Consider the following 144,179-nt stretch of genomic DNA (forward strand, 5'->3'; position numbering starts at 1 on the left):
TGGGTCTGAACCCCACCCTGTGCAACTAGGTCCTGGACTTCCTGATGGGCCGCCCCCAGGTGGTGAATGTAGGAAACAACACCTCCACTTCGCTGATCCTGAGCACTGGGGCCCCACAAGGATGCGTGCTCAGCCCCCTCCTGTACTCCCTGTTCACCCATGACTGCATGGCCACGCACGCCTCCAAATCAATCATCAAGTTTGCAGACGACACAACAGTAGCAGGCCTGATTACTAACAATTACGAGACAGCCTACAGGGAGGAGGTGAGGGCCCTGGGAGTGTGGTGCCAGGAAAATAACCTCTCATCCAACATCAACAAAACCACGGAGCTGATTGTGGACTTCAGGAACCAGCAGAAGGAGCACCCCCCCTATCCACATCGACGGGACCGCAGTGGAGAAGGTGGAAAGCTTCAAGTTCCTTGGCATACACATCACTGACAAACTAAAATGGTCCACTCACACAGACAGTGTGGTGAAGAAGGTGCAACATCGCCTCTACAACCTGAGGAGACTGAAGAAATTTGGCTTGGCACCTAAAACCCTCAAACTTTTACAGATGCACAATTGAAAGCATCCTGTTGGGCTGTATCACCGCCTGGTACGGCAACTACACTGCCTGCAACCGCAGGGCTCTCCAGAGGGTGGTGTGGTCTGCCCAACGCATCATCAGGGGCAAACTACCTGCCCTCCAGGACACCTTCAGCACCCGATGTCACAGGAAGGCCAAAAAGATCATCATCAAGGACAACAACCACCCGAGCCACTGCCTGTTCACCCCGCTGTCATCCAGAAGGTGAGGTCAGTACAGGTGTATCAAAGCTGGGACGAAGAGACTAGAAAACAGCTTCTAACTCAAGGCCATCAGACTGTTAAATAGCCATCACAAGCACATTAGAGGCTGCTGCCCTATATACAGACTTGAAATCACTGGCCACTTTAATAATTGGAACTTTAGTCACTCTAATAATGTTTACATATTTTGCAGTACTCATCTCATATGTATATACTGTATTCTGTCCTATTCTACTGACATTGCTCATCCAAATATTTATTCCTTTACTTTAGATTATGTGTATTGATAGATATTACTTGTTAGATATTACTGCACTGTTGGAGCTAGACACACAAGCATTTCGCTACACCCGCAATAATATCTGCTAAACACGTGTATGTGACAAATAAAATAGGAATTTATTTTATGTGTGGGGTACAGAGATGAGGTAGTCATTCAAAAATCATGTAAAACATTATTATTGTCCATGCGACTTATTATGTGAATTTTACTCCTGAACTTGTTTAGGCTTTCCATAACAAAGGGGTTGAATACTTATTGACTCAAGACATTTCAACTTTTTTTTTTTCAACTATTTTTAATTAATTTCAACAAATTTCTAAAAACATAATTCCACTTTGACATTATGGGGTAGTGTGTGTAGGCCAGTGACATAAAATCTCAATTTAATAAATTGTAAATGCAGGCTGTAACACAACAAAATGTGGAAAAAGTCAAGGGGTGGGAATACTTTCTGAAGGTTCTCTTGGTGACCTGTAAATGTATATTCTAACATCAGATATGCTTTTCATTTGTTTATGTAATGTAGGTCCACCAGCTGATCTCTATCAAGACAACCTTGTCGACTGGATTCCCACTGTAAAGATGAGCAATGCTGCAGCAGCATCAGTTTCTACTACTTTGTCCTTTTCCAGATATCAAAGGAGATATCCCTCAGTTAAACAAAATTGTTGTCATATGCTGTGAATCTGAATGATTCTGTTGTGCCATGAGTAGAGCACACTGTCACCTTGTTGTCATGACAAAAGTACCCCCTTAAACCTCTAAGGGATAGGGGGCAGTATTTTCACGTCCGGATGAAAAACGTGCCCAAATTAAACTGCCTGGTACTCAGACCTAGAAGGTAGGATATGCATAGTAGATTTGGATAGGAAACACTCTGAAGTTTCTAAAACTGTTTGAATGATATCTGTGAGTATAACAGAACTCATATGGCAGGCAAAAACCTGAGAAAAGCAAAAACCTGGAAATCTGAGGCTTGTAGTTTTTCAAGTGAATTTCTATTCAATTTGTAGTGTTTACGGGGTCATATTGCACTTCCTAAGGCTTCCACTAGATGTCAACAGTCTTTAGAACGTTGTTTCAGGCTTTTACTGTGAACAGATAGCCAACAAGAGCTGTTCCAACCAGGTGTCCCAGGATAAGGCACGAGTTCAGTCACTCGCTCGGAATTGGGTGCGAGCTGACTTCATATTCATTCCTAAAGAGAACGGAATCGTCCGGTTGGAATTTTATTGAAGTTTTATGTTAAAAACATCCTAAAGATTGATGCTATACATCGTTTGACATGATTCAACAAACTGTAGTATAACTTTTTGGACTTTTCGTCTGGAATAGCAAGCACGCGCCTGGGATAGTGAACCAAACACGCAAACAAAATGGAGGTATTTGGACATAAAGATTAAGTTTATCGAACAAAAATAAAATGTTATTGTTAAACTGGGATTCATCAAAGGTAAGTGTATATTTATAATACTATTTCTGAGTTTTCTTGACTCCAAGATGGCGGGTTTCTGCTTGGCTTGTGGTTGATGGCTGAGTGCCGTACTCAGATTATTGCAAACGTGTGCTTTCGCCGTGAAGCTTTTTTGAAATCTGACACAGCGGTTGCATTAAGGAGACGTTTATCTATAATTCTTTCATTAACTGTTGAATATTTTATCAACGTTTATGATGATTATTTCTGTAAATTGATGTGGCTCTCTGCAAAATCACCGAGAGTTTTGGTGGGAATACATTTTCTGAACATCACGAGCTAATGTAAAATGGTGTTTTTGGATATAAATATGAACTTTATCAAACAAAACATGCATGTATTGTGTAACATTGAGCCCTGGGAGTGTCATCTGATGAAGATCATCAAAGGTTAGTAATTAATTTGAGCTGTATTTCTGGTTTTTGTGACGCCTCTCCTTACTTGGAAAATGGCTGTTTGGCTTTTCTTGTTGAGGTGGTGTCCTAACATAATCTAATGTTTTGCTTTTGCCGTAAAGCCTTTTTGAAATCAGATACTGTGGTTAGATTAACGAGAATCTTTTCATTTTCCATTTGTTTTGTCTTGTTTTCCTACACACCTGGTTTCCATTTCCCTCATTAAGTGTTGTGTATTTAACCCTCTGTTCCCCCCATGTCCTTGTGTGGAATTGTTTGTTTGTAAGTGCTTGTGCACTATGTTGCTGGTGTGCGTCGGGTTTTGTACCCATGTAGGTTCTTTTTTATTGCCGTTGGTTTTGAATAGCTCTGGCTATTACCTATTTCTGCTCTCCTGCGTCTGACTTCACTGCCACCAGTTCCACAACCCATACAGAATTCCACACCACGCATAAGGAGTCAGCAGGAGCAGGTGCCCCTGGTATAGGGGTCGAGGAGCGCGTCCTGGAGCAAGAGGCGATGATCCACCATCTCGGCGCCGCCATGGACCGCGTTGTCCAAACCATGGACCGCTGGGAGAGACAGGGAGTTCGTCCAGCGCCTCCCCCAGCACAACAGGGGCCTCCACTACTCACTCCCCCTGCACCCGGTTCCAGTGGGATTTGCCTCACCCTCCCCGGGGAGTACGATGGGATGGCTGCCTGCTGCCAGGGTTTCCTGCTGCAGTTGGAGTTATTCCTGGCAACCGTCCACCCGGCTCCTTCGGGCCGTGAGAGGGTGTCTGCCCTCGTCTCCTGTCTCTCGGGGAAAGCCCTGGAGTGGGCCAACGCCGTGTGGGTAGAAGGAGATGCGGGGCTGGACCACTTTGAGGAGTTCACCCGTCGTTTCTGGGCAGTCTTCGACCACCCGCCCGAGGGCAGAGCGGTGGGTGAATGTCTTTTCCACCTACGGCAGGGGACGAGGAGCGCACAGGACTTTGCTTTGGACTTTCGGACCCTGGCCCCCAGAGTGGGATGGAACGACAGGGCCCTGATCAACCATTATCGCTGCAGTTTGTGCGAGGACGTCCGTCGAGAACCTGGTGCGTATCCGGGAGGGAGACGAGTGGAAGACGGCGTTCAGTACGACCTCAGGGCATTATGAGTACCTCGTCATGCCGTACGTGTTGATGAATGCTCCATCAGTCTTCCAAGTCTTTGTAGACGAGATTTTCAGGGACCTGCACGGGCAGGGTGTAGTGGTGTATATTGATGACATTCTAATATACTCTGCTACACGCGCCGAGCATGTGTCCCTGGTGCGCAAGGTGCTTGGTCGACTGTTGGAGCATGACTGTTCTTCCAGCAGTCCGTCTCCTTCCTAGGGTACCGCATTCCCACCTCAGGGTTGGAAATGGAGAGTGACCGCATCTCAGCCGTGCGTAATTGGCCGACTCCCACCACGGTAAAGGAGGTGCAGCGGTTTCTAGGGTTTGCCAATTACTACCGGAGGTTTATCCGGGGTTTTGGTCAGGTAGCGGCTCCCATTACCTCACTGCTGAAGGGGGGATCGGTGCGTTTGCAGTGGTCGGCTGAGGCGGACAGGGCCTTTGGTCACCTGAGGGCTCTGTTTACCTCAGCTCCGATGCTGGCCCATCCGGATCCCTCTTTGGCATTCATAGTGGAGGTGGATGCGTCCAAGGCTGGGATAGGAGCCGTGCTCTCTCAGCGCTCGGGTACGCCACCGAAGCTCCGCCCCTGTGCCTTCTTCTTGAGGAAGCTCAGCCCGGCGGAGCGAAATTATGACATGGGGGACCGGGAGCTGTTGGCTGTCATCAAGGCTTTGAAGGTGTGGAGACATTGGCTTGAGGGGGCTAAACACCCTTTTCTCATCTGGACTGACCACCGCAATCTGGAGTACATCTGGGCGGCGAGGAGCCTGAACCCTTGCCAGGCAAGGTGGGCCATGTTTTTCACCCGTTTTGTTTTCACCCTTTCTTACAGACCAGGTTCCCAGAACGCGAAGGCAGACGCACTGTCCCGGCTGTATGACACAGAGGAGCTGCCCATGGATCCCACCCCTATACTCCCGGCCTCCTGCCTGGTGGTGCCGGTAGTGTGGGAGATGGACGCGGACATTGAGCACTTCCCAGTTCACTTCGAGGGTCTGGAGGGCGTTCATGGAACATCTGGGGTCTCGATCAGCCTTACCTCGGGTTTACACCCCAAGAGTAACGGGCAGGTGGAGAGAGTAAACCAGGATGTGAGTAGGTTTCTGAGGTCTTATTGCCAGGACCGGCCGGAGGAGTGGGCAGCATTCGTGCCCTGGGTAGAGATGGCCCAGAACTCGCTCTGCCACTCCTCCACCAACCTCTCCCCCTTCCAGTGCGTACTGGGGTTTCAGCCGATTCTGGCTCCTTGGCATCAGAGTCAGACCGAGGCTCCTGCGGTGGACGACTGATTCCGGCGCACGGTGGAAACATGGGACGCCGCCCATGTTCACCTTCAGCTTGCCGTGCTGCGCCAGAAAGCCGGCGCTGACCAACACCGCAGTGAGGCCCCGGTGCGAACCGGGTCTGTCTCTCGACCCGAAACCTGCCCCTCCACCTGCCCTGCCGGAAGCTGGGTCCGTGGTTTGTGGGGCCATTTAATGTCCTAAGGAGACTGAACGAGGTGAGTTACAGGTTACAACTTCCCCCCGATTACCGTATTAACCCCTCATTCCATGTGTCTCTCCTCAGGCCGGTGGTGGCTGGCCCGCTCCAGGAGTCTGAGGTGCGGGAGGTCCCTCTGCCCCCTCTGAACATCGAGGGGGCCCCGGCGTACTCCGTTCGATCCATACTGGATTCGAGACGTCGGGCGAGGGGCCTTCCGTACCTCGCGGACTGGGACGGGTACGGTCTGGAGGAGAGATGCTGGGTTCCGGTGGAGGACGTGTTGGACCCTTCAATGCTGCGGGAGTTCCACCATCTCTGTCCGGATCGCCCTGCACCTCGCCCTCCGGGTCGTCCCCGAGGCCAGTGTCGGCGCGCTGCTGGAGCTGCGCGTCAAGGGGGGGTACTGTCACGACTTCCATCGAAGTCGTTTCCTCTCCTTGTTTGGTCGGTGTTCGGCGGTCGGTGTCACCGGTCTTCTAGCCATCGTCAATAGGTTATTTTTTTATTGCCATTGGTTTTGAAATTAACCTGTTGAGGACAGACGTTCCGCCTGCGGAACCCCTAGCCAACAGCCAATGGCATCGCACGGCGCGAAATACAAAACCAACTAAAATACCACAATTCAATTTTCTCAAACAATCAACTATTTTACACCATTTTAAAGACAAGACTCTCGTTAATCTAACCACATTGTCTGATTTCAAAAAGGCTTTACAGCGAAAGCAAAACATTAGATTATGTTAGGAGAGGACATAGACACAAATAATCTCACAGCCATTTTCCAAGCAAGCATATATGTCACATAAACCCAAACCACAGCTAAATGCAGCACTAACCTTTGATGATCTTCATCAGATGACACTCCTAGGACATTATGTTATACAATACATGCATGTTTTGTTCAATCAAGTTCATATTTATATAAAAAAACAGCTTTTTACATTAGCATGTGATGTTCAGAACTAGCATACCCACCGCAAACTTCCGGTGAATTTACTAAATTACTCTTGATAAATATTGACAAAATACATAACAATTATTTTAAGAATTATAGATACAGAACTCCTTTATGCAATCGCTATGTCTGATTTTAAAATAGCTTTTCGGCGAAAGCACATTTTGCAATATTCTGAGTACGTAGCTCGGCCATCACAGGCTAGCTAATTTGACACCCACCAAGTTTGGGGCTCACTAAACTCAGAATTATTATTAGAAAAATTGGATTACCTTTGCTGTTCTTCGTCAGAATGCACTCCCAGGACTTCTACTTCAACAACAAATATTGTTTTGGTTCCAAATAATCCATAGTTATATCCAAATACCTCTGTTTTGTTTGTGCGTTCAGGTCACTATCCGAAGGGTGACGCGCAAGCGCATTTTGTGACAAAAAAAATCCAAATATTCCATTTCCCTACTTAGAAGCATGTCAAACGCTGTTTAAAATCAATTTTTAGGCTATTTTTCTCGTAAAATAGCGATAATATTCCAACCGGGCAACGTTGTATTCATTCAAAGGCTGAAAGAAAAAAATGGAGAAGTCTTGTGACCGCGCATCTCCAGTCTCACTGTCCCCAGGCTGACCACTCACAAACAGAGCTGCTGTACTTTGCCCAGAGACAGCAGACACCCCATTCCACTTTCTGGCGGCTTTAGAGAGCCAATGGAAGCCTTAGAAAGTGTCACGTTACAGCACAGATGCTGTAATGTCGATAGAGATGCAACAGAAGGACAACAAATTGTCAGACAGGGCACTTCCTGTATGGAATCTTCTCAGGTTTTGGCCTGCCATATGAGTTCTGTTATACTCACAGACACCATTCAAACAGTTTTAGAAACTTTAGAGTGTTTTCTATCCAAATCTAGTAATTATATGCATATTCTAGTTTCTGGGCAGGAGTAGTAACCAGATTAAATCAGGTACGTTTTTTATCCGGCCGTGAAAATACTGCCCCCTATTCCAAAGAAGTTAAACTGCTCCGGCTATTACCTATTTCTGCTCTCCTGCGTCTGACTTCACTGCCACCAGTTTCGCAACCCTTACAATTTGTGCCATGTGGGGCTCACACATTGAACCTGGTTGTGGCTGATGCTGCTAAAAGTGTTGTCGATGCCACAGGTTACTTTGGCATCTTACACAAACTGTACACCTTGTTCTCAGCCTGCAGACAGCGATGGGCCATCCTGAAAAACCATGTGGACATCACTTTGAAGATGTGGACTGAGACAAGGTGGGAAAGTTAAGTGTCGAGCCACTGAGGTATCAGACAGCAGTGGTGAGAGATGCAATGATTGAGGTGAGAGATCAAACCAAAGACCCTGTGATAAAGAATGAGGCCCAGTCCTTGTCAGAGCAGGTGGGATCATACCGCTTTAGCATCTGTACAGTGGTGTGGTATGACATCTTGTGCCAGATCCAACAGGTGAGCAACTGATGCAGTCTCCCAGTATGCATCTGGATGTTGCAGTCAGTCTTTTCAGAAAAACAGAGAGCGGTCTCAGCAACTACAGAGCAACAGGCTTTATGACTGCACAAACATCAGCCAAGGATATTTGCAAGGGTATGAATGTAGAGGCCGTTCTACAACAAAAAAGGCTGAGGTCCACAAAGCGACACTTTTCATACAAATCATTTGATGAGCCTTTCAGTGATGCCCTGAAGAAGCTGGAGGTGACATTTTTCAATGTTTTTGTTGATGCAGCTACCTCAGCCCTTCAGGAAAGATTTTCCAGATTGGTAAAGGTGGGAGAGAAGTTTGGAATGCTGTCAACCTTCCAAAGTCTCTCAAATGAGGAGCTGACAGAACAATGTGAGGCCCCTAGTACGACACTGCACTATAAAGAGCACTCGGACTTGGACGGCAGAGAGCTTGCACAGGAACTGAAGAACTTGCTTGACTTGCCTTCGAAGACCATGACCCTGCTTGAGCTGCTGATATTTATACATGAAAGGGAGCTCTCAGAAATGTATCCACATTTGTGGACTGCTCTCAGAATTTGTCTTACTCTTTCAGTGACCATAGCTGAAGCAGAGAGAAGCTTTTCAAAGCTGAAGGTCATCAAATCCTACCTAAGGTCCATCATGTCACAGAAACACCTTAGTGGCATTGCTGTCATCAGTATTAAACATGCAATTGCTGGGCAGATTTCTTATGATGATGTAATTGATGACTTTGCATCAAGAAAGGCAAGAAAGGTCAGAGTTTAGATGGCAGTTGTGCAATTTAGTTTGTGTGTTTCTTGTTTGAAGTGCAATAGTGTAATAATCAGGTTCTCTTCTTTTTTAAGTGTGTTATTCTATTTGTGTATTTGTGTGATATAGGATTCGTGCAATTTAGTTTTATTTGTTTTTGTTAGCAATAGGGTAATAGTGTAAGAATTTGATTATCTTGTTTATTTGTATTTATGTACTACAATTTGTTTCTATAGAACCGCCACTGATTCCTAGTCATGTAAAAATAGAACCGCCATTGATTCCTAGTCATGTAAAATCCATAGATTAGGGCCAAATGTATTTATTTCAATTGACTGATTTGCTTATATGAACTGTAACTCAGTAAAATCTTTGAAACTGTTGCATGTTGTGGTTATATTTTTGTTCAGTGAACATCATTGGTTTATACACATAATTATTCCACCCATTATGCCATCATTCACTTAAATGGGGCCATCTGTTCTATTCATTCTATTTGTGTGCTCTTGTCTTCCAACATGGTGCCTGGTCTGGTTGCTAGGCGATTTGTGACGCATCTGCAACCCCTTCATACAGGATTTATAATTACATCATAAAAAATCGACGCTTCAGAGAAAAGTAGGACATTGTGATGAGTAAATAATGTAACGGAATTGTACCCTAAATCCCTTATATTATTTCAGCCGAGTGTCATGCACAGAACCATATACGTCAGGAAGAACTACGCCTCTATGGGTCTCGAGGCTATCATGCACATTATCAAGCAATACCTCACTAGCATTGTATTCAAATATTTGTCACCAGTTTACTGAAATATATCTTGCCAATGACCAGCATTCACACACACAATAAAAAACGGAAAAAATGTCTTAGTTTGATTATCCATTTGGAGAGATTTATTTATCATATCAAAATCAGTCTCATGATCACACAGACAATGACATTCCTTAGTAATGGATTTTGTAGTGTTCCCTTCCTGTGTCTACTGGTATTCGAGTCCAGGTTCTGGCCCATTCCTGGGAGTATTTGCCATGCCATACATAATGGACACAGGCAGCAGCCTTAGTTCACTTGACATTTTGAAGAAATGTGTGCTACAGTATGAACATCCCAAAACCTACTTCATCCAGTGCAAGCCATACACTAGTAGTATGTGAAAATATTCAACCAATTGTGTTATTACAAAGTCATGCTGAAAGTGAATGCTAGACTAAGTATATCAAGCATTATCTTCTCTAACGCATATGAGAAACACTAGCTGCAGTGCAGTCAGAGTATGTGATGTTTAGGTACACTAAGTGATGGATCACTCAGAATGGCCAAGTCAGACATTTTTTATGGATACTTTAATGGATACTCAACAAAACAAAATATATATATGTGATAGAACATTATCAACCTCTGTGTAATTGAAAATCTGTGGTCATCTCAAGATTACAAAAAAGGAAATAAATTCCTATCAAGCTACAGCTGTTAATTCCATCAACAAAAATAGTGATTCAAATATTCCAACACCTATTTTTCAGATGCAATTGACAATACTATAACTGACTAAAGAGACCCTGAAAAAAACTATAACTAAACAAATATGATTTTTCATTTTAGTTGACTAAAGTGAGACTATAATCTGACTACTACATGGATTGGACAAGAGTTTTTGGAAAGATTGAGAGCTTTTCAGTGATAAGCACAATTAATATTTGCAGCACAGATGCTCAGGGCAGTTCTATACTGCACTGGGAAGGACGCTCCACATCCGCCAAACACAGCCCAGCCTACATCAGCTGGTGAGCTGCATGGGTACAAGCAATGAGTGTGGGTAGACAGGTGCTCCTTTGGTTCCGCGTCTGATTATACATATTGTGCAGACGACTCTCTTACTTCCCCATAGCTAACCAGTCTCCATCAGCCTTCTAGTAAGATACCCTTTGCCTGGTTAACAAACACAAGATGCTTTACAAAATAAAAGAATAGCAGCATTAAGTTTAATAGTAAAACTGTCTAGCTATGTTTCTCTCCCTTGAGAATAGAAACATTTTTGAATTTGTGGTCTCGCTCAACCCTCCCACTTTTTCCACTGCATTTTATAGCCAGGTTCTGTAGCCAACGTACTAGTCAAATCTCTTTTCCTCAGAGAAAACTACTTGATTCTAGCCATTACTGTTCAAAAGATATGACCCTTAATACCGGCACAACAGTTTTCTATTGTTTATTCATATTTTACATTAATTAAACCAAAGTGCCCTTTCTTAAACTAGGCTACTTGCAGACCAGACCTTTAACCATTTGTTTAGGCTACACCTTCAGTCATGTTACTTCAATATCTAGTTATAGTCAACGAACTAGGGTGTGTTCAGCAGGTCAACATTCAGTAACATTCAGATAAAAATAGGCTATGTAGAAGAAAATGCCTCTCTGACATGTTGAATAAGAAATAACGTTGACGCTATTAATGGATTTTCTATTTGCAACATTCAAGAAAGTTTTGCAAATAAAAGTGGCCCTGGTAACGTTAAACATTTGATGGCACAAAAATAATGGCAAACAAGTTGACTAAATCCATCTTGCCACTACACTATATATATCTGACTGGGTTAACTTTGAGTTAATGTGGACCCAGTGACTCAAACTTGAGCACTTGGACCAGGCCTCGAACACTGGTGACTCGGACTCGAGGTTTAGTGACTTGACTATATCACTGGGTGAAATAGTCATTCGCCCGTTCTACTTTTGGACATCAATGTGGCAGATAACAATGGAAATAACACGACCGAGTGACAGAGGAGTAACCAACCCATACTACTTTGAGGCACCATCTGGTGATCGTGTTAAACTTTCTCTCTGCGCTTGTGTGTGTGTGTTTGTTTTGCATGCAATGTTCAATATCTATGTAGGCTCAATTAGGAATTTACACACCCAGATAACTGTTACATATGTTAGTCTTATTTTTGCTGTTGGGAATATGTTATGCAGAAAAATATGTTGGTAGGACAAGGCTATATAGGTTTGTACACATGGAAGTCAGTTATGTTTACTATAGGTTGAGGCAATACAAATGTGATGACTAAAACGGCCAACTGTTACTATAATTTTGACAACTAGACTTAATGATTATACAAATGACAAAAACGTGACTAAGACAATATTCTAGTCAAAATGACTAAATCTAGAAGACGGCCAAAATAAACACAGCCTCCACATTACAACTAATACTACCTGTATAACTTAAAGACAGTACAGTATTCAATAATTATTCTAACCTTTACCAAAATCAAGTGTATTTTAGGTTAATGAAGGTCAATGGCATATGAAATTAGCATAAGAGGTGGTCCGTGACAATGACATAATACAAAAACCATACAGGAGACAGCATTTCGCTCAATGGCTGCAACACAAGGCAATATGCATAACATTATCCTCAAAGAAATTAAGGCATCTGAATTTCCCTTGTGAGTTCTAGTCCATCTTTTTGTCCTTGACCTCCTCATCATCCGTGTACTCTGTGGGTTCTTCTCCAGGTTTCAGAAGTTTCCCAACGTAGTCATACTTTTCTGTGAAAGGAAAGAAGATGAAAATGACTGAGTCCCTCAGGGACCTTCAGACAACAGAGACCATCTCAAGAACATAATAATCAACTGGGTGGAGAACAGCCTTTATATAAAAAAATAAAATAAAAAATAAAAAAAGACTCCCACGTGTGGGTTTAAATTTAAAGCAGTATTCAATGTAATGTAGATGAAAGTGTATCTAACAGATTAATTTGATGCAAAGTAGTATTACGTTATCCCCTGGCATGGTACCATATTTTTGTATGTTATGTAGCCAACTCTTCTATCGTTGCCAAGTCATACAAGAGGAACACAGTAGTTGACTTAAGCACAAAAAGACTGGACCACTACAAGACAAGTTATTCCCTGAGGCACATAAACATACATTTTAAACACCAATAGTTCTAAGAGTCATCAAAGCTGCTTGGTGCATCAACAACTTGCACTATTGAGTGGATAGTGGGTGCGTGTGATGTTCACTGCAAGGGGTCCATTTCCCTAAAGGTAGAAGTTGAAAATACAGTATCTGAATGTAGATCAGTGTTTTGTAGCAACTACTACCAACTCCTGCATCAACTCACGAGTGAACTGGGTCTCCCATTCATTGAGGCTTTCCTGTTGCATGGCGTTGAGGTCCGAGAGGTCGTCATGGGTCTCTTTCAGGGCCTCCTTCTCCAGACAGAAGGTGGCCAGGCCCCTGGAAGCATCTTTACCAGCAAACACTCCATAGGGACCCTCTGGAAAACATCACACACAGATTGATTTGAAATTCAGCTAAATATTTTAGAAACTAAAATGTGATTGTGAAGACAGAAAATATGCAATTGTATTTATCTGCTAATTAAATTCCACATGCGCTCCAACATACATACAGTAACTTACTGTAGTCTGGTGGCTTCAAAGATAAGCACCCCTAACAACAACTCCTCTATTCTAAATGTTGAGAGACTGACAGAAGGTACAGACTGAATCCTTGAAATAAGAGCAAATACTGCTCTACAATATTCCTCAACAATACTTTTTTTGTGCAACCATATGGTCTTGCTGAATTGAACATTCAACCTTAGTGCAAGGCATTCACCTGTGTCAAACTTTCTTTTTAAACTGCATGAAGGCAACAAGCACACACCTCAATACAGACTGAGAAGATATGCAATTTCTATACATTTTAAGGAAGGGTGTTCGTGTGACAGTGCAGGATCAATCAGCTTGGTGTGAGGTTACATGCCATTGTGCCAAGTCGGCAGAACACGCAGTTTCGCGTGTTGTGAAATTCGATAGCGGGTGATTCATAAAGAAGGGGGTGTGGCGTTTTAGATGGTCGTAGTTCCAATTCAACAACTTCGAAATACAAAAAAATATAGACACATAATTCAATAGACAAAGTAACAAGTCTAAGAATAAAACTGACTGACCAGCAAGCCAGTTGGCTACGGTTGCGCCAACCATTCATTTGAGCAGAAATAGCTGGTGTTGCGCCTACAACTTATTTTACCTGGCCCGTAGAATGTCTTTCCTCTGGTAACATCGAACACCTTCGAATTGACAGCCATAAGAATTATTGGATTTTGCAGGCCATCGTACGGTTGTAGCTCCGCTAACGTGAAATCTCTTTTCTTGAGTTTAGGCATAGGTTCCTCAACCTCGCCCATATCTGCAGGCGTGTCTCCGCGGAAGATTTTGTACAAAAGAAATATGCAAAGGCCAAGCAGACTCAAATTCAACGGAGACGTGAACATTTCCTGTAAAACTCCTGGAGTAGTTTCATCTGCTCCCTTTGTATCAGCCATGTTTATCACTGTAAGCTTATTCTTCTTTGGTCTTTCTTCGATGGGGTTAACGGCGATTGCCGCCACCATCTGGACGGGGTATTGAATAAGAAACTAAAAAAAACATCGGGAGAGGGGGAAAACGTTATCGTAAAAAACAAAACACGTCAACTATTTTTGTATGTTTAAAAAAATAAAAAATAATCATACTTCTTCAATCACAGTCCACTCTAAAATATATCCCTACACATGCTCAGGGGCCTGTGATGGGGCTACATTCACAGCCTCGGCTGTGAAATCACAGACCCAAAAAGTATTCAGCGGCATTCACGATTCCAATATTCTTAGACTTCTTCTCCGCTTGTGCTGTACAGTTTATGACCTTTATGACCATTGCAATAAAAAATACAGAGTCCACCTTTTTAACATGTAGCATTTCACCATCCCTCGGTTGATGAGAAACCTTCACTGGTCTTGGTAACTCTACTACCATTGCTTCTTCCCCGCTACTCGTTCCTTCCGATTTTCTCACCGCCTCCAGATAGGAGTCATGCTGGACACTCCTTACCCTTGCCACCTCATTCTCCTTCACCTTAACAGGGCACTTCAAGAATTGCTGGAGATGTTCACCTCCACAGTTGCAGCATTTCCCTTCATCTGGCATAAAATATTATATCCTTCTGCACACACGACACGTTACCAAATACTTGACATTTATGACTGAAGGGGCTTGTGCACAAAAGCTCTTACAGGGTATCTCATGAATCCTAACTTTATATGACAAGGAAGAGACTCTTCATCAAAGAACAGTAGCATGGATGAAGTTAACTTATTTTCTCCATCCACCATACAGGTCAATCGACGTGCACCAACCACTCCATCGATGTCTTCAGTTATATCCTCTACCTTTATTTCTTGCACCACCCCAGAAATAACCCCCTGCTACGAAAATCCATGCAGTAAACATTTCACTCCGATATATTTTTGAGTCTTAACACACACTTCTGCTCCGCAGACACACAGCAAATCTAAATAAGACCACTTCTTGTGACTCTCACCGACTCCACACTTTCTTCCAACACATTCCAGATTTTCCTGGAGAAGTTAAGCGGATATCCCAAGTAGCATTCATCCAAAACCCTGACTCTGACCAAAAACGAGTCTCGTGGTTTCCTATATTCCAACATAGCTTTACTTCTTTTGTTTCCCCTTTTCTTCGCCACTGTAACCCACTCATTCTCACTTTCTGTACTATTAGCTTCACTCGATTCACTAGCAGTTTCAAATAAAAATTAAGTTTCCGCCATATTCCGTCAGTGTTCATATATAATATTTGATAGCAGGACTGTCTTCTTTGGTATCATGGCGTTCGCACACTTTGTTTGTGCATGCCGCCACCTACTGTGCGGTAGTGTGAGGTCAATCGCTTTACATTTTGTGATACAAAAATAAAAAGGAAGGGGAAAAGGATAACATTGCACCACCAGCTAACCCTATATCTATATACCCCTATTTCAAATGTATATATATGTATATATGGGAAATGCTGCTATATATATATATAAAAAGATCAATCTTTCAATCTTCAATAGCTCTTAGACAGAGCGTGCCATGACAATGAAAATTCTATATTCTGAGTCGGGAGAATGGACAAAAATCCACAGTGTATATATATTATTTGATTATTATTATTTTGTATAATTTTTTTGGCTGTCAGTCTTCAATAACTCTTACACAAAGCGTGCCATGGCTATGAAAACGATATATTCTGAATCAGGGGAGGATGGATCCGATCATTTGTTTGTTCGACATGGTGGGATCTTTTTATGTATTTAAAATTAATTATGCGAGAAATGGCGGATGAAACGCCTTTATGCACAAATATTGATATACAGTGCCTTCAGAAATAATTCAAACTCCTTGACTTTTCCCACATTTTGTTACGTTGCAGCCTTATTCTAAAATGTATGAAATAAATAAAAATCCTCAGCAATGTACACACAATACCCCATAATGACAAAGTGAAAACAGGTTTGACAAATGTTTGCAAATTTATAAAAAATGTAAAACAGAAATACCTTATTCACACAAGTATTCAGCCACTTTGCTATGATACTTGAAATTGAGCTCAGGTGCATCCTGTTTTCATTGAACTTGTTTCCATAGAACTTGGCTCTGACATGCACTGTCACGTGATAAATGAAATTGATTGGAGATGATTTGGAAAGGCACACACCTGTCTATATAAGGTCCCACAGTGCATGTCAGAGCAAAAACCAAGCCATGGGGATGAAGGTATTGCCCGTAGAGCTCCGAGACAGGATTGTGTCGAGGCACAGATATGGGGAAGGTTACCAAAAAATGTCTGCAGCATTGAAGGTCCAAGCCCCTGTGGCCTCCATCATTCTTAAATGGAAGATGTTTGGAACCACCAAGACTCTTCCTAGAGCTGGCCGCCCGGCCAAACTGAGCAATCGGGGGAGAAGGGCCTTGGTCAGGAAGGTGACCAAGAACCTGATGGTCACTCTGACAGAGCTCTAGAGTTCCTCTGTGGAGATGGGAGAACCTTCCAGAAGGACAACCATCTCTGCAACACCACCAATCAGGTGTAACAGTGTAGGTTCCGTCCCTCTCTTCGCCCCAACCTGGGCGCGAACCAGGGACCCTTGCACACATCAACGACTGACACCCACGAAGCATCGTTGCCCATCGCGCCACAAAAGCCGCGGCCCTTGCAACGCAAGGGGAACAACCACTTCAGGTCTCATAGCGAGTGGCGTCACTGATTGAAATGCTATTAGCGCGCACCACCGCTAACTAACTAGCCATTTCACATCAGTTACACTCACCCCCCTTTTGACCTCCTCCTTTTCCGATGCAACCAATGATCCGGGTCAACAGCATCAATGTAACAGTGTAGGTTCCGTCCCTCTCTTCGCCCCAACCTGGGCTCAAACCAGGGACACTTGCACACATCAACAACTCACACCCCACGAAGCATCGTTACCCATCGCGCCACAACAGCCACGGCCCTTGCAACGCAAGGGGAACAACCACTTCAGGTCTCAGAGCGAGTGACGTCACTGATTGAAACGCTATTAGCGCGCACCACCGCTAACTAACTAGCCATTTCACATCGGCTACACAGGCATTTATGGTAGTGGCCAGACGGAAGCTACTCCTCAGTAAAAGGCACATGACAGCCCACTTGGAGTTTGCCAAAAGGCACCTAAAGACTCTCAGACCATGAGAAACAAGATTCTCTGGTCTGATAAAACCAAGATTGAACTCTTTGGCCTGAATGCCAAGTGTCACGTCTGGAGGAAACCTGGCACCATCCCTACGGTGAAGCATAGTGGTGGCAGCATCATGCTGTGGGAATGTTTTTCAGCAGCAGGGATTGGAAGACTAGTCAGGATCGAGGCAAAGATGAACGGAGCAAACTACAGAGAGATCCTTGATGAAAACCTGCTCCAGAGCGCTCAGGACCTCAGACTGAGGCAAAGGTTCACCTTCCAAATTGACAACAACCCTAAGCACACAGCCAAGACAACGCAGGAGTGGCTTTGGGTCAAGTCTCTGAATGTCCTTGAGTGGCCCAGCCAGAGCCCGATCGAACATCTCTGGAGAGACCTGAAAATAGCTGTGCAGCAACACTCCCCATCCAACCTGACAGAGTTTGAGAGGATCTGCAAAGAAGAATGGGAGAAACTCCCCTAATACACTTATGCCAAGTGTAACCGGTGTGAAATGTCTAGTTAGTTAGCGGTGCGCGCTAATAGCATTTCAATCGGTGACGTCACTTGCTTTGAGACCTTGAAGTAGTTGTTTCCCTTGCTCTGCAAGGGCCGCAGCTTTTGTGGAGCGATAGGTAATAATTCTTCGTTGAAGGCAGTTGTTGATGTGTTCTGAGGGTCCCTGGTTCGAGCCCAGGTTTGGGCGAAGAGAGGGACAGAAGCATCACTCTTACTTAAGCTTGTAGCGTCATACCCAAGAAGAATTGATGCTGTAATTGCTACCAAAGGTGCTTCAACAAAGCACTGAGTATAGGGGCTGAATACTTCTGATATTTCAGTTTTAAATTTTGTATAAATTAACAAACATTAAAAAAATAACGTTTTTGCTTTGTTATTATGGGGTATTGTGTTAAGGGGTCTGAATACTTTCTGAAGGCACTGTAAAAACCATCATATCGAAGTAAACTTGTAGTCACACGATGACATGGTCTGTGGTCCTCCCACTACGACTCGGGAAACCATGCAGTTTAATAGTAACACATGGAATAAAATACCCAAGAATGGAGCAAAAGGAACACCTACGTGAGATTGCTATTCAATGACTACAGCTCAGCGTTCAACACACTAAGCTAAGGACCCTGGGGCTAAACACCTCCCTCTGCAACTGGATTCTGGACTTCTTGACGGGCCGCCCCCCCAGGTGGTAAGGATACGTAACAACACATCTGCCACGCTGATCCTCAACACAGGGGCCCCTCAGGGGTGCATGCTCAGTACCCTCCTGTACTCCCTGTTCACTCATGACTGCATGGCTAAGCACGACTCCAACACCATCATTAAGTTCGCCGATGACAACAGTGGTAGGCCTGATCACTGACAATGATGAGACAGCCTATGGAGAGGAGGTCAGGGACCTGGCAGCGTGGTGCCAGGATAACAACCTCTCCCTCAACGTGATCAAGACAAAGGAGATGATTGTGGACTACTAAAAAAGGAGGACTGAGCACGCCCCTATTCTCATCGACGGGGCTGTAGTGGATGCAGAACTTGAGAACTTCAAGTTCCTTGGTGTCCACATCACCAACAAATTATCATGCTCCAAACACACCAAGGCAGTCATGAAGAGGGCATGACAACACCTATTCCCCTCTCAGGAGACTAAAAAGATTTGGTATGGGTCCTCAGATCCTTAAAATGTTCTACAGCTGCACCATTAAGAGCATCCTGACTGTTTGCATCACCGCCTGGTACGGCAACTGCACGGCCTCCGACCACAAGGCACTACAGAGGGTAGTGCGTACAGCCCAGTACATCACTGGGGCCAAGCTTCCTGCCATCCAGGACCTCTATAACAGGCGGTGTCAGAGGAAGGCCCAAAAAATTGCCAAGGACTCCAGCCACCCTAGTCATAGACTGTTTTCTCTGGTACCGCACGGCAAGCGGTACCGGAGCGCCAAGTCTAGGTCAAAAAGGCTTCTTCACAGCTTCTACCCACAAGCCATAAGACTCCTGAACAGTTAATCAAATGGCTACCCGGACTATTTGCATTGTCCCCACCCAACCACCCATTTATACACTGTTGCTACTCTCTGTTTATTTTACATTTACATTTACGTAATTTAGCAGACGCTCTTATCCAGAGTGACTTACAAATTGGTGCATTCACCTTATGATATCCAGTGGAACAACCACTTTACAATAGTACTTCTATATTTTTTTGGGGGGGGAGGGTGGGGGGGGGGGTTAGAAGGATTACTTTATCCTATCCCAGATAGTCTTTAAAGAGGTGGGGCTTCAGGTGTCTCCGGAAGGTGGTGATTGACTCCGCTGTCCTGGCGTCGTGAGGGAGCTTGTTCCACCATTGGGGTACCAGAGCAGCGAACAGTTTTGACTGGGCTGAGCGGGAGCTGTGCTTCCGCAGAGGTAGGGAGGCGAGCAGGCCAGAGGTGGATGAACGCAGTGCCCTTCTTTGGGTGTAGGGACTGATCAGAGCCTGAAGGTACGGAAGTGCCGTTCCCCTCACAGCTCCGTAGGCAAGCACCATGGTCTTGTAGCAGATGCGAGTTTCAACTGGAAGCCAGTGGAGTGTGCGGAGAAGCGGGGTGACGTGAGAGAACTTGGGAAGGTTGAACACCAGATGGGCTTCGGCGTTCTGGATGAGTTGTAGGGGTTTAAGGAGAAGATTAATTGTGTGTCGTCTGCGTAACAATGATAGGAGAGACCATGTGAGGATATGACAGAGCCAAGTGACTTGGTGTATAGCGAGAATAGGAGAGGGCCTAGAACTGAGCCATGGGGGACACCAGAGGTGAGAGCACGTGGTGCGGATACGGATTCTCGCCACGCCACCTGGTAGGAGCGGCCTGTCAGGTAGGACGCAATCCAAGAGTGAGCCGTGCCGGAGATGCCCAACTCGGAGAGGGTGGAGAGGAGGATCTGATGGTTCACAGTATCAAAGGCAGCAGATAGGTCTAGGAGGATGAGAGCAGAGGAGAGAGAGTTAGCTTTAGCAGTGCGGAGAGCCTCCGTGACACAGAGAAGAGCAGTCTCAGTTGAATGACCAGCCTTGAAACCTGACTGATTTGGATCGAGAAGGTCATTCTGAGAGAGATAGCAGGAGAGCTGGCTAAGGACGGCACGTTCAAGAGTTTTGGAGAGAAGAGAAAGAAGGGATACTGGTCTGTAGTTGTTGACATCGGAGGGATTGAGTGTAGGTTTTTTGAGAAGGGGTGCAACTCTCGCTCTCTTGAAAACGGAAGGGACGTAGCCAGCGGTCAAGGATGAGTTGATGAGCGAGGTGAGGTAAGGGAGAAGGTCTCCGGAAATTGTCTGGAGAAGAGAGGAGGGGATAGGGTCAAGCGGGCAGGTTGTTGGGCGGCCGGCCGTCACGAGATGCAAGATTTCATCTGGAGAGAGAGGGGAGAAAGAGGTCAAAACATAGGGTAGGGCAATGTGAGCAGGACCAGCGGTGTCGTTTGACTTAACAAACGAGTATCGGATGTTGTCGACCTTCTTTTCAAAATGGTTGACGAAGTCATCCGCAGAGAGGGAGGAGGGGGGAGGGGGAGGAGGATTCAGGAGGGAGGAGAAGGTGGCAAAGAGCTTCCTAGGGTTAGAGGCAGATGCTTGGAAGTTAGAGTGGTAGAAAGTGGCTTTAGCAGCAGAAACAGAGGAGGAAAATGTAGATAGGAGGGAGTGAAAAGATGCCAGGTCCGCAGGGAGGCTAGTTTTCCTCCATTTCCACTAGGCTGCCCGGAGCCCTGTTCTGTGAGCTCGCAATGAGTCGTCAAGCCACGGAGCAGGAGGGGAGGACCGAGCTGGCCGGAAGGATAGGGGACATAGAGAGTCAAAGGATGCAGAAAGGGAGGAGAGGAGGGTTGAGGAGGCAGAATCAGGAGATTGGTTGGAGAAGGATTGAGCAGAGGGAAGAGATGATAGGATGGAAGAGGAGAGAGTAGCAGGAGAGAGAGCGAAGGTTGCGACGGCGCAATACCATCTGAGTGGGGGCAGAGTGAGTAGTGTTGGAGGAGAGCGAGAGGGAAAAGGATACACGGTAGTGGTCGGAGACTTGGAGGGGAGTTGCAGTGAGATTAGTAGAAGAACAGCATCTAGTAAAGATGAGGTCAAGCGTATTGCCTGCCTTGTGAGTAGGGGGGGACGGTGAAAGGGTGAGGTCAAAAGAGGAGAGGAGTGGAAAGAAGGAGGCAGAGAGAAATGAGTCAAAAGTAGACGTAGGGAGGTTAAAGTCACCCAGAATTGTGAGGGGTGAGCCATCCTCAGGAAAGGAACTTATCAAGGCGTCAAGCTCATTGATGAACTCTCCAGGGGAACCTGGAGGGCAATAAATGATAAGGATGTTAAGCTTGAATGGGCTAGTGATTGTGACAGCATGGAATTCAAAGGAGGAGATAGACAGATGGGTCAGGGGAGAAAGAGAGAATGTCCACTTGGGAGAGATGAGGATTCCAGTGCCACCACCCCGCTGACCAGATGCTCTCGGGGTGTGCGAGAACACGTGGTCAGACGAGGAGAGAGCAGTAGGAGTAGCAGTGTTTTCAGTGGTAATCCATGTTTCCGTCAGCGCCAAGAAGTCGCGGGACTGGATGAACTCTGCCTTGTTGGCTGCAGACCGGCAGTTCCAGAGGCTGCCGGAGACCTGGAACTTCACGTGGGTTGAGCGCGCTGGGACCACCAGGTTAGAGTGGCAGCGGCCACGCGATGTGAAGCGTTTGTTTGGCCTGTGCAGAGAGGAGAGAACGGGGATAGACCGACACATAGTTGATTGGCCACAGGAGAGGCTATGCTAATGCAAATGAGATTGGCATGAAAAATTAACTAAACAACTGGGGAAGCGAGAGAGCAGGGCCTCCCTCTTTAACAATTCACTGAAACACTAAAACGCTAAAATATAACATTTGTAGCTACCACTAGAAATTAAAATTGATGTAAACTACAGTGGTTCAATTTTTCCAGAAATAGGCTCAAACTTAGTTTATTCTGCTAGATAACTTGGTACAGTATTCTTCCGTGAAAACCCACCTAGTGCACCGTGTCCTATGACGCCGTGGCTAACTAGCTAACTAGCATCCTATAAACACACGGTTAGCACCAATACTTGGTAACAACAAGCTACCAATGGATCATTCGTGTCCGTGTCTAGTTCATAACGCAGAAGTAATTAAACGTTGGCTAGCTAACACAAAGTCAGTCCTGCTAGCTACACAAGTGGACTACACATCTCGAATGTTCAGAAAGTTAAGCTTACGTTGCAAAAATCTTATTGACTAAAAAAGATACAGCTAGCTGGTAGGGTTAGCTAGCTAGCAGTGTTGTTGACTATGTTAGAAAATGTAGCTGGCTAGCTAACCTCGATAGTTACTCTGTACTACGCCTTTATCTTGATACAAAGACAACTATGTAGCCAGCTAACATTACACTAGTCAAATCGTTCCGTTGTAATGTATATAGTTTCTACAGTACTGCTAATTGGTAAAGTTGGCTAGCTAGCTGTGGTGTTATGGTGTTGACGCCGTTTCACCCAACTTATTGTGGGAAGCTTGTGGAAGGCTACCCGAAACGTTTAACCCAAGTGAAACAATTTAAAGTCAATGCTACCAAATACTAATTGAGTGTATGTAAACTTCTGACCCACTGGGAATGTGATGAAATAAATAAAAGCTGAAATAAATCATTCTCTCTATTATTATTCTGACATTTCACATTCTTAAAATGAAATGGTGATCCTTACTGACCTAAGACAGGGAATTTTTACTTGGATGAAATGTCAGGAATTCTGAAAAACTGACTTTAAATGTATTTGGCTAAGGTGTATGTAAACTTCTGACTTCAACTGTAGATATCATCCTGACCAACTTGCCCTCTAAATACATCTCTGCTGTTTTCAACCAGGATCTCAGCGATCACTGCCTCATTGCCTGCATCCGTTATGGGTCCGCGGTCAAACGACCACCCCTCATCACTGTCAAACGCTCCCTAAAACACTTCTGCGAGCAGGCCTTTCTAATCGACCTGGCCCGGGTATCTTGGAAGGATATTGACCTCATCCCGTCAGTAGAGGATGCCTTGTTGTTCTTAAAAAGTGCTTTCCTCACCATCTTAAATAAGCATGCCCCTTTCAAAAAATGTAGAACTAAGAACAGATATAGCCCTTGGTTCACTCCAGACTTGACTCGCCTTGACCAGCACAAAAACATCCGGTGGTGTTCTGCACTTGCATCGAATAGTCCCCACGATATGCAACTTTTCAGGAAAGTCAGGAACCAATACACACAGTCAGTTAGGAAAGCAAAGGCTAGCTTTTTCAAACAGAAATTTGCATCCTGCAGCACTAATTCCAAGAAGTTTTGGGACACTGTAAAGTCCATGGGGAATAAGTGTACCTCCCATCTGCCCACTGCACTGAGACTAGGAAACACTTACACCACGGCTGGCCATGCTTTCCACCTGGCTACCCCAACCCCGGCCAACAGCTCTGCACCCCCCGCAGCAAATGCCACCCCCCCCCCCCCCCCCCCGCTTCTCCTTCACCCAAATCCAGACAGCTGATGTTCTGAAAGAGCTGCAAAACCTGGATCCCTAAAAATCAGCTGGGCTAGACAATCTGGACCCTCTCTTCCTAAAAGTATGCGCCGCCATTGTTGCAACCCCTATTACTAGTCTGTTCAACCTCTCTTTCGTATTCTCTGAAATTCCTTAAGTCTGGAAAGCGTCTGCGGTCATCCGCCTCTTCCCCTATGGGAAAAATGTATGGTGGAAAAACGACTGGCACCATTTCCTTGATTAGTGCTAGGTTGTAAGGGTATTATGACTCATACTGTGGTAGTCTATTGCGTTCCGATTCCAGTGCAGCTTAGTGTAAACAAGCATAACGGTAGGGTCGGTATCTTCTGGCAACTAGTTCCCCATTCCCAATTCCCCGGAGTGCCCGGTTAGGGTAAAGGAGTTTGAAGTGGCAATGGTCAGGACTATTCAGCAGGTCTCCTACACAGAGGCACGTGAAATAGTTGAAGGAGCGAGGGGAGCTGAAGATATGGTGATAGACACTTCATAGACTGTGGAGATTCAGTGTGTTGTTCAACAGTTGAGGGAAACTGATATGCTGATTGTGAAGAAGGTGGATTTCATGGTGTTTATTGCACGTGATTAATTGTACTGCACAAACAAATTAAAAGTCCAAGAAACTGGACATAATAGTATCTGCGGCTGAAAAGTTTTTGGGGTTTCCAGGACTTCACTGCCGAAACATTACAAAGAATACTATCCAAAGATCAAATCAAACTTTATTTGTCACCTGCACCGAATACAACATGTGTAGGCCTTACCGTGAAATGCTTACTTACAAGCCCTTAACCAACAGTGCAGTTCAAGAAAGAGTTAAGAAAAGATTTACCAAATAAATGTAAGTAAAAAATTATAAAAAGTAACACAATAAAATAACAATAACGAGGCTGTATACAAGGGGTACCGAGTCAATGTGCGGGGGTACAGGTTAGTCGAGGTCATTTGTACATGTAGGTAGGGGTGAAGTGACAATGCATAGATGTAAATTAAACTCAATGCAATGTAAATAATCCGGTGGCCATTTGATTAATTGTTCAGCTCTTCCTTGTCAGGCCCCAGAGCCTGTAGGGATGGGCGTTGGCAGTTGAGTCTGAATAAAGGAGTACATTGAGTTTTTTTGTTTATTTTTATTTTGTTAATTCTTTGGGCTGATATACAGCCAAAACAGTAGGTGGCGGCATGCACTTATAGCATTTGTTGGCGGACCGCAATAATATCAAAGAAGACCCCGTACAGTAGGTGGCGGCCAGACACCAATGGGTGTAGTCTGCCCTCAAACTTTAAAGAGGAAGTAGTTCCCCGATAACAAAGCCTCTTGGAATTTTGTATTTAGCTTGCTTGCTAACGAATGAGTACTAGAAGTTCAAGTCGAGTAAGCGTTGCCATATGACATAGCAATGGCATAGACTATATACATGTTAGGGATGTTTCTGTAGCTTGTAATTTTAGTTTTTAGATCAAATGTACGTTGCTGACAACACCAAGTGGCTCAAACATTGGCTGGCTAGCTAACTAACGAAATGTTCATATTTTAAGAGCTATTCGACCATTTACCTATATTGTTAATCTGACTCGGCTCTGATTCTTCATTTTGAACCCATTTAACGTTAGTTGAGTTTATCAAGCAGGTAAGTGTTTTGGTTTTAGCTCGCTAGCTAGCTATCAAGTCATCATTATCTAACGTTAGATGGCTAGCTAGCTAATAAATGCTACTGTGAAGCTAGCTAACGAAACGTTCTTTTTTATTTCGTGTAATCTTTCAGGTCTGCAAATTGTGTGTACCATTTGTTGATGGTTAAGCTAATGGCAGCATTATTTTGCTAGCTACACACCCATGCCCATTTTAACTTAGCTCAAGTTCACTTCTTACAATTGTTGACATCTGCCACAAATGTCATGACATGTCTTGAAATGAATCCTGCCGACTGCTCTCTTTAGACAAATTCTGCTGTGGCAACTTCGAGTGCAGTGTCTCAAACTCATTCTGTGGTGTTGGTACTGTTGGTGGCTGCCAAGTCATGCTGCATCTAAGTCATGATGTCATGCCATGGACAAACTAGAATGAATACAGTAACTGTTTTATCTTGCCAAACTTCTTAATCATACTATCGACTTGTCTCTTTCAACTGTTACACAGCAATTCAGCATCCTGGTCTACCCCTCTCCTGCTCCTCCTCTCCTTTCTTGTCCTGGTCCTGTGCGCTATGACCATGCGTGTGGATGCCAAAGTTGTTATGCTTGGAAAAGAGAGTGTGGGCAAGACCAGCCTTGTGGAGAGATGTGTTCACCACCGCTTTCTTGTCGGCCCCTACCAGAACGTGAGTATCAGTTGATTGCCTAGGGTGGTGTGTGGGACGCTCTCTGCTTTTGTGTGAAGACTCGTTCTCAAAATTGTACTTGCTACATATTTTTCTTGCAATCTTTCTTTCTTCGATAGACTATTGGGGCTGCATTCGTTGCCAAACCAATCCAGGTGGGAGACAAGGTGGTTACACTAGGGATATGGGTGAGTGAGGATGACTGCTGGCATCCTTTATAAAATGGAAAAAAGATTTGCATGAGTCTTTATATTCTGTAGGGAGTTGGGTAATAATGAAATTAATAAATCCATTGTAGCCCAATATGAGGTAGCTACAGGCTATGTGTGGATAGACTATAAGTGATTCCTTCTCTGCAACCCAGGACACGGCTGGATCAGAGCGCTACGAGGCTATGAGTAGAATCTACTACAGAGGAGCCAGGGCTGCCATTGTCTGCTATGGTAAGTTCTTATCCCCTTGGAATGACACTATCAATATCACTCTATGTTTTGTTTTGCTACTATGGTGTTTAGTGATGGGGGGGAATTTATAGTTACATATTGAAATGTTATTTTTGGACTATATTATTATTGGTATTTGACTCCAAGTATCGATACTATAGGTAGCATTAGGTAGCGGTAGTCGTCTGTACCTGCTCCAAAACTTCTCCTTTCATCCGATAGCTTGTTCTACATCTTCTTTTTAAATAGTGAGAACCTGTTTTCAGCACTTATTTACCTGACTGATAAAAACAAATTTTCGCATGCTCTCTTGTCTCGCTGCAACAGACATACACTGAGTATACCAAACATTAGGAACACCTTTCTAATATTGAGTTGAGGCCCCTGTTTTGCCCTCAGAACAGCCTCAATTCGTCAGGGCATGAACTCATCAAGGTGTCAAGCGTTCCACAGGGATGCTGGCCCATGTTTACTCCAAGCTTCCCACAGCTGTGTCAAGTTGGCTGGATGTCCTTTGGGTGGTGGACCATTCTTGATACACATGGGAAACTTTTGAGTGTGAAAAACCCAGCAGCGTTGCATTTCCTGACACAATCCGGTGCGCCTGGCACCTACTACCACACCTCATTCAAAGGCACTTCAATATTTTGTCTTGCCCATTCACCCTCTGAATGGCACACGTACACAATCAATGTCTGTTGTCTCCAGGTTTAAAAATCCTTCTTTAACCTGTCTCCTCCCCTTCATTTACATTGATTTTCAAGTGGATTTAACAAGTGACATCGATAAGGGATCATCGCTTTCACCTGGATTCACCTGGTCAGTCTGTCATGGAAAGAGCAGGTGTTCTTTATGTTTTGTATACTCAGTGTCGAGCAATATGTTTGGAACATCAAATCACAGTAAAATTGCATTATCGAATCGCAATACATATAGAATCGTTAGTCACTATACATATCATATTGGCACCAAAGTATCATGATATCCCTGGCAAGCACTAATGGCTTCGTTATATCCTAAATGTTTAATTGTAGAAATTGTTGTTGAGTGCAATGGATGTTTCTGCATATATGAGTGTCCTCCACTCTTATTTCCCTCATTGGGGGATTTTTTAACAGTTTGGAAAATAGCCAATGAGGCATTTCCCCAGTTGATGACTCATTTTAAGTGTCTTTTCTTTTTGTTGTTTTATCTGGTTCTGTTTTTAGTGTTGTTTTTATGGGCTGATTTACATTGCAATAGTACTATTACTACTATGAAATCTTCTAGGTCAAATACACTTTCATAACTGTGGAAACATAAAACTTAACCAAAACATTGTATGTTGTCATTCACCTTAATTTGTGACTTTCTCCTGTAGATTTGACGGACACCAGCAGTTTCCAGCGAGCTAGATTCTGGGTGAAGGAGCTGCAAAACTGTGACGAGGTTACAGACTCTTTCATAAAAACTCAACTCACTTGCCAATGGGAATTGCATGATGGGTATTGTCATATACAGTGCATTTGGAAAGTATTCAGACGCCTTGACTTTTAAATGTTTTTATTTTTTTTTAGGTTACAGATTTATTCTGGATTACATAATTTTTTACCCCTCATTAATCTACATACAATACCCCATAATGACACAGCAAAAACAGGTTTTTAGAAATGTTCAAATTTATAAAAAATATAAAGATGCCTTATTTAAATGAGTATTCCGATCCTTTGCTATGAGACTTGAAATTGAGCACAGGTGCATCATGTTTCCATTGATCATCCTTGAAATGTTTCTACAACTTGATTGGAGTCCACCTGTGGTAAATTTAATTTATTGGACATGATTTGGAAAGGCACACACCTGTCTATAAGTTGACAGTGCATGTCAGAGCAATAACCAAGCCATGAGGTCAAAGGAATTGTCTGTAGAGCTCCGAGACAGGATTGTGTCGAGGCACAGATCTGAGGAAGGGTACCAAAAAATGTCTGCAGCGTTGAAGGTCCCCAAGAATACAGTGGCCTCCATCATTCTTAAATGGAAGAAGTTTGGAACCACCAAGACTCTTCCTTGTGCTGGCTGCCTGTCCAAACTGAGCAATCGGGAGAAGGGCCTTGGTCAGGGAGATGTCCGAGAGCCTGATGGTTACTCTGACAGAGCTCCAGAGTTCCTCTGTGGAGATGGGAGAACCTTCCAGAAGGACAACCATCTCTGCAGCACTCCACAAATCAGGCCTTTATAGTAGAGTGGCCAGACGGAAGCCACTCCTCAGTAAAAGGCACACTCCAAGTGGGCACCTAAAGGATTCTCAGACCATGAGAAACAAAATTCTCTGGTTTGATGAAACCAAAATTGAACCCTTTGGCCTGAATGCCAAGCATCACGTCTAGAAGAAACCTGGCAGCATCCCTACATTGAAGCATGGCGGTGGTAGCATCATGGTGTGGGGATGTTTTGCAGGGACTGGGAGACTAGTCAGGATCGAGAGAAAGATGAACGGAACGAAGTACAGAGAGATCCTTGATGAAAACCTGCCCAGGACCTCAGACTGGGGCGAAGGCTCACCTTCCAACAGGACAACAACCCTAAGCACACAGCCAAGACAACGCAGTAGTGGCTTCAGGACAAGTCTCTAAATGTCCTTGAGGGGCCCAGCCAGAGCCCAGACATGAACCCAATCGAACATCTCAGGAGAGACTTGAAAATAGCTATGCAACCACGCTCCCCATCCAACCAGACAGAGCTTGAGAGGATCTGCAGAGAAGAATGGGAGAAACTCCCCAAATACAGGTGTGCCAAGCTTGTAGCGTCATACCCAAGAAGACTTGAGGCTGTAATCGCTGTCAAAGGTGCTTCAACAAACTACTGAGTTAAAGGGTCTCAATACTTATGTAAATGCGATATTTGTATTTTTAATACATTTCCCAATTTATAAAAACCAGTTTTTTCTTTGTCCTTGTGGGGTATTGTGTGTAGATGTAAGGGGGGGGGGGGGTAATTTAATCAATTTTAGAGTAAGGCTGTAACGTAACAAAATGTGGGAAAAGTCAAGGGGTCTGAATACTTTACTAATGCTCTGTACTAGTTTATTAGGTACACCGTCTAGTACCAGGTTGGATGTGGCTTGCAATGCCAGGGTTGTGGGTTCGATTCCCACGGGGGACCAGTACGGGAAAAAAGTATGTATGCGCTCTACCCTAAGTCGCTCTGTATAAGTGCGTCTGCTAAATGACTAAAATGTAAATGTAGAACTGCCTAAATTCTTTAGTGCATTCTACAAGGTGTCGGAAGCATTCCAGAGGGATGTTGGTCCACGCTGACGCGATGGCATCTAGCAGTTGCTGCAGATTGGAGGGCAGTACATTCATGTGGTGAACAGCCCGTTCCATCTCATCCCAAAGACGCTGGGTTGAGGTCTGGGGACTGACCAGGCCACTCAAGTAAACTGAACTTGCTGTCATGTTCCAGGCAATGTTTTTTCACTCCTCAATTGTCCAGTGTTGGTGATCGAGTGCCCACTGGTGCCGCTTCTTCTTGTTCATAGTGATAAGAGTGGAACCCGGTGTGGTCGTCTGCTGCAATAGCCCATCGGTGAAAAGGATTGACGAGTTTTGCATTCCGAGATGCCGTTCTGCACACCACTGTTGTACTGCACCGTTATTTGCCTGTTTGTGGCCCTCCTGTTGGCTCGCAGGTGGTCCCCCCCCCCCCCCAAGTTTTCTGTTGGAGATAAACTGTAAAAACACCAGGAAATCAGCTCCAAGCTATTTTAGTTTGGGAAATCTGTTCCCAAGTACTTCTATGCATACTGGAGCCCATATACAAATGTAAGAAAGGTTTGAAATTATTGTTTTAGTTAAATATTATATCTATTTGGGATTCTTGCGGTCAATTTGCAGTCTACAAATGATTTGTAATTATGTTCCGGCCACCCAACCATCCCCTCAAGAAAAAATCAGCACGCAGCTGAATTTAGTTGATGATCCCTGGCGTACACAATTCTTGCCGTTCTCCTTCGACCTCTCTCATCAACGAGCTGTTTTCGCCCACAGGATTGACACTCACTGGCTGTTTGTTGCACCATTCTCGGTAAACCTTAGACACTGTTGTGTGTGAAAATCCCAGGAGGGCGGCCGTGTCTTAGATACCTGATCTGGCGCGCCTGGCACCGACAATCATACCACGCTCGAAGTCGCTTAGGTCACTCGTTTTGCCCATTCTAACGTTCAATCTAACAGTAACCAAATTCCTCAATGCCTGTCTGCCTGCTTTATATAGGAAGTCAAGGCCACGTAACTCACTGTCTTTAGGAGCGATCTGTTTCCATGAATGAGATGGTGTACCTAATAAACTGTCCTGTGAGAGTATGTTATCCTATGTATGTAACTGCCCACAATGACACAGATTAGTTTTTTTCCTATGATCTCAATTGAAGCACTGCAAGATATACCTGTGTGGCACAAAGATTGACCTGATTGAGAGTGACCGGGGCCTGCGGCAAGTAGACTACCATGACGTTCAGGACTTTGCTGACGGTAAATTGCTAATGATAATCATCACTAACTCCCACTTAATGTAGTCTGAGTGTTTGACCTGACATCCTCTTGATTAGTATAAGGACTGGCTGTTTTAAAGGGGCTCATGTTTAGATTCTTTTCCATTCTCATCTACAGAGATTGGGGCTAAGCATTTTGAAACATCCAGTAAAACAGGAAACAACGTGGGTAAGTGACATCTCATGGTCAGTTAATTTCAAATATAGTGTAACCTTATTTATAACCCATTCTCATAAGACAACATTTCCCAAAATGCAGATGTAGACTCATACTGTTTTTTAACCACATTCCAGATGAACTGTTCCAAAAGGTTGCAGAGGACTACAACAGCATCTCCTTTCAATTCTTGACCGGTGAGACTTTGGCTCCAATAGCTTAGCTGTCAGTGCACATTTTGTCTGCAATGGTAGTGTTACCATCAATTTAATCTCCACTGTAGTGAATTAATGCATTCTTAAATGGGTCTGGTTGACAATTCTCTGCGTTCTCTTTACAGAAGAGACCGGTATTGACTTGGGTCAGAAGAAGGACTCTTATTTCTATTCCTGCTGCCACAGTTAAGCCTTTACTGGATGGACAGCAATCACTTGCCGTAAAACCAACCTGGAAATGCAGGATGGATGCTACATATCCCACCTGGAGCATGTCCATTTAAAACAGAGAAAGAAAGAGAGGAGTCCAAACAGTAGCGTTGCTGGGGTTTTTTGGTAGCTTTTTTTCAGTTGTCCCATAGAAGATTACATGTACACTGCATTTAAAGGAGTCCTCACAATAGTTGGACGCGACCCCTCTCCCATGACAAAGGACCTGCCAAGGGCGATATCTGAATGAAGCATATGAGGAAATAGCACCTCAACCCCACTAAAAAAAACAAAAAAAACATTGGTTTCCTCAGTGTCTATCAACCCACCTTATTTAAATGAATTATTCTCATGACACAAATGGCCTTCATCACTCAGTCAAATGCCTTGAGTGAGTGCTTCTTAATGACTTGATTTGAATAAGCATTCTGTGAACACTTTTTTCATTGTCTATTCTTCATGGTGAAATGTACTTGCCAAACTATGTACCTACACATTTATTGTCATCTAATATGTCTTTCTTTGCGTCATAAGTTCTGATACAGTTGAAAGTATGGAATGCAACTAGAAAGATTGCATCAACACAGGAAAAAGCTTGTGGGTAAATGTAATATGATAGTTATGTCGCCATGGCTAAAAGTACAAGATATAAGCTATATGTGGTCCTCTGTAAGTCAGTTGGTAGAGCATGGCGCTTACACCGCCAGGGTTGAGGGTTTGATTCCCTGGGCCACCCATATGTAAAATATATGAATGCCTTACTGTAAGTCACTTTGGATAAAACTGTCTGCTAAATGGCTTATTTATATATATATATATATATATATATATATATATATATATATATACACACGCTCAAAGAAACCCTACATACAGCTATGTTTAACTAATGTTCAATGTAATCTCCATCAAGTCACTATTTCAATGTTACGGACGCCTCACCGTGGCCGACCATTGTCGTTACTCCACACACAATGGGAAGTTGCAATTTTCTATGAATGTATTGTTACTGTTTACACTTTTGAAGAAACCTTTGACCTTTTGAGACAGTCTAACCAATGGCAGATTTTTACTTGATTTTACCAATGTGTGTGAAAATGTAGCTTAGTTAGATCTATTATTGCATTTGAGTACAAAGATAATTCAAAGAGAATTCTGAAACCTCTCAAGGGTTTATCTCAGTCCCACTGAAGTTGTGCATGTAGGGTACTAGTAGTAAGCAGCAGCAATGGGCCCACAGGCATGAATCACATATCCATCAAGTGTACATACACTTCATCAAACGTATTATTGCTTACACACACACACACACAGCACCTTCTATGGTGCCACTCCCCACGGACACAGACCTGGTGCCTGAGAAAGAGGACTAGTTCACATAGCTCATTTTTATGAATGGTTTACAGGACTGTTATTACAAGGGGCACAAAGCAAGAGGTTGTTTGCAGTCCCACGTCTATCTGAGGCCTTGTAGATATTATAACATGCATATAGTCCCAACACTATTACAGGTCCACAGAGAGTCGGCTGATATGATCATTCATTGTGTGGGCTGTTTTGTAGCATGTTGTAAATTGAAAAAATAAAGACTAGATTTCTGCAAGTCTGTCTGTTAGTGTGTGTCTGTGACACCTACACTACATTAGCCTGGTCAACCAGACTGACTACTGCACTCACCATTGTTTTCCTTCACTTTATCGTACAGTATGTGAAGTGAAACAGTGGTTAGCAATGTGGTCAGTTTAGTTATTAACAAGGCTTATAGTAAGTACACTGAGCTATGGATGTGTTGAAGCCAGTTGCTATATCACAAGCATCTCTATAGTGGATTATGGTAACAAATCTACCCCTGCTCAATGCAATTGTGAACTGTTATTACAGTAATATGCCTACGAACTTGATTATTCAGTCGGGAAAGGTAACAATCAAACCTCTGGCCCAAATCAAAATGCCAAAAACAGAGTTGAAGAAAAACAGATGTAATTGCAACTTACATTTTTTTCTTTATTATGTACAAAGGACTCCAGCACATTTCAATATCCTCACAAGGCAGCAGGATATTATTGAACTCTTCAACAGTTACAATTTCAACAGATGAATTACACAAGGCTTAATAAGGCAGAGAGGGAAGAGAGTCAGAAGCTAAGAAGCATGATGGCAACAACAACAAAAACAGCAGTAGAAAAACAATGTCCAGCTTTGTTACATACGTAGGTATGAATAAAAACATTTATACAGCCTCCCAACTCTTCCTTTGTGCCACATCCATGAACCCTCCAAAGAGGAGGGAGGGGTAACTGACAATGTAGAAACAGAATATATTAAAGCAAAAAGATATACAGCTCATTATCATATCAAGTCCCAAAGGTACTGTAGTGATAGCTGAGCCTTCAATCTCCCGACTCTTCTGATTCCCAGCTCATGTCGTGACCAGAAATGATCCTCGACCTCCTCATACTGTATGCTTTCATAGCCTACTATTATCTGTTTGATGACTGTGATACTGTTACATCAATATAAAGTGTTAATTAACCAGGTCTGTTGACAGCAACTCAACCGTAAACAACAAATATGTATCAAAGTTGAAGTGATCCTGTTTGTGGGAATGGTTGATGACAAAGCTGAGACCAGAGAGCACATGATATCCACTGGCTCTAGACTCATTATTAGCTCTTGTTTTTTTTAATCATTCATCATATATAGCTTTCATATACAAAATGTATATACATATTATATAAGATTTTGGAAGGACAGGCTAGGCCAATCTAAAATGTACAAATACTCTTCCAACAGATCAGTTCAAATCTATCTGTGTTGTTAAAATTCGTAGGCGGTTTAGTGCTATAAATATGTTCAAGTCAGATAAATATCTACTATGGCCATGACGATGGGTGCCTGTATCTGTATATCGGAACAACAGCAGGGGGCACCATGGCAGCCTTTACAGTACAGTATATGGACAAGAAGGGACCCTTGGAACCGTTTTTCAAATTTTTCAAGTCTTTAAAAACAGGTTGGTTTTCTATTAAAATATAAGAAATTGCACATATCTTTTCATGGGCCTCATCTAAAACTAAGCCAGTTAAGTTTTAATACATAAAGGCTGCTAGAGATACTTCGACATGACTAAAGTGACAAAATTGGGAGACATTAAGCAGTAAAAATAGAGCGTATTGTGCAGATTTGGAGTAAAGGTGTGTTATAAGCTTCAGAAATGTAAACACAACATTCCCATAATTGGAAAGTGGCAAATCCACTTCATTCTGTTCTCTGGCCCTCTAGAATCAACTTCACATCCCTTCATTCACAACAACCCCAACACTGATTGACTCAATTGGAAAGGCATAAGCAGAGAAGAAAAACTGACACAACAAAGACAGTGATGTAGAGACAAGCTTCAAGAGGGAGAAAACACATAGCTGAGATAAATACATACTGTAGTGAAAGCATTTTAGCAGGGGAGTGGACCAGTGTACTTTTTAGTGCTAAACTAATGGCAAGGAGTATAGCCTAGCAAACAGAAAGTATGGATTATATAAAGTGACATACAGCAATGTCACTACTAGAAGTCAGTCCCATCTTCATTTGTGCGTTATAAAAGTCAATATAAATATGTCATAGAGAATATAATACACACAAGTGAGCTAGCTGTCGTCAAGGTTACATCAAGTAGCTTACTCAACTGCTGAGTACACTCTGGCACTTTCACATTGAAGGTTCAGTTTGAAGGGAAAGCTAGACCATGTAAGGAAGCTTCCCACTGGGAAAAAACTGCTTGAATCAATGTTGTTTCCACGTCATTTCAACCCCAAAAATTAAATGTGATGACGTTGAATCAATGTGGAAAACTGATTGGATTATCAAAAAGTCATCAACGTAAGGGAATTTCATATTTCTTTTCACCCAATTTTTAACCTAAACACAATGACATGATGACATTTTTGGTTGATTTCACATTGAATTTAGGTTAGTTGACCACTCAATCAGATTTCAGTTGTGTTCAAAGACCTACAGTACAACCAACCGCACCCCAAACAGATATCAGTACAGAGGAGCTATCGGCAATGCAATGCCAGGGTTAGGGGAGAACGCAAAGTGCTGTCATGGATGAGGATATAGGGGTGGCAGGGTAGCCTAGTGGTCAGAGCGTTGGGCTAGTAACCGAAAGGTTGCAAGTTCAAATCACCGAGCTGACAAGGTACAAATCTGTTGTTCTGCCACTGAACAAGGCTGTAATTGAAAATAAGAATTTGTTCTTAACTGACTTGCCTAGTTAAATAAAAAATAGGCATGTTCAGTGTCACCTTGATTTACTAACTAAGTCATTTGATTTCATGTGTATTGTCTAGGTGTCTGTATCATTTGGTGTGGTAAGGCAGAGACGATAGGTATGGATATAGACTGTACACCAATGACTGATTGTGTGACTAATCATTTCCATTGCTGATGCACTAATTTCACAGCATTACTCATTTGTGCCATGTAGGAGAGTTGCAGGCCCATCTAACACACCATAGGCTACTTTCTCATGAGGGGATTTCTGCTCCTCCTCTCTTCAGTCTCCCCTTTGATAAAGGTGAAGCTTCAGATACATTAGTTGCCGTGTTCTCCAAGATGAGGTGCAGAAATGTAAACATGTTATTAAAACCACAAACCAACAACTATGACAACGAACAAAGAAGAGATTCAAATGGACCTATCTATATGACTAGATTTACCATCATACTCATTGTGCCCTTAGGCACAGATCTAGGATCAGTATACCTATCACAAACCCTAACTGGGACTATTAGGGGGAAAATTGACCATAAATCAGTGTCCAGGGGAAACTCCCTCCTACTCCATTTCGACACTCCAGCTCCAGGCCACATTGTTTCATCCTGCTATTTCTCAGGGGTCTGTCTGAACAAGGCGGTATTCAAATTCAAAGATCTATAAATCATCTGTACATGGATCCTTATATACAAAGATGAGTGAATCTACATGATGCTGAGCACAGTCCCACCCTCAAGAACAAGCAGGTAGCCCTTCTCCTCCCCCATGAATGATTAGCCAGGATGCAGAGTTGTTGAAAAAGGACATTGGTCTTTACTCCTCTTCTTCCTCACCCTCCTCTTCTTCTCCCTCTCCCTCTTCTTCTTCCTCCTCCTCTTGATCTTTCAACTTTAAGCCTTCCATCTCTCCATCCTCCAACTCTCCCTCAACCCTCTCTCCATCCCCCTCTTCATCACCAAAAGGATACTCAATTTCTTCCTTCTCTTCTCCATAGGAAGAGATGGGTGAGTATTGGGGAAGGAATAGGTGAGAGCTATCGAGGGCCTCCGAGCTGGGTAGAGGGGTGCTGATGGGGCCAGAGAAGGGGCCAGAGATGGGGCAAGAGATGGGGAGAGGGGGGAAAGACTCAGGGCCAGGGCTAGGTTGGGGGTCCCCTGTCCCCCTTGTAGTAGCAGCAGCACCAGCCACAGCAGCAGCAGGAGGGGGTACAATACTAGCCCCCGGGCCTGTTGAGAGAGCCCCAGTGTCGGGTAGGTACTCCCTGATCTCCCCTGGCTCCAGGGGGTCTGGTCCACAGGGGTCGTGTTCGCTGCAGGACAGCCGTCCGTCCAGCTTGGAGATGAAGAGCATGCCGTCGCGGTGCAGTGTGCAGTAAGAGCTGGGACACATCTCACAGAAGGAGGCTGCCTCCTTACCACACAGGTCACACTGGTGCCACGGGCACTCCCACCGACCTGCAGCACAGAAAAGGCAGTCAGACACAGTATATCAGACAGAAGCAGTCAGACACAGCCCTGCATCAACAGCAACAGAGAAGTAATCAGCACACTGAGACTGCTAACCAGTGATCTGACAGACATCAAACAGTGAAAATGCACGCAATACGTCATGTATATAATTCTCCAATCACACAAACCTACAGTAACAGCGAGGAAATAGAACAAACCACTACAAGCTATGATAACAACTCAATAATTTCCTCTGACAGGAACCTAACTGGGTCACTGACCTGCAGGCCTCTTGGTGAGGTTGAGACAGTCTGCGTGGTAGACCTTGGGACAGCCTGGTCTCTTACAGGACACAATCTGTCCCCCGTCCCCACAACTGAAACACTCGTCCTCCCTCTCCTTGGTCACCTCCATCTTGTTCTTCCGTTTAGCCTGGACCTTTTTCTTCAGCTTGCGGCCCTTGTCGTCTGCTGGAGGGTTGTTCTGGGGAAGGATGAAGAGTCAGGCTGTTAATAGAGACACAGACACCCAAACTGATGATGCCCTGTCAATCAAATATCTCATTCCCCTTGACATTACTAATATTTTGACTACTGCATCAAGTGCCCTTGGATTTGTGGAAAGACATTTTAAAATAGCAATCAATATTGTTTCTACTATCTCATGTATCTTATTCATTCTGTGGATCATGTCATCAAACCCAATAACAACATCTCATTCCAGTGTCTCCTCTCACCTTTGGCCGGACTCCTAGGAAGCCGCTGCAGTTTGGAGCTCCACATTTACACACAGTCTTCCCGTTGGCCAGACACTCCAGATTGTAGTTGAACGTCAGCTCTGTGCCTGGAGTCAGGCAGAATGACCCATAGAGGACAGATATAAACCAGTATACACAACAAGTGATGCAGAGATGGACATGAACTGCTAATGGATTTACCTATATATTTACCTTATAATAGATTAGTACTGTAAATATACTGCCTATGGACTACTCTGTCCTGGTAAATATTATGCAACTTCCTTTTCTTCTTTAACTGGTTTAATGCTACTCTTATATTTCTCCTGCTAATGCCTATGTAATGAAAAGTGTTGCCAAAAGTCAAAGCTTTAACATAGCACAAACTCCTCATGCCAAATCTCCGCTCACCTGCAGGGATGTCTATGAGAGCGAAGAGCCCCACACGTGTATCTCCATTCACTGTCCACTTCTGGGTCTCACAGTTGGGCTGGCAGCTGTGGTTCATGAACCGTGCCTGGTTCCCCTTCGGACCAGCGTCGATGATCCGATCCTGACAAACACACCGAAATTAACAACACTGTTCAATCATCAAGTTTGTTTGGGTGTCTTTGTATTACCATGCCAAGCAGATGCAATTTTCTGAGGTGAAATATAGAAAACCAAGAGAATCCTCTTAAAACAAGAAACCAAGAATGGTCAATAGTAGTGATAATAACTAATAACAACCAATAGTATTAAAGATGCAATATGCAGAAATCGCTCCACCATTTTCTGGTGGCAAAAATCGAATAGTTTGCCTAATTTCAGTTTATGTGGCAAAACAAGCAGTCATTGTGTAGAAAATCATTGTACCATCTAAACCGCTGTGAAATATATTTTCCATAACCAAAAATATTGTATTTTCAGCTATTTGAAGAATAACACACAAATTATTATATTTTTCTTGTCTATATTGAACACATCATTTAAACATTGTAGGTTGGAAAAAGTATGTGAACCCCTAGGTTAATGACCCCTCCAAAAGCAAACTGGAGTCAAGAGTCAGCTAACCTGGAGTACAATCATTGAGACGAAATTGGAGATGTTGGTTAGAGCTGCCCTGCCCTATAAAAAAGACTCACAAAATTTGAGATTGCTATTCACAAGAAGCATTGCCTGATGTGAACTATGCCTCGAACAAAAGAGATCTCAGAAGACGCAATATTAAGAATTGTTGACTTGCATAAAGCTGGAAAGGGTTACAAAGGTATCTCTAAAAGCCTTGATGTTCATCAGTCCAAGGTAAGACAAATTGTCTATAAATGGAGAAAGTTCAGCACTGTTGCTACTCCCTAGGAGTGGTCGTCCTGCAAAGATGACTGCAAGAGCACAGCGCAGAATTCTCAGTGAGGTTAAGAATAATCCTAGAGTGTCAGCTAAAGGCTTAAAGAAATCTCTGGAACATGCTAATATCTCTGTTGACAAGTCTACGATACATAAAACACTAAACAAGAATGGTGTTGATGGGAGGACACCACGGAAGAAGCCACTGCTGCCCAAAAAAAACATTGCTGCACGTCTGAAGTTCGCAAAAGAGCATCTGGATGTTCCACAGCACTTCTGGCAAAATATTCTGTGGACAGATGAAACTAAAGTTGAGTTGTTTGGAAGGAACACACAACACTATGTGTGGAGAGAAAAAAAGGCACAACACACCAACATCAAAACCTCATCCCAACTGTAAAGTATGGTGGAGGGAGCATCATGGTTTGGAGCTGCTTTGCTGCCTCAGGGCCTGGACAGCTTGCTATCATCGACGGAAAAATGAATTCCCAAGTTTAAGACATTTTGCAGGAGAATGTTAGGCTATCTGTCTGCCAAATGAAGCTCAACAGAAGTTGGTTGATGCAACAGGTCAACGACCCAAAACACAGAAGTAAATCAACAACAGAATGGCTTTAACAGAAGAAAATATGCCTTCTGGAGTGGCCCAGTCAGAGTAAAATACATGTGTTATCAATATTTATTTCCAGTCAATGTCAATAGAAATCAGTTTCAGTTAGAGATATGTTTTTTGCATTGGATGCGTCTCAATCTACCGCATCCCACTAGCGGTTCGGGGGGGGGGGGGGCACTGTGACAACAATTTTGGACCCCCTTGCGGCCCCCCCTAAATGTGGAGTATGAAATAATTTTTACATAACTCATTTTTGCTATCGTTCTTTTTTTACATCTGTTATTAGACAGTGGCAACGATGATTATGAACATGGTCTTTTGCCTGCTAATGCCTGCAATGCAGTGAAGAAAACGATATGACAACAATAACGTCTAATGTAAATGGCCCCTCTAACAGTACAACTGGCCCCAGCTTGGTCCCCCCAGTTGAAATGGTCTACAACCGTCACTGCCGCATCCGCCAATGTCAAACTTCCGCATCTGCGGTGAAAGGTGACAGAGCTAGAGCGGTGTTTATCAGACAATGAGACATCCCGAAGAGGCGCGACAGCGCCTCTTCAACCTCAGGAGGCTGAAGAAATTTGGCTTGTCACCCAAAACCCTGACAAACTTTTACAGATGCAAAATTGAGAGCATCCTGTTGTGCTGTATTACAGCCTGGTACGGCAACTGCACTGCCCTCAACCGCAAGGCTCTCCAGAGGGTGGTGCGGTTCCGGCAACGCATCATCGGGGGCAAACTACCTGCCCTCCATGACACCTACACCACCCGATGTCACAAGAAGGCCAAAAAGATCATTAAGGACAACAACCACCCGAGCCACTGCCTGTTCACCCCGCTATCATCCAGAAGACGAGGTCAGTACAGGTGCATCAAAGCGGCGACCGAGAGACTGAAAAACAGCTTCTATCTCAAGGCCATCAGACTGCTAAACAGCAAAGAATAAATGGATCACTAGTCACTTTAAACAATGCCACTTTAAATAATGTCATATCTTACATTACTCATATCACATGTATATACTGTATTTTTTACCATCTATTGCACCTTGCCTATGCCGCACGGCCATCGCTCATCCATATACTTATATGTACATATTCTCATTAAACCCCTTTAGATTTGTGTGTATTAGGTAGTTTTTGGGGAATTGTTAGATTACTTGTTAGATACTACTGCACTGTCGGAACTAGGAGCACAAACATTTCGCTACACTCGCATTAACATCTGCTAAACATGTGTATGTGACCAATAAAATTGGATTTGATCTTTCTTATATCTCTTAGATATGGGAAAGACACTTCAGAACAAACTTCCTTTAGATTTCTGTTGTTCCATGTAGTAAATCTGTTATTCAATGCGTTTGTATGGGCTAATAGCAGTAAGGCCAAAACATTTTTTCATCAAATAATTTTTTTATATATATTTTGTGATACCTCAAGGCGTCTTAAAATTCTAAATCAAATAGCTAAATGATCCTTGGCATAACCTTCTTCAAATAATTCCATATAATGTAGTTTAGTAGGACCCCCCCCTCTCCTCCCCCGGCTTAGACAGGGCTATGCTGTGCTTCTCCACCCATATAGTCTAGTCTATATGCTATTTAATTGAGACCACACATACAGGCACACTTGATTTCACACGCCCAACAAAAGAGAAGATATGTAGGCTACTGAAACTAATCAATCAGCAATAATTAGGGTATTAGAGTTTGTGAATATTGCAACAGAGGTGCCTTTAATACAATAGATGGCAAATAGCCTACAAAACAAAGACAACCGTTTTTAAATAATCTGGCATATATTTGATAACTGGGCAATTTGCAGGCAGACACAAATAAATGTGTTTTCAATATTTATTTCCAGTCAATGTCGGAGCCAAAACTTTTTTCATTGATCCCCAATCCTTAGGTAAAGCTGTACAGTGCAATATGAATGTCAATACACACAACAGGCTGACTGGGGAGGTGATTTCACACAGTCACAGTCCCGTGATAAGAGCTACAACGCTAATATTTGCGTAAACTCTTCACAGTTGTGTTCTGTGGGTGTCACCGAGTAGACTGATACCCCATTTAATTGCTTCACATTCCAACCTTGTTTAACATTATCTAGTCTAAATATGGCATGATTCCACCAATTGTAACCTTCTGCATCACTTTCAAAGAGGTACTTTTATTTTGAAGGCAAACCACAAATTTCACTATTGTGCCTAATCCTTATTGTGGCTGGCTTCAAAACACATAACTCGGTCCGGTTGAGCCTCACTAGCCAGATGAAGCTAGCTGGCTGCCTATAACGTTAGCTTCGGGCAACAAGGTTAAGTTATTGGCTAGCTATTTATTTTCATGAACTGAAGTTCAATTTCAATAGGTGGACAACAAGTGGTTACCTAGCTAATACTTACTCACAAGGATACCTAAATCATTGCTAAGAATAATGAAAATGACTGCAGTTTCTACTGGTCATTGTTTTCAGGCTGGTTGTATTGGTGCTAGCTAGGTACCAAGCTAAAGCTAACTAGCTACCCCTGAAGTAGAGGTCAAACAAATAATGCCTTATTACCAACGCAGTATTGTAAACACGTCGTTCGTGGCCGGTGTGTGCTTGTTTACAGACTTTTTTGTTCAGCTTTGACAGTGCTACTGTAAGTAGTGGGGGCATTTGGCTTGCACGTACAAATTCAGCACACACAACATTCTATAATAGAATTGTGTTATTTGACGTATATCTTTTTTGACACGCAAAAACCCAAACGGCGTTCCATAGTATGCTGACATCACCAGGTGGTAAATTAGTTAATAGACCAATAAGAAAGATAGTGCCAAACCTCTCTGCCAACAGCTTCCCCTCTACACTCAAAACACTCCCAGACAGTCCCAGAAAAATTCTTGCTTGAGAAATTGCCCTTTGCTAAGAAGCTATTTTTGTTTGCTTTTGACCATTTTAATTGAAAACAATCACAGTAAGGTACTAAATTGTTACCCAGAAATGATTTGATATTGAGATAAAAACAGCTGCATTAGACCTTTAAGTCCTGACTCCTGAACCCTACCTTGTCCAGAGTCAGCATGTAGAAGTTACAGATGTCGTTATCCTGGGCGTGTTTGATCCTGGCCCGACACTCCTCCTCATCGATCACCTCTCCTACGTACTCATTCACAAACTCCCCCTGAGAACACACAACCATGACAGTCAGCAGGAGAGATACGGTGGAACACTCATTCTAATACTAATCATCAGGTGTGAAAGTAAGGCGGTACAGACCAGTACGGCGTCCCGGCAAAATAAATTGCGGGGGTACACTGTGCTGGTAAAACGTGAGCCTATCACAATTAATACAACATGCCCAAAAAACGATGCATGTCAGCCGCAAGAAAAATTAGCGAATTGACTGTATACGCTCCAAATTGCGTTGTGGTTCGAGGAGAAAACTTACATTTTGTCAAGGCAGAGATGAGTGGCCGAGACCAAGGCGCGCGTGGACAACAGTGGATGCATCAATTCAGGCTACAAGCGTAGGCCTAATGACAATCGCAGAATGACATTACAATACATGTACTGTAGGTGTTTTGTAACAGATGTCTCTTTCCATTCATTACATTTCAGGTGCACAGTGCACTGTTGGGGTTTGGATGCTGAAATTACAAATGTTTCAAGTTTCAATGTGCGCGGGTAGCCTACAGGAGCACCTTTGTTAAGTGATTGTTTGACAATCAGATGAAAAAAATCATGATTGCTTGCGTTTATGCCACATTAAAATGGATAGGGGGCGTGTCCATAAGGCTAAGGGAAACTAAGTTTTCCCTAAAGTAAATGTAATTAAATTGACAACATTATATAACCTAATTAGCTTACTCTTGTCTATACAGAAATACATTCAATTATTCAACATAGGCTACTACAACAGAAAGCATGATTTGGCCACAGAGGATCATTAACTTCTTAAAAATAAAAGCTGTGGATTGTTTTAAATTGCATTGCCTACAATCGGAAGGGCCCGCAATCTGGGCAGCGCGCACTGCAAATACCAAATAGATTGTTGAGTTGCGACTGTCAGTAAAAAGCAGAGAGACCCAGCCAGGCATATCGCAATATTTAAAATACAATTGCATAAAAGCTGTTTGGAAAGCAAATGGCTATTGCTGTAAAGAGATAACAATGAAAAGACACCAATCTGTCTTTTAATTATCAAAATTCTTAACTTAATTGATCGAACAGAAGCCTATCTTATTGGCACCAGCGGAGAACATCCGCCATATCCCTGGTGAGTGTGCATATTCACTGTCATTATCATTGGGTCAGTGTTACTTTTGTTTGTTTTTGGACAATAATTTCCTCCTCCAGATTAGATGGATGTCGTAGGCCGATTATATGAATCAGACAACATTGTTTTTATTGATCTGTTTGTCAGTGTCAGCAGAGTAGGCTACCCTGTAATTTCTGTTGTATACTTGGGGGGTCCCGTACCGGTAAGAAATTAAATCTATGATTTCTTGAACAGCCAAAAGATTGTGTACATTTTCTAGAAAAAAAGTCTGCTGGGACTGAAATCTGTCGGGATTAAAGAAGAATCAAAGTACCCTTTCAATTCCATAGCTTTTTGAAAAGAGTTTTAGCCCCAGGGGATACAGTTTCATGGCAGCACATTGATCTCTACTTAATTTACTCTATAGTTGACATGTATTACCTTCTTGATGTCGTGGGCACAGCGGAGGCCCCAGCCTCGTGCCAGCGTCCTGAAGATCTCCACCTGGCTGTACTGGCGCTTGGTGAAGGCCTGGTTAAGGCAGCACTCCCCTGCTGGGCACACTTGGGGGTGGCACTCATACATCAGCATGCGGTTGATACACTCAGAGTCTATGCCACAAGGGTTCTCGTCCGATGCCTTGCAGTTACAGCGTGGGATCTCTGATAGGTCGGCCGTAATGAACTGCACCTTCCCGATTGGCCTATTCATCTGAGGGGTAGGAGAGTGATGTCAGAGGAATTAAGATGTCAAGGGGATGTTCTAATACTCCTACAGCCCAAAACTTAAACTTCATATATACATTTTGTGTGGCAAGAGGTGTGGCAGTTGAGGTACCTTGATGTGTCTGTATGGAGGGGGTTTCTTGTCATTCCTCCTGTCCTCCTGAAGCTGTCTCAGTTCTTTCTCTGCCTGCAGTTTCAGAAACCTGCTAGCAGCTTCCTCCAAAGCTGGGAAAGATTAACATTAAGTCAACAACAATCTTTTTAACTTTGCTTTGTGGAAAGTAACTATTTTTGCGTGGGAACAAATAGTTACTTCGGAGGCGACTACAACTATTTGAATACAGATCCCCCAAAATTACTACTTTTAAAACTATCTGAATACAGAGCTCAGAAAATTACTACTTTACAAAACTATTTAAATACAGATCTCAGAAATGTACTACTTTTGTAAACTATTTGAATACAGATCTGAGAAAGCAACTACTTAAAAATATATATTTTAATACAGATCTCAGGAAGTGACAACTTTTCTTAAACTATTGGATTGGCTGCCTTCAACTAATGGCAGGGCTGTATCGGGAAGTGTATGTTGAAAATAGAATGAATAGAGCACACACAATCTCCTATACTATTCCAATCTGTCTGACAGTCATATTTGATTTACACAATACATTTCTATCTGAACATTTTGCAAATATCCATTCTCCTGAATGTCCATTGCCCCAGGTGTAAATAATCAACTCAAACCTGTTAACCAATTCTATTTTGTACAGATAAGTATGAATAAGTTGGGACGCTCAACTACTGTATGACTCTTTCAACATGCCACTGAAAAGGTTGAAAGCTGCAATTCATTTTATGATACCTGAAAATACTGGCTTGGCATCTGAGGGTAAGTGTTCTTGTTTCAAACACACACTATAACATCTTTAAAGGAATAGTTTACCCAGAATCAGGGGCGCAACTTTGGTTTTAGAAGTGGGGGGACATAATTATTATAATACATTTTTTAAATTCGGATAAACACTCCAAACTGCCTACCGACCGCTCGGAGGCATCCGCATGGTCTTAACTTCTTGGTGACAGGGGGCAGTATTCAGAAATTCAGATGAAAAACGTGCCCAAATTAAACTGCCTGCTTCTCGGGCCCAGAAGGTAGGATATGCATATTATTAGTAGATTTGGATAGGAAACACGCAGACGTTTCTAAAACTGTTTGAATGATGTCTGTGAGTATAACAGAACTCATATGGCAGGCAAAAACCTGAGAAAAAATCCAACCAGGATGTGACTTGTAGTTTTTCTATCTAATCCCTATTCAAACTACAGTGTCTGTGGGGTCATTTTGCACTTCCTAAGGCTTCCATTGGCTGTCAACAGCCTTTAGAAAGTTGTTTCATCCTTCTACTGTTACTGGGCAGAGAATAGGAGCTCAGTCAATCAGTTGACTGCCTGGGACCAGTGAGTTGTTTACTGCGTGGGCACACTGGCGCGCCGCTCCTTCTTTTTCCTCTGTAATGAATACGCTATTGTCCGGTTGGAATATTATCAAAGTTTTATGTTAAAAAGACCCTAAGGATTGATTGTAAACATCGTTTGACATGTTTCTACGAACAGTAATGGAACTATTTTACTTTTTTGTCTCTGGTTTTGCGCTCGCGCGTTATGCCTTTGGATTAGTGATCTGAACGCGCAAACAGGTATTTGGACATAAATATGGAGTATTTCGAACAAAAATAACATTTCTTGTGGAAGTGGGAGTCCTGGGAGTGCATTCCGACGTAGATCAGCAAAGGTAAGGTAAGATTTATAATACTCATTCTGAGTTTAGTTGACTCCAGAACATGGCGGGTAACTGTATAGCTTACTTTGATGGCTGAGCTCTGTACTCAGAATATTGAAAAATGTGCTTTCGCCGTAAAGCTATTTTAAAATCTGACACAGCGGTTGCATTAAGGAGAAGTGTATCTATAATTCTTTCAATAACTGTTGCAAATTTTATCACCATTTATGATGAGTATTTTTGTAAATTGATGTGCTCATTCACCGGACGTTTTGGTGGGAATACATTTTCTGAACATCACGCGCCAATGTAAAATGGGGTTTATGGATATAAATATGAACTTTATCGAACAAAACATACATGTATTTTGTAACATTGAGTCCTGGGAGTGTCATCTGATGAAGATCATCAAAGGTTAGTGATTCATTTTAGCTGTATTTCTGGTTTTTGTGACACCTCTCCGTGTTTGGAAAATGGCTGTGTGGTTTTGCATGTTTAGGGGCTGTCCTAACATAATCTAATGTTATGCTTTTGCCGTAAAGCCTTTTTGAAATCGGACACTGTGGTTGGATTAAGGAGCATCTTATCTTTAAAATGATGTATAATACTTGTGTGTTTGAGAAATTTGAATTATGAGATATTTGTTGTTTTGAATTTGCCACCCTGCTATTTCACTGGCTGTTGATAGTGTGTACCGCGGGTGGCTAGCGTCCCACATGTTCCAGAGAGGTTTAAGCACATCCGTCCTCGTTTTGTATCACATTCCAATGATATAACTGGGGGGGTAAAAATGCAATTTCAGAATGTGGGGGGGACATGTCCCCCCGTCTCCAGTGAAAGTTGTGCCCCTGCTCAGAATACAAACGAACATGATTTTCAACCCACCATGGCTGTAGTTGATTCCATTGATTCAAGAAGGCAGTTTTGGGATATTTTGTGTACTTTCGACACTTAATAGCAATATATTGTTACGCTTAATATTAAACTGTTCTTGTGCCTGTGTAATAACACTGTAATTTCTTTTGGAGCACCTTTTTATTAGCATGTTATTACACATACTTTGGTAATTGCATTTTAATTCCTCTTGTAACTACTGTACACAAGATAAATAGTAACTGTTCCTTATTCCACTTATGTCATAACTTATGTCATAAATCTGTATTTATTTTACCAAGTAAGTTGACTGAGAAAACATTCTTATTTACAGCAATAGCTGAGAAGAGATGAATGAGCCAATTGGAAGCTGGAGATGATTAGGTGTCCATGACTGACCCCACTTTGCTTCAGTGGCGAGCCAGCAGTGGGATGCAGGGTGGAATGCTGCTGGCATAAAGCCATTTCCAAAGTCCCATGTAACACCAATGTTGCTATTGTAATAATCACAAAGTTACTATACATGTATAAGAACTTGATGCCAAGTGTTACCGTATTACCTTAAGTCTCACTCATTATGAAAATATATTTGTTATTCATTTTGAAGCTGCAAAAGTGGTATACTCTAATGTTGAGGTGATTCCATGTCCCTTGTGTATTTAATTCTAGGCTATAGGCTATATTGAGATTCATGTCCAAGATCCCTTGTGCTTACGATACCATTTCTACTTTGTGAAAGTTAGGATCATTTTTTATATGCGCATTTTCGCAGAACAGTTTCATTTCAATAATAGTTGTTTCTCAAAATCATTATCATGTGGTTAATCATACACATTTGAAGTAAAATGATAAAAATCCAAAAGTTAGAATTCAACTAAGGCGAGAGCCCCAGCCTCTGCCATATGGACACATTGATACACTGTCCATTGGCAGATTAAGAAACTAGCACATAGAACTCAAATTATTTTTTCCTGCCTGTTTTGCATGTTATTTTGGCATTAATACTGTAACTGTCACATATCCGTTTGCAAACAATAAAAAAAAGTATGGCAGCTCCAAAATGCAGGAGTTTCGGCCTAGCTCAATTTATTTTTTGAAAATTGTATTTCACCTTTATTTAACCAGGTAACAAGTTCCATTTACAACTGCGACCTGGTCAAGATAAAGCAAAGCACTGCGACACAAACAACAACACAGAGTTACACATGGAATAAACAAACATACAATCCAATAACACAATGCTTTCTGTGGTGGTGGGGAAGCCAGCGGAAAATATGGAGTGTAGGGTTTTGTAATGTTCTCTAGTTGCGCCGTGATTGGCTCAGTGTTCTGTCCCCCTGGAAGATTAGCTAACGTTACGGCTTTAGCTAATGGGGATCCTAATAAAAATTCACAAATTCACTCATGGGCACACTACGTCACCGAAAAATCTGCGGGGGGAGCTAGAAAATTCAAGCCCCTTGGATGCTGCCATTGAGTTACATTAGAAGCGCCCATCCAAGAAGGCTCAAATTCATTGGACACAGATAAAATCACGTCAAATTACGTTATATCTACAGTTGCTTGGATAGGACTGATCATGTCAACATCATACTTTCCTAATCTTAGCTACCAAGCTAGCAGTCATCCTCATGAATCAAGTCGACAATCTACCGATAAATCCTTTTGTCACGTCCTGACTAGTATAGGGGTTATTTGTTATTGTAGTTTGGTCAGGACGTGGCAGGGGGTATTTGTTTTATGTGGTTCGGGGTGGTTGTGTGTTTAGTGGGGTGTTTGATTTATTATTCTGGGTTTTGGGCAATGTTCTATGTTTAGTCTAGTCATTTGTATTTCTATGTTTAGGTAATTGGGGGTTGGACTCTCAATTGGAGGCAGGTGTTTTCTTGTTGCCTCTGATTGAGGGTCCTATAAATAGGTATGTGTTTGTGTTGGTATTTTGTGGGAGATTGTGCTGTGTATAGCTTTGTGCCTTACCGGCCTGTTATTCGTCGTTGTGTTTTTTTTGTGTACGTGTTGTTTTGGTTCACCTTCTTGTCCATTTAAATAAAAGAAGATGAGTGCATATTTCCCCGCTGCGTCTTGGTCCACTTTACCCTACGACAACCGTGACACCTTTTCAATCCTTGTCATATGAAGAGAAATAATGAAGACGTATCGGTGCACATCGGCCATTGGACATAAATATTACACAGCAAGTTGGAAATTGCAAATTCAACATTGAGTTGTTTGGAAGGAATCAGTGGCTAACTGCAAGCATTGCAAAGCAATCACTAGCCTGCTATTCAGTGGAGTTCGTGTGTGGTCCCAAGTCTGGGTTTAAGGGTCTCTTTTCCAAGCTTAAAAGGATAAACTTTCAACATTGGCCATGCTGTCAATCCAGCATGACTTATGCCGCGCTCAAAACAACTGGAAACTCGGAACTGGGAAATCTCAGACTTCAGTGAGTTCAAGACCACTGGGAACTCGGATAAAACTAGCTCCGACTGGGAAAATACGGAAAGAATGTGGGGGCTCTTTCTAGAGCCAACAAGAAGAACAACCGCGCCACCTTCCTGTTCAAGTGAGCACCACACAACAAGGTGAACTATAGTAAGATGGCGCCGACAGACATGGCAGCTCTGGTTCTCGCTCCTAAGCAACATTGCAGTATTTCGGTTTTTTTGTGTGTTATTTCTTACACTATTAGCCCAAAATTCTTTTGTGTGTGTTATTACATACAGCCGGAAATAGCTTTTGGATATCAGAGCGGCGGTAACTCACCAGCATTACGACCAGGAATACGACTTTCCCGAATTGGATCCTTTGTTCGCACCCCCCAGGGCAATTGAACCTATCCCTGAGGATGTTCCAAGACGCCGCCGGCGGAGAAGAGGTATTTGGTGTGGACTTCTAGTTCGACTCAGGAGGCGGGCACACCATCCACCGCTTCCGAGTATATTACTCGCTAATGTTCAGTCTCTAGATAATAAAGTAGACGAGCTCAAGGCGAGGATCTCCTTCCAGAGAGACATCAGTCCCCATCCATACAGCCAGCTGGGTTCTTAGGCCGCATTTAGTGTAGCTGGGGATTTTAACAAAGCAAATTTGAGGAAAATGCTACTAAAGTTCTATCAACAAATTGACTGAGTACTCGCGCTGGGAAAACACTCGACCATTGCTATTCTCTCTTCCGGGATGCCTAAAAGGCCCTCCCCCACCCCCCCTTCAGATCCCGACTCCATTTTGCTCCTCCCTTCCTACAGGCAGGAACTCAAACAGGAAGAAACCGTGCTAAGATCGATTCAATGCAGGTCTGAGCAATCGGAATCTATGCTTCAAGATTGTTTTGATGTGTACACGGACACAGTGACAGAGTTCATTCAGAAGTGTATAGGGGATGTTGTTCCTACTGTGAATATTAAAACCTACCCAAACCAGAAACCGTGGATAGATGTCAGCATTCACGCTAAACTGAAAGCGCGAACCATCGCATTTAACCATGGCAAGGTGACTTTTAATATGGTCGAATACAAAAAGTGCAGTTATTCCCTCCATAAGGCAATCAAACAGGCAAAATGTCAGTACAGACACAAAGTGGAGTCGCAATTCAACGGCTCAGACACGAGACGTATGTGGCAGGGGCTACAGACAATCACGGATTACAAAGGGAAAACCAGCCATGTTACGGACACCGACGTCTTGCTCCCGGACAAGCTAAACACCTTCTTCGCCCGCTTTGAGGATAACACAGTTCTATCGGTGCGGCCCGCTCCCAAGGACTGTAGGCTCTCGTTCTCCATGGCCGATGTGAGAAAGACGTTTAAGCGTGTTAACCCTCGCAAGACTGCCGGTCCAGACGGCATCCCTAGCCGCGTCCTCAGAGCATGCATGTTTATGGACATATCCAATCTCTCCCTATCTCAGGCTGCTGTTCCCACTTGCTTCATGATGTGCACCATTATTCCTGTACCCAAGAAAGCAAAGGTAACTGAACTAAATGACTATCGCCCCATAGCACTCACTTCTGTCATCATGAATTGCTTTGAGAGGGTAGTTAAGGATCATATCACATCTACCTTACCTGACACCCTAGACCCACTTCAATTTGCTTCCCGCCCCAATAGATCCACAGACGATGCAATCCCTATTGCACTGCACATTGCCCTATCCCACCTGGACAAGAGGAATACATATGTAAGAATGCTGTTCATTGACTATAGCTCAGCCTTGAACACCATAGTGCCCTCCAAGTTCATCATCAAGCTCGGGGCCCTGGGTCTGAACCCCGCCCTGTGCAACAGGGTCCTGGACTTCCTGACGGGTTGTCCCCGAGTGGTGAAGTTAGGAAACAACACCTCCCCATCACTGATCCTCAACACAGGGGCCCCACGAGTGTGCGTGCTCAGCCACCTCCTGTACACCCTGTTCACCCATGACTGCATGGCTACACACGCCTCCAACTCAATCGTCAAGTTTGCAGGCGACACAACATTAGTGGGCCTGATTACCAACAGTGACGAGAGTCTACAGGGACAAGGTGGGGGCCCTGGCGGAGTGGTGCCAAGAAAATAACCTCTCCCTCAACGACAACAAAACGAAGGAGCAGATCGTGAACTTCAGGAAAAGGCACGGGGAGCTCGCCCTTATCCACTTTGACGGGACCGCAGTGGAGAAGGTGGAAAGCTTCAAGTTCCTCGGTGTACACAATCACTGACGATCATCTGAAATGGTCCACCCACACAAACAATGTGGGGAAGGAGGCGCAACAGTGCCTCTTCAACCTCAGGAGGCTGAAGAAATTTTGCTTGGCCCCTAAGACCCTCACATACTTTTACAGATGCTCAATTGAGAGCATCCTGTCGGGCTGTATCACCGCCTGGTATGGCAACTTGATTGCCCGCAACCGCAGGGCTCTCCAGAGGGTGGTATGGTCTGCCCAACGCATCACCGGGGGCACACTGCCTGCACTCCAGAACACCTACAACACCCGATGTCACAGGAAGGCCAAAAAGATCATCATGGACATCAACCACCCATGCTACAGCCTGTTAAACCAACTATCATCCAGAAGGCGAGGTCAGTACAGGTGCAGCAAAGCTGGGAATGAGAGACTGAAATACAGCTTCTATCTCAAGGCCATCAGACTGTTAAATAGCCATCACTAGCCGGCTACCACTAAGTTACTCAACCCTGCACCTTAGAGGCTGCTGCCCTGTATACATAGACATCGGAATCACCGGTCACTTTAATAAAGGAACACTAGTCACTTTAATAATGTTTACATATTGCTTGGCCCATTTCATATGTATATACTGTATTATATTGTACTGTATTTTAGTCAATGCCACTCCTACATTGCTCTTCCTAATATTTATATATTTCTTAATTCCATTATTATACTTTTAGATTAGTTTGTATTGTTGTGAATTGTTAGATATTACTGCACTGTTGGGGCTAGGAACACAAGCATTTCACTACACCCGCAATAACATCTGCTAAATATGTTTATGTGACCACTAAAATTTGATTTGAGTAATACTAAGTGTATGTTGTGTAGTAAGCTGTTAGTAGCCCATGTGCCTCACCCTAATAATTTGGTCCCGTTTCCCTTCATAATTTAGCCTACTATTCTGACTTAGTGGTGCACATGTAGCTTATAGTCTTTTGGAGAAATGTCATCATCTAAATATTGTAAGAGCTTTCATTTTCTGATTTTATGCCCCCTTTATTTATCCTACGGTTCTGACATGGTGTATAGGGAGAACACTGTAAGAATGGCCCATGTTCTGAATTCTGTTGCTGTACATTTCAAAAGTGCTGAACAAATAGTTATATTGACTTCTTCCATCCTAACTCGCTCATGAATGTCTTAATTGAAATTACGGATTGCCTCTTATCTGCTAGTCGTCCCCTTATGCCATAGTTTGTACATCTCAATTGTCAGTAGAAACCATTATATTCCAATTAATGTTTTGTTTAGTGTTGTGTAGTGGCTTTGCTGGCATGCATCTAAACATGTTTTTGTTTTGTTTGCCCCACCAAGATTTAGATGCTAAAATTGCCACTGCTAGAGACTTCCAGTCAGGCAATGTAAGAAAACGTGTTTCAGAGAGGTCCCCAATTAAATGTTAATGTTTTTTACACGCCGCTGTTAGTTTTTATGCGGATGTATCAGTTGGTTATATACATTTTAATCACTTTTCATGGTACCAAGACCAACCCGAAGAGAACTGCTTCGACTAACACATCTTCGAAGGCCGAACCACCTACTCAAACACCGAAAATGGCTGCCGCGGCCAACCCTGCTGCAGAGTCGGAGGCCTTGTCTATGACCCCGCTTGTAGCTGAGCTAGCTAAACAAAGAAGTAGCCTAAAAGAGGATATGGGTTCTCTCATCAGCACTTCACTGGCAACTCTCCAAACTTCCATTGACGCTTTTCAAGAAACAGTCAACACGTTTGAGCGAAGCCTCACTACACTAGAAGGTTTCGCCACTGACAACACTGAGCGGATTGCCGAGCTAGAGGCAGCTGTTGTTTCAGTATGATATATTGGATAAAGTAATAAAGACAGACACCAATGTCTAGTTCAATAGCCTTGTTCATGCATTGTACAAATCCCTACACGCGGAGTCCGGGGAACAGTCCGGCTAGTCGATTACCTATCAACTAGACTCCGTAACATCATCCTTTTCAATAGAAAGTGCAAACATAACAGCATAACATTAAATTCTTAACAATCAAGTCATAACAATTAAAAACGCATGACATTTTCTTTTTACTTCAGTTGTCATCTTCCTTTCTTTTTAAATGTATTTTTTATTTTTTTTTATTTTTTTTTATAAACAGGAGGACAAGTTAACACAGTCTCTTGCTTACAGAGTAAGCCTGTCCGGTGGCTTGCACAGCCGACCCACACGTGAGTAAGTATGGGCTCTGACAGGGGTAGGATTAGGGCCACGAGCTGGAGAGCTTGGTGGGGTAGAAGGCTCACCTTCAGTTGGCTCATGTCTCAATTCTGCACCTCTTACCCTTAGGCCTGGACTGTGATCCAGCTCATCTAGGTGAGTGTATGGCGTGTTCTGATTTGTCTGCTCTGCTACGCGCAGATCCACCCGATTGCGACGATAGAGGGAGCCACCAACATCCACCAGGTAAGAGCGTGGTGCAACTCTCTGTAGGCACGTGCCCAGCCTCCAAAGTCCTGTGTGGTCTCCCGGCAGCGGTTTCATCCTTATCGCTTCACCCACCTCCAGCTCTGGTAGGTCTCGAGCAGTCCGGTCGTAGAAGCACTTAGCGAGCTGCTTTCTGCGACGCAGTTTGTCCGTGACGCCAACCATGACGCAGGGCTCAAGTAGCTTGTTAGCTACGGGGATGGTAGTCTTCAGACGTCTGGACAGAAGGCGTTGTGCTGGGCTGCTGTCCATGTTTTCGGTGGGTGTGTTCCTCCACTGTAAGATCGCTTTCCATGGGTCGTTGCTGTCGCGCGCGGCCCTGCTTAAAAGGTTTTTTGCAATTTTGACAGCTGAGTCTGCCTTGCCATTTGCTTTTGGGTGTCTTGGAGAGGAGGTCACATGGTCAAACTCCCATTCTGAGGCGAAACGCTTGAACTGTGCAGTGAATTGTGGGCCATTGTCCGTGATTACCTTGTCAGGCTGACCTTGCCTGGCAAACTGCGCCTTGCAGCGCTTTATGACCGTCTCTGCAGACAAGTCAGGGAGCAGTTCAATTTCCCAAAAGTCAGAGTAGTGATCAACAATGAGAAGATAGTCCTTTTGTGTGTGGCTGAATAAGTACATGCTGACGATTTGCCAGGCCCTTGTGGGCAGTTCGTGTGACATCATGGTTTCCTTTTGCTGTTCATGAGCGTACTCGTTGCACGTGTAGAGTTGCTGACAAAGTCTTTAATTTCTGCTTGCATGTTTGGCCAGTATAATGTTTCACGAGCCTGGCGGTAACATGCGTCACCTCCATCGTGACTGGAGTGTATGCGGGTAAGCATCTCTGGACGTAGTGATTTGGGAATAATGACCTTCTGACCTCTGAACAAGACGCCATTTTGCACGCTGATCTCATCTCGAAAGGTCCAGTATTCTCTCACTGTGAAAGGTGTCTCCTCTTTCAGGTATGGCCAACCTGCGAGAGCCATGGACTTCAGTGATTGTAGGTGTTCGTCCTTGTCAGTGTGTTGCCTGATCTGGGCTAGGCGGTGATCTGTGACGTTTAAGTAGTCTGCCTGATTGATCTGTTGAACATCTTGTTGTTCCTGCTGTAGCGAACAGATGGCCTGCCGCTGATAGGCAGTGCCTCTGCCTGTACATTGTGCCGTTGCCCTGCTCAGTGTGTCGCTGATGTACATCTCTGGTCCTGGCTTGTAAATGACCTTCAGGCTGTAGTTTTGCAGAGTCAGGAGCATGCTTTGAAGCCTCTTGGGCGCGTTGAGGAGAGGTTTACTGAATATGGCAATGAGTGGTTTGTGGTCAGTTTCAGCGGTGACCAGCTCTCGACCATATAAGTAGTGATGGAATCGCTGGCAGGAGAAGACGATGCTGAGGCACTCTTTCTCAATTTGTGCATAGTTCTGTTCGGTGGGGGTGAGCGCTCTCGAGGCAAACACAACGGGTTGGCCTTCCTGCATAAGGCAGCATCCAAGTCCCCTTTGGCTGGAGTCGCTCTGGATTGTGACAGGCTTCGTGACGTCGTAGTAGCGCAACACTGGCATGGATGAAGCCAGAGATTTCATCTCCTGCACCGCGGCCTCGTGCTTGGGTAGCCAGTGCCATGGTGTGTCTTTGTCCAGCAACCAGCGCAGAGGCTCACAGACTGCTGATAGGTGTGGCATGAACTTTGCAAGATAGTTTGCAAAACCGATGAGACGCTGTACTCCTTTTGCATCAGATGGGTTTGGCATGTCGAGGATCGCTCGGACCTTGTCTGGGTCCGGCTTCAGGCCTTTTGCCGAAAGAATGTGGCCATGGAAGTGAACGTCTTTCACCTTGAACTGTAGCTTCTTCAGGCCAAGACGAAGCTTAACTGATCGACAGCGCTCCATCAGTGCCAGGAGCTTCACATCGTGGTCGCGTTCTGCTTCATCGTCTGTGTCACCACAGCCTACGATCAGGACATCATCGGCGATGGGTTCAATGCCCTTGAGCCCAGCCAGTAACTCGTGCTGCTTGCGTTGGTATACCTCAGGTGCCACTGAGACACCAAACGGGAGCTTGAGCCAGCGTTTCCGACCCCAGGGGGTCCAGAAGGTAGTCATGAAGCTGCTTTCTTCGTCCAGCTTGCATTGAAGGAATGCATCTCGGGCATCCACCAAGGTGAAAATCCTGGCCTTGGGAAGCTTGTAGAGGACATCCTCTAGTGTCGGCATGATGTAGTGGGATCGTTTCAGTGCTTGGTTCAGATGCTTTGGGTCGATGCAGACCCTCAGCTTCTCTGGTTTTTTCACTATGACCATATTGCTGATCCAGTCAGTTGGTTCGGTCACAGATGTCATGTGGCCATCGGCCTCATACTTGTCCAGCTGGGCCTTCACAGCCACTTTCATTGAAATGGGCACATTGCGAGGAGCACACTGGACTGGAGTGATGCTCTCATCCACTTCAAAGTGTACCTCCCCAGGCACTGATTCAACGGGCATGTTGAATACATCGTCATATCTGCTGAGTAGTTGTTCTTTGGACAGGGGTCCATGCTGGACATGATCCACAACGTGCAGGTCATTTGGTACAGTGAACTGCATCAGTCCCAGGCGTTCGCATGTAGAGCCTGAGAGGAGAGGATGTTGACTGGTTTTCACAATCTCAAACTCCAGCTTGTGTTTGCGTCCCCGAATAACACATTCGGTCTCAAAGGTGCCCATAGAGCTCATTAGCTCTCCTGAGTACAGCTTTAGTCTAGTGTCGCTGGGCAATAGATGTGTGTCAGGTGCCAGATTGATTTTGTCTTTGTAGCTCATTACATTGCATGTAGCACCGGAATCCAGTTGACATTGTTGTTGCTTGTTGTGTAATCGTAGTGTCACAAACCATTTCTTCCCTCTTGAGTGTACAGCCCCAATGGATTCATGCATGTAAATGTCACTTTCACTGTTCAGCTCTGAACATTGAGTGACGTCATCAACACAGTGAATCTTGCCCTCACTCACCCTTCTTTTGCTTTTGAGACACACTTTTGCAAAGTGATTATTAGTTCCACAAGCTCTGCATGGTTTTCCATAGGCAGGGCAGTGCTCTTTGCCACGTGTGTGCGTATTCCCACAGTATTTACATGCTACTGGGCTCTCTGTGTTCACCGTTCGTGGTGAATTACTCTGCCTCGATTGGTTTTGCCTGAATGTCTGCCTAGCAACAGCGTGAACAGTATGAACGTTGGAGCGTGGGGTTTCGATTTCCATTGCTCTCATTCTCATGTCAGTGACTTCGGCAGTGCGGCACATTTCGATGGCAGTCTCTCTCTCTCAGTAGACGCCGGCGTGTATCCTCATTTGCAATTCCCAGTACTATTTTGTCACGAATCAATTCATCTTTCAATCCCCCGTATTCACAAGTGGCGGATTTTTCTCTCAAACGGGTTACAAAGTTGTGTACTGACTCACCCTCTTCCTGTTTGCAGCTTCCGAAAACGAACCGCTCGTAAATTACGTTTCTGGCGGGTTTGAAGTAATTCTCCAATGCATCCAATATAGCCTTTGCATCACACTGTTGTCGCGCTGTGAGGGTGAGACTGTGCCGGTAGATATGCCTGCATTCGCTGCCCATTAAACTCCTCAGAGTTGCCGCTTGTACCTCGTTGGGTTTCTCATGTAGACCGGTCGCCAGCGCATAGTCCTCGAATTCATCCCTAAAATTGTCCCAATTAGTATTCCAGTCCCCTGTGAGAACCATGGGATTTGGTGGCGGAATGTTCGCTGCCATAGCGATGGAATAGGAGATGTCTTTGCCTTCAGTCATCGAGGTAGGTAGTGATGCTAGCTAACCAGCTAACAACTAGTTGATCAGTGTTGTGAGTAGGAAACGGCGTGTGTTCGCATATGGAACGTAACCGCGCCTATACTGTACTTAGCTACAAAAATAACAAACGTGTGGTTTTCGAGCCACTTCTGATACCATGTTTCAGTATGATATATTGGATAAAGTAATAAAGACAGACACCAATGTCTACTTCAATAGCCTTGTTCATGCATTGTACAAATCCCTACACGCGGAGTCCGGGGAACAGTCCGGCTAGTCGATTACCTATCAACTAGACTCTGTAACAGCTGTCTCTCATGAAAATGGCCAACACAGCTTTACTTTCCAAGGTAGATTCGTTGGAGAATTATACCAGAAGGGAAAACATCTGGATTGTTGGCGTCATGGAGGGAATTGAGATTGGAGTCAACCCTGTGAAATTTGTCTTCAACATGCTGGTGAAAGTGATGGGTAACGGTGTCTTTGACAAGCCGCCAGACTTGGCGGCTTTGACAAGCGCACAGATCCCTCGCCCATACCCAATTCAGGGGAGCGGCCTAAGATGATCATAGCGTACTTTCATCATTACCAAGACAAGGAACGTCCAATGTGCTGGGCGAGGGAGCATCAACCAAAATTCTGTGGCCAAGATATATGCTTCTACCCAGACCCGAGTGCCAATCTCGTGAAGAAAAGAGCTGAATTCAAGGACATCAAACCCGGTCTCTACAAGAAGGGGATAAAGTTTCAGCTCCTACACCCTGTCCGTCTTTTTTGAGGGAGAGACCCTAATTTTTGACACACTGCCTGAGGTTAAAGCATTCTATGTCCGGCGCATAGAGTAAAGTTGATAGAGGAAGCAGCCCGGCTGGTTAGCCATGGCGGGAGGAATATGTGGCTGGCTACTTTGCTAGCTGGCAACAAACTGATTTTCAAGACATCCACTTGGATATTACTTTTCACATGAAAGCAATGTTATTTTAAATTTTTTGGTGTGAGTCCCCGATTACATCTTTATTTGATTTAGTTTAATTTGACTGAGATTAGTGGCAATGTTAGCCAATACATCACAATCAAATTGGCTGGCTAGCGGGAGCTAGCTGGACACACTTGACTGTTTATTATCTGGCTAGCTAGCTAATGCCACATTTTATTTAAATGCAATTTTACATGGCAACAAGATGAATGCTTAACTCCAGGTGCACACAGGGATATCTGTATTACATCTATACTTGGCTGAGAAGATTTGAGACAACAGCAACATTGGGCTGACTTGCTAGCATGGCTAGCTACGCACAACAAAAACTAGAGTGCTCAAGCACTGACTGGGCTATTTGAATGTGGATGTGGATTTAGCTAGGCACTTCACCATTTCTAGCAGCTAGCTAGCTGAGATAGCTTGACATATGGACAACTACCTAGCTAGCTACAGCTAGAATTGACTGAACGAAGACCTGTATCCATGTAAGTAACATTGACTGGCTGACTAGCTTAGCTGGTACTAGTAACACATGTTAAATATCCAATGGGAATTTGTTATGTTTTTGTTTCAACTAAGTTGGCATTAGCTAGTCATTTAACGTTACCTTTCTAAAGACTATTTGTTAACGCTACAATCTCAGGGTTTGATTCGGGTTACTTTCTTGTTTGCAAATTGCTTTCATGCGAATGTAATGCCTTTGTTTGTTTGAGTGGGTGTTTGGATATATATCGCTTTCTCCTCTACTGAGATTCATTGACGTTTTCATATTCTGGCATTCATGTTTGTGGGGTGCGTTCCCTGCTGTAGTCTTTGTGGTCGCACTGTGCCTGAGTATCATATTTTACTCCCTGTGGTTGTGGATACAGTTGCGCGGTGTGGCTACGGGAGCGTGGCGTGGAGCGCACCCCTAACACAACCCACGGGCCTATTTGCATTTGTTAAAGTCAATAGAGGATGTAACTGACCGACTATTGAGTGACACTGTTAATATTTGAGTTTAAACAATTTAAAACTGGCGTTGTAAATAAGTCTGTTAATTATTGGAAGCTCTCTTGTGTAGGGTAAGTTAAGTGACAGATGGTTAAGCGGGAGTTTGACCCTATTTGGGGAAGCCTGCGGTCTGCCTTAGAGGCGAGCATAGGACAGTGTTCTTTTGTGCTGTGTTTATTTTGTTGTGCTATATTGAGGGTTTTTGCCTTCATTAACCATTTGTTTGCTACATAACAGTATTTTGCCTAACTTTTCGATACATGCTTTTTATTTTGTCTGTCACGACTGTGACGGATGGTGGCGCCCCTCCTCGGCCGGGCGGGGCTCGGCGGTCGTCGTCGCCGAACTACTAGCTGCCATCGATCCTTGTTTTGTTTCACTTTCGTTTGGTTAGGTCTAGGTAGGCACGCACCTGTTTTGGGTTAGTCATTAGTGGGGGGGTTATTTAGGTTAGCGTAGGATGTATGGTTTTTTGTACGTGATTGTGTTTCTCTGTTTGCTTGCTTGGTGACACTCTGATTTTGTAATTTTCAGTAGTGCGTGTGTTTGCACCAACAGTGTTTTGTCCCCTGTGTTTGGGGCACCTTGTTTTGTTGTGCGCTTTGATCGCTGTGTTTGGGAAGGCTTGTATTTTTGCCGTTGTGCTTATTAAAGCCACTACCCTGCATCGCAGCTTCCTGCATTTGATTCCTCACCCACTACACACAAGCGTGACAGAAATCACGTACCCAAAACGTAATGGAGTCAGCAGGAGCTTCAGCGCCAGCCATGTCCATGGAGGAAACCGTGGATCAACACTCTACCCTGCTCCACCGGCTGGGTAACGCCATGGATCAGGTGTTGGCGCGCCTGGAGAGCTGGGACCGACGCGCTCTCGGCCCCTCGAACGCGGCAGTCCAACAGCCTGCGCCCCCCCAGCACCCACAGCTCCCAGTACCAGTGGGGTGAAGCTCGCCCCCCCCAGGGAGTACGATGGAACGGCCGCTGGGTGTAAGGGCTTCTTACTCCAGCTGGAGTTATACCTGGCGACCGTTCGTCCCCCTCCCTCGGGGGAGGAGAGCGTCAGCGTCCTCGTCTCCTGTCTCACGGGTAAGGCCCTGGAATGGGCAAACGCCGTGTGGGACAGTCCGGACTCAGCCAGGGACAACTACCCAGAGTTCACCCGCCGCTTTCGGGCAGTATTCGATCATCCCCCGGAGGGGAGAGCGGCGGGTGAGCGGCTGTTTCACCTGAGGCAGGAGACGAGGAGCGCGCAGGATTTCGCTCTCGAGTTCCGGACCCTGGCCGCGGGAGCAGGGTGGAATGAGAGGGCCCTTATAGACCACTACCGTTGTAGTTTGAGGGAGGACGTCCGCCGGGAATTAGCCTGTCGGGACACGACTCACACACTGGACCAACTGGTGGATCTGTCCATCCGACTGGACAATCTGCTGGCCGCCCGCGGACGTCCGACCCGGGCCCTGCTCATTCCACCCTCCAGCCCTCCTGCTCCCACGCCTATGGAGATAGGGGGGGCAGCAGCCAGGAAGACTGGAGGGGGGGGTCGCTCCTGCACCTCATGTGGTCGCAGAGGGCACACTGTGGACCGGTGCTGGGGAGACTCCCCTAGGAGTCCAGACCTCAGGTGAGTCAGCACCAGCCTCACCCAGAGCCCCCTGTACGTCACATGTATGTGTCAGTGTCTTTCCCTTGTTTCTCCCCTCACTCCCGGTTTAAGGCGCTAGTCGATTCAGGCGCAGCAGGGAGTTTTATGGACCGTGGGGTCGCGGCTAGGTTAGGGATTCCCTTGGTCCAGTTGGACCAACCCTTCCCCATACACGCCCTAGACAGTCGACCACTAGGGTCGGGGCTGGTCAGGGAGGTCACTGTACCTCTGGTCATGGTAATGCGGGGGGGTCATGAGGAGCAGATTAGTCTTTTCCTCATCGATTCCCCAGCGTTTCCAGTGGTTCTAGGGATTCCCTGGCTAGCCACTCACAACCCTAAGATTTCGTGGGGACAGAGGGCTCTTAAGGGGTGGTCAAATGAGTGCTCGGGCAGGTGCATAGGAGTTTCCATCGGTGCGACTACGGTGGAGAGTCCAGACCAAGTCTCCACCGTGCACATTCCCTCAGAATATGCCGATTTGGCTATCGCCTTCAGTAAAACGAAGGCGATCCAATTACCACCTCATCGACGAGGAGACTGTGCGATAAACCTCCAGGTGGGCGCTGCCCTCCCTCGTAGTCACGTTTATCCCCTGTCTCAGGAGGAGACAGCGGCTATGGAGACATACGTCACTGAATCCTTGAGGCAGGGATACATTCGGCCATCTCACTCACCCGTCTCCTCGAGCTTCTTTTTCGTGAAGAAGAAGGAGGGAGGTTTGCGCCCGTGCATTGACTATAGAGGTCTAAATGCCATCACAGTGGGTTTCAGTTACCCACTACCTCTCATCGCCTCGGCGATGGAGTCATTTCACGGGGCGCGCTTCTTCACGAAATTGGATCTCAGGAGCGCATATAATCTGGTGCGTATCCGAGGAGGGGACGAGTGGAAAACTGCATTTAGTACCACATCTGGCCATTATGAGTACCTCGTCATGCCGTGTGGGTTAAAGAATGCTCCCGCAGTCTTTCAATCTTTTGTGGACGAGATTCTCCGGGACCTGCTCGGTCAGGGTGTAGTGGTGTACATCGATGACATTCTGGTCTACTCCGCTACACGCGCCGAGCATGTGTCTCTGGTGCGTAAAGTGCTTGGGCGACTGGTGGAGCATGACCTATACGTCAAGGCTGAGAAATGTGAGTTTTCCAAACCAGCCGTCTCTTTCTTGGGGTATCGCATTTCCTCATCAGGGGTAGTGATGGAATGTGACCGCGTCTCAGCCGTGCGTAATTGGCCAACTCCCACCACGGTGAAGGAGGTGCAGCGGTTTTTGGGATTTGCCAATTACTACCGGAGGTTTATCCGGGGCTTTGGGCAGGTGGCGGCTCCCATTACCTCACTGTTGAAGGGGGGCCCGGTGCGGTTGCAGTGGTCCGCGGAGGCGGACAGGGCCTTTAGTCGTCTGAAGGTTTTGTTCACCGACGCCCCGGTGCTGGCGCACCCGGACCCCTCTTTGCCCTTCATAGTGGAGGTGGACGCGTCCGAGGCTGGGGTAGGAGCCGTGCTGTCCCAGCGCTCGGGCGCCCCCCCCAAGCTCCGCCCCTGCGCCTTCTTCTCTAGGAAGTTGAGTCCGGCGGAGCGTAACTATGATGTGGGGGACAGGGAGCTGTTGGCTGTGGTCAGAGCCCTGAAGGTGTGGAGACATTGGCTTGAGGGGGCGCGCCACCCTTTTCTCATCTGGACTGACCACCGCAATCTGGAGTACATCCGGGCGGCGAGGAGACTGAACCCGCGTCAAGCCAGGTGGGCGATGTTCTTTACGAGATTTCGGTTTAACATCTCGTATATCCCAGGTTCCCGGAACACTAAGGCCGACGCACTGTCTCGTCTCCATGACGCCGAGGAACGGTCCACCGAGCCCACGCCTATCCTTCCAGCCTCCTGCCTGGTGGCACCGGTGGTCTGGGAGGTGGACGCGGACATCGAGCGGGCGTTACGGACGGAGCCTACTCCTCCGCAGTGTCCAGTGGGTCGTAAGTACGTTCCGCTCGGTGTTCGCGATCGGCTGATTCGGTGGGCTCACACGCTTCCCTCCGCGGGTCACCCAGGGGTTGAGCGGACGGTGCGTGGTCTTAGTGGGAGATACTGGTGGCCCACCTTGGTGAAAGACGTGAGGCACTATGTCTCCTCCTGTTCGGTGTGCGCTCAGAGTAAGGCTCCCAGGCACCTGCCTAGAGGGAAATTACAACCCCTCCCGGTTCCACAACGACCATGGTCCCACCTGGCGGTGGATTTCTTGACCGATCTCCCGCCGTCTCAGGGCAACACTACAATCCTGGTCGTTGTGGACCGGTTTTCTAAGTCCTGCCGTCTGATTCCGTTACCCGGTCTTCCTACGGCCCTGCAGACCGCGGAAGCCTTATTCACCCACGTCTTCCGGCACTACGGGGTGCCCGAGGATATCGTCTCAGATCGAGGCCCCCAGTTCACGTCCCGAGTGTGGCGGGCGTTTATGGAGCGGCTGGGGGTTTCGGTCAGTCTGACCTCGGGGTTTCACCCCGAAAGTAATGGGCAGGTGGAAAGGGTAAACCAGGAAGTGGGCAGGTTCCTGCGGTCCTATTGCCAGGACCGGCCAGGGGAGTGGGCAAGGTTCGTGCCATGGGCCGAAATGGCTCAGAACTCTTTGCGCCACTCCTCCACCAACATGTCACCATTCAAATGTGTGTTGGGTTATCAGCCGGTCCTGGGGCCATGGCATCAGAGCCAGACGGAGGCCCCTGCGGTGGAGGAATGGGTGCAGCGCTCAAGGGAGACCTGGAACGCTGTGCAGGAATCCCTGGGACGAGCCAGGGAGCGACAGAAAGCGAGCGCTGACCGGCACCGCAGCGAGGCCCCCGTGTTCACCCCAGGGGAGAGTCTGGCTCTCGACCCGGAACCTGCCCCTCCGCCTGCCCTGCCGGAAGCTGGGTCCGCGGTTTGTGGGGCCATTTAAAGTCCTGAGGAGAATAAACGAGGTGTGTTACAGATTACAACTTCCTTCTTATTATCGTATTAACCCCTCGTTTCATGTGTCTCTCCTCAGGCCGGTGGTAGCTGGTCCGCTGCAGGAAAATGAGGTACGGGAGGTCCCTCCACCCCCCCTGGACATCGGGGGGGCCCCGGCGTACACAGTTCGATCCATCTTGGACTCCAGACGCCGGGCGAGGGGCCTGCAGTACCTCGTGGACTGGGAGGGGTACGGCCCGGAGGAGAGGTGCTGGGTACCGGTGGAGGACATACTGGACCCAGCGCTCACCCGGGAGTTCCACAGCCTCCATCCGGATCGCCCTGCGCCTCGACCTCCGGGGCGTCCTCGAGGTCGGCGACGGCGCGCTGCGGGAGCCGCGCGTCAGGGGGGGAGTACTGTCACGACTGTGACGGATGGTGGCGCCCCTCCTCGGCCGGGCGGGGCTCGGCGGTCGTCGTCGCCGAACTACTAGCTGCCATCGATCCTTGTTTTGTTTCACTTTCGTTTGGTTAGGTCTAGGTAGGCACGCACCTGTTTTGGGTTAGTCATTAGTGGGGGGGTTATTTAGGTTAGCGTAGGATGTATGGTTTTTTGTACGTGATTGTGTTTCTCTGTTTGCTTGCTTGGTGACACTCTGATTTTGTAATTTTCAGTAGTGCGTGTGTTTGCACCAACAGTGTTTTGTCCCCTGTGTTTGGGGCACCTTGTTTTGTTGTGCGCTTTGATCGCTGTGTTTGGGAAGGCTTGTATTTTTGCCGTTGTGCTTATTAAAGCCACTACCCTGCATCGCAGCTTCCTGCATTTGATTCCTCACCCACTACACACAAGCGTGACATTGTCACAAGATATGATGCGTTGTCTTATACAGGGTTTTCATGTCTATTCTAGTTTAGTAATCTCAACTTTTAATAACTGGTAATTCAGATATTGGGGTGGGAGTTGAGGGGTTAGCTATTAGGTTTACAAGCTGGAATGTCAAAGCAATGAACGGCCCGTTTAAACAGGCTAGAGTATTTGCTCATCTTAAGAATTTAAAAACCGATATAGCATTCTTACAAGAAACAAATTTTTGTACAGAAGATAGAAGAAATCCGGGGACATGGAGAGAAAATAGGTCCGGTATGCTCTGGTCTGAGTCGCGCTGTACAAAACTGGCGATAGCTTTTCGAGCTAAGGGATAGCTGATGACCGCTAACCATGGCTAGCTGAACTCCAACGTTAGCCAGTGAACTGGCTAACTTCTGTTGACGATTTCAGATTTGAGGTAAATAATACTTTTTTTTTTAATTGGTGAGGGGGGTTGCAGGAGAGTGTTTTGAGGTTGAGTTTTTAGAAAAAATATATATAAAAAGATTTTTGAAGACAAGATGTAAATATATATATACACATGGGACTAGACGAAGGACAAAGATGTCTGACTGCTACGCCATCTTCTCAATAAACAACGGAAAATTAAACAACAACAGCTGATCGACGCAATTCTGGAATTAGACCAACAATACTCCGCCTCTCCATCACCAGAACTTTACAAAGAAAGGCTGAGTCTTCAAACTCAGTACAATATACTATCCACAGATAAGGCTGAGCAGCAGCTACTCCGCTCACGTGGTTTTTTTTATGAACATGGAGAAAAGGCTGGTCGACTTCTAGCTCATCAACTCAAGTGCAAATCTGCTTCACAGCTGATCCCTCAAATTCACAACACTTCAGGTGTCTTAACAGTTAGTCCTATTGAAATAAAAAATACCTTCAAAAAAATGTATTCAGATCTTTACACGTCAGAATAACCTGAAGACAATTCAATTATGAATGATTTTCTTGACAATTTGGAATCTCCTACCATTATTAAGTTTTAATTATTTTTTATTTCTTTACATTTAACCTTTATTTAACTAGGCAAGTCAGTTAACAACAAATTCTTATTTACAATGACGGCCTACACTGGCCAAACCCGGACGACGCTGGGCCAACTGTGAGCCGCCCTATGGGACTCTCAATCACGGATTTGAACCAGGGTGTCTCTAGTGACGCCTCAAGCACTGAGATGTAGTGCCTTAGACTGCTGCGAAACTTGGGAGTACAGAAAAGAGAAAGGAAATTGATCAACCTTCGCAGTTAGAGGAGATTATTAATTAAATTACAGCAATGCAAAGTGGGAAATCCCCTGGCCAAGATGGCTACCCAATCGAATAATACAATAACTTTTCTGCCAAACTGGCCCCCCTCCTGCTTGAAATGTTTGAAAACACACTGGACCATGGTGTTTTACCCCAAACCCTGACAGAGGCGTCGATCACACTTTTGTTAAAACCCGGCAAAGATGCATCTGAGTGGGGCTCATACAGACCGATCTCACTTTTAAATGCAGGTGTAAAAATATTTTGCGAAATTGCTTGCCTGATCAACGGATCAGACAGGGTTTATTAAGGGTCGCCACTGCTTTTCTAACATTCAACATCTGCTTAATGTCATACACTCTTCTGCACCTTCGGACGTTCCTGAAGTGGTTATCTCTTTAGATGCAGAGAAGGCATTTGACAGGACAGAATGGAAATATGTATTCTCTCTACTGGGAAAATGTGGCTTTGGTGCAAACTTCAATTCCTGGGTCCGACTGTTGTAATCATCGCCCAAGGCATCAGTACTTACAAACAAACTTCATTCAGTATTTCCCATTATCAAGGGCCACATACCCAGGGATGTCCAATGTCCCCTCTGTTATTTGCCCTGGCGATAGAACCCCTTACTATTACGCTAAAGGACACACCCTCAATACATGGTATCTACAGATGGGGACTGGAACACAAAGTTTCCTTGTATGCAGATGACTTGCTTTCATATATCTCAGACCCTGAAGCATGTGTCCCTGAGGTAGTGGACCTACTGCATAGGTTTAGTGTGTTTTCGGGTTATAAATGGAATTTCTCAAAAAGTGAATGTTTTCCTTTTAATGAATTAGCATTACAAATTCCACAGGATACTATTTCATTTCGTATGTCCAAATCTGGCTTTAAATATTTAGGGATCAACTTCACCCATACCATCACATCACCCATCCCCTGATTAGCAAACTTAAACTGGACTTTCAGAGATGGAGTACTCTCCATTTTACTTTAGCTGGTAAAGTGAATTGTATCAAGATGAATGTATTGCCCAGATATCTGTACTTGTTCCAATGTCTCCCTCTTTTTTTAACCAAAGTATTTTTTTCACTTCAGTGGATAACCTTATATTTTTTTTTTCTATGGGGCGGTGGAAATCCAAGAATACGTAAAGCATTCCTCCAGAGAGATAGAAAACACGGAGGACTAGCCCTTCCTAACTTCATGTATTATTACTGGGCAGCGAATATACAAAATATTGTTTACTGGCTTTGCACCCCTGAAACTGACTGGTGTCAAACAAAAGCCAACTCCTGTTTCTCCTCCTCTTTGTCAGCCTTAGTCACCTCCAATCACCCTCTATCAGCTTTGCACTACACATCCAATCCTCTATTCAAGGTCTTATACAGTGCCTTGCAAAAGTATTTCCTATTTTGTTGCAATACAACCTGTAATTTAAATAGATTTTTATTTGGATTTCATGTAATGGACATACACAAAATAGTCCAAATTGGTGAAGTGAAATTAAAAAAATAACTTATTTTAATAAAAAATTCGAAAATATAAAAAAAACGGAAAAGTGGTGCGTGCATATGTATTCACCCCCTTTGCTATGAAGCCCCTAATTAAGATCTGGTGCAACCAATTACCTTCAGAAGTCACATAATTAGTTAAATAAAGTCCACCTGAGTGCAATCTAAGTGTCACATGATCTGTTACATGATCTCAGTATATATACACCTGTTCTGAAAGGCCCCAGAGTCTGCAGCACCACTAAGCAATGTGGCACCACTATGAAGACCAAGGAGCTCTCCAAACAGGTCAGGGACAAAGTTGTGGAGAAGTACAGGTAAGGGTTTAGTTATAAAAAAATATCCGAAACTTTGAACATCCCACGGAGCACCATTAAATCCATTATTAAAAAATTGAAAGAATATGGCTCCACAACAAACCTGCCAAGAGAGGGCCGCCCACCAAAACTCACGGCCCAGGCAAAGAGGGCATTAATCAGAGAGGCAACAAAGAGACCAAAGATAACCCTGAAGAAGCTGCAAAGCTCCACAGCGGAGATTGGAGTATCTGTCCATAGGACCACTTTAAGCCGTACACTCCCCAGAGCTGGGCTACTCAGAAGAGTGGCCAGAAAAAAAATAAGCAAACATGTTTGGTGTTCGCCAAAAGGCATGTGGGAGACTCCCCAAACATATGGAAGAAGGAATTCTGGTCTAAAATTGAGCTTTTTGGCCATCAAGGAAAACGCTGTCTGGTGCAAACCCAACACCTCTCATCACCCCAAGAACCCTATCCCCACAGGGAAGCATGGTGGTGGCAGCATCATGCTGTGGGGATGTTTTTCATCGGCAGGGACTTGTAAACTGGTCAGAATTGAAGGAATGATGGATGGCGCTAAATACAGGGAAATTCATGAGTTAAACCTGTTTCAGTCATCCAGAGATTTGAGACTGGAATGGAGGATCACTTCCAGCAGGACAATGACCCTAAGCATACTGCTAAAGCAACACTCGAGTGGTTTAAGGGGAAACAATTAAATGTTTTGGAATGGCCTAGTCAAAGCCCAGACCTCAATCCAATTGAGAATCTGTGGTATGATTTAAAGATTGCTGTTCACCAGCGGAACCCATCCAACTTGAAGGAGCTGGAGCAGTGTTGCATTGAAGAATCTCAAAAATCCCAGTGGCTAGATGTGCCAAGCTTATAGAGACATACCCCAAGAGACTTCCATCTGCAATTGCTGCAAAAGGTGGCTCTACAAAGTATTGACTTTTGGGGGGTGAATAGTTATGCATGCTCAAGTTATTTGTTTTTTGGTCTTATTTCTTGTTTGTTTCACAATAAAAAAATATTTTGCATCTTCAAAGTGGTAGTCATGTTGTGTAAATCAAATGATACAACACCCCCCCAAAAAATCAATTTGAAATCCAGGTGGCAAGGCAACAAAATATGAAAAATGTCAAGCGGGGTGAATACTTTCGCAAGCCACTGTATGTAATAATCACCTCTTCCTTCCAGGCAAACTAGATTCAGCTTGCAGGCTGTGGCAGAGGAATGTTTAATGACCTTTATATTGATGGCACCTTTGCCAGTTTCAAAGATCTCGCTATCAAATGTAATCTACCCCATTCAAGTTTATTTAGGTATTTCCAAATCCACCAGTTTATTTGCACTCAAAGCCCAACCTTTCCAATTCTATCACCGGAACGGGTCTGGATGCCCTTTTGAAAACACCTTTCCAACTAAAGGGACTCATATCCCATATTTTTTAGATAATCATGTCCCTTGATAACCCGTCAGTCAGTAAAATCCAATCTGAGTGGGAAAGGGAACTTGGTGGAGATCTCTGATGAAGTCTGGAATGCTACTTAGGGTAAATGGAAGCTCCTCTTGTGCCTGGGTCAGCCTTCTACAGTTTAAGGTACTTCATATTTAAAACACTATCTTAAGCATTTGATATAAAGTTGCAGCCTAGTGTAGAAATAGCTATTTTTTGAGTACCAAACAATAATCGTTCTCCCTGATAGCCCGCAGAAGGATATTATTGGATTGGAAATCTATCAATTCTCCCTAAGCCTCTCTTTGGCTCAAATATCTGATGCGGTTCCTAAAATAAATTACAAAATAAGTATACCATTCGAGGGTCAACCAACTCATTTTATTCCACCTGGGACCTGATGATATCCTATTTAGAACAGCTCCAAGGCTATTACATTTTTCCTTGTATTGAAGTAACATTGTTGTATACTTTGTTTTGTTTTCTGCTATGTAAGTTTGCCTTTCTTTTTAAATGTGTTTGGAGGCATTCTGGGACAGGGAGGGTTGAAGGGGGACAAAAAGGGGAGAAATGTACAATGTCTTTACATTTTATCTTTCATTCATAGTTAATAAAAATATTATATATATATAACAACAACAAAAAATATATTGCTAGTGAAGTGCGACATTGTATCAAATCATCAACTGGATCAGGCCTAGAAGCTGTTGCTAGCAAACTTGCAACATTGTATCAACTAGTCTATTCAGGCCACTCTGAGCCAGTGAGCTCAGGACAGACAGCAGATTTGTTATGATATTTCCAATGGATATATGGGATCATCAGATCATGATATTTTGCTCTTTCACACCGAGGCTTGGTGATTATCAAGGCCAGGAGTGTTGGAAAGATTTTTCAAATAATGAGGAACTATCATTTGCAATGGATGTTAAAACAACAGACTTTGTTTACAATGTGTGAGGTGAAGAAAAAAATACTGAGAAGCTCTAACTTATTAGTGGTGAACGTGGTGAGTTAAGAGAATCAGAAATCAGACATTACTGAATGGACTCTTTCCTACATTTGCATGCAACAGGCCAGGAAGGCCTACTTCTATGCATGCTCAGGCACACACGCTCCCTCAACATTATCAGGACAGAGAAACCAGACACATGCTCATTGCTCACGGAAGACTCCAAACAAACACAATGAAAAGATTGACAAAACTCGTAATTGTTATGAAATAAACCAAAACATGTTTCTCACAAGTGTAGCAGGTTGTGACCTCCGCAAACATTTCCACTCCAAGAATAACAATGGTAAATTACTGTAATTATTACATGCATTAACAGAAATGTATGTAACCCAAATGACGAGGGATTAACGGTATATTTACTAGGCCTACTGGTGACATATAAAAAGAGGAAAATAAACCATCAACCAACAATTCATACAATGAAAAAAAAATTGGCAATTATTGGTGTGAGACAACGCATTCTGTAAAGATGCGACCATACATTCTGGAGAGATGAGAGCATGCATTCTGGAGAGCTGAGAGCATGCATTCTGGAGAGCTGAGAGCATGCATTCTGGAGAGCTGAGAGCATGCATTCTGGAGAGATGAGAGCATGCATTCTGGAGAGATGAGAGCATGCATTCTGGAGAGCTGAGAGCATGCATTCTGGAAAGATGAGAGCATGCATTCTGGAGAGCTGAGAGCATGCATTCTAGAGAGCTGAGAGCATGCACTCTGGAGAGCTGAGAGCATGCATTCTGGAAAGATGAGAGCATGCATTCTGGAGAGCTGAGAGCATGCATTCTGGAAAGATGAGAGCATGCATTCTGGAGAGATGAGAGCATGCATTCTGGAAAGATGAGAGCATGCATTCTGGAGAGCTGAGAGCATGCATTCTGGAAAGATGAGAGCATGCATTCTGGAGAGATGAGAGCATGCATTCTGGAGAGCTGAGAGCATGCATTCTGGAGAGATGAGAGCATGCATTCTGGAGAGATGAGAGCATGCATTCTGGAGAGATGAGAGCATGCATTCTGGAGAGCTGAGAGCATACATTCTGGAGAGCTGAGAGCATGCATTCTGGAAAGATGAGAGCATGCATTCTGGAGAGATGAGAGCATGCATTCTGGAAAGATGAGAGCATGCATTCTGGAGAGCTGAGAGCATGCATTCTGGAAAGATGAGAGCATGCATTCTGGAGAGATGAGAGCATGCATTCTGGAGAGCTGAGAGCATGCATTCTGGAGAGCTGAGAGCGTACACTCTGGAGAGCTGAGAGCATGCATTCTGGAGAGCTGAGAGCGTACACTCTGGAGAGCTGAGAGCATGCACTCTGGAGAGAAAAATGCCATGTCTTCGCCACACACCCTTCCCCTTCTTCTTGTTGCAACATTTTTAATTATACTCAAGACAAATTATCTTCACACATATTTTAGATGCTTTTCAATGACAGCCGCAACTTAATCAGCTAGACATATTGCCATGGGCGCTGCCCAAATTGCGGGATTCCCAAATAGGCATAGGCCTACAAACTTGTGATTTGAAACAATCCACAACTATTTAAAAAATAAAAAGCTAATGATTCTATGAGGTTTAGTCATTTTGAATGTTTTTATTCAGACAGGAGTAATTATATTATTTTGCTAAATTTACTTTAGGGAAAGCCAGTGTCCTAATAGTGCACTGTGCACCTGCCAGTTTTCCTTTCCAATTCACAAGAGGCAAAAACCTGAGATGTGTATATAATGACGAGATGCTCATGTTTCCGCCCTAACAATGAGAGTCGTTGTCCCAAAGGTGGGAAGGCAGACGACAAGCATAGGTCTGCATATTATGCTCATAGAAACGCATTGGGCTTATTCTGGACAGATTTTGGCGAGAGTGAGCCCTCTCGCTTCGCCTCTTCCTCTCTGCTGAAACTCTCACCGGAGAAAGCATCCGAGTGAGCGAAACAGCACCCCTCGGTCTTACTATATGTAGCCCATGTATCTAATTCAGTCTGGCTAGAAATAGTATGACATGCCATACTCTTTTGGTCCAGACAGCATCAGCTATATATCGTCAACACATACTGAGACAGAGGCCATGTCTAGCTAGACTTGACAGTTCATGACGCTTTTGTATTCTGATAATGGAGTTCTGATCATAAAATTCCAAACACGTCATGTGTCTACATTTACATTTAAATGTGTCCACCTTGCCCACATTTTGTCCATTCCCGCACTATATTCAAATGCCAGTATGCATTCTATAAACGGTGGAATAGGCAAAACAACAGCCGATGGCAGTATCTAACTACTGTAGCTAAGTAGCCAGCTAAGCTCTGTAGCCAGCCAGCAAGCTAGCAAGCAATGCTAGAGGGATTGCAAACGAGTTAGCATTAAAAATAAATGTTTTTCTAAATATTAGCTCGCTGGCTAGCATTTATAGGCCAGGAAACACTTTCCCCACACCCTAGGAACATATTTCCGCCAACATTATAATGAAAAGGTGCTTCTGTCCCAAAAACACACATTTTATGGAAACTTGTGGGAGGAGTGCTGATTGCATCCAGACTGAGGAAAAATCGGCACAAAATGCATCCCTGACCACCTCCTGAAGTGGTCAGACAGATCTGAACACAATCAGACCACAAAGCGACTTTTGTGCGTCTAGACAATGCGAGCTTCGTATTCTGATAGCAGAAGTCGCATGTAAGTGTCAAGTTTAGACACAACCAGAGAGCGCTGATTCGCTCACTCGGATACTTTATCTGAGATTGATGCGTCTTTCTGTTGGCGTGCGTCTCGGTCAAATAAATGATCAATATTTCAATATTTTATTTGGACAGGCAAGGAGGTAGGTAGGGCGGGCCAGGCCCCCTAAGGCCCTCCCATAATGCCGGCCCTGCATGGCTCCCAAAGTTTTCATACTTATTCTCGGTAATCCCAATTTTTTAATAACCTTTTACTGCAGGGTTCTTTCATAACCTTTTACTGCAGGGTCACACAGTGTTTGTTGGTAGTCTTAAACAAATCTACTTTGAAACAAAAGTATACACTTCATACACAATGTTATGGTCTTAAAAAAAGAAGACACCTACACCATGTCAGAAATACAGTTAAAATGTATTCAAGTTTGCATCCCAATAGTACACTTTATATACATCACAGAAGACTGAAATATAACAAAACCGTTTGACATAGAAACACCATATTTTCGGCATATTTTTTTAATATTTTTTTAAATTAATTATGAGATAATGAAATATATTAATAACATTCCACACATGAGGCCACTAGGTAATTTAACTGCAGGAAAGGGCTACAAAAGTATACTCGGTCATAACAGACTTCAGAGGGGCAAATAAAACTCAGAATTAAAAGGAAAGTACTACATCTTCCTAAGTCTGAGGGTGGTTTTAACCTTCCAGAATTGGAATTGTATCAACTCACCACCCAAGGCTTTTACTTGAGACATATAGTTAAATGCACTAAAGAGGAACAATGGGTACATATTGAAGATGTGCATGCTCATCCCTCAGAATATTTTTATGCGTCAATTTTCAAAGGATAAAGCTAAGCATATTAACAACTTCATAGTTAAGAACTACATGGAAGAAAATGAAACGTATTCTACAAGAACCAATCTCACTCCCTTATAACACAACCCTATGGAACAATCCTTGGATAGCTTTTCAGAATTCACCAATAAATTGGTCCACTTGGAAAACTAATGGCATAAAAACCATAAATTACTTGGTAATAGGAAATATATGTATTTCCATGACAGCTTAAAATTTTGGATTGACTAATGTAGATATTTTCAAGTATATCCAACTTAAGTTTTATATCACGTAATGTTGATTAGAAATATTTTGGACATCAGAGCAATCTTGAGGGAATCCTATTTGAGTCAGAAAAGGATATTCATATGATAGGTAAGCTATACAAAACCTTGCAGAGAGCATATCCAACTGACAATCTCTTAGAAACAAATATAAACTATTGGAATCAAGACTAAAAATAACTGATATTGGCACAAGATGGAGGGAATGTTGGAACATAACTATTGAGATTACAGTTAACGAAAATGTACTCTTAATCCAGTATAAATGAATGTATAGAATGTATTATACAAGAGACAAAATTCACAAATTCTACAGCACAACGGCAGAGTTGTCTGAAGTGTAACACTAACAATGACTCAATAATCCATGCCTTCTGGGAATGTTATAAAGTCCAAAAGCTATGGGTGGAGTTAGAAAGTTGGCTGTCAGAACTATTACAATGTATATTAACTTTCAATCCGTCTGTCTGTATATTTCAAGACATGGCATATGAGGGCGCAGTGAGATACCCGATGGGTTGGACGATACTTTTCTCGTCAATCAAAAACTGGAAATCAACCAATCTTCCGTCGTTAACGCAATGGAAAGTTCAAATGCTTTATTATCTAAAAATGTAAATTGCATGGGACGAGGGAGAGAAACAAAATTGTGCATTTTGAGACCATGTGGCGTAGAGTGATGGGGCGCTGGAGATGGGGGTGTGTGCTAGTGGGTCTGTGCAGGTATTATGTAGTTGATGTTTGTATGATGTTGTAGTTTGTATGTGTATGTTTTATATTGTTTATAAAATATTAAATAAGTTTCCTTTTAGTTGAAACTCTATATAAACTATATTCGACTACCTCAATTATTTTAAAAGTTGGTATTTTCAAATAAACTACAAAATACAACTATTTTCTGCCCAGGTCTGTTGGTGTGAATACCTTTCTTGTAGATGGCGTCTACACCCTTCCCCATCTTCTCCTTGTTGTTGGTGTCTACGTCCATGTAGGGGAAGACTCGGGCCTGGTAGGTCCACAGGTAGTCGTTGGAGCCAAAGAAGTGCACAGGGAACTCTCCTACATTGTGCCTCATACGTAGGATGTTCTCCGGAATGTTCTTGGGATGGCTGACCTCCGCAGGCCACCACCTAGACAGAGGATAGGAAGGGAAAAGACGATATGAATAAGAAAAGAAAATGGGTCACGGCCCATGGCAGAAAGACCCTACCATTTTGCAACCACTGCCATATTGTGAATAGAAATGCAGGTGCATTTCGGTTCTCAGTTCCTTGGTTGTTTAGTAATGTCAGAACACTTCAGAGTTAGGATACTTTAGCATTGGGAATGTGGTTAAGGCAGGGGAGGACTTTTACTAATATACTGGATGCCAATCTGTTTCTGCTTTAGCCAACTTGTTGTTTTTTTGCCAAACCAATGCTGAGCCAGTAAGATTGGTACACAGGCGGCTGTACTGACCTGTATCGGCCCACTTTGACCCACAGGATGTCCTTATAGTGGGGCTTCTTCCCGGCCAGGCAGTCGTTGCAGAACCAACTGCCCTCGGGCATGTCGATGTTCAGACACTCCTGGTGGAAGGCAGCAGGACACGACTCACAGCACAGCAGACTGCCCCCTGGAGCATGGAAGAAGAATAACAGTTTGGCTACTGAACTGGTCTACGGGATTGAAAACACACGAGTAAACAGAGACGTAACTGGGCTCTAGTGTTTAACTTCTCTAGGGTAGGGGGCAGTATTTTCACGGCCGGATGAAAAACATACCCAAATTAAACGGCCTACTACTCGGGCCCAGGAACTAGAATATGCATATAATTAGTAGATTTGGATAGAAAACACTCTGACGTTTCTAAAACTGTTTGAATGATGTCTGTAAGTATAACAGAACTCATATGGCAGGCAAAAACCTGAGAAAAATCTAACCCGGAAGTGGGAAATCTGGAGCTTGTAGTCTTTTCAAGTCATTGCCTATCCAACACACAGTGACTTAGGGTTCATTTTGCACTTCCTAAGGCTTCCACTAGATGTCAACAGTCTTTAGAACCTAGTTTCAGGCTTTTGCAGTGAACAGAGAGCGAACAAGAAGGCCGGGAAGTTGGTGACTCAGGAAAGGACATGAGTTCATTGGTGCGCATTCACGTGAGGGGTAGCTCTGTTCCAAAATGTTTTTTCAAGACATTGGAATCGTCCGGTTGGAATATTATTGAAGTTTTAAGTTAAAAGGCCCTAAAGATTGATGCTATACAACGTTTGACATGTTTCAACGAATGTAAATATAATTTTTTTTTTACTTTTCGTCATGAGATTTTGGGCGCCCTTCCTACATTTGGAGTAGCTTACTGAACGCGCAAACAACAAGGAGGTATTTGGACATAAATTATGGACTTTATCGAACAACATTTATTGTGGACCTGGGATTCCTGGAAGTGCCTTATGATGAAGATCATCAAAGGTAAGTAAATATTTATAATGCTATTTATGATTTTAGATGACTCCAAAATGGTGGGTATATGTATTGCCTAGTGTATGTTTCTGAGCGCCGTACTCAGATTATTGCAAAGTGTGATTTCCCCGTGAAGCTTTTTTGAAATCTGTCACAGCGGTTGCATAAAGGAGATGGTTATCTAAAATTCTTTGAATAACAGTTGAATATTTTATCAACGTTTTTGATGAGTATTTTTGTAAATTGTTGTGCTGATTCACCGGCAGTATTGGAGGCAAAATATTTTCTGAACATCACGCGCCAATGTAAAATGCTGTTTTTGGATATAAATATGAACTTTATCGAACAAAACGTACATGTATTGTCTAACATTGAGTCCTAGGAGTGTCATCTGATGAAGATCGTCAAAGGTTAGTGCTTAATTTTAGCTGATTTCTGGTATTTGTGACCCCTCTCCTGCTAGGAAAATGGCTGTGTGGTTTTTCTTGTGTTGTACCTGTCCTAACATAATCTAACTTTATGCTTTCGCCGTAAAGCCTTTTTGAAATCAAACAATGTGGTTACATTAAGGAGAAGTGTACCTTTAAAATGGTGTAAAATAGTCGTATGTTTGAGAACTTTGAATTATGACATTTTGTTGTTTAGAATTTGGCGCTCTGATTTTTCACTGACTGTTGAATAGTGTGTCCCGTGGGTGGAGCGTCCCACCTGCCCAAGAGAGGTTAAGAACGCTGATCACATGTTCTGCGAAAATTGGACGCAGATCATGTAATGTACATGACATAATAGCGTACCTATGCATATCTGACTCTAACAACACAACATATGTGGAGGCCGGCGTACCTTCGGAGCAGACAAAGCACCAGCTGACATTGACGTGTTCATGGTTGCGGAAGCCCCTGCGGGGGGTGAAGTGGTTGGGACACAGGAAGCTGTTGTTGGCCAGGACCACACTGCCCGCTGCCATGCAGTAGTCATTGGCATGGTATGCCACAGGGCAGCGCACACAGCGCGTCAGACGACCTACAGGACACACAACACAGGGGAGACGGGCAGAATGAGCTGTTAGTTAGAATATCTGGTATATATTTACTTCCCGCAGCTCACTTCAATTAGTTTGTCTTTCTATCATGCTGTTGAAATAAACTGAATTGCTTGTGCAAAAATGTTTCTATTTATTAACTCCAACATCATAATTTCTCCTGTGGAGTTACCAATATACCGGGATTTCAATTGAGCAGAATTGCATAAAACAAAGTTAAACTAAACTGTGCTGGGTGAAGCAGAGCAGCACCCACCTTTGGAGACGGAGGGGTTGACAGGGTTGGTTATGAAGCAGGACAGACAGACGTGGAGAGAGCAGCGGAAACCCCGGTGCAGGGGGGCAGCGGGAGCGTGGTTGGCTATACACTCTCCATGGTAGAACTTCCCACACACTGGGATCACACAGCGCATCACGTCCTCCCCGGGCTTCTTACACGCAAAACAGGTGTGGACACCTAGCAACAAACAAATCAGCTTTAATCAATGGATTTGCTTTTACTAGCCAGAGAGAATTATGGATGCCAGGATGAGAGGATGACAGGGGAGAGAATCAGCAAAATAGCATGTGAAACAATCAGAGAGAACACTTATAACTCTATGTGCAACTAATAATAGTCTTTCCATAATTTTGTCTGAGAAGGAATGGGGCTTAAAAATATGACACTAGCTAGGCTTCCATTGAATTGGCGACAGATTTTCATACGAATATTCTAAAATCCGCATAAAAACAATATGCACATTTTCCCAGTAGAGATGTGTTTCCATCAAATTGACTTGTAGCAGATAAAAGGCTGTGTGTGATGACGTAGTGCACATAAAAATACCTTTGGCGGTTAAATTCCCATGTACCGAATAACAAATACAAGTTCAAATGGATTTCCATCGCATTTTCAACTCAACGCACGTATAGCCTACATGATGAGATTATTATGGACAAAAGAGCAAGATTATTTTTATTTGTCAAATGGCAGCCAAGTATCGATGATCATGTCACCAGAATAAGACCGTCAATATTTATTGGAATGGAGCATCAAGATCATCCATCACCTTGCACCTCATCTCCTTGTGAAGTTTAAGACCACACAACATGCCATTGCATGACTCCAAGTTTACTTTGATAAGATGGTTATTATATCAATACTTGTGCATTAAAAACGTTTCCACTAACATTTCTCACATAAATCATTTTACAGACACAAAACCTTCCCACCTTTTCTGGCGTATTTTGTTTTGTCAAGATTTGAACATTTAACTGAAAAATGTTCTGTTTCCATCAGACCTGTAATGACATTTTCTATCCGAAATGTACTTTACTCACATAAAAAGGTTGGATGGAAACATGGTTAATGAGTATAAAGTGGTTGTGTTTTTACAGAATATGTGCTTGACCCACCAGACTTGCACTCCTGGCAGACGAACTTCCCTATAGGAGGGTCTGTGAGGCCGATACACTGGAGGTGGAAGGCCCCACAACACTGTCCCTCACACAGCAGCAGCTCCCCTGTCTTCTCACACACCTACCATACAGTCCATAAACATTTAGACAACATTACAACAACATTTACACAACTATCTGAAACAATGAGTAAAGAGCAAATGCAGTCAGTCCATAATCACATATTGCACATTAAAACAGCACAAGGTAACCACTCGTACATTGGTGATGCGAGGCCTATTCACCTGACACACATTCTCTTTCAATGAGGCAGCGCCCCCTCTGTCCCCTATGATCTTCTTATTGGGGGAGAGTGGGCCATCGCGCAGTGAAGACTCCTCCCTCATGGATGAAAAGCTGTCATCCAAACTGGATGTAAAACCCTGAGGAGCAAAGAAGAGGAAAATCAGCAGGAGAGTTCAAACACTGTAACACGATTCCATATAGAAACATTGTTTTATTTTTTTTCATTATTAGATAATTATTGAGTAATGTCTATTTTACCATGTACTTTCTATGTTATTATCGGGTCAAACATGGACCATAAAATAGAGCTTGAGATTTGACCTATTGTCTGACCTCTGGGTCTAGGGTATCCCTCCCATCGTCATGAAGATCAGTTTCCTCACTGGGGGGCTTGGTGACGTCACAGTCTGACCCCTTCTCCAGGCTGCTCTGGGTCGAGGGGCAGGGTGTAAACGTGGAGGGTGCAGGGGTAGCTGTGGTAGGTTGCTTGATCTTTGATTTAGAAAAGAGTTGTCCAGAGCCTGGGAAAACAGTCAAGTCAAGTCAACTTTGACCCCAAACAGTCAAGTCAACTTTGACCCCAAGACCAATCAGCCCTTTGAATTGACAATCATTAAGTAAACGAAAGCAGTATGACAAAGAATTGTGATAAACAGTGTATAGTCTCAAATATATTGATGCTATTTCCATACTCATCTTACTCAAAAGTGAGACTCTTAAAAAGTGTGTAATATGGGCAGTTTGAGGGAGATCCTTCCTGTGTAGACTGACCTGAATGAAGAGGATGACTTGATAAGATGGTCTTCAGGGACTTGACCTGAAATAGATAATTAACCAGTCAACCCCTGTTTTAAGGCCTTCATTACTGTGAAGATAAATGGAACCATCAGATACAAAAAAAAAATCCTTTTTGAACAAAGCTCAACCATTCCCTAACACCTCCATACCCTCTTCTTTGGAATTGTGGCAGCCTCCATAATCTTCGGAGTTGGTTTCCTCTGTCTCTTACGGATGGTTTCCAAGTAAGGAACGTCACCTGCCACAAGACAACAGTGTTACTATGGACCTTTACACACATCTGGGATAATGACTACTACTACAGAGGAGTAATGTAATAAAAACAGCAATTACTTGGTTTCACGGCACATTGCATTGTGAAAACATTTTGTAATTTTTTGCAATCCAACCAAAGTATACATTTTATATATAAATAGTTTCGCACCAACATTCTTCGTCAGACCATCACTCAGCAGCGAAGGGTCTGCTTCAGGAGGTAGAGTTAGAGTATCTATGGACAGGATAGGTGCATTCTGAGGGGGAGTATTCTCTATTGGGGGAGGGGCTTGTCCAGTGGGGGTCTTGGATGGTTCGTCTGGGGGAAGAGTTTGTATTTCAGGAAGTGGGTTCAGAGGGGCATGGTCATGTGTGGTTTTCCCTGATGGTAGGGGATCTGGTTTGTTGCTGTTGGAATGTGCCACCTGGAAAAACATGAAGAGGGTATAGAGCTGGGATCATAATACAAAACCCTGAAAATCCAAGATATGTAATATGTTTGAGTGAGCTACCTTTCCCAAAGACTGAAGGGGCTTTTTCTGTTTCTTCCTTGTGCAGATTATCTGACCGTACTCTTCTGTCCATTCTATGAGTCTTTTGCTTGGTTTTCGAATTCGTTTATGTGCTGTGGAGGATAAGTGTGCAAAAAGTATGACTACTGTACGCCACACATGTTAAATCATTACATGTCATGATCTACAGAAGTTCATGGCCCTGCATCGGACACTTTTACTTCATAGCTGTTGATATTTTCATTATGGTATGACTTCAGAAGCAAAGTTAATGCATTGATCAGTAATTATCTCCTTTAGGATACCCTTCTGTAAAACCAAGGAAATAACAAAAACTCTTTACCTGTGGGAGCCTCCTGGCCTTCCCCAGTACTTTGTGTAGTGTTTGCAGAAATTGTGGCAGGGATAGTCTGCTGGTCCAACGCTGTCTTTGGCTGAAAGGACACTGATGGTTCTGCACCACCCTGCTCCAAAGGCACCATGTTCTGTAGTCTCTCATTCGTTAGCCTACTGCAGCCCTCCCCCACCCCCCCTAATGTCTCTAAATCCTGGTCAAACTTCTCCCAAGAATTGCTCGGAAGGTGGTGCAAGGCTTCCATCCCAAGGTAGCCAGGTCCAGGAGACCTCTTACCAAAAGGCACTTTTCCATTCGGTTTCTTTTTAGTCCCGGGCGAGCCTCTGTTTTTGGCTAACCTTTTCACGACCTGGTTTGTGCTGCCTTGGAGTTGTGGGATTTCTACCTTCAGAGAAGACTTGGGTTTGGGCTTGGCCTTGGTTTTGCTCTTGCCTTGCTGACTTTTACCGAGACTCGGGCCTTGACCGAGTGACTCCTCTCCCAGTAAGGGTGGAATCACGGAAGGCTCCTCTTTTACATGAGCACTAGGTGGTCCGATTTCCAGCTCCAAGGGAGTTCCATCTTTCTCCCTGGTATCGTGCATGTCCTTCAGCAGCATGAGGAAAGTACTGAACTTGTAGTTAGTGTCTGGTTTAAAAGACACAGGTTTCCCATCACCCTCACTTGATTCCAGGGACTTGAAGGATAACTCTTTAATGTCTTTGAAGGCGTCCATGGGAGAAAAGCATGGCGAGGAACAGGAGGACATGTCAGACACACAGTTATTTTTCTTTGCCTTCCCAGATGTCAGAGGTATGAAGTCCACAGGCATCTGGGATATCAAGAAGCCCTCATCTTCAGTCTTAACCTCTGCTTCAAAGTCCTTCGACCTGGTGAACTTTGAGGAGGACCAATTTGGTAAACCAGTGATCTGATTATCGTTGCCAACCTTTAAAGGTTTGTCCTCTGTATAACAGTCTGTTTTGGTCTCTGGTTTATCAGAAGGAGTGTTTGTGGAATATGACACCACCTCCTCTGTCTTGTTGATAGGAAGGAAACAGCCAGGCTTTGGGCTGGAGAACAGATTCTGTTTCCGCACTGCTAACTCCATAGCTTTCAGAGCTCTGGTCATCAGGCGGTTGCTAGCAGGCAGATGTGAAGGCTGCTTGCCCAGGGCCTTCGACTCATCAGGAGGCTTGGGCACACTTGAGACTGGAGGTTTCAACTGATCAAAAGGACGTTCTTTGACTGTTACACTATACCCTGGAGTCTTTGACTGATCACCAGTAATATCTTTGAATGTTGCATTGGACACTGGAGTCTTCAACTGATCAGCAGGGTGTTCTTTGACTATTACGCTGGACACTGGAGTCTTCAACTGATCAATAGAGCAGTCCTTGATGGCCGCACTGAACGCTTGAATCTTTCTGTTGACAGCAGCTGCAGTTTGAGTCTTTTTCTTGCAGGGACCCTTGCTGAAGGCACTGTGGTTAGATAAGGAGGCGGTAGTGTTGAGTCGCCTGTCTTTTCCTGGTTTGCTGAACCACAGGCGACTGTGTCCTTCAGGCTGCTTCTTCACCTCTTTTACTACTGGAACTGAGGGCTGAGTCTGAGCAGGCTTGGATTGACGCTCAAGTGCTTTAGGACACAAAATATTGGGGATAGAGTCAAGGTCCGAATACGGACATTCTTTTATGTCCCCCTCTGGCTTGTCAGTGCTGTCAAATGTTGTTTTGGTGTTCAAGCACTCATTTTTAGCTTTAAATGCTTTACTTGGCTTCTTCTTGCTTTGAGGCCTCTTGGAAGTGCTTACTTTTGTTGGGGAATGTTTACTGTGTGGTGACAGAGATCCATTTGTTAAGTTGCTTGGTGCAAGGGGTATACAGTTGGATGGATTGGAAGGGGGAGTTGGAAGGGCCTTGTCCTCTTTTTCTGATGTGGACCCATTATAGAGGGTTGTATCTATGGAGTCAGGTATAGAGACATCCATTTTGGGTCGCTCTGGGAGGACAGATTCTGCTTCAGCCACACTGGTTTTCCAAGATGCATTAAACCTCTTGGGTATCTATGAAGGCAAATAAAGCTTTTCTGTAATCACAAATGTTTGTATTTTTAGGTACATTCAGGTAAAACATGATTCATTATTGTCCAACATATACCAAAGCTGTGCCACATATTTACAATGTATTTGTAGTCTTCGTCCCTTTGCCTTCCTCTCCTGCGCAGCAAGGGGAGCTGTTCGAACTCAAAGCCTCCATGAAATGTGTGTATCGCTTTCCCTGTGACCCAGGCCAGTTCCACAGGCTGCCCAAAGGTCCTGATGTGGTACAGCCGACAAGGCCTGTCACTGGGCTCTGCAACATCATCACACAGGAGCAAAGGACCAAGGCCACTAGGTATTAGTGTTTGTAGATTTTCTATTAGATTTTCTATTAAACTTTATCACAGATATAACATATATTTTGCAAGAGCAAGACATGACAAGTGGATTGCGAAACACAAGACTTCCATGGTAGTGCAAATCTGTTCAACAAGATCAACTCAAACCAAACAACGGCTTGTTAAAATAATATCCAGGACCAGGGCCTACCTTTCATTTTGTGATAGGTTCCCTGTAGTGGGTCAACGGTCACCTCACAAGGCCACCAGGGTCTTCGGTTGAACTTTGCCCATATAACTTCACCTTCTAAAAACTTTACAGGTGGTAAGGACTTCTTCTTTGGGCTGCCCATCTGTTGACAGACACCAAATAAGCCAATATTTAAATTACTTCAAGTCATGTTTCAAAAGGTTTAAAATTCATGCTATGTATTACAATACTATATCAGAATGTACATGCTCTTTACATATACAAATATGTCTGTAAAGATTTGGTCAAAATCTTTATCTTCAAACATATACAAGCATTCCAATATTTTCCAAGACTATACGTTGCCGAGTGGCCAGGACCACAGTCCTTTAATATCTACAACCAATCTGGTTGGTGTTGAAGTGTATTAGGAGGTAAATTAGGTCAAGTTTAACCTCGTCCCCAGTCTCAAATTGCTGGCGCATGAGAGAGCCGGCGTCAATAGGCAAAGTTAAATCCTTGCAACTCTATTCTAATTTTTACCAGATGCAACATAGTGCAAACCAATATTATATAATCAACTATCTTTTAAAATGTTTAAGAAACTTTCTTTAAACACTCTAAATGCATATATCAGCTCTGTACACACTCTCTGGCCTAGATGTCAGTCAACCTTACTAACGAGTGATTCCTCACAAAACTATACAGAATAAAACCGACCATGATTTGATTGGTTTGACCAATCCATAGTAGGGTTCTTTGGAGGAAGGATTGTTGACATACAGTATATTTTATATTTGTATCTTAAAGCATAATTGAGACATAATTAATAGAAGTTGGAATATTTGTGACATTGTGGCCTTACCCAGGTTTATGGTGTCATATGAAGCTTTACCGCTTGCTCTGTAATATGAGTAGTATTTTGATTTCAATAACAATTTTCTTACATTCATTTATGAATTTTGAAAATATGAAACTTTTGATTTGGCAAATAAATATAAAAATATATTGTTGAACATAATAAACTCTACAGGCATTGAAAGTTCAAGAGTGTGATCTCTTCTACTTTTAGAGTTATGATCCAATTTGTAAGCATTACCAACACAGTGAATGTGAAAATGGATTTAAAATATTCGCCCTCTGCTCATGAAATGCAGGATGTGCAACGATACAAGGAGGGCTGTGGTTACATTGCCTACTATGCCAATTTCTCTCTAAAAAATGGGCCATAACTTTAAAACTAGCAGAGACTCCACTCTAGAACTTTGATATGCCCATAGAATATATTATGTTCAACAATATATAAAAAATGTGCCAAATCAAATATGGTTTATTTTCAATATTCATGTTTATATGTTTCAATATTCATAAATTAATGAAATTCATTTTTTCTTGTAATCAAAATACTACTCATATTACAGAGCAAGCCGTAAAGCTTCATATGACACCATTTTTTGCTTTGTAGCACCTACAGATTAAACATTAAGGAGTCTGAAAAGGAGGCCTGGGCCTATGCTTTTAGATACAAATGTCAAATATATGTCAAGAATACTTCCTTTAAAGAACCCTTCTATGGATACAATTTGGTGAAATCCCAAAAATCATGGTCATTTTTTGTTCTAGTTCTGCGAGGAATCGCCCTAACCTTGTATCAACTGATCATGCAAACATCCCAGAGACGAAACAAAGCTCTGTATATGGACTGACTAATGACATTTCTCTGTGCACATCTTTTATTGATTGCAAAAGGTAGAACTATTGACTATAATTTACCATGAGATGCTGGCGTATACTGAGCCAAACAGGAACTGAATGACATGGATTCCTCTCCAGCTACAGTATGAGGAGCTTATCTATTATAGAGGAAGTGACCTTGCTTGACCTTACTGGCTAATTAACCAGAATTTAGGCCTCTCACTATCTTCAGTTACATTTCACATATAATCAAAACCCATAAGCTTGACAATTTATGTTGCACAGTAAAACAGGGGATCTGGACTGACAAGGAAGTACCCAGGCCAGAACTGTGGCATGTTAGAGGATTGAAATACGAGGGCTGTTTGGTACTGTATGATGTTGCTGTGAATAGCCATGTTATGTAAAAGCTCAGTAGTAGGACTTGCCATTGCAGGCCCAGAGGGGCTATTCCCAAGAGAGAGAGGCTCACAGTCACTCCCCCAGTCCTCGTCTGACCCATCATGTGCTGTAAATGGGGGGACACCAGGGGACTGCAAGCCTTTACCCACAGACAGCCCTGGCTCTGGTATATTTTTAACTTTCAAGTTTAAAAGTCCAGGAAGAGGTTCAGGCGACTTTCCAACTTTTCTCTCTCTGTCTGTCAGAGGCAACGCTATATCCTCATCATCCTCTGCATTATCATCATCATCATTCTCATCATCAAACAAAGTGGACTCAAAGTGCAGGTAGCCATTTGCAAAGGGGCTGTTGCTATCCAGTGAGAAGGCTGGACTGGGTGGGTCAGAGAAGCAACAGTCACTCTTCTTCTCCACACTAAGATTAGTCTTACTATTGTCTGTGTCTCTGCTGCCTGGCTGGGTAGCTGTGAGGGCCAAGGAATTTCCGATGTCAGTTTTCCCAACAGCATTCCGGGTATGCGAGTCTTCCCTGGAGCCCTGGGAGGCCCTCTCCCCGACTCCAGGTAGGCCCAGGTCCGGGTGGCTGACCATAGTGGTCAGGTGCTGTAGCCTTCTCAGAGGGCTGTAGGAGGAAGATAGGTCCTTGATGAACCCATAGGTGGATGTAGATTTCGGGGCAGGGGCGGTGGACAGCTGCATGGCACGTGGAGGGTCTAGTCTTGAATTGCGGTTATGGTGCTTTGAGCAGGGGGAGACAGGGTCATTGGGGGCAGAGGTCAATGTTGGGTCAGAGCAGCAGGCCTGAGCATATTTGATGGGCAGTTCATAGGGCTGACTCATGCTGCCATGTCTCCATCCTAAACATAAAAGTAAAACAGAAATAGGTTTTAAAAAAGTGATAGCAACTTTAATTGGATGGATTTTCAATTATTGATCACATACATTTTGTTGTCTGTAATTATAGTCTATTTATTGTAAGTTATCAAAGAGCATGGCAAAAAAAAATATATAAAAAGTTATTATTACTGAGCTTCATTATCTATTAAAGTGTGACATAGTTATCTTTCCCCACCTCAAAAAAAGATGAAGAATGAAAATAGGTATCAGGCAGCCACAATTTCATCATCATTCCCCCCTCGACCCTGCCAAGAACGTGGAAACGTGGTAACCTACTGCACGTTTGGAAAGCCAACGGTCATGTTAAAATTAGACCAGCATAACTGTAATGACACGCTGTTCTTCCCAGCGACAACGAAGGGTTAAATTGATTTCAAAGGGCTGATGTAGAAATCGCGAAAGACCATGAATAAAATGGACAGCTCTTGACAGCGCCTGCCGCCTGTGCATCAACTCTGTGTGCCATGGCTCACGAGGCACCAGAGATAGTGCATAGCTGGCACGCTACAATACAGTATGGACACACAAGTTCACACAGCCACACATTCGTACAGACTTAACATCGATAGATGTCTACTTTAGATACACAATCACGGAATGTGTAAACAAAAAAAGCGGATGTCAATGATATGCCGCAATAATCTTACCATTGAAATGTCCGTCACCGCAAAAACAACTGTCAACCCTTAAATTTCTATAATTAAATGTGCTGTTTTCCAATTTTGTGAAAGCGGATAAGGAGAATCCCAGTAGCAGCAATACTAGGCCAGGATCCTGTGGACATACACTGTCTCTACTTGCGATAGCTGTTACTCCACCGGCGGCCCCTTCAAAATATAAATATATGCATGCATTTCACTTACTGAGAGAACCACCCCTTTACAGCGACATATCATAGTGTGCTATACGTTTCTAATTCCTTGTTACCTCATATTCAATGCATATTCTAATAAATGATTACTATTTCCTAGCTGTCGACCTGCCCCTTGCAGCCCCTGACTGCCCGTGTCTGTCTGAGCGGACCAATCGTCACTACCTCCCAACCCCCAGCATGAAGTATTTCTGAGGCTTTGAGTGCCACCAAAAATCCTAAAGATATGTGGGATGAAATAAAGACGCACATATTCCTCTCTGCTGGTCCAATCCTCGATTAATTATCACATTAATTTCTAATTACTGTCATTCACATTTATCACTAATGACATGCGTGCCTTTTGCTCAACTTGTGCCAACAATGGCATAATATCATACCCCAAATGGAAACCTCATGCGCTTTTTAAATGAAAGGATTATGTCTTCATGTAGATGCATTCTAATATGGCTATACCCGGAAAACGGATGGCTTCCTTTCCTTTAGACGAGTTGCAAAGCCTTATTTCCTCTGCTCACCGGGTCCTTCAAAATGGAGTCTGTTCACAAAAAACAGGCCACAAAGTGTTAAAATATGCTCGATATAAAGTTCACATCAAAGCGCACAAAATGTAACCGCAATTACGCACACGTTTCCAATCCATCCAAAACATTCCAAAGCCTCAATGCAAAGCTGTATTAATTACACACCTTCGAAGAAACTACATTCCACAATAATATTTAGTCTAAGCTATTTAGTGTATATGCTATAATATGACAGGTTACAGAAGACTCACGACGGGCAACTGTAACTGGTGTGTGTAGGGGGACAGTGTGCCAAAATGCTAATTTCCATAATGAATCCATCTTGCCCTGAACATCAAAATATGGTTTTAATCACGTATTGGCTTATTTGCTTGTTGCAAAGGAAATGATACAACGGTAGAGACCGTGGATACGCAGTGTGCTGTCCAATAACAAGCCTCTGAAAGGACACATCTATTGGGCGGTCGTCCTAGATAAATACACCACTATCAAATATGGAAAGCTATTAATCAAATAACAGTTCTGTATTTCGAAAAGGCGAGATATGTCTTCACACTCTCTATAAGATGAATATGCGATATTTTTCGTCGAGTGGAAAAACTGAAGCCTACGGAAGAACTGCGCTGCCTGCTCAGCCTCGCTCGCATGAGCCTGGTGGGAGAGGGCCTGCAGTGCACCGCAAACACACAGTCAAAACAGCGCCCCGACAGATCAAACACATTCATGCGTCTCCAAGCCCTAATAAACACATCTTTCTTTCGTTTTTAGACAGATTTGTAACGAGAAAAATACCATAACATTATTTAAAGCCTCTCTATTTACATATCCGTCAAGAAATCGAGTTGAAGTAAACTGTTGAATCATCATCTTGCTACTGTATGTGAAGTGTGTTCCGCTCTGCTGTGTCTGTGCAGTTCGTAATGTCGGCAGTCAGTCAGAACAGAAAAACAATGGTGGTTAGAGACATCAGCACTTCAGTTGCACAATACTCAACTATATGTACCAGTCTATTCTTATCTCCTTTTACACAACATGCTTACCTGTAATGCCTGGTTTATAGACCTGTGCTCCTCCATCTCTACCCAAGCTGTGTTTTCACTATTCACCCCTACAATGTGGACCCTTAGGAGTATCTTACCTGTACACAAGTCTCCATCATGTCTTCTTGTGTCAGAGTGATTGACAAGCAATTATAAAGTCTGTCACTGTCCATTAGTCTACTTACTGACAGCTCAATGTTGTCACTTGTGTTAATGGCTCTGTCCATGACATGACTATAATGTATTTCAGTCATTTGTCCGTCTTCATACTCATACTTTATTTGGTAACACTTTACTTGAATGAAGTCTCTGTCAAAAGGGCTACATTACACTGTTAGGCCTATAACACTGTTATAACACTGCCATTTGTTATAAACAGTAGTCAGCTTATGATTTATGATGGCATATGCCATGATCAGCTAATTGGCTAGGTTTAAAATGACCCAACTGGCTTAGCTAATTAACGTTGTCATGACCTTGAATTATATATATAATGTATTTTTACAACAGTGTTATGTAGCCCTTATGATTGAAAGTTTATGTGAAGTTTAATTATCTGTTCAATACGCTACTAAAAGTATAGAAAACTGTAATTGGCCCATTGATCATTTGAGGTCAGTGGGCCAATCAGATCTAACCCTACATGACCTCTAACCCTACAGTTATTGGTGGTGAATACAAAAAACCCTGGAAACTTAAGTAAACAACTAAGTCATGATGCATTGATTATACATAATTCAACTTCATGATTTTGTGACTGTAATTATGTAACAGCAAATTAGAACTTTTTACAGTATTTACTGGTTAATTTGGGTTTTGTGCTCTGAGGATGGTGACAGTTAACCCTTCAAATCCACTGTAACACTGTCACCTCAATGAAGATGCCACACCCCTCCCTACCCACCATCACCTTCAAATCTACTGTAACACTGTCACCTCAATGAAGATGCCACACCCCTCCCTACCCACCATCACCTTCAAATCAAATCAAACCAACCTGCTTATGAGTTATGACTCATCTGGCAAAAAAACTGAAACTGTCCTTATTACTAATAAATGAGATGTCTCAGAGGAGTGCCAGTTTCTATTTCTGTCACCTCATCTATCACATTGCTACTAGTGTCTTCGAACAAAACAACCTCTCTTTCTCCTGAATAAGAATGAGTGCTTCAGCTAAGCCATTGGAGCATAATACCATACAGTGTTCCTCAAGCAGACACTTATTCAGGTGGGGAAGGAAGAGGGCAGAACCACCAAAACTACAGTAACATGTTTCTGTGTGTTGAAATCAAATCAAAATGATCACGATACATGCATTGCATTATCATCGTTGTCTGTTTGTGTGGTGGATGCAGCAGTGAGTTAAAGCCCTGGTTGGTATACTCACAGGCTCACGCCAGGCTCTGTTGTTGGAAGCCAGAGAGAGAGAGAAGGAGGGAAGAAGGGTGGAGGGAGGGCGGCTGTTTCCCGCAGCCCTGGGAACAGGAACTAGGCTGCCCCTTAGTGGCACGCCATTCCTCCCCCCACCCACCTGCAGCATTATGTATGAGACAGGAGCCAATTGGCTCACAGGATATGCAGCTGGACATGGCTACACCCACTTATTAAAGATGTTAGAATTAAGAGGGCCTAAGAAAGCCCTACAACTCCAAGTCTTAAATATTTAAACATCCAGTGCAATATAATGAATCTTTAGATAAGATAATTTAAATAACGTGTTTGCACTTTAACAATATGTTGGTTGCATAGAAAGCACGATATTTTCTCTCTAGAACGTGTTTACAGTAAATAACACTATTATAATACGATTTCAACTACATTGACAAATACAACCTCTCTCTGTGCACCCCGAAAAAGAAACAGACTCTAGAAGAACTGGCATACTGTACTTGTATGGCGTTTGTATGGCATATAATTCAGGTCACAAAAAAATTATTGAATTCAAGTGTGGCCGCCAAATGTCCCAGACGTTCATTCGGTTGTCAGTAGTTAACACAGCCACAAAATCAAAATTGTCTATATCATGAAAAATTCATGAAAACAAAAATGTGCTTTTTGGTCTTCATTTAAGGCTAGGATTATGCATAACGTTAGCAGTGTGGTTAATGTTTGGGTTAAGGTAAGGGTTAGGTTTAAAATCAGATTTTAAGAAGATAAATTATAGAAATGGGCGGGATTTTGCCATAACTATGACTTTGCAGCTGTAGTGAAGATGGTCTATTATATTGACAAGATAGTCAAGTGACCACTCTGACAATGGATATACATGTTCTCAAAGATGGAAAGCAGGTGGGAGGAGGCGAGATCAGGTGGGAACATTCTAGCCAATGAGAGGGCAGATACGTGAAAAGACCATAGAGATAGATAGAGGACTCATCTTTCTATCTGTGCCATTAAAGTGTATGTGACTGAATGGGCACATACGCCATTTTAAAATAGTCAATTTTTTTCTTCTTATTCAATGGCACAACTCATAGGAATCCCCAGCCAGTTGACTACTTTAAAATGGTGGAAGCCCTCAATGAGTATATTTACATGCACACTAATTATTCAATATTAAACTAATTATGGCAGTAGGCCGAGTATGGAAATAGTCATGTAAACACCTTACTCTGCTTATCTTAATCGGTGTAAGGTCAAAATTGAAGTAAGCATACACCGATTAAAGCATCTGGTTTTCTGAGCAATCTTTTGAATGATTAGGAAATATTAACAGTTTAATCTCGTCCCAGCGGTGTATTTGATCTGCACATGTGCCAGCACCAGTAGCGCAAGCCTCGCTCTTATGCGTGAGTAAGTATGCGTCTTACAAATAGTTTTCACATACAAACTTTATATGTCCAAACTCCCAAGTTGCGCAGCGGTCTAAGGCACTGCATCTCAGTGCAAGAGGTGTCACTACAGTCCCTGGTTCGAATCCAGGCTGTATTACATCCGGCCGTGATTGGGAGTCCCATAGGGCGGCGCACAATTGTCTCAGCATCATCTGGGGTAGGCTGTCATTGAAATAAGAATTTGTTCTTAACTGACTTGACTAGTTAAATGTTTTTTTTTATAATAAAATAAATTAAAACTTAGAATCAAATAGATTTCACAAAAATAACATGGTCACTGTGGTAAAATGCTTATTTTTGATTGAAATTTTCTGCATTAACAAAAGTCCCATCAGGTAGCCTGATTTTAGAGGTGTCCATCAGTAGAGGTTGGTTGGCGGAGCTATATGTTGACAGGCTCATTGTAATGGCTGGAATGTATTAATGGAACAGAGTCAAACTTGATTTCCATATGTTTGATGTGTTTGATACCGTTCTATCGATTCCATTCCAGCCATTACAATGAACCCGTCCTCCTATAGCTCTTTCCACCAGCATCCTCTGGTGTCCATGTAAACAGGATTATTCGGGAAATCGTTCTTCTTGCAAAGCATGTAAACATTTTAAACAATTATAGTAATCTGACTATCCACCATAATCATATTTTTGTGTGCATGTATCCATGCTTATTGGCAATATCCATGTTAAAATCGATCATATGCACGATGAGTCCTCTATCTATCTCTATGAAAACAAGCACACCGCTGATGTAAAGTTATTTTTTTCAAAGTTGCCGAAATGCCACGTGCATCCACTTATATCGGGCATTTGTAACAACCTAACCATTACGAAACTCCTATTTGATCCAATAAGCCTCTTAGCAAATTAGCAATTACATTTTTTGTTGACAAAAATCGACACTCTCGTTAACCTAACGAGCAGGCATAGAAAGACTCTCTCATTGACCGCCATACAAAAATTCCTCACTTCGTGGGATTATTTTCGGTGGAGATTTTGGGCAGTGAAACATCTCGCTTTGCCTCTTCTTCTCTGGCTGTACTGACGACTCCACCGGGCCTGCTGCCAACAGGCGCCACTGCACAACTCACTCCTTACTCCACCTAGTGGTCACATATAAGCTTGACCTCTGCCACCCAAAGCGACTTTTATTGTTTCAGTTGATTCTACAAGGGATCTACAAGGGATGAATAGATATGGCTTTGTTCATTAAAAACAAAAGCATTCAATATGATATTATTACATTAGCATAATTAATGTCAAGATAATTAGAGGTACAGTAATGGTAAATGTTTAGACATTTAAAATATAATTTCCCGATTAACCATTAACATTGACCTACAGCAGAAGTATGTTGAATCTTGGGCCTTCACTGAAAACATTTAAATAAAAAGCAATACACATAGGCCAACTAAATTCAGCAAAAAAATAAACATCCCTTTTTCAGGACCCTGTCTTTCAAAGATAACTCGTAAAAATCCAAATAACTTCACAGATCTTCATTGTAAAATGTTTAAACACTGTTTCCCATGCTTGTTCAATGAACCATAAACAATTAATGAACATGCACCTGTGGAACGGTCGTTAAGACACTAACAGCTTACAGATGGTAGGCAATTAAGGTCACAGTTATGAAAACTCAGGACACTAAAGAGGCCTTTCTACTGACTCTGAAAAACACCAAAAGAAAGATGCCCAGGGTCCCTGCTCATCTGCGTGAACGTGCCTTAAGCATGCTGCAAGGAGTCATGAGGACTGCAGATGTGGCCAGGGCAATAAATTGCAATGTCCGTACTGTGAGACGCCTAAGACAGGGAGACAGGACGGACAGCTGATCGTCCTCGCAGTGGCAGACCACGTGTAACAACACCTGCACAGGATGGGTACATCCGAACATCACACCTGCTGGACAGGTACAGGATGGCAACAACAACTGCCCAAGTTATAGCAGGAACGCACAAACCCTCCATCAGTGCTCAGACTGTCCGCAATAGGCTGAGAGAGGCTGGACTGAGGGCTTGTAGGCCTGTTGTAAAGGCAAGTCCTCACCAGACATCACCGGCAACTACGTCGCCTATGGGCACAAACCCACCGTCGCTGGACCAGACAGGACTGGCAAAAAGTGCTCTTCACTGACGAATCACGGTTTTGTCTCACCAGGGGTGATGGTCGGATTCGCGTTTATCGTCGAAGGAATGAGCGTTACACCGAGGCCTGTACTCTGGAGCGGGATCGATTTGGAGGTGGAGGGTCCGTCATGGTCTGGGGCGGTGTGTCACAGCATCATCGGACTGAGCTTGTTGTCATTGCAGGTAATCTCAACGCTGTGCGTTACAGGGAAGACATCCTCCTCCCTCATGTGGTACCCTTCTTGCAGGCTCATCCTGACATGACCCTCCAGCATGACAATGCCACCAGCCATACTGCTCGTTCTGTGCATGATTTCCTGCAAGACAGGAATGTCAGTGTTTTTCCATGACCAATCGAAGAGCCCGGATCTCAATCCCATTGAGCACGTCTGGGACCTGTTGGATCAGAGGGTGAGGGCTAGGGCCATTCCCCCCAGAAATGTCTGGGAACTTACAGGTGCCTTGGTGGAAGAGTGGGGTAACATCTCACAGCAAGAACTGGCAAATCTGGTGCAGTCCATGAGAAGGAGATGCACTGCAGTACTTAATGCAGCTGGTGGCCACACCAGATACTGACTGTTACTTTTGATTTTGACCCCCCCCCTTTGTTCAGGGACACATTATTCCATTTCTGTTAGTCACATGTCTGTGGAACTTGTTCAGTTTATGTCTCAGTTGTTGAATGTTATCATGTACATACAAATACTTGCACATGTTAAGTTTGCTGAAAAAAAATGCAGTTGACAGTGAGAGGACGTTTTGATTTTTTAAACTTTGAAATAAACCTGTGGGGACATGATTCTACCACCAAGGGGCAGCACATCTTTCATGTTTTTAATGTCACATGGACAAGTACAGTGAAATGCCTTTCTTACAAACTCAAAACCCAGCAATGCAATAATCATGGTAAAGGTGGAGGACAATGTTCCATCTGTTGCATGTTGCTTATACTGGTCCAGTGATACGAGGGACACTACATGATGATGAAACATGAATTAAATGAACATGAATTATTTCAACCTATCTATCTACACATTGACTTGATCTCATTGGCAAATATGGATAATCTTTACTTTAAAGTTCTGCACTTTTGCTATTAAAAACAATAAATAAATATGTTTATGTAACAACACAGACATCTCTCAAGAAGTTAGTTTGAAAATATATATTTCAGGTCGTTATTGTAAAAGATAATTTTTTCTCAATTACTTTCATAAAGGTAAATACATTAATATTTAAATATATTACTTTCATTTGGTCACCATATTGAATCCAGATATGTGTAACACCTGTATTATGTCTTATGTGTAATAATGCAATTTAACATTGTAACAAATGAAGAAAATATAGAATACATGTGTATTTTACATGTAGATTGATTAGAAAAGGAAATTATAGATCTCACACCAGGAATTGTTTGAATAAGACCCAACTGAATTCCTCAATTCACAAATGACAGAAACATAATTTCCAACAGGACAATATCTGAGAGTTTAAACTTTCCATCATTAGGCACTGAATAGCAGCTATAGCATTAACCTTTGTACCGACTGGGGAGATAATTGGGTGTGTGTAGGCGTGTATGCATAATTATGTATGTGTGTGTATGCTTATTTGTGTTTTTGTACGTTCATATGTGTGTATGTATGTGTGTGTGTGTGTGGGTGAGGTCGCTCGCTGATTAAGTTTTAGGCGTCTCTGTCACTATCTCACAAAGGAGAGTTTCCGGAGGCCCACGCTATCCTCCTCTCCCTCCCGGAACTCAGTATGTGGAATACTCTTCCTGTTGTTTTAAATTCCGCTCCACTCCCCCGCTGCTTCCACCCCCGACCTTTCACCTCCCCGATCTCAGCTGTCAGCTGTCCTTGCCTGTGACAGCTCTCTCCTCTTTCTCTCCGTCTATCTCTCTATCCCATTCTGTTTCTATCACACTCTCTATCTTTCTCTATCACTTTCTCTCTCTCTCTCTCTCTCTCTCTCTCTCTCTCTCTCTCTCTCTCTCTCTCTCTCTCTACTCTCTCTCTCTCTCTTTATTGCCCTATTATTCTACCCATCTCTCCACACAGAGAACCTTCATTTACAAAGGTAGTTTCATGTAAACTGGGATTTGGGGACTGATTTGAGTGCATCGTGGTGAATTCATAGAGAACATGATGAGTGAAAGGAACATATGGACCCTCTCCCATCAAATCTGTTGACAGGACTCAAGTAACATGCCTCTGACCCATTCATTCCTACATATCCCAATGGGCACAGTATTACGCACAGCTGATAAGTGAACTGTAATGTGAGGAACTGCAGTTTGTTGTGGCAGTCTCTTCTCTAACATAGGCCGACGTTGTTAGCCAGTTAGGAAAACAAATAATACACTGTCTGTGTTTGTAGCCCACATGCGGATAGCCCATGTTGAAATTCTTCAAGAGTTACGCTGCTCGATTGCTTGCTGTTAACAAGATTGATTTTAACTTTCTCCTGTAGGTACGTTAATACCCTTAAGGGGAGGTAAGGGCATCTCTTATACAGTAGCTGTGTTTGCAAAATGACATGCACTATTTATGGGGATAACAGAGGGGGATCTGAGCACTCCATCAATTCCATTGGTACTATATAATCTAAACCCAGTTTTCAGATTTATATTCAAAATCTGTCTAAAACAATATTCAAAGCTTGTAGTTTTAAACAATGATAACAGACTGGGATGGACAGGACACATCAACCTACTAATGTAATGAAGAATGACAATAAAACAAGAAGGGATTTGATATTACACTGTTGTTTTTCATAATTGTAAAATTAACTAGATCAACCATCATCTTTGGGATTTTGAAGTTAGAAGTAATAACGCCCTCGGCTGAATCACTAGCAGATATGTTTTAAAGACTGCCTTAAACATCCTCTCTGCCTTTCTCAGAGCTCTTCACTCTCTCCATAGACATGCATTGAGCATATCTCTAACTTGAGAACAAGACACCAAAAAACCTATTGTTTGATATGAGTGTCCGGATGAATCCGTCCTCGCTACTTCCACACCAAATATCTTAGGAAACCATAAAAAAAAGTCACTTCAATTACTCTTTTCTCTCCAACCCAAGGTTTGGGCCCTTCCACCCACCCACACACACACACACACACACACACACACACACTCACTCACACATTAAAATAGAGTGAAAAGAAGAGGAAATCTTGAGTGGCTTTGAAAAGAGCGATTGGGAGAAGCCTCTTGTGCCGGGAGAAAGGGAAGATGTGAATAACAAGCATTGGGAAACAGCAGCCGATACAAAGTGCACTGGAGTAGCCATTCTCTCTGCCCGGGTTGAGTCTCCTCAAGGGGGGGCCGGGGTCTTCAGGAGCCCGAGACCTGCGTTTAATGAGAAATTCCTGGGGATTTAGAGGGGAGCAGAGGTCTTCATTTTCTCACTGCGCCCATGGCCCCCAATACCGGGAGGTGCAGGATCCTTTTGAGGAGCTCTGGGCCCTAAAGGAGGGGAGCCCCTATTCAGAGAGCTGGGGGCCTGCTGGATTATGTATATGAGCTGTGTCTCATAGGGCCACAGCCTGCCACATCGCTGAAGGAACCTGTGTAGGCGAGGGGAGACGGGGCTGTGCCTGCGTTGCCTACTGCAGCTGCATGCGTTGTGATGGTGAGTGCCCAGCGCTGGCCCTGGGGGCCCCTGACTGAGAGGCCCCTACAGCTGGCCCCTTGGCTCGGCCCCCGAACCAGCAGGCTGGACATTGTGCCGGAGCTTTGCTATGGACCGACTCGGACCCGTCACAAACAAACCCCACTGGGCTGCTGACGGCTGCATGGCTAGGCCTGGAGCTGGAGACAGTGTCCCGCCAGGACCCTGCTCCTCAGGACCCCAGAGAGAAGGCCGGGACTGGCCTACATGGGGCCCGTCCAGTCCAAACCGCCTGTCAGGACTAGAGCACAAAGCACAGTGAGGGGTATGCCAGAAGAATTTGCTCCACTCTTGCACCGTGGACAGGGATGCCTCTGAATTAACAGTAGAGAGTTTTAGCTTGGGGTGCTTTTACATTGATCAGGCACAAAAAGAGAGTTGATAAGATGTTGAAAATCAAACCTTTATGTTAAAAATTTTAGAATACAACATTTTCGGCCTATACAGTTCTCCCAAAGGCATTTATGTTTACATTCAATCAGACCCGCTTTAGCCAACATCCACACAGAGGTTGTTTTGGCGGTGTCGGAGGTGGAACTGAGTTAGAGCTTTCAAATCCACAAGTGGCTCCCGGCATTATACCTAAAGCGGACATTGCCATTGGAATGTGAGACAGAATGTAATATGGAATGTAATCTCCACCTCGATTAGGCTGATGGAAATACAAATGATTTTGTTGAATGATTTTTCAATTTGAGCATCATTTTTCTACATAGCACTTTCTCGTTCTGAACTTCAAACTCGAGTGGGGCGGGTGTGGCTTCGTGATAGTGATCGCAAGAGCAGCTGCTCACCGATTTGACGGCTCCAACGCAGTTCCACCTCCGACACTGCCAAAACATCCGCTATACGCGTGACTGCTATCGCCGGTTAATGCTTGATCTGACTGAATCTAGGCCTTAAACCCCACACATAGACTCAGTCATTTTACTTTTAGCCATGGAATGTACAATTTATGGAATTGGAATTGACCCCAACTCTGATTAGCTTCATAAACTCTGAAAAAAACTGTCTCTTTAGCAAACACTCTTTTACTGCTCTGTTTCCTCAGTGACCAGCACAAAAGCGTATGGCGTCTCTGAGACCAAGGTGTCCTCCACAGACCACTCAGCCTTCAACGAGTCTATTACCACCCACACCAAGACGAGAAAACCCAAATCTCAATCTGGAGCCAGACAAAGGCACAGATACAGACCGAGCACTATGCTATCTCTCTCTGGTAAAACAATAAACATCCTATTTATTTACAGGATACGTTTTACTATTGGGTACAAATAAAGAGATTTGCACTAAGAGGTCCTTCTTCTAGAAACCCACAGTCTAATTCATTTGTTTATTAAGGAGGGAGAGAAAAAGGTTTTGGCCTCCTTTCCTTTCGCTTGTTTCCAGTCAGGTTTAATGTGCATTTTGGCCTGGACAATGGCTGGCCAATTCATATGCAAAGGCAAGGTATATGGAGCGAGCCAGTTTTGCAGCCAGTTACACAGACTCTGATTGAGGGGCATTGGGTCATGACAGTGTCCCCTCCAACCCCACCCCGCACTCCCCTTCAGCCTGTTGTGGTCACCTCCCACCCCTATGAACCCCCCAAAAACGGAGGTTCTGCCCAGAGGGGCGCGGGGGGACAAAGCCTGCAGCCGTGAAATGGTCCTTGTAAAAGACTGGCGCTGTCCTCTCATTGAGATGTCAATCTGCATCGTAGCGCTGTGAGATGAGCTCTGTCATAGCTTGAGATAGACTAATAGTAGGGAGTCTAGATTGGGGGGTGATGGGGGCTGGTGTGTAAAGGGGGAGGGGGAGTGATGACCTAATGCTAACCAAGTCCCTCACTATTCTTCCCTCTGGCTCTGCTAAAGAGGCCTAACTGACACTCCCACCACCCCTAAATACGACCCCTGCAGCACCATGGTTACAGACCCATCAGGTCCAAATGTGGGGAATGGAGGAGAAGAAGAAGAGGCAGATTGTATTGCAACCATACAGAGCCTTTCTCTTTATTCATGTCTGTATCCAATAACATACTGCATTCAGACTCAGCACCATGGGAACATACTTGGGAGATAAGCAAAGAAATATTCCAAGATCGTATCTATTGATATCATTTTTTAGGAGGTCTAGTCTATCTCCTAAACATACAAAAATGCCAAGACAAAAATAGGGTTAAGCCACCTGGATGTATATTTTTGGCTGATAAGGACTAGTCTGAGAGAAATCTAACCATCTTTTAGGCTAGATTAAGGTTAAGGGGTTAATTCATGACCATAGAGTCTGGCTGCTGCAGGGTTAAATCTTCATCATGGTTGTCAAAACTGATTGACATGTAACCTTTAAAAGAACGTCTGTCAGATGCCAGACCATTGGACTTGCTGGAGTTGTGACAGGAGGGCAGCAGTGCATGTGTGTATGTGTGTGTGTGTGTGTGTGTGTGTGTGTGTGTGTGTGTGTGTGTGTGTGTGTGTGTGTGTGTGTGTGTGTGTGTGTGTGTGTGTGTGCGTGTGTGTGTGTGTGTGTGTGTGTGTGTGTGTGTGACCGAGAGAGAGGGCACGAGAGAGAAAGAGAGAGTGACCGAAAGAGAGGGCATGAGAAAGAAAGAGAGATGTCAAAATCCCACATCTATCAGGACAATAAGGCTGGCTGGGAATAGAATGTGAGAGCGACAGAGACAGAGAGAGACAAAGAGATAGTGTGGGAGATGGAGACACATAGAATAAAGACGTGACGGAGACAGAGAGACAGAGGGAGAATTAAACGAAAGCAGGGACACAAGATTAGAGGAAAATCCTAGTGACAGAGAAAGTATGGGAGGTAGAGACATATATTTGTTTATTTGATCCCCATTAGCTTTTGCAGAAGCATCAGCAACTTTTCCTGGGGTCCATAAAAAATGTAACATGAGAAGTAACAAAACATTGATCCACTGATAAACAAGGACAGTCACACAAATTTAAAATACAACGATACACAACAAATACAACTAAAAAACAATATAAATAATACAACTAAAAAATGATGCGTGTGTTAGTGTCTGTGTGTCCCCTCACAAGTCCCCGCCATTCCAGGAGATGTTGTTTAATCCGTTTTTTAAAGGTAATTTTGCTGTTTGCTTGAGTAATTGGTTATGGATAGGAGTTCCGTGTGATCATGGCTCTGTATAATACTGTGTGGGTCCTTGAATTCGTTTTGGACTTGGGGACTGTGAAGAGACCCCTGGTGGCATGTCTTATGGGGTATGTATGGGTGTCTGAGCTGAATGTTATTTGATTATGCAGACAATCTGGAATTCTCATCACAGTAATATTTCTCATAAAAACTGGAAGAGAAGCAGTTAAAAATATTTTCTGCAGTGGGATAAATCAGGGTCACACAGAGTGATTATTGGTAGTCTTAAACAAATCTACTTTGAAACAAAAGTATACACTTCACTCACATGGTTATGGCCTTTAAAAAAAGAAGATACCTGTACAATGTCAGATATAGAGTTCAAATGTATTTCATTTTGAGTTTGCATCAGAATATTACACTTTATATACATCACCAAAGATAGTCTGTGACTATCATTAAATGTGAATTTAATGATAGTCTATTATTTTATCAAATCAAATCTCTATATGTAATTATTATTAGTGATTAAACTAATCATGTAACATTTTAATAGAGTCTCTATTTCCATTTCCATTTCCATTTTAGTCATTTAGCAGATGCTCTTATCCAGAGCGAATTACAGTAGTGAATACATACATTTCATTTCATGCATTTTTTTTTCTCCCAAATCGACTCATCAGATATTTTCATATCTTATCAAAACAGCTGCTTATTAATGAATTATTATTACCTCATCAGTTCTCATTACTGAACGTTGCAAACCCTTGGATATCTGCACGAACCCTAGCCTAAATGATGAATCAGCGATATACAAATGGGCTTAATTGGTCCCGTGTGGCTCAGTTGGTAGAGCATGGTGTTTGCATGGTGTTTGCAACGCCAGGGTTGTGGGTTCGATTCCCACGGGGGACCAGTACGGAGAAAAAAATGTATGTAATGTATGCATTCACTACTGTAAGTCGCTCTGGATAAGAGCGTCTGCTAAATGACTAAAATGTAAATGTAAATGTAATTATTTATTTACTAACTAAATAATCACAGAAATACATAACAAACAACAGAAGATATTTGGGTTACTACATGATACAAAGAAAAAGTCCCTAGCGGACGAAGCCGATATGACAGCTTGGTAGACAAAGGAAAGGGGTGGGGACTGAGAAAGAGCGGGAAAGACAAAATGGATTCACTACACACAGTTGATAATTATATTAATTGAAATGCTAATCCTTTGCACATGAACAGCCGCTCATTCGAGAATAATTGCAATGCATATATTTACGCCCATATGTCGTTGTTGTATTCTCTGTTGGAATTGCCAGTCCATCTGCTGGAGAGTCAGTTCCTCAGAGAGTCTCTGGTTAACTTCCCCAGAAGTCACAATGTCTTCGTGGTTGTAGCTTTCTCTGCGGCTCTGGATAGTGTCTGTTGTAATGGATACGTCAGGCCTACAGATGGTCGTTGCATAGAATAGATGCTTCCGCGGTTGTCGGTATTCTTGTTCTAGACTTACGTAATTTCCAGCTGCAGACTAGTAATTATACATCTAGGATTTGCTCTTATTCTGTAGTGATCGATAGTCTCAGAGTTGAACCATTTCCAGCTGTGTAGCCAAAACTACAGCTGTATGGTCTCTTTGGCCTATAGAGTTGTAGTTCTATTGTTGGGGCTAGGGGGCAGTATTTTCACGGCCGGATGAAAAACGTACACAATTTAAACAGGTTACTACTCTGGCCCAGAAAATAGAATATGCATATTATTAGTAGATTTGGATAGAAACACTCTGAAGTTTCTAAAACTGTTTGAATGGTGTCTGTGAGTATAACAGAACTTATATGGCAGGCAACAAACCTGAGAAATATTTAATCAGGAAGTGGGAGAAATTAGAAATGTACTTTTTGTTTTGAATCCCTTGAAAAACTACAGTGACATAGGATTTACCTTGCACCTCCTAACTCTTCCATTGGCTGTCAACAATCTTTAGGAACTGGTTTCAACCGTCAGCTGTTACCGGGCAGATAATTATGGCTCAGTCAATCACTGGCCAGTCTGAGGAGAGGTGTCTTATGATGCGCGTGCATGTGACTTCGTCGTTTTTTTATTTTTCTTCTGGGATGAATACCTATTGCCCGGTTGTAAAATTATCGCAATTTTACGTTAAAAAATACCCCAAAGGATTGATTGTAAACATCGTTTGATGTGTTTCTACAAACGGTAATGGAACTTTGAACATTTCGTCTATGGATTTGCATCCACGCCACATGGCATTGTAAAGTGTTCTAGATGGGTCAACAAAACGGACGTATTTGGATATAAATGATGGACTTTGCAGAACAAATGAACATTTCTTGTGGAAGTGGGTGCCCATCCGTGTGCATTCCGCCGAAGATCAGCAAAGGTAAGTAAATATTTCGAACATATTGTTAGAGATTTGTCAACGTCGTGGTTGTAGGCTAACTGTATATCTTAGCATTGAAGGCTAAGTTCTGTACTCAGAATATTGAACAATGTGCTTTTTCCGTTACGTTATTTTGAAATCTGACAAAGTGGTTGCATAAAGGAGTAGATTATCTCTAATTCTTTAAATAATTGTTATAAATTTTATCAACGTTTATGAGTTATTCTGTAAATGAAATGTGCCTATTCACCGGTAGTTATGGGGAGAAAACATTTTCTGAACGTCACGCGCCAATGTAAAAATTGGGTTTTTGGATATAAATATAAACTTGATCGAACAAAAAATGCATGTATTGTCTAACATGATGTCCTAGGAGTGTCATCTGATGAAGATTGTCAAAGGTTAGTGCTTAATTTTAGCTGTATATCTGGTTTTGTGACGGCTATCGTGCTTGGAAAATGGCTTTTCTTTTTTTTGCTGAGGTGCTATGCTAAAATAATCTAATAAAATAATGTTTTGCGTTCACCGTAAAGCCTTTTTGAAATCGGACAATGTGATTGGATTAACGAGTAGAGTATCTTTAAAATGCTGTATAATACTTGAATTTTAATTTTGAGATTATTTTGTTTTGAATATCGCGCCGTGCAATCTCAATTGGTTGTTGTCCAACCAATCCCGTTAGCGGGATTGTATCTCGAAGGGGTCCTTCGAGATACAGCTCCATATTTTTTGGTCTAATGTAAATTTCGTCAGTAGTGGGTTTTATACACTTCTGAGAAAAGGGCGGTCCACGACGCCGACGTAATGTTTATGCTCACATGGGTGTGGTTACTGACTGGGTAAAACTTTACATGAAAACCCATATTTTCTCCTTTAGAAGGTTAACATCACATTACATCTTTTCACAAATAGTTTCATGTTTAATCACATACGTTTCACAATATTTAGATGTTAACTTGACATCTGGGAAATGTACACTTTAAGAGATACAGTTATGTGTGTTTCGTGTCCTTCATGAGATCACCAAATGAAACACACTCATCATGACTGTCCCTTAAGTGTCCACGGACCACTCCCACATTCTCAAAATTAGAAAGGTTGTTTAAACTTTTGATGTCCAAGTGTCTCTCTGTGTTCCACAGTTTACATTCCAATCTCGAACACTACAGAGCATGGGGCAGCGTATTTTATGACCGGCCATAAAACAGCCGACTTCTAACTCTACGAGAGAGAGCACGCTGTGGAGCGGACCCACTGTAACTTAATCCTTCAGATCGTCACAGGAGAGTTATGACACCATTCAATGTTATACCTACAGTAAGAGTTTAGCTTCCTCAACTTGCTCAATGGTCACACCCTTTATGCACAACTCCAGTTGAGGTTTAGGCTTTGTCTTTTTAATGTTTGAACCAAATACAAAAGCTTTTAGTTTAGATGTATTTAAGACCAGTTTATTATGAATCACCCATTCTGATACTGCCTCTAACTCCTTATTTAGAATTTCAGTGAGCTCACTGGCTTTGGTTGCTGACATGTAGAGTGTCGAATCATCCGCACATTTAGTCATTCTAGCTTTGTGTAAGAACAGTGGCAAATCATTTGTAAAAAATAGAGAAAATTAAAGGCCCAAGGCAACTGCCCTGAGGGACACCGCACTGCACATACAGTATCTGATGTTAGAGAATCTTCCATTGAAGAATACTCTCTTGGTTCTATTAAATAAATAACTCTCCAACCATGTGTGGACAGGTGATGTAAATCCATAGCAAGTGCGTTTCTTCAATAACAATTTATGACCAACAACATCAAAGGCTGCACTGAAATCTAACAATACAGCTCCAAATATAATTTTATCATCCATTTCATTTAACCAACCATCTGTCATCTGAGTCAATGCAGTACATACACTACCGTTCAAAAGTTTGGGGTCACTTAGAAATGTCCTTGTTTTTGAAAGAAAAGCAAATTTTTTGTCCATTAAAATAACATTAAATTGATCAGAAATACAGTGTAGACATTGTTAACGTTGTAAATGACTACTGTAGCTGGAAACGGATGATTTTTAATGGAATATCTACACAGGCGTACAGACAGAGGCCCATTATCAGCAACCATCACTCCTGTTTTCCAATGGCACGTTGTGTTAGCTAATCGAAGTTTATCATTTTAAAAAGCTAACTGCTCATTAGAAAACCCTTTTGCAATTATGTTAGCACAGCTGAAAACTGTTGTCCTGATTAAAGAAGCAATAAAACTGACCTTCTTTAGACTAGTTGAGTATCTGGAGCATCAGCATTTATAGTTTCGATTACAGCCTCAATATTTTCAGAAACAAATAACTTTCTTCTGAAACTCGTCAGTCTATTCTTGTTCTGAGAAATGAAGGCTATTCTATGCGAGAAATTGCCAAGAAACTGAAGATCTCGTACAATGCTGTGTACTACTCCCTTCACAGAACAGCGCAAACTGGCTCTAACCAGAATAGAAAGAGGAATGGGAGGCCCCAGTGCACAACTGAGCAAGAGGACAAGAACATTAGAGAGTCTAGTTTGAGAAACAGATGCCTCACAAGTCCTCAACTGGCAGATTAATTAAATAGTACCTGTAAAACGCCAGTATACATTCGGAAAGTCATTAGTGAACTTGTTCTCTGAAAAATAGCATTGTATTTGGTCATACACAATTATCTCCATCAGTTTACTAAGAACAGGCAGCAATATGGTAGCAAAGAGAAAGAGAAAGAGGATGTATTGCAATGGTTTCATGGAAATATCTGTATTTGTTTAATGCAAAGTGCAGCCTATGCATGCAAATGGGAGACTGAATTGCATTGAAGTGAGCTGGTAGAGGAAGGAAAGAGTCAGAGTGTGAGATTGACATGGCAGCATGTATTTGCATGGGGCCTCTGAGTTGGAGAGTGACGGGGGAATGTGATAGGAAAACAAATGTGTGCTGATAGCTTTTGCATGGCACTAACTCACATCAAGACATCTCAGAGAGAGGAGAGAACGAAAATGTAGAAAATAGCAGAAATAGAGGATAGACAAGGTGAAATGGCAGAGTGGACAGCTCACGGCCCTGGGCAGTATTTAAGGTTGACAGATGCACGCATTCACGCACGCACACACACTCAAACACACACATACAACAAACCCATTGACACCTAAGATGAGGCTAAGATGAACAGGGCTGAGCTGAACCCTAACCTCTGACCTTGACCACAGCCGGTGGGAAGATTCTCCTTTCCTTTCCTGTCCCTGGTTCCCACCGGGAGTCCTGACCCACCGGAACACCGTCCTTTTCTCCCTACGGGCTCACTATTACCTCCTCCAAACACATGCACACAAACATCCCATCCTCCAGTCATAACCCATAAATCAATGAATCAAATTCTATTCATAATTGAATCAATAACCTATCCCATCCCTCACACTCCTTATTAACCACTACTCCCCAGCCTCTGTTCCAATCCACACCTACTGAAATCCCCCCCATCCGCTCCCCATAGCAATCAAGCCCTAACTCCTCTTCCCCACTTCTTCTCCTCTACTCCTCTGACATCCCGGCCCCCTCCTCCTAAGAATGATGACACCATTAATTAGAACCCACCACGTCGCTCACGTGTTCAGGCAAGGCTCAATATCTACAACAGTGACCAAGGGACGGTTGACTGAGCCCCAGCTCTCCCACGCCTTTGAACTCTGTTTTGGGGTTCTGGCGGGACAGTCACTACAGTCACTGGGCTTTAAACTACCCTCTCAGTCGGCTCTTTGTGCCGAGCCGCTACACCATTTCACGACCATTCATTTCACGATCATCGAGGAACTGGAAAATCCCCTGAGGTACGAAACTCGGACTGGGGACCTGGTTGCTGCAGCTGATGGAATTGTCTTCCTCTGTTTGTTGTTGTAAGGAGACGCAAGGAGGGTTTTGGAGGGAGAGCTGCAGAGAAAACAAAGAGTCTAGAGTCCTTCAAAGACGACCAAGTGATGGCATGTCAATGTGGCTGTGATTTTGTTTGTTGAATAAATTAACCAGACAGTGACATTGGAGGAGTCAGGAGTATAAGATAGGCTCTCTTAAGTGTTGTTAACCAGGCCCTTTTTTCCAGATGGTGGATGGGGGAGAACAAACATTTTTTAAATGGTGAAAGTCTTTTTCATAGAATTTGACACACTGGTTTTGGAATCTTGGCACAATCAAATTTGTGGGAGAAAATGTCAACATGTCTCATTTGAGAAAAAAAAAATTCTCATAAAGTTTATAGTATATAACAATTCTGTGGCCCATGTTTTTACGGGCATACTGCCTCTGTGAGCCCCCTTTGTGACACACGTCTCTCTGGCTCTCTCTCTCCCTCACTCACGAACGCATGCACACACGGACGTACACACACACACACCGAGAGAGAGGGAGAAAGAAAGAAAAAAGAAAGAGTGTAGCTTGTGAAACATCCCCAAGCAATGTAATGAAAGCTAAAAAGCGACAAAAGCTTGTAGCATGACATGTGGAACAACTTTGGTATCGGAGACTGTGACAGAGAATGCAAAACTGTTCCCCGAATCCCGTGTTCAAAAATGGACTATGTATATTTGGGTCCTGTTGGTGGCTAGTCTTCTGGGACTGGCTTGTTTGTTTAGACTGGAGACAGTAGTAACGTGGTGGAGAACAACCTAGGAGACTAGCCTGGAATGTGGCTCATAGCACTCCTCAGGCCCCATCAAAGCCTTCCTGCACCTCTCCCTCCCGGCCCAGGACACTACCGTCCTTCTCAGGAGGGTCCCACGACTCCTCTCTCCTCATCCCCCTCTCTCCGCTTTCTCACTCCCTCCATCCCTCCACCCACAGACAAGAAAGGGGGACTTTTCTAGGCCTTCTCCTCCCTTTTTCCTCCTCCCCAGCCCAAGCTAGAACAATGAGGGACAGTGTGGGATGAATCCAGGGAGCTCGCCTCTGGCTACCAACATCCTGGACTTCCTCCCCTCTCACCTTTTAATTGGTCACACTGCCTGGTGCTGTGTGACGCCTCTGTTTTCCACCCAGTGGCGTTGGTTGTGCTAGGCTGGGGCCTCTGAACCTCCAGACAGAGGGGCTCCTGTCCTGGGCGTGCTGGGCTTTCCATGATGGAGCCTTGCTAGTTACTTACCTGTCTGTCTGCATGGCTAGTTATTATTGCTATTGTGCATTATGGGTTCATATAAAAATGTTAAGGGGGAAAAATATGAATTAGGCGTATTGTTGTAAATGCTTGAACATTTATCTCTCTCTCTCTCTCCTTTCTCTCACCTCTCTCTTTCTATCTGTCATCTCTCCCCGTCTTTCCCTCCCCCCCTTCAATCTCATGTTCTCCCAACTCTCACCCTCACCCTCACCCCACTATCCCATCCCCCCTTTCTGGTGGAGTTGGCCCATGGTGCTGTGTGGTCAGGTCGCTGAGCTCAGCTTGTCCCTGACAGCTTGACTCCCCCGGTCACGGGGGCTCTCGCCAACCTGTCTCTCCCAACAGCACCAGTCTCAACTCTGGGAGACAGTCTGGGGGAGGTGGATGGGTGAGCCATGTGTATGTGTATGTGTATGTGTATGTGTATGTGTGTGTGTGTGTGTGTGTGTGTGTGTGTGTGTGTGTGTGTGTGTGTGTGTGTGTGTGTGTGTGTGTGTGTGAGTGTGAGACCTGGATTGTCACGACAGCTGGGTCTTCAGAAGCAGCAGATTAAAGTAAAACAATGAGGTAGAACAAACATGTCTCCCTGAGAGGAGAGAAACAGACAGGGTCTCTATCCCAGAGATCTCAAACAAACAAAGAAAACAACCTGATCACACAGACATTCTCACACTGTCACGTACACATACACGCACAGCCTACCTGTCCTTGTCTGTCCATCCAGGCAGAAGGAGAGACCCAACTGTCACCTCTCGTCCTTGACTGCACCACCAACAGACCACCACTGGACCCCCACTCAACACCCACCTCGGCTGCCACTCCCTGTGCAGAGGATGAGCTGGGCCTTCTGGAGAGATGGAGACTGGGCTGTTTTTGTCGGGCTGTTTGTTTGCCCAGATCTGTGTGTGTGGTAGTGATTGATTGAGTGAGTGAGAGAGAGAGTCACTTGCTTTGGCAATGTAAACATAAACTCGGCAAAAAAAGAAAGGTCCCTTTTTCAGGACCCTAACTTTCAAAGATAAAATCCAAATAACTTCACAGATCTTCATTGTAAAGGCTTTAAACACTGTTTCCCATTCTTGTTCAATGAACCAAAAACAATTAATGAACATGCACCTGTTGAACAGTAGGCAATTAAGGTCACAGTTATGAAAACTTAGGACACTAAAGAGGCCTTTCTACTGACTCTGAAAAACACCAAAAGAAAGATGGCCAGGGTCCCTGCTCATCTGCGTGAACGTGCCTTAGGCATGCTGCACGGAGGCATGAGGACTGCAGATGTGGCAAGGGCAATAAATTGCAGGCCTTGTAGGCCTGTTGTAAGGCAGGTCCTCACCAGACATCACCGGCAACAACGTTGCCTATGGGCACAAACCCACCGTTGCTGGACCAGACAGGACTGGCAAAAAGTGCTCTTCACTGACGAGTCACGGTTTTGTCTCACCAGGGGTGATGGTCGGATTCGCGTTTATCGTCGAAGGAATGAGCGTTACACCGAGGCCTGTACTCTGGAGCGGGATCGATTTGGAGGTGGAGGGTCCGTCATGGTCTGGGGCGGTGTGTCACAGCATCATCGGACTGAGCTTGTTGTCATTGCAGGTAATCTCAACGCTGTGCGTTACAGGGAAGACATCCTCCTCCCTCATGTGGTACCCTTCCTGCAGGCTCATCCTGACATGACTCTCCAGCATGACAATACCACCAGCCATACTGCTCGTTCTGTGCATGATTTTCTGCAAGACAGGAATGTCAGTGTTCTACCATGGCCTATCGAAGAGCCCGGATCTCAATCCCATTGAGCATGTCTGGGACCTGTTGGATTGGAGGGTGAGGGCTAGGGCCATTCCCCCCAGAAATGTCCGGGAACTTGCAGGGAGAGAGAGAGAGAGAGAGAGAGAGAGAGAGAGAGAGAGAGAGATCTGCCAGTTTGTTTTAATTACCCTCCTGCTGGGTGTCTCTCTGGTTCTGTATGTGAAAGCTGGCTCCTGCCCATCTCTGCGATTCCTGCAGCCCAGTGGCGGTGAAGCCAGATGGGGCAGACAGGTGGGGCACAGAGGCCTGAGTCTCTCCTGGAGCTAGGCTCTCCCCTGGAGGGTCGCTCCTGGACCCCATGGTGTTGGTGTGAGTTCCCACGATGAGATTGCTGGGGAGACCCCCCCTGGGATTTATCTCCCCCAATCCAGATTGTAGGAAGTGGGAGGATCATATTACACTCCTATGTGGTATTTGGGGTTTAAAAAAGGTAACAATCTAGATTGTTGATGGTTTTATTCAAACCAGCTCAACTCATTAAAACCTTTTTTAAGTACATTTACACATGTACAGTTGAAGTCAGAAGTGTACATACACTGTTTTTTCAACCACTCCACAAATGTCTTGTTAACAAACTATAGTTTTGACAAGTTGGTTAGGACATCTACTTTGTGCATGACACAAGTAATTTTTCCAACAATTGTTTACAGACAGATTATTTCACTTATAATTCACTGTATCACAATTCCAGTGGGTCAGAAGTTTACATACACTAAGTTGACTGTGCCTTTAAACAGCTTGGGGGAAAAAATGATGTCATGGCTTTAGAAGCTTCTGATAAGCTAATTGACATCATTTGAGACAATTGGAGGTGTACCTGTGGATGTATTTCAAGGCCTACCTTCAAACTCAGTGCCTCTTTGCTTGACATCATGGGAAAATCAAAAGAAATCAGCTAAGACCTCAGAAAAAAAATTGTAGACCTCCACAAGTCTGGTTCATCCTTGGGAGCAACTTCCAAACGCCTGAAGGTACAATGTTCATCTGTACAAACAATAGTACGCAAGTATAAACACCATGGGACCACGCAGCCGTCATACCACTCAGGAAGGAGACGCGTTCTGTCTCCTAGAGATGAACGTACTTTGGTGTGAAAAGTGCAAATCAATCCCAGAACAACAGCAAAGGACCTTGTGAAGATGCTGGAGGAAACAGGTACAAAGTATTTATATCCACAGTCAAACGAGTCCTATATCGACATAACCTGAAAGGCCGCTCAGCAAGGAGGAAGCCACTGCTCCAAAACCTCCATAAAAAAGCAAGTCTACGGTTTGCAACTGCACATGGGGAAAAATATCGTACTTTTTGGAGAAATGTCCTCTGGTCTGATGAAACAAAAATAGAACTGTTTGGCCATAATGACCATCGTTATGTTTGGAGGAAAAGGGGGAGGCTTGCAAGCCGAAGAACACCATCCTAACCATGAAGCACGGGGGTGGCAGCATGATGTTGTGGGGGTGCTTTGCTGCAGGAGGGACTGGTGCACTTCACAAAATAGATGGCATCATGAGGGAGGACAATTATGTGGATATATTGAAGCAACATCTCAAGACATCAGTCAGGAAGTTAAAGCTTGGTCGTAAATGGGTCTTCCACAACTACTTCCAAAGTTGTGGCAAAATGGCTTAAGGACAACAAAGTCAAGGTATTGGAGAGGCCATCACAAAGCCCTGACCTCAATCCTATAGAACATTTGTGGGCAGAACTGAAAAAGTGTGTGTGAGCAAAGAGGCCTACAAACCTGACTCAGTTACACCAGCTCTGTCAGGACGAATGGGCCAAAATTCACCCAACTTATTGTGGGAAGCTTGTGGAAGGCTACCCAAAATGTTTGACCCAAGTTAAACAATTTAAGGCAATGCTACCAAATACTAATTGAGTGTATGTAAACTTCTGACCCACTGGGAATGTGATGAAAGAAATAAAAGCTGAAATAAGTCATTCTCTCTACTATTATTCTGACATTTCACATTCTTAAAATAAAGTGGTGATCGTAACTGACCTTAAACAGGGAATTTTTACTAGGATTAAATGTCAGGAATTGTGAAAAACTGAGTTTAAATGTATTTGGCTAAGGTGTATGTAAACTTCCGACTTCAACTGTAAATATCACAGGCACACTTTTCCTCAATAAAGTAGTTATAAGCAAAGTCAGAGCTAGAAGGGGGGGGGGTCAAGTGCAAGTGTTGGTTCAGGAAAGTTTACAACATTTTTATTTAGAAGTTAGGAGGAGGATTATTTAAGATATTCTTTGAAAAGATAGTGCTTCAGGGCTTCAGGGGGAAGTCGGTTCAAGCATTGGGGTGCCAGGACGGAGAATAGCTTGGACCAGGCTGAGCGGGAGCTGCCCTCCCGTAGGGGAGAGAGAGCCAAGAGACCAGAAGTGGCAGAACGGAGTTCTCGGGTTGGGTTGTAGGGTTTGAGCATAGCCTGAAGGTAGGTAGGGGCAGTTCCTCTTAATGTTCCGTAGGTAAGCACTATGGTGTTGTAGTGTATGCGAGCTTCGACTGGAAGCCAGTGGACAGCTAGATGCTAGATGCATAGATGCATTAGTAGCTGTGCATTTATTGACATTGTGAAGACTGAAGGAATGAGGGAGTTATGTGCATTATACACAGGGTATACATCGGGTGCAAAACACAACATTAGCTTGGAGCTGTGAGTCAGTCAGCCAGCCAGTCCGTCAGTCAGTCAGTTCACCCATATGGTCGACACAGCAGTTGTGGGGCCTACATGACCAACCTCAGCCTCAACCCTCAGCCTCAGTGGCCTCAGTGCCTTAAGAACTATAATACCCTTATATCTGACCGGCTCTAAAGCAGCTCTACCCGGCAGGACCCAGTTCACCACGACACCACAGCCACTTGAATTAGTCTGAAACTCTCACATTTCTGCCAAGCCCTAATTACTAGCTGTTCCTGTTCCCTCACACCATTCCTAGGGACAGGAGTTTGGCATGACCATACACGTGACCTGACCAGGAAAAACACTGGGGCCTAGTCATTCCCCTAAACCTAAACCGGCGTGGTCAGTTCTCCAGTGAGTCTGTCAGTCAGTCAGGCAGGCTCTTAATCCTGTGTGTCCGGGGCGCTGTGCCCTGGAAAAGAGAAGCTGCCCGGCTGTTTCCTAGCGTATCCGATGTGCCAGACACATGTGAACGGAGGAGAGAAGGGGAGGAGTGGGGAACTGAGGGTAATGGAGGGGAAAGAAGTGGGGGAGAACGGGAGCTGGGGAAAGAAAGGAGAAAGGATGAGAGGGAGAGAAGAAGAACATGTGGACTTTGGTGGTTTACTATAACAGAACACAGTAAGGCCGCAGGAAGCACAGCCAGGAGGCAGAGGAAGTACGGCACTCAGTGGCCTGCTCTGCTCTGTTTTCCCTGCTGCTACTGCTGCTACCACGTTCTTTACTTTTTACTACTACCACTACTATTACTACAGCTTCCTTTGCTCTGGTCTGGTGGCTCTCAGACTGGGGGAGAGAGGGAGGGAGAGGGAGGGATAGGGAGAGTTAGGGATAGAGAAAGTGAGAGGGATATATACAGTGCATTCGGAAAGTATTCAAAAACTGAATTTTTCCACATTTTGTTACGTTACAGCCTTATTCTAAAATGGATTAAATAAATAATTTTCCTCATCAATCTACACACAATACCACATAAGGACAAAGCAAAAACAGGTTTTTAGACATTTTTGCAAATATATTAAAAATAACAAACTTAAATACCTTATTTACATAAATATTCAAACTCGAAATTGAGTTCAGGTGCATCCTGTTTCCATTGATCAACATTAAGATGTTTCTACAACTTGATTAGAGTCCACCTGTGGTAAATTCAATTGTTTGGGCATGGTTTGGAAAGGCACACACCTGTCTATATAAGGTCCCACAGTTGACAGTGCATATCAGCGCAAAAACCAAGTCATGAGGTCGAAGGAATTGTCCGTTGAGCTCCGAGACAAGATTGTGTCGAAGACAAGATTGTGTCGAAGACAGGTGTGTGCCCCAAAGTACTCCGTAAAGGGTCTGAATACTTATGTAAATGTGATATTTTCATTTAAAAAAAAAATTTATTTGCAAAAAAATGTTTTTGCTTTGTCTTTATGGGGTTTTGTGTGTAGATTGATGAGGGGAAAAATTGATTTAATACATTTTAGAATAAGGCTGTAACGTAACACAATGTGGAAAAAGTCAAAGGGTCTGAATACTTACATTTTATAAGATAAACATTATATTGTTAGATTATATTAGTAACTCTGGTTGGAGTCTGTTTGAGTGCCAGTGCGCACTGCCTTCATGTGCCTGCTGTCGCTCAGCCTAATAATAGCCATAACACACCAAACCTTCAAAAAAGTTGCCTAACTTGATTTGGGTAATATCAAAAGTAAGTCAAGTCATTGTTTATAGGGAAAATACGAACAGGTTATGATTTTGTTATTAATTACCAACAAAGGCGATTGCCTATCATATAGGCCTACTCAACAAATGACAGCAATAGGCTAATGGCTACAAGCTACTTTTAACCTGAAACTAAATTAAAGACAGTTAGAACTTAATTTAGCCAACAAAAGTTTCTCAACAAAATGAAACAAAACACTTTTTCCATAGGCAATTTAAAGAACTGGTTTAGATTATTAAATAGGCTGACAAAAACAATAATAATGGTTTACAATAATAATATTGACTAAACAATGTATAATAAATATGAAAATAAATAAACAAAAGGTAGAAAATTGCATCAAACCTGAATAGCAAGTTGCAAAAAGTCAATTTGGACTTGTCAACATACTTGTCATCTTTCTCCACTACGATTGTAACGTTCGTAAAGAGGAGTCGACCAAGGTTCAGCGTGGAATATGTTCATCTTGAGATTTATTTACTCAGAACACGATAGAAGTAATGAACAAAGAAAATACGTTCTGTAGGCGTACAAAGCAATACAAAAATAAGATCCCACAAACACAGGTGGAAAGAAGGCTGCCTAAGTATGGTTCCTAATCAGAGGCAACGATAGACAGCTGCCTCTGGTTAGGAACCATACTCGGCCCAACACAAATAAATACAAAACATAGAATGCCCACCCCACACCCTGACCTAACCACATAGAGAAACAAAGCCTCTCTCTCAGGTCAGGGCGTGACAACGATATTAAAACTTGTCTCCAAAAACATTCCACTTGTTGGCTTCTTCTCACTATACTCTTTCTCCTCTAACTTTCTTTTACTTCAATAAAAAGGACTCCCATTTTTGCAATCATCAATAGCCTAGACCAAGGCTCATTTTACTATCCCTCTCTCTGTCTCCTCAGCAGCAGGTGCACTTGAGCTGGATATAAGCTATATGTTTTATTGAGTCGCAATTCGCTGAGGCAGATAACAAGCTCAGGCAGTTCTCATCACACTAACACCATCCCTAAATTAATAGAGAACAGGTCCAATCGGTCCAGTCGGTAAATACATTTAACTGCACATACCCAAGACCCGTGGCAATTATATCAGGCAATTGTCGGTGCAAGATGGCGCCGACAGAGATGGTCGCCTCGCTTCGAGTCCTTAGGAAACCATGCAGTATTTTTTTTTAATGTATTATTTCTTACATTGTTACCCCAGGAAATCTTAAGTCTTATTACAAACAGCCGGAAAGAACTATTGGATATAAGGGCAACTTCAACTTACCAACATTACAACCAGGAATATGGCTTTCCCAAAGCGGATCCTCTGTTTGGACAACCACCGAGGACAATGGATCTAATCCCAGAAGCCGACCCAAAACAACAGCGCCGCAGAAGGGAAAGATGGAGCGGCCTCCTGGTCAGGCTCTGTAGATGTGCACATCGCTCACCGCTCCCGAGTATACTACTCGCCAATGTCCAGTTTCTTGACAACAACGTAGACGAAATTCGAGCAAGGGTTGCCTTCCAGAGAGACATCAGAGATTGTAACATTCTCTGTTTCACGGATACATGGTTCTCTCGGGATATGTTGTCGGAATCGGTTCGGCCACCGAGCTTCTCCGTGCATCGCGCCGACAGAGAGAAACTCCTCTCTGGGAAGAGGAAGGATGGGGGGTGTATGCTTCATGATTAACGACTCATGGTGTAATCATAACAACATACAGGAACTCAAGTCCTTCTGCTAACCCGACCTAGAATTCCTTACAATCAAATGCCGGCCATATTATCTCCCAAGACAATTCTTGTCAGTTATCATCACAGCTGTGTACATTCCCCCTCAAGCAGACACCAACACGGCCCTCAAGGAACTTCACTGGACTCTATGTAAACTGGAAACTATTTATCCTATTTTTGCAAATATATTAAAAATAACAAACTTAAAAACCTTATTTACATAAATATTCAAACTCGAAATTGAGTTCAGGTGCATCCTGAGGTTGCATTTATTGTAGCTGGGGATTTTAACAAAGCAAATTTAAGATAAAGGCTACCTAAATTCAATCAGCATATTGATTGCACTATGCGCGGGTGTAATACACTCAATCACTGCTACTCTAACGAAATGCATATAAAGCCCTCCCCTGCCCTCCCTTCGGCAAATCCGACCAAGACGCCATCTTGCTCCTACCGTCTTATAGGCAAAACCTCAAACAGGATCTACCAGTGACTAGAACCATTCAACGCTGGTCTGACCAATCGGAATCCACGCTTCAAGATTGTTTTGATCACGTGGACTGGGATATGTTCCGGTCAGCCTCCGATAACAACATCGATCTATACACTGACTCGGTGAGTGAGTTTATAAAGAAGTGCATTTGAGATGTTTTACCCACTGTGACTATTAAAACCTACCCTAACCAAAAACCGTGGATGGATGGCGCCATTCGCGCAAAACTGAAAGCGCGAACCATTGCATTTAACCATGGAAAGAGGTCTGGGAATATGGCTGAATATAAAAAGTGTAGTTATTCCCTCCGCAAGGCAATCAAACAAGCGAAATACCGGTACAGGGACAAAGTGGAGTCGCAATCAACGGCTCAGACACGAGACGTATGTGGCAGGGTCTACAGGAAATCAAGGACTACAAAAAGAAAAACAGCCGCGTCACGGACACCGACGTCGCACTTCCAGACAAACTAAACGCCTTCTTTGCCCGCTTTAAGGATAATAAAGTGCCACCATCGCGGCACACTAACAAAGACTGCACCCCCCCCTTCTTCTCCGTGGCCGATGTAAGTAAAACATATAAATGTGTTAACCCTCACAAGGTTGCTGGCCCAGACACCATCCCTAGCCACGTCCTCAGAGTATGCGCAGACCAGCTGGCTGTTGTGTTTACGGACATATTCAATCGCTCCCTATCCCAGTCTGCTGTCCCCACATGCTTCAAGATGGCCACCATTGTTCCTGTACCCAAGAAAGAGGCAAAGATAAAGGCAAAGATAACTGAACTAAATGACTACTGCCCTGTAGCACTCACTTCTGTCATCATGAAGTGCTTTGAGAGACTAGTCAAGGATCATATCACCTCCACCTTACCAGCCACCCTAGACCCACTTCAGTTTGCATACCGCCCCAATAGGTCCACAGACGATGCAATCGCCATCACACTGCACACTGCCCTATCCCAACTGGACAAGAGGAATACCTATGTAAGAATGCTGTTCATTGACTACACCATAGTACCCTCCAAGCTCATTATCAAGCTGGAGGCCCTGGGTCTCAACCCTGCACTGTGCAACTGGGTCTTGGACTTTCTGACGGGCCGCCCCCAGGTGCTGATGGTAGGAAACAACATCTCCACTTCGCTTACCCTCAATACTGGGGCCCCACAACGGTGCGTGCTCAGCCCCCTCCTGTACGCCCTGTTCACCCATGACTGCGTGGCCATGCACGCCTCCAACTCAATCATCAAGTTTGCAGACAACACGACAGTAGAGGACTTGATTACCAACAATGATGAGACAGCCTACAGGGAGGAGGTGAGGGCACTCGGAGTGTGGTGTCAGGAAAACAACCTCTCACTCAACCTCAACAAAACAAAGGAGATGATCGTGGACATCAGGAAACAGCAGAGGGAGCAGCCCCCTATCCACATCGAAGGGGCAGAAGGTGGAAAGTTTTAAGTTCCTCTGCGTACACATCACAGACAAACTGAAATGGTCCACCCACACAGACAGTGTGGTGAAGAAGGCGTAACAGCGCCTCTTCAACCTCAGGAGGCTGAAAACATTTGGCTTGTTACCCAAACCCTGACAAACCTTTACAGATGCAAAATCGAGAGCATCCTGTCGGGCTGTATCACAGCCTGGTACAGCACCGCCCTCAACCGCAAGGCTCTCCAGGGGGTGGTGCGGTCTACACAGCACATCACCGGGGGCAAACTACCTGCCCTCCATGACACCTACACCACCCGATGTCACAGGAAGGCCAAAAAGATCATCAAGGACAACGTCCACCTGAGCCACTGCCTGTTCACACCGCTACCATCCAGAAGGCAAGGTCAGTACTGGTGCATCAAAGCTGGGACCGAGAGACTGAAAAACAGCTTCTATCTCAAGGCCATCAGATGGCTAAACAGCAATCACTAACTCAGAGAGGCTGCTGCCTACACTGAGACCCAATCACTGGCCACTTTAATAAATGGATCACTAGTCACTTAAACAATGCCACTTTAAATAGTGCCACTTTAATAATGTTTACATATCTTATATTACTCATATCATATGTATATACTGTATTTTATACCATCTATTGCACCTTGCCTATGCCGCTCGGCCATCGCTCATCCATATATTTATATGTACGTATTCTCATTCGCCCCTTTAGATTTGTGTGTATTAGGTAGTTGTTGGGAAATTGTTAGATTACTTGTTAGATATTATTGCAGTGTCAGAACTAGAAGCACAAGCATTTCGCTACACTCGCATTAACATCTGCTCACCATGTGTATGTGACCAATAAAATTGTCTTTTATTTTATTTGACCTGACCCGCTCGGGTCTCGGGTTGGATCTCGGAATTTCGGGTCTGTTGAAACCGTAAATACTTCTAATAGAGAGAGAGAGAGAGAGAGAGAGAGGGTAGAGTAAAACAATTGCAGCAGTTTCCTGGTCTGAAGCGTATGTGACAATTACAAGAGTATTCATGTCTGCAGATTGCATGCTTTTCCTGCCCCTACATCCGCCCACACTCCTCCGTCCACATCCATGAAATTGTGTTGGTGCCTCACTCAGTCTCTCTCTCTTTTTCTCGTTACAAGCCCTCCTTCCCTTTTCCCTCCTTCATTCCTCCTTCCCTCCTCTCTCATGCCCACTTTCTTTTGTTTCTCAAGGAATCCAGGACTGGGACAGAGATAGGCCAATCTCCTACTGTCCCCACTGACTCCCTGTGTGACGCCCTACTTACAACCAGTCATCACATCACATAGCCTATAATACTGTGACTGTGATACACTCCGGAGTTTGTGGATTATTCTAACATGAACAATTTTTGTTATATTAATGTATACCAAATATTTGACATTTGCCTATTTGTTCATGGTATGCTACTTGATTAGAACACTATTAGTCTTTCATAGCCTGTTTGGGGTGTTGGTATTAGGAAATTGGGTTGTAACTGAAAACCGCAATTTATTTAGGATATTATCAAGAGTAAAATACTGTGAAAGCATTATACTGCAGCATACTGTAAACTACGGTGCATTGTGGGAACATTTTGCCGGCGGGGAAATAATTGCTGTATTTCTAATGGTACTATAATTCCACCCTACAGAGTACCGTACCGTAATTTTGGAGTGTCAATAACCTATTGACCACTAGTTGGTGCATGTTGTTTCTGGCTTATTAACATATTTTGAGTCGTGTCCTGTAAGACGCTATATTTGTTGCACCTGTTAGTGTGAGCGCTGTACCAGTTTAACTCATATGCGGTTATAATGCCCCATCAATTTAAAATGTATAGTGGACAGATTGGAATGGCAGCAAGTCTTAAACCTTTAAAGGTTAAGGCCTGCAAGTGATCTAAAACACCAAATATTCATTGATATGTTGTTATATGTAAACACACTACCGAGCAGCCAACCTGCTTCCACCAATCCCATGTAATTACAGTAAAATACTGTGAAATCTCTCCCCAATGAATTCATGTTTTCATTCATTCATTACGATTACGGTAGCACTTGTTTTTTTAAAGTGCAATACAGTCAATTGTACGGTATTGTACTGTGTGTCATTACACAGTACTTACTTTGATAGATTACAGTAGGTGTACTGCGACAAGAAATACACACCAAATTCATGGCAACCCCTTACAGTGTTGTTTTGGGCAAGTGTTAATCAGTCATGGGGCATTATAGTGGTATGACTAACCATAGAAGCTATTAAGTGTTTATAGCACAGCTGAATGGGCTCAGGCTCAGGCTGTCCCATTGACACCCTCCTGCCCTGAGGACCTGGGGCAGACTCCTCTCTGGAGTGTGGGAACTTGGGTGACTCCCACCCCTGTCTCTCCCCTCCTTCCCCCTCTCTCCCTCCCGGCTCTCACACTGAAGCAGATACAGTTTGGATTGATGGATCCTCTAAGTTCTCCACCACCTTGGACATTTCACCCCTCCTCGGAAGGTCACCCATTCATTCTACTCACCCTCCCTCCCATTTCCGTCTCCCTCTCTCCTTTCACTCTAAGCACCCCCATTCCCACTCCTCTCTCCATCTTCTTCTGTGAACTTTGGCTTCTTCTCTAACCTGCTGTAATGATAACATTGGGGAGCTGGCTCAAGTTTAAAACAACTGGCTCCCCTGCATGCACAAACCTTGCACAGTAAGACATGGATTTGGAAAGTTATAAAAGCTATCGTGTTTGGTTAAAGCCCCTCAGGCCTGCTACTGTTATTGGACTGGATATTATTCAACAGAGGCCTCCAGACAGGAACAGTGTTCCGGGAGAAAAGAGCCCTGCGTTTATTAGGTTAGCAGTAGCCACAGTCGTCAACACACAGACAGACCTGGCCCTGTCGATGAATGGATTGATTTAGATGTATGTCTGTTTTTTACATCAGAGCCACTGCTAAGGGCCTCGTTGTCTTCTCATAACCTATATCCACAAGCTAATTTATTTATACAATTATTCAACAACAACAAAAATCACTTGATTACTAAGGTGCAGTGCATTCGGGAAGTATTCAGAGGCCTTCACTTTTCCACATTTGGTTACATTACAGCCTTATTCTAAAATTGACTACATATATATATTTTTCAATCTATACACAATACCCCATAATGACAAAACAAAAACAGGTTTTTGCACATTTTTGCAAATGTATTAAAAATATTAAATGTACATAAGTATTCCGACCGTTTGCTATGAGACTCGAAATTGAGCTCGGATTGGAGTCCACCTGTGGTAAATTTAATTGATTTGACATGATTTGGAAAGGCAACCACCGATGGTCACTCTGACAGAGCTCCAGAGTTCCTCTGTGGAGATGGGAGAACCTTCCAGAAGGACAACCATCTTTGGAGCACTCCACCAATCAGGCCTTTATGGTAAAGTGGCCAGACGGAAGCCAATCCTCAGTAAAAGGCAGATGACAGCCAGCTTGGAGTTTGCCAAAAGGCACCTAAAGGACTCTCAGACCATGAGAAACAAGATTCACTGGTCTGATGAAACCAAGATTGAACTCTTTGGCTTGAATGTGTCACATGTGGAGGAAACCAGGCACCGCTCATCACCTGGCCAATACCATCCCTACGGTGAAGCATAGTGGTGGCAGCATCATGCTGTGTGTTTGTTTTTCAGGATCAAGGTAAAGATGAACAGAGCAAAGTACAGAGAGATCCTTGATGAAAACCTGCTCCAGAGTGCTCAGGACATCAGACTAGGGCCAAGGTTCACCTCCAACAGGACAATGACCCTAAGCACACAGCCAAGACAATGCAGGAGTGGCTTCGGGATAAGTCTCTGAATGTCCTTGAGTGGCCCAGCCAGAGTCCTGACCTGAACCCTCTTAAACATCTCTGGAAAGATCTGAAAATAGTTGTGTAGCAACGCTCCCCATCCAACCTGACAGAGCTTGAGAGGATCTGCAGAGAAGAATTAATGTGAAAAAGAAACTCCCCAAATACATGTGTGCTAAGCTTGTAGCGTCATACCCAAGAAGACTCAAGGCTGTAATTGCTGCCAAAGGTGCTTCAACAAAGTACTGAGTAAAGGATCTGAATACTTATGTAAATGTGATATTTCCCCAATTTCTTTTTATACATTTGCAAAAATGTCTAAAAAAACTTTTAAAAATTATTTAATACATTTTAGAATAAGGCTGTAATGTAACAAAATGTGAAAAAAGTGAAGGGGTCTGAATACTTTACGAATGTACTGTATATCTTATCCTCTGTGCCAGTATAAGCCTTATAAAAGGTATCACTCATACAGTATCTATCATTAATTTTTGTTGAACAAACTTATCGACAGTGTGAAAAAATGCCCCCCATCCACTACAGCATGTGTGTCATCCAATCCGCTGCCAGTGTGGGCCAGACAAGGGAAGGTATTGGGAATTTAATTGGAGATTTGCTCCCCACGAAGCTCCCCCCAGTTTGGGGGGGGGGGGGGGGGTTGTGGAAGGTGGCACAGGGGACTGGTGGACACTGTTAGGATAAGGATGGAGGGGTGGAGAGAAGGAGCGATGGGGGTTGCTGAGCTGATGGGGGGTCACAGCTCACCAGGACACGCGGTTCAAGTTTATTTTCCGGTCAGGGGGCACTGAGAGAGAGGGAAGTGTGTGTGTGTGCGTATGTTTGTGTGAATGTGTGTGTGTGTGTGTGTTTGCTCTGGAAAGGAAGGGGGGTAAGGACTGGTGGACAGTTGCACTCTGGCCATCCTCAAAGTGGTGCCATCTTGGAGCCTCACAGGGGAGCCTTATCCTGGGGGAGTTACTAACAGACTGTCTCTGTGGTCAAGCAGCACTCTGGAAAGACTCCGCCTCAGTAATACTCTTCAGTACTGCTAGAGTGCACTTCTTACACTTCTAACACAACGTCCGGCTGAGTCACTGACCAGTCCAACTTATCTAACCGACTCGCTCCACAAGTTCATCTTCAGAGTTCACCACAAACTTCCTGTAGGAAGATCCTATTGGACACTTCCTTCCTTCCATTCCTCCTCTTCATCTGTGGTCCACTCCTGTGTTGTTAGGACACCATTGTTTATCATCACAGTTGAAACTGATGAAGGCTTGACCCTGAAACATGTCTGTGTGTGTTAATGATAAATAAATGTATTCTACATTTTGGAGAGTGCTGCCCTACTCATAAATGAACAGGGATTCAGCACGGTACACATAAGAATAAGAGGATGAATTTTGGAGTGAGCATGTTATTTGCTATTTACGGGAGACGGCATGTTGATATGAGAAAAAATGTAAGCGAGCTGATTCCCTAGTTGTGAAACTGTCACGTCCTGGCCAGTATATAAGGTTAATTGTTTTGTAGTTTGGTCAGGGCGTGACAGAGGGTATTTGTTTTATGTGGTTCGGGGTGGTGTGTTTGTGTAAAGGGTGTTTGATTTAGTATGTCCGGGTTTTGGTTTATGTCTAGGTAGTTCTATGTGGAGTCTAGTATGTCTGTTTCTATGTCTGGTGAATTGGTGTTGGGACTCTCAGTTGAAGGCAGGTGTTTTCTATCTGCCTTTGATTGAGAGTCTCATAAATGAGGGTGTGTTTGTGTTTGTGTTTTGTGGGTGATTGTTCTGTGTAAAGCACTATGCTTTGACAGACTGTTAGTTTTCGTATTTTGTTATTTTTGTATGTTCATTTTTGTAGTGAATAAAAATCAAGATGAGCATTCACGAACCTGCTGCGTATTGGTCCACATTTTCCGATGACGATTTCGTTATATCGTCGGAGGACGAAGACAAGCGTGACAGAATCACCCACCTCAAAAGGACCAAGCAGCAGTGGAAGGAGCAGACGGCGTTCGAGTTGGACTGGCGGGAGAAGTGGACTTGGGAGGAAGTTCTGAACGGGGCCGGACCTTGGCATCAGGCTGGGGAGTATCGCCGCCCGCAGTGGGAAATAGAAGCAGCCAAGGCAGAGAGGCGGTGGTACGAGGCCAGAGTGGACGCGCTGAAGGAGATGCACGAGAGGCACCCCCAAGAAAATTTTGGGGGGGGGCACACGGGTAGTTTGGCTAGGCGTAAGAAGAGCCGGAAGCCAGCTACCCGTGGTTATATGGAGGAGCGTATGAGGTGGGGAGCGCCATGTTTCGCTGAGAAGCGCAATATCTCACCCATACGCACGCACAGTCCGGTGCGAGTTATTCCAGCCCCTCGCAGGTGCCGTGCTAGAGCGGGCATCCAGCCTGGTAGGAGGATGCCTGCGCAGCGCATCTGGTCGCCGGTACGCCTCCGAGGACCAGGCTACCCAACTCCCGCTCTACGCACGGCTACCATCAAGCCCCTGCACAGCCCAGTCTGCCCGGTACGAGCACTCCGCTCGTGCAGGGCTACTAGTTCCATCGAGCCAAGGCGGGTTGTGCAGGAGGTAAGATCTAGACCGGCTGTGCGCCTCCATAGCCCTGGGTTTCCAGCTCCTGTCTCTCGTGCGGACCCGGAAGTGCGTCCACCCAGTCCGACTCGTCCTGTTCCCGCTCCCCGCACTAAACGGCAAGTGCGTAAACCCAGCCTCGCCAGTCAACAGTCGTCGGAGCTGCCCGCCAGTCAACAGTCGTCGGAGCTGCCCGCCAGTCAACAGTCGTCGGAGCTGCCCGCCAGTCAACAGTCGTCGGAGCTGCCCGCCAGTCAACAGTCGTCGGAGCTGCCCGCCAGTCAACAGTCGTCGGAGCTGCCCGTCAGTCAACAGTCGTCGGAGCTGCCCGTCAGTCAAGTCGTCGGAGCTGCCCGTCAGTCAACAGTCGTCGGAGCTGCCCGTCAGTCAACAGTCGTCGGAGCTGCCCGTCAGTCAACAGTCGTCGGAGCTGCCCGTCAGTCAACAGTCGTCGGAGCTGCCCGTCAGTCAACAGTCGTCGGAGCTGCCCGTCAGTCAACAGTCGTCGGAGCTGCCCGTCAGTCAACAGTCTTCGGAGCTGCCCGTCAGTCAACAGTCGCCGGAGTGGTCAGACTGCGCTGAACTGCCGGAGTGGCCAGACTGCGCTGAACTGCCGGAGTGGCCAGACTGCGCTGAACTGCCGGAGTGGCCAGACTGCGCTGAACTGCCGGAGTGGCCAGACTGCCCTGAACTGCCGGAGTGGCCAGACTGCCCTGAACTGCCGGAGTGGCCAGACTGCCCTGAACTGCCGGAGTGGCCAGACTGCCCTGAACTGCCGGAGTGGCCAGACTGCCCTGAACTGCCGGAGTGGCCAGACTGCCCTGAACTGCCGGAGTGGCCAGACTGCCCTGAACTGCCGGAGTGGCCAGACTGCCCTGAACTGCCGGAGTGGCCAGACTGCCCTGAACTGCCGGAGTGGCCAGACTGCCCAGACTGCCCCGAGCTGACAGACTGCCCTGACCTGCCCGAGTTGCCAGACTGCCCTGACCGTCCCGAGTTGCCAGACTGCCCTGACCGTCCCGAGTTGCCAGACTGCCCTGACCGTCCCGAGTTGCCAGACTGCCCTGACCGTCCCGAGCTGCCAGACTGCCCAGACAGCCTGGAACGGCCTGAGCCGGAGCCGCCTCCAATATAGGTGGGTTGGGGAGGGGGGGTGTAGCACAGTGCCGTCGTTGACGGCAGCCACCCTCCCTTCCCTCCCTTTAGTAAGGGGGAATTTTCTTTTGGGTATTGTTTGGGGGTAATTTTTTTTGTGTTAAGGTGCTTCTGGGGTAGCACCTTTAAGGGGGGGGTACTGTCACGTCCTGGCCAGTATATAAGGTTAATTGTTTTGTAGTTTGGTCAGGGCGTGACAGAGGGTATTTGTTTTATGTGGTTCGGGGTGGTGTGTTTGTGTAAAGGGTGTTTGATTTAGTATGTCTGGGTTTTGGTTTATGTCTAGGTAGTTCTATGTGGAGTCTAGTATGTCTGTTTCTATGTCTGGTGAATTGGTGTTGGGACTCTCAGTTGAAGGCAGGTGTTTTCTATCTGCCTTTGATTGAGAGTCTCATAAATGAGGGTGTGTTTGTGTTTGTGTTTTGTGGGTGATTGTTCTGTGTAAAGCACTATGCTTTGACAGACTGTTAGTTTTCGTATTTTGTTATTTTTTTATGTTCATTTTTGTAGTGAATAAAAATCAAGATGAGCATTCACGAACCTGCTGCGTATTGGTCCACATTTTCCGATGACGATTTCGTTATATCGTCAGGACGAAGACAAGCGTGACAGAAACCATGGTTTCTGATCACATATGCAAGTGAAGTGGAGACACCGCTACGGGGTAGATATTAGGACAGCATCACATGTCTATGGTAGTGGTAGAGGTGGAGATACCCCATACCACAGACAATGATGATATGAGAAGAATGAGACGGAGTTCTCTGTCTGAGTCTGAGAGAAAGCTCAATAGTAATGACACAGCTGGGCTAGTCTGGTCTGAGGTATGGCAAGCAGGCGGGGTCAGGTTGAAGGAGACAGAGTTCATGTATGCTTGATCTGGCCCTACTCACACATAAGCTCAGTATTTGTATGTCAAATATTAGAGGAGATTTTCCCCTCCTTGACAAGAACATTTACTTAAGAAAAAGAGAAAGAATACAGTCATTTGAGGAGGAGAAGAAGAAGAAGGTTGATTTGAATCTATCTGGAGTGTTCTTAACCCAGGAGTGCATCATAAGGCATGTGAATTCATACATCCCTGAACTGCAGTAACATGCACAGCTGCCTGCACCGTATACACTGTTAAAGTTACATTTCAGTGCACACTTGACATTATAAATTGTTTACAACAATTACATAAGCCAACAGCAATAAGAATCCACTTATAATAAACAGCCTCAGCTGTGACTGAACAACATCGGCTAAACTGGAGAATAACATTGTTGTTTTATCCGTTTGAACTGCCACAACTCAACTGCTCTAACAAATTCTATTTTTTTGTTTCTTTCACTGCATGAAAGTTACATTTTCATTCCACTAGACCTCAATTGCTCACTCACATGAACCACCCTTTGTGTTCAGGCTGTTCTAATATGGACACCAGGACTGACCTTACAGTTCCGATGGATGTGGCCTTGGGTCAGCCTCAAGCAGAAGGCCTGTGGTGGTGTAAGGGTATATAGTATTACGGTGGTGTTGCAGGTCGATCTGCCCTAGTTATTCAATAACCCGGACCATGACCATCTCCCATGATCCCACAGACAGGAAACAATAGCCCCTGGTGCATGTCAGCGTGGGAAACAAAACCTTCTGCTACACCAGGGTGTGAAAAAACAACACAACCGCAATCAATAACTCAGCCTCACATCGAGGGAACATTGAAATGTGTGTACACTGTGAAAGACAACAAAGTCTTACGTCATATGAAACAATTAGAAAATAGGGTGAGATGGATACAAGTTCACAGTAGGGTGAGTAGTTGTAGGACAAAAGTAATACCTGCTCTAGAACAAACTGAATGTCATGGTTTGGTATCGATGACTCGTATTGTAAGAGGAGATAGGGGTTCAATCTTAGATGACTCATTGATGACTGCTAGTTGATTTCCACATCAATTACACAACACAACATACTCAGATTATTAATCATACCAAATATCCTAGTTGCTTATAAAAATATTATTCAATTCAGTGATTGTACTCAATTTCTTTAGCAAATCAAATCACATTTTATTGGTCGCATACACATATTTAGCAGATGTTATTGTGGGTGTAGCGAAATGCTTGTCTTCCTAGCTCCAACAGTGAAGTAATATCTAACAATTCACAACATTACAACAAATCTAAAAGTAAAAGAATGGAATTAAGAAATATATAAATATTAGGACGCGCAATGTCGGAGTGGTATTGACTAGGATACAGTAGAATACAGGATATACAGTACATATGGAATTAGTAAAACAGTATGTAAACCTTATTAAAGTGACTAGTGTTCCATTATTAAAGTGACCAGTGATTCAATGTCTATGTACATTGGGCAGCAGCCTCTAAGGTGCAGGGTTGAGCCGGCTAGTGATAGTTTCCCTGAAGCTGAAATAAAAAAATATTGTTATGGTACTTTACTTCCTGAAACCCTGACAAAAGGAGATGACTCTGTACTGTATGAAATAATTACCTCCATTCCCACTAGCTAGCCTGTTGCTTTACCTCTAACTAATCAACTTTATTATTTATTTCTCTCCACCATTGTCCTCCTCCCTTCCAATCCTATCCATTGGCTGAGGAACACACTGTCTTTATATCCTGGAGCCTTGATGCTGGCCCTCCTCACGATGGAAATGGCATTGGCCAGATAAACCAGTGAATGGTATCGGAGCATGGTGCCACGGAGGTGCCAGGTCACAGATAGCCTGTTCAGGTCACTGTGAAGGTTGTCCTGGCCTCCTAATCGGCAGCCTGGTTGAGATACGGTTGAGATACAGTTTGTGTGTGTGTACACATGCTCTGGCTGCTCAGGCAGCTGTGACGCCGTCTGTCTTTGTTCTGTCGTATCTAAACTCCAGTTGTGTTTCCAATTAAAGACGGGGGAGAGATGGAGACAGACAGGCTGCTGGTTACAACATTCTAGGGCGGCGGTGTTGCAAAAATCCAACCTCCCCTTTTCCCTCTCTTCCTTTCCTCCTAGCTCCCCGCCCTCCACAATCTTTCATCCCCCCATTCAACATCCCTCCCTTCCCCTGGGATGTGGAAAGTGTTTTTGGAGTGGCTGAGGAGCAGCTAAACCATCAGGACAACGCTATGCTAAAGAGGAGAGCATGACGGAGGAATTCAGAGACATGTGGCATGTTTTTTGTGTGTGTCTCCCTGTGAGTGTTTCTCACTCTTCCCTCCATTTTGGGGGTCCACCACACAATGCCTCAAGCCGTTCCTGTAATCTCTCTCTTATTTAGATTCAATTCAATTCAAGGGGCTTTATTGGCATGGGAAACATATGTTAACATTGCCAAAGCAAGTGAGGTAGATAATATACAAAAGTGAAATCAACAATGAAAATGAACAGTAAACATTACACTCACAGAAGTTCCAAAATAATAAAGACATTACAAATGTCACATTATGTATATATACAGTGTTGTAACGATGTACAAATGGTTAAAGTACTAAAGGGAAAATAAATAGGCATAAATGTGGGTCGTATTTATAATGGTGTTTGTTCTTCACTGGTTGACCTTTTCTTGTGGCAACAGGTCACAAATCTTGCTGCTGTGATGGCACACTGTGGTATTTCACCCAGTAAATATGGGAGTTTATCAAAATCGGGTTTGTTTTCAAATTCTTTGTGGATCTGTGTAATCTGAGGAAAATATGTGTCTCTAATATGGTCATACATTGGGTAGAAGGTTAGGAAGTGCAGCTCCGTTTCCACCTGATTTTGTGGGCAATGTGCACATGGCCTGTCTTCTCTTGAGAGCCAGGTCTGCCTACAGCGGCCTTTCTCAATAGCAAGGCTGTGCTCACTAAGTCTGTACATAGTCAACGCTTTACTTAATTTTGGGTCAGTCACAGTGGTCACGTATTCTGCCACGGTGCACTCTCTGTTGAGGGCCAAATAGCATTCTAGTTTGCTCTGTTTTTTTTGTTAATTATTTCCAATGTGTCAAGTAATTATCTTTTTGTTTTCTCATGATTTGGTTGGGTCTAATTGTGTTTCTGTCCTGGGGCTCTGTGGGGTGTGTTTGTGTTTGTGAACAGAGCCCCAAGACCAGCTTGCTTAGGTGACTCTTCTCCAGGTTCATCTTTCTGTAGGTGATGGTTTTGTTATGGAAGGTTTGGGAATCGCTTCCTTTTTGGTGGTTGTAGAATTTAACGGCTCTTTTCTGGATTTTGATAATTAGCGGGTATCGGCCTAATTCTGCTCTGCATGCATAATTTGGTGTTCTACGTTGTACACAGAGGAGATTTTTGCTTATTCTGCATGCAGAGTCTCAATTCGTTGTTTGTCCAATTTTGTGAAATCTTGGTTGGTGAGCGGACCCCAGATCTCACAACCATAAAGGGCAATGGGTTCTATAACTGATTCAAGTATTTTTAGCCAGATCCTAATTGGTATGTCGAATTTTATGTTCCTTTTGATGGCATAGAATGCCCTTCTTGCCTTGTCTCTCAGATCATTCACAGCTTTGTGGACGTTACCTGTGGCGCTGATCTTTAGGCCAAGGTATGTATAGTTTTTTTTTGTGTGCTCTAGGGCAACGGTGTCTAGATGGAATTTGTATTTGTGGTCCTGGTGACTGGACCTTTTTTGGAACACCATTATTTTGGTCTTACTGAGATTTACTGTCAGAGCCCAGGTTTGGCAGAATCTGTACAGAATATCTAGGTGCTGCTGTAGGCCCTCCTTGGTTGGGGATAGAAGCACCAGATCATCAGCAAACAGTAGACATTTGACTTCAGATTCTAGTAGGGTGAGGCCAGGTGCTGCAGACTTTTCTAGTGCCCTCGCCAATTAGTTGATATATATGTTGAAGAGGGTGAGGCTTAAGCTGCATCCTTGTCTCACCCCACGGCCCTGTGGGAAGAAATGTGTGTGTTTTTTGCCTATTTTAACAAGCACACTAGTTGTTTGTGTACATGGATTTTATAAAGTCGTATGTTTTTCCCCCAACACCACTTTCCATCAATTTCTATAGCAGACCCTCATGCCAAATTGAGTAGAAGGCTTTTTTGAAATCAACAAAGCATGAGAAGACTTTGCCTTTGTTTTGGTTTGTTTGTTTGTCAATTAGGGTGTGCAGGGTGAATACGTGGTCGTACGATAATTTGGTAAAAAGCCAATTTGACATTTGCTCATTACATTGTTTTCACTGAGGACATGCATGAGTCTGCTGTTAATGATAATGCAGAGGATTTTCCCAAGGTTGCTGTTGACGCATATCCCACTGTAGTTATTGGGGTCAAATTTGTCTCCACTTTTGTGGATTGGGGTGATAAGTCCTTGGTTCCAAATATTGGGGAAGATGCCAGAGCTAACGATGATGTTAAAGAGTTTAAGTATAACCAATTGGAATTTGTTGTCTGTATATTTGATCATTTTATTAAGGATTCCAATCAACACCACATGCCTTTCTTTTGTTGGAGGGTTTTTTATTTTGTCCTGTAGCTCATTCAAGGTAATTGGAGAATCCAGTGGGTTCTGGTAGTCTTTAATAGTTGATTCTAAGATTTGTATTTGATCATGTATATGTTTTTGCTGTTTGTTCTTTGTTATTTGTTATAGAGCCAAAAAGATTGGAGAAGTGGTTTACCCATACATCTCCATTTTGGATAGATTATTATTTGTGTTGTTGTTTGTTTAGTGTTTTCCAATTTTCCCAGAAGTGGTTAGAGTCTATGGATTCTTGAGTTACTGTTACGTTCTGACCAGTAAAGGGGTTATTTGTTATTGTAGTTTGGTCAGGACGTGGCAGGGGGTATTTGTTTTATGTGGTTCGGGCTGGTTGTGTGAGTAGTTGGGTGTTTGATTTATTATTCCGGGTTTTGGGCACTGTTCTATGTTTATGTATTTCTATGTTTAGTCTAGTATTTTGTATTTCTATGCTTAGTTAATTGGGGGTTGGACTCTCAATTGGAGGCAGGTGTTTTCTCGTTGCCTCTGATTGAGGGTCCTATAAATAGGTATGTGTTTGTTTTAGTATTTTGTGGGAGATTATGCTGTGTATAGCTTTGTGCCTTACCGGCCTGTTATTCGTCGTTGTGTTTTTTTTTGTGTACGTGTTTGTTTTGGTTTACCTTCTTTGTCCTTAATAAAAAGAAGATGAGTGCACATATTCCTGCTGCGTTTTGGTCCACTCTACTCTACGACAACCGTGACAGTTACACTGAGCTGATTTCTGACATGCTGTTCCTTCTTTTTCCGTAGTGTATTTCTGTATTGTTTTAGTGATTCACCATAGTGAAGGCGTAGACTCAGGTTTTCCAGGTCTCTATGTTTTTGGTTGGACAGGTTTCTCAATTTCTTTCTTAGATTTTTGCATTCTTCATCAAACCATTTGTCATTGTTATTCATTTTCTTCTGGTTTTCTATTTGAGATTTTTAGATTTCATAGGGAAGCTGAGAGGTCAAATATACTGTTAAGATTTTCTACTGCCAAGTTAACACCTTCGCTATTACAGTGGAACGTTTTATCCAGGAAGATGTCTATTTCCCTCCTTCACTCTCTCTCCCTCAATCACTCTTTTCCCACTCTTTCTCACTCTATCCTCTCAGGTCCTGCTTCACCCGGGGCCTGGATCAAAGGGGCTGGTGTATCAGGCCTGGAGGGTCTGCTCTGCCCTGGGGCCCTGGCCTGGAGAGGAAGGTAAGAGGACATACCTCAGCTCTTCCTGCCAGGGCTGGCCTCCTTATCTACTCTAACTGGTCCACATTGTGGCTCTAATTCATGGGATGGGGCTCTAATTCATGGGGTAGGATCCTGAACTATTCTAAATGGTTGTTCAGTCTCTTTTGATTGAAAGTCAAATTAACACTTTTCCTGACTTATTAGGTTTTAACACTTTTCCTGACTTATTAGGTTTTAACACTTTTCCTGACTTATTAGGTTTTACAAATATTTTATCCTATATCCCATATATCATTGGACTGGCTAGCTGTCTTGTAACCAGTCATAGGGATAAGGAATGTAAACCATTACAAAGCTCCAAGGAATCTCCTCCATTCCCAAACACACACCCTGTCCACCATCTAACCTCATTCCCCTCGAACCATTCTCTGTCCTCAGAAATGTTTATCAGCAGAGATAGGGGACCAGCGGCGGAACATAGACAGACTCCTTTTCACCCAGGAGCCTGTAGTGTAGACCAGCAGGAGACAGACAGCCCAAGGCTCCCTCCCCCTCCTTCTCATCTCTGTTACTCCCCCTCCCACCCTCCTCCACCATCCACCCCACCTCAGCAGCCCCTAATAGGTCTGCCCACCAAAAGGGGACCTGGCTGGGGGCCAGGAGCAACAGGAGGGCCACATCACAGGAACACATGCCCTCTTTGATAAAGGCCTGTGTTAGTGCTGCTGAGGATCACCCTATCAGAGCGCTGCTATCAGCCGGCTGTGACGAGCTCTGCTGAACTGTATCACAAGTTACACTTGTCCTCTTTGGATTGGAACAAGGAGTGACGTTGTTGTTTTTGTGTTGTACTGCTGTAACTCTGCATCAGCCAAACAGAGGGTGACGCCAGGTGTTGTCAACCGCAATTGTAATCACTATACCTACACTGTAATAGGAATACCTGCCTATGTAATGCCAATACATGCAGTAGTTATAGCATCACTAAATATAAAGTCAGAGCAAGTTTACCAAGAAGACTGTTAGGAGGACTGTAGTTCCCTGTGCTCTGTGTTTTAGGTTATGTGTAAATCAGAGGGCCTGGGGACACCTGTTCAGGCTCAATGCTCTGTTCGCTCTGGGAGGAGAGAAAGGCCACACTCTCCTTCTCAGTCCAGAGGTGGGTCGACATGCCCTATCACACACTACCTTTAGGTCAACGGTCGCAGCTGCTCAGGTGAACAGGCTCTTCTTCTCACAGCAGGGGGGTAATACCTTGGAGAGAGTGAGAGAGAGATAGAGAGAGAGAGAGAGAGCGAGGGAGAGAGAGAGAGAAATGTCCAAATTAACACTGTCTTTACACACAAGATGGCAGTTTTCTGGAGTCCATGATTGACTCACTGTGTATTTTTTCTTTTATTTATAAACATCCTTCAGTTTCTGAAAACAAATTAAGGGGATCTGCAAGACTGTGCTCAACAGTATGAGTGAACATAAGTAAACATACTGCTCTCAACGATACTCATCAAATATCTCAATATCATAGCTACAGTAGTTACCTTTATATTCTGCTTTTCTGTCCCCCACTGTGACTTCAGTATCTGACCGATCTCCCACACAGAAGCAGTCAACACCGATGGCATGCCTGACACATTTATACAAACAGCTATACGATTCAGTAGGCCTTTCACCAACCCTACATACTTAAAGACCCCTCACTGGAGAAGCAGAGTGCTTAAAAAGGCCCACAGACATGCAGCTCTGTGAAAGGCGCTCTTAGTAAGTCAATAGAATGCTCACAGTTAGAGAGAGAGGCAGGGAGAGAGGGCGGGAGGGAGGGGAAGCTGTGAAGAGAGCGGGAAAGAGAGGTAGACGGAGGGAGAGTGGGTAGAGAGAGAGATGAGAGGAACGGGGGATAGAAAAGTTAAAAAAATGGACATAGAGGGGTAAAGATAGAGAGGGAGAAGGGAGAGTATAGTGAGGTGGCTGGGGTGATGAGGGGATGAGGGCTCTGGGCTGAGGTCCTGAGGACTTGGTGTGCTTGGCCAAGCTGCTTCCCCTGGTGAAGACCAACCACAGGCGCTCAGATCTCTGTGTGGTGCCCCTGCGTCAAAGCCCCTGGTGAGTTCCTGTGCATCGTGTGCCCTGCCCACAAACACACAGGCCTCAATGCTCTCCCTTCAATCTGCGGGGTATCACACACCCACGGTGGCCTCTCCAACACCCAGGCTTTAATTATGAAAATAGCTGCACACTGCCTGCCTGCCTGCCTGCCACTGAGTGTAAAGTGGCCTCAGTGTGTGTAGAACTGAGGTTCAGTTAGGTTAATGCAGTTGAATGCTCTGACTGCGATGTTTGAGCTAGTGGTTCAACTTCTTCAACATCAAATGGTCTATTGTAGGTACGTCACAACTCAATGCCTCAGGAGAGATGGTTTTCATTCTAAAACTCACACTGTCCATCTATGTGGATAGTTATGCTGTTAACTATGAATGCAGAATGGTGCATCCTCTATCCAGGAATAATCCCCTTTCACCCGACACAAAGAACCATTTCTGTGCAAAGGAAGGGAAGTGAATATGCATAAACACAGTGCTAAATGACACACACCAGGGCCGGCGTTGTGGGCGGGACTTAGGGGGCCTGGCCCACCCTACTGTACCTCAAAATAAAATATTTAAAGGTGCACTATGCAGAAATAACTCTAATTTCTATTTGAATTTGGTCAGGTCCCCCAAAAAGTTATTGCAGCTTTAAATAATGATCATGTATTTGACAAAGATGTGCTGACAAAAAGACACATCAATCTCAAATAAAGTATCAGAGCAAGCAAAACAGAGCTCCTCTTTCTACTTATGTGTCTGGACAAAAAGATGATGTCATGTTCAGACAGCATCAGATACATGGGTTACATATAGTAACACAGAGGGGAGCTGTTTCGTTCGCTTAGATGCTTTCTCTGGGGATATAGTTTCAACTGGGATGTAGTGCTGACGTAGCGCGGGGGAGCGGAACAGAATATACTGAGCTGGGAAAAATATTTCAGGAAAATTTATTTGGATAAATTCTAAGTAAATTATTGAATTGCTATTAAAATTCCATAAAAATAATAGACTGACAAATGAAATAAATATGTAGACGATAGCAGCCTATAGGTAGGTAAATGGTGGTTTCTTCCCTGTCTCCTCTCTCTCTCTCTGGCAGTGGTGTGAATGATGAATGAATAACTGTAGGTGTGTGTGCAGAGGCCCATCGGTCAGATGCTTGACCACTTCGATTGGGACAAACCCGACGTAACAAGAACAGCCACAGACAGAAAACTCTACCACACGTTGTTAAAACAGTTGTCCTCAAAACAGTTTGTTATGGACTTGGGGCTTATGTTGAACTCGCCTTACTGTCCGAGTGCTTAGCTTACAGAAACGTACCACCTTTATTGTGTACGCAGACAAACTGATCCACAGCATGAACCTTATCATCACACCAACGAGATCTAGGATCCAAATTCTGCCTTGACGTTCATAAAACACCACAGACCCCCTCTTGCGCAATGGAACTCAGAATGATATGTGACGACTTGGTTATGATTCTGTCCTTTCAGCACCACGGAGGGTGCTTCAATCGCTTAAAATGACATCTCATCAAGATCTGTTACCTACGCCTAATACTCATAGCTTATTATTATTATTACAATAGAAGATTATTCAGGCTGTATCACATTCGGCCATGATTGGGAGTCCCATCGGGCAGCACACAATTGGCCCAGCGTCGTCCGGGTTATGGCCGGGGTAGGCCGTCGTTGTAAATAAGAATTTGTACTTAACTGACTTGCCTAGTTAAATAAAGGTTAATATATATATATATTTATATATATATACATATATATACAGTTGAAGTCTGAAGTTTACATACACTTAGGTTGGAGTCATTAAAACTCGGTTTTCAACCACTCCACAAATGTCTTGTTATCAAACTATAGTTTTGGCAAGTCGGTTAGGACATCTACTTTGTGCATGACACAAGTAATTTTCCAACAATTGTTTGCAGACAGATTATTTCACTTATAATTCACTGTATCACAATTCCAGTGGGTCAGAAGTTTACATAAATTAAGTTGACTGTGCCTTTAAACAGTTTGGAAAATGCCAGAAAATAATGTCATGGCTTTAGAAGCTTCTGATAGGCTAATTGACATCATTTGAGTCAATTGGAGGTGTACCTGTGGATGTATTTCAAGGCCTACCTTCAAACGCAGTGTCTCTTTGCTTGACATCATGGGAAAATCAAATGAAATCAGCCAAGATCACAGAAAAAAATTGTAGACCTCCACAAGTCTGGTTCACCCTTGGGAGCAATTTCCAAACGCCTGAAGGTACCACGTTCATCTGTACAAACAATAGTACGCAAGTATAAACACCATGGGACCACGCAGCTGTCATACTGCCCAGGAAGGAGACGAGTTCTGTCTCCTAGAGACGAACGTACTTTGGTGTGAAAAGTGCAAATCAATCCCAGAACAACAGCAAAGGACCTTGTGAAGATGCTGGAGGAAATGGGTACAAAAGTATCTATATCCACAGTAAAACGAGTCCTATATCAACATAACCTGAAAGCCCGCTCAGCAAGGAGGAAACCACTGCTCCAAAACCGGCATAAAAAAGCCAGACTACGGTTTGCAACTGCAGATGGGGACAAAGATAATACTTTTTGGAGAAATATCCTCTGGTCTGATGAAACAAAAATAGAACTGTTTGGCCATAATGACCATCGTTATGTTTAGAGGAAAAAGGGGGAACCTTGCAAGCCAAATAACACCATCCCAACCATGAGGGGGTGCTTTGCTGCAGGAGGGACTCGTGCACTTCACAAAATAGATGGCATCATGAGGCAGGAAAATTATGTGGATATATTGAAGCAACATCTCAAGACATCAGTCAGGAAGTTAAAGCTTGGTCGCAAATGGGTCTTCCAAATGGACAATGACCCCAAGCAAACTTCCAAAGTTGTGGCAAATTGACTCAAGGACAACAAAGTCAAGGTATTGGAGTGGCCATCACAAAGCCCTGACCTCAATCCTATAGAAAATGTGTGGGCAGAACTGAAAAAGCGTGTGCGAGCAAGGAGGCCTACAAACCTGACTCAGTTACACCAGCTCTGTCAGGACGAATGGGCCACAATTCACCCAACTTATTGTGGGAAGCTTGTGGAAGGCTACCCAAAATGTTTGACCCAAGTTAAACAATTTAAGGCAATGCTACCAAATACTAATTGAGTGTATGTAAACTTCTGACCCACTGGGAATGTGATGAAAGAAATAAAAGCTGAAATAAGTCATTCTCTCTACTATTATTATGACATTTCACATTCTTAAAAGAAATTGGTGATCCTAACTGACCTTAAACAGGGAATTTTCACTAGGATTAAATGTCAGGAATTGTGAAAAACTGAGTTTAAATGTATTTGACTAAGGTGTATGTAAACTTCCGACCTCAACTGTATTTTTTTGTTTGTTTGTTTGTTGTAAATGATCACTTCTCACAATGGTGCTCGTTTAGTAAAGTTAGATCAAAGCAGATGTAATGTCTCGCAAGATCACATATTGATTCATTAGTATTTTACATAGCTGAGCCGAATATAATAGTATATTCTGTATAATAGTAGGCCTATAATATGTTACACAACAAACACCTCAGTAAGTTCTTATCTGAAGCTGACTAGTCAAATGTTTTTCCTCATGCGGCCAAAACTCAACAGCGCTCCCCTGGGCAGGTTATATAGTAGGCTTTGATTGAAACAAAATACAAGAACGACTAATGGTTTGTTAACACCATCTGCTTTAATTCGCTCACAAACAGTAATTCATGAAGATGTAAATGTTTGGACGTTTCACTGGTAAAATGGGAAAAAATCATCATTGTCAACTGACAGTGATGATGGCCTATTTTGAAATATGGTATGCCTAACTTGGTTTGAGGATATTAAAAATACAGGTGGAAGGTAGCCTATAGTGGTTAAGAGAGAGACAGCAATCGAAAGGTCGCTGGTCAGATTTCCTGAGGTGAAAAATCTGTCGATGTAACCTTGAGCAAGGCTCTTAACCCTAATTGTTCCCGTAAGTCGCTATGGATAAGAGCATTTTCTCAATGACAAAAATAAATAAATGTTGAGATAATATGTGGGCATAGTCAGACGTTGCAATTGGAGGATGCATTTTGATGCATATTCTATAATGATATTCAATAGGCTACATCTGTCGGTACAAACTTGGATTGAGAAAAATGACATCATTTAAAAAACCAAATAACGCGCTCCGTCACCTAAAAGATGTAACTACACCACCGGAATTGAAGGAAAATTGACAGGTGCACTGTACACTGTTCGGATGCTGGCATTATTTTTGATGAACATGCAAAGGTAAGCTAGATTTTGAAGTGATTTGTTTGACAATCAGATGAAAACATCATGACTGGTTGTGTTCATGGCATATTAAAAGGTAATACATTTCTACAGTTAAATTCCATCTTTACAATAAATCCCATTAAAAAATAATTCTCACATCGGAGGTCCTGTGAAAAAAACGTGCCCCCCTACGGAAATCAAATGGCTGTCCACACAAACACACACACAGAGCAGTGTCCATCTAATTACTCGTGCATCTAAGTACTCCCCATTCATTCCTGGCAGCACAGAGGCTCCCATCAGGGTGAGTGTGTGTGTGTGTGTGTGTGTGTGTGTGTGTGTGTGTGTGTGTGTGTGTGTGTGTGTGTGTGTGTGTGTGTGTGTGTGTGTGTGTGTGTGTGTGTGTGGACAAGCAGGAAGTGTCTAAGCCCTAGACAAGCCGTGCCTGTTAGAATGATGTGTCAGTGACATGCGCTAAGGTCACAATAATCTGTCAGGGTGAATGATTGCAGTGCTCTCTCTTCTTCTCACATAGTCCATCTGTTGTGTGTGTGTGTGTGTGTGTGTGTGAGACAAGCCCCTGCTGGAGGAAAATTGGGCCTTACTGCACAAAGCACGCTTTCAGAGCGGGGCACTCCGCTTCTTCAGCTCTGTCTCCCCTCTAGAACCTCCCCCTTCCCTTCTTCCCTCCTTCCTTCTCTCCCAATCCGGCGTGCCCTCCTCCTTCTCCTTAAGAGAGGGACGAGGTATATTTTCAGGGACGCCCTTGTGGAGGAAGAAGAGGGGGGTCTGGAAGGGGGGCGCCAGAAGAGTAAGATGTCTGAGTGTAATTTACAGGCCTAATAAATCCCCTCGCTTTACCCTCTAACCACTATATCTGCGAGGCAGCTCCCTAAAAACGTAATCACTCCCCAGCCGGCCCATTGGCCGTTGCCCTCGCAGCGCCGCAGCAGGGGCAGGATGGGAGCTCTGCGGCCATATTACTCCACTGTTAAAGCAAACGGGTTCCTCATTATCACCTACCTGGCCTGGACAGCCAGCCTGCCTTCCTCCATGGCCCGGGGCCACTGAGCCCACCCTGCAGCCCCTAAACCTAAACCTCTGGAACCCTTATACATGGAAGCCCAGGCAACACTCCAGAACAGTGTATAGCCCCATAAGCTTTACTCACAAGTCCCTAAACCCAGAGGCCCTGACAGAAGCCCAGCCACACTCCAGAGAACCAGTTCCAGAACTCCAGGAGAGCCCCTGAATCCAGAACCCATGGCCCACTTCAGACTGAGCTCCCAGCTCCCAGCTCCAGCTCCACAGCCACCATCACCCTTACCCCAGCCCCATATCCAGACCCCGTCCCAAAGCCTCTACTATAGCTCTAACCCTGGGCCCATAGCTCTTACTCCAACCCAGACCTCCGATGTAGTGAATACTCTAGCCCTAGCTCCAGACCCTTCTGCCCTGTTTGGCTGGCTGAAGTTTGTGACCACGAGATACATAATTATTACTCATTTCCAGGCTCACAACAACAATTGTAAACCAGGAAGACAGCCTCGTAGCTGGGCAGAGGAGAGAGGGACTCTGGGGTGCCTCTCCTCAGGTAGCCCCCACTGAACCGGCCCTGTTGCTCCTCTCTCCCCCTCCCTGGTTCTTTATCTGAGAGCTGTTAAGTGGAGAGGAAAGGTTTTAATTATGGTCTGAGCCATTGGCGCTCCAGAGGGAAGTCATAAAGGAAACACTCATTTAGGAGGGTGGGCCGTGGTGTGCTGCACATCTCGACTGACTCTGATGGTACTCAGGGACAGAGTCATCCTGACTGTCAGAGAAGATTTATACATCTTCCCCCAATAAAAAAGGGGGAATGGGATAATCTCTTTCTTTCTTTCTGTCTTTCTTTCTTTCTTTCTCTTTCTTTCTTTCTTTCTTTCTTTCTCTCTCTTTCTTTCTTTCTTTATCTCTCTCTCTCTATGACTCAAGCAACTACTTTGTTGATTTGATTTGTCCTAGTGTTAGTGTTAAATGTGCACTTGATTACAGCATAATGCATTTGGATCTATGCCCTGAATGTATTTTATTTTATTTCAGAAGCCTCTTAATAGAAGATGCACCAGGTGGTGGTATAAGAATAAGATGCATCACTTTGTCACAATGTAAGCTTGCGGGTCACTGGGTTTATGTTCAGAACAACCAAGGACAAAACCCACAAGACAAAGGCCAGCAATGGAGAACGGAGCAGGCCAGGGCAGTGGGGTTGGTTACTGGGAGACAGTCAGTCGTGGGGAAACTAACTCCAGCTGCAAAGACAAAAGATGAAGCAGAGGACATAAATCACTAGAAGACCAACATTCACACCCCTATTCTCAACACTTCAAGACAACCACGACTTTCCAAACAAGCCAGAGAGTGCAATTTAAAGTGTGGGCACAAAAAGGCGATAACTTTAACTTGACATTATGATTTTCATCTGACATTTACATTTAGAATGTCTCTGTGGTCTACAAGGCCTGTAATTGTTTTTGGAAAGAGGACCCAGGGAATTTACTTTAGTTGGACACCATTAAGTCTAAAGTGCGTCAATGGGCCATATGAGTGTAAAAGGAGCGCTTGTTCATTCAAACTCTACACTTTCCTTCAGTCTTTCCTTAATGACCGTAGTCCAAGGTGCAGTTCGAACCTCTGATGTTTAGGTGTTTTCTACTGTAATCTATGAGCTCTATAACACCCTCATGTACGTACTGTAAGCCCCACTCCTAACTCAAACTTCTAAGCCCCCACGTATCTAACTTTACAGTCTCCTTGCGTGTCTGTGTCTCACGGCAGCACCTCTTCCAGTCTCGTTAGCTCTGATAGGGGAGCACTGGGGAAACGGCCTGTATCTGCTCTCCAGGCAGAGTGGAGATAGGATACAGGGAAACAGGCAGCACTCTGACTGGGCCTTATCCCCTCTACATCCTATCTCCTCTCATGGCAGTCATAAAAACGCTATGGGTCTGATACCACCATGCTACTGATATACACATCTATTCACTACTACACTACTACACAATTATACAGCCATTTTTTGCATTATCAACAGTGAAATACTCTAAAACGTTTTACTGCAGCATACTGTAAATTATGCTACATTATGGGAAAATGTTGTGGGCGGGGAACAAATTGCTGTATTTTGAATGGTACTGTAATTCCACCCCACAGACTACAGTACAATACCGTGTCTTTGGAGCACCAAAAACCTTTTGATCATTAGTGTGTGCATGGCATTGTTGTTTCTGGTCTCATTAAGATATTTTGAGGCTTGCCTGGTAAGAGGCTATTTTTGTTGCACCCATGAGTGAGAATGCTGTACCAATTTAACTCCTATGTTGTTAAAGTGCCCCATCAATTTAAGATGTATAGGGGACAGATTGGAGCCTTCACCTTTTTTAAATTAACATTTTAAATGTAACCTTTATTTAACTAGGCAAGTCAGTTAAGAACAAATTCTTATTTACAATGACGGCCTACACCGGCCAAACCCGGACGACGCTGGGCCAATTGCGCGCCGCCTTATGGGACTCCCAATCACGGCCAGTTGTGATACAGCCTGGATGGTTGAGCAATTTGCCATGTCCTTTTGGTCTGTTTTGCCCTGTAGTCACTGCCAGTTTGGAAGCCTTTGCTAAGGCCTGTAGATGTGCAAGTGATATAAAGCACAGAATATTCATTAATATGCTGTAATGTTTGTAAAACCTTTACCTAGCAGCCAACTTGCTTGCATCAGTCCCTTGTAATTACAAAAAAATACTGTGAAATACAA

The 144,179-nt window shown here is 43.8% G+C and overlaps 3 protein-coding genes across 8 annotated transcripts; 1 reads left to right on the forward strand and 2 right to left on the reverse strand.

The window, feature by feature from the left end:
- Nucleotides 1-10,105: 10,105 nt before the first annotated feature.
- On the reverse strand, nt 10,106-14,997 carry LOC115154279 (membrane-associated progesterone receptor component 1). Its single transcript, XM_029700337.1, has 3 exons — nt 13,818-14,997; nt 12,904-13,059; nt 10,106-12,325 (listed from the first exon to the last, which is right to left on the reverse strand). Exons 1-3 carry the CDS (start codon nt 14,179-14,181, stop codon nt 12,231-12,233), a joined length of 615 nt encoding a protein of 204 aa, XP_029556197.1. The 5' UTR covers nt 14,182-14,997; the 3' UTR covers nt 10,106-12,230.
- Nucleotides 14,998-25,180: 10,183 nt separating this feature from the next.
- Nucleotides 25,181-33,389, forward strand: LOC115154281 (ras-related protein Rab-24). Its single transcript, XM_029700344.1, has 9 exons — nt 25,181-25,537; nt 26,047-26,227; nt 26,347-26,415; nt 26,592-26,670; nt 28,031-28,098; nt 31,082-31,181; nt 31,320-31,370; nt 31,496-31,555; nt 31,699-33,389. The coding sequence occupies exons 2-9, from the start codon at nt 26,114-26,116 to the stop codon at nt 31,761-31,763; spliced, it is 606 nt and encodes a 201-aa protein (XP_029556204.1). The 5' UTR covers nt 25,181-25,537; nt 26,047-26,113; the 3' UTR covers nt 31,764-33,389.
- Nucleotides 33,390-33,763: 374 nt separating this feature from the next.
- LOC115154280 (histone-lysine N-methyltransferase, H3 lysine-36 and H4 lysine-20 specific) lies at nt 33,764-92,079 on the reverse strand. Of its 6 annotated transcripts, XM_029700338.1 has the most exons (25): nt 89,800-90,885; nt 89,481-89,562; nt 88,801-88,980; nt 87,284-88,113; nt 85,182-85,323; nt 84,773-84,945; nt 82,601-84,656; nt 82,258-82,370; nt 81,915-82,170; nt 81,640-81,728; nt 81,464-81,509; nt 81,026-81,213; nt 80,692-80,829; nt 80,405-80,528; nt 79,266-79,466; nt 78,811-78,990; nt 76,984-77,140; nt 76,450-76,655; nt 45,264-45,376; nt 44,868-45,137; nt 43,233-43,349; nt 38,654-38,795; nt 38,243-38,349; nt 37,788-37,989; nt 33,764-37,512 (listed from the first exon to the last, which is right to left on the reverse strand). In XM_029700338.1, the coding sequence occupies exons 4-25, from the start codon at nt 88,094-88,096 to the stop codon at nt 36,872-36,874; spliced, it is 6,474 nt and encodes a 2,157-aa protein (XP_029556198.1). In that variant the 5' UTR covers nt 88,097-88,113; nt 88,801-88,980; nt 89,481-89,562; nt 89,800-90,885; the 3' UTR covers nt 33,764-36,871. The 6 variants fall into 6 exon arrangements, with proteins under 6 accessions (XP_029556198.1, XP_029556199.1, XP_029556200.1 ...); XM_029700339.1 differs by lacking the exon at nt 88,801-88,980 and having other exon boundaries at nt 90,371-90,885; XM_029700340.1 differs by lacking the exons at nt 88,801-88,980; nt 89,481-89,562; nt 89,800-90,885 and adding an exon at nt 91,976-92,079.
- Between the last annotated feature and the right edge of the window lie 52,100 nt (nt 92,080-144,179).

The sequence above is a fragment of the Salmo trutta genome, chromosome 19 (genome assembly GCF_901001165.1).
Source record: "Salmo trutta chromosome 19, fSalTru1.1, whole genome shotgun sequence".
Classification (NCBI taxonomy): Eukaryota; Metazoa; Chordata; class Actinopteri; order Salmoniformes; family Salmonidae; genus Salmo; species Salmo trutta.

Excerpts from the sequence above, each read along its gene's own strand:
- LOC115154279 (XM_029700337.1), bottom strand. The coding sequence starts at position 14,181 with ATGGTGGCGGCAATCGCCGTTAACCCCATCGAAGAAAGACCAAAGAAG. Across the intron at positions 13,060-13,817 it reads AAAGACATTCTACGGGCCAG|AGGGTCCCTATGGAGTGTTT; the intron begins GTAAAATAAGTT and ends GATGTTTTCCAG. Across the intron at positions 12,326-12,903 it reads ATGGGAGACCCAGTTCACTC|AAAAGTATGACTACGTTGGG; the intron begins GTGAGTTGATGC and ends TTCCTTTCACAG.
- LOC115154281 (XM_029700344.1), top strand. The coding sequence starts at position 26,114 with ATGACCATGCGTGTGGATGCCAAAGTTGTTATGCTTGGAAAAGAGAGT. Across the intron at positions 26,671-28,030 it reads GGCTGCCATTGTCTGCTATG|ATTTGACGGACACCAGCAGT; the intron begins GTAAGTTCTTAT and ends TTTCTCCTGTAG. Across the intron at positions 31,371-31,495 it reads TAAAACAGGAAACAACGTGG|ATGAACTGTTCCAAAAGGTT; the intron begins GTAAGTGACATC and ends ACCACATTCCAG.
- LOC115154280 (XM_029700340.1), bottom strand. The coding sequence starts at position 88,096 with ATGAGTCAGCCCTATGAACTGCCCATCAAATATGCTCAGGCCTGCTGC. Across the intron at positions 81,214-81,463 it reads AAGTCATCCTCTTCATTCAG|GCTCTGGACAACTCTTTTCT; the intron begins GTCAGTCTACAC and ends CTGTTTTCCCAG. Across the intron at positions 45,138-45,263 it reads CTCCATACAGACACATCAAG|ATGAATAGGCCAATCGGGAA; the intron begins GTACCTCAACTG and ends CCTACCCCTCAG.